The sequence below is a fragment of the Tasmannia lanceolata genome, unplaced genomic scaffold (genome assembly GCF_043159265.1).
Source record: "Tasmannia lanceolata isolate RefF3 unplaced genomic scaffold, GAP_Taslan_0.1 ptg000005l, whole genome shotgun sequence".
NCBI lineage: Eukaryota > Viridiplantae > Streptophyta > Magnoliopsida > Canellales > Winteraceae > Tasmannia > Tasmannia lanceolata.
In genome coordinates, this window is record NW_027518682.1 from 17,282,298 (window position 1) to 17,422,371 (window position 140,074).

The 140,074-nt window shown below is 38.3% G+C and overlaps 15 protein-coding genes and 1 pseudogene across 23 annotated transcripts in view; 5 read left to right on the forward strand and 11 right to left on the reverse strand.

Moving 5' to 3' along the window:
• The window catches only part of LOC143877752 (Tetratricopeptide repeat (TPR)-like superfamily protein), a 5,156-nt gene extending 4,012 nt beyond the window's left edge, over window positions 1-1,144 (reverse strand). Inside the window, exon 1 of the mRNA XM_077379973.1 lies at window positions 1-1,144. This exon is cut by the window's left edge and continues 4,012 nt beyond it. Coding sequence (XP_077236088.1) covers window positions 1-813 — 813 coding nt within the window. The 5' untranslated portion in view covers window positions 814-1,144.
• Window positions 1,145-2,691: 1,547 nt separating this feature from the next.
• Window positions 2,692-3,822, reverse strand: LOC143877754 (thaumatin-like protein). The gene is made up of 2 exons (XM_077379974.1): window positions 3,662-3,822; window positions 2,692-3,556 (listed from the first exon to the last, which is right to left on the reverse strand). The coding sequence occupies exons 1-2, from the start codon at window positions 3,720-3,722 to the stop codon at window positions 2,889-2,891; spliced, it is 729 nt and encodes a 242-aa protein (XP_077236089.1). The 5' UTR covers window positions 3,723-3,822; the 3' UTR covers window positions 2,692-2,888.
• A 7,025-nt stretch (window positions 3,823-10,847) lies between these two features.
• On the reverse strand, window positions 10,848-13,906 carry LOC143877755 (Pentatricopeptide repeat (PPR) superfamily protein). The gene has a single exon (XM_077379975.1). The coding sequence runs from the start codon at window positions 13,803-13,805 to the stop codon at window positions 10,887-10,889; it is 2,919 nt and encodes a 972-aa protein (XP_077236090.1). The 5' UTR covers window positions 13,806-13,906; the 3' UTR covers window positions 10,848-10,886.
• Window positions 13,907-14,109: 203 nt separating this feature from the next.
• Window positions 14,110-28,731, reverse strand: LOC143877756 (O-fucosyltransferase family protein). 2 transcript variants are annotated; one of them, XM_077379976.1, is made up of 10 exons: window positions 28,075-28,731; window positions 27,560-27,629; window positions 23,456-23,523; window positions 23,214-23,302; window positions 21,007-21,204; window positions 18,895-19,099; window positions 18,611-18,778; window positions 16,144-16,311; window positions 15,871-16,061; window positions 14,110-14,735 (listed from the first exon to the last, which is right to left on the reverse strand). In XM_077379976.1, the coding sequence occupies exons 1-10, from the start codon at window positions 28,438-28,440 to the stop codon at window positions 14,573-14,575; spliced, it is 1,686 nt and encodes a 561-aa protein (XP_077236091.1). In that variant the 5' UTR covers window positions 28,441-28,731; the 3' UTR covers window positions 14,110-14,572. The 2 variants fall into 2 exon arrangements, with proteins under 2 accessions (XP_077236091.1, XP_077236092.1); XM_077379977.1 differs by having other exon boundaries at window positions 14,601-14,735; window positions 15,867-16,061.
• Window positions 28,732-29,238: 507 nt separating this feature from the next.
• Window positions 29,239-36,879, forward strand: LOC143876399 (DEAD-box ATP-dependent RNA helicase 21-like; annotated as a pseudogene).
• A 9,898-nt stretch (window positions 36,880-46,777) lies between these two features.
• LOC143876740 (WUSCHEL-related homeobox 1-like) lies at window positions 46,778-48,786 on the reverse strand. The gene is made up of 4 exons (XM_077378436.1): window positions 48,161-48,786; window positions 47,770-48,051; window positions 47,559-47,611; window positions 46,778-47,315 (listed from the first exon to the last, which is right to left on the reverse strand). Exons 1-4 carry the CDS (start codon window positions 48,348-48,350, stop codon window positions 46,950-46,952), a joined length of 891 nt encoding a protein of 296 aa, XP_077234551.1. The 5' UTR covers window positions 48,351-48,786; the 3' UTR covers window positions 46,778-46,949.
• Window positions 48,787-51,553: 2,767 nt separating this feature from the next.
• On the forward strand, window positions 51,554-66,693 carry LOC143877757 (putative fructokinase-6, chloroplastic). The gene is made up of 7 exons (XM_077379978.1): window positions 51,554-51,984; window positions 59,984-60,201; window positions 61,466-61,678; window positions 61,983-62,180; window positions 62,309-62,446; window positions 65,255-65,371; window positions 66,403-66,693. The coding sequence occupies exons 1-7, from the start codon at window positions 51,831-51,833 to the stop codon at window positions 66,535-66,537; spliced, it is 1,173 nt and encodes a 390-aa protein (XP_077236093.1). The 5' UTR covers window positions 51,554-51,830; the 3' UTR covers window positions 66,538-66,693.
• A 186-nt stretch (window positions 66,694-66,879) lies between these two features.
• Window positions 66,880-67,706, reverse strand: LOC143877759 (10 kDa chaperonin, mitochondrial-like). The gene is made up of 3 exons (XM_077379980.1): window positions 67,484-67,706; window positions 67,228-67,370; window positions 66,880-67,128 (listed from the first exon to the last, which is right to left on the reverse strand). The coding sequence occupies exons 1-3, from the start codon at window positions 67,586-67,588 to the stop codon at window positions 67,080-67,082; spliced, it is 297 nt and encodes a 98-aa protein (XP_077236095.1). The 5' UTR covers window positions 67,589-67,706; the 3' UTR covers window positions 66,880-67,079.
• Window positions 67,707-68,309: 603 nt separating this feature from the next.
• Window positions 68,310-76,174, reverse strand: PAHX (phytanoyl-CoA dioxygenase (PhyH) family protein). Its single transcript, XM_077379979.1, has 9 exons — window positions 75,789-76,174; window positions 75,579-75,700; window positions 75,445-75,505; window positions 75,044-75,112; window positions 74,713-74,831; window positions 70,156-70,303; window positions 69,904-70,048; window positions 69,736-69,822; window positions 68,310-68,645 (listed from the first exon to the last, which is right to left on the reverse strand). Exons 1-9 carry the CDS (start codon window positions 75,841-75,843, stop codon window positions 68,603-68,605), a joined length of 849 nt encoding a protein of 282 aa, XP_077236094.1. The 5' UTR covers window positions 75,844-76,174; the 3' UTR covers window positions 68,310-68,602.
• A 2,344-nt stretch (window positions 76,175-78,518) lies between these two features.
• On the reverse strand, window positions 78,519-84,607 carry LOC143877760 (putative metallophosphoesterase At3g03305). 6 transcript variants are annotated; one of them, XR_013250773.1, is made up of 5 exons: window positions 84,166-84,607; window positions 83,143-83,384; window positions 80,694-82,122; window positions 80,108-80,330; window positions 78,519-79,045 (listed from the first exon to the last, which is right to left on the reverse strand). XR_013250773.1 is itself a non-coding variant. In XM_077379982.1 (4 exons), exons 1-4 carry the CDS (start codon window positions 84,467-84,469, stop codon window positions 80,212-80,214), a joined length of 2,094 nt encoding a protein of 697 aa, XP_077236097.1. In that variant the 5' UTR covers window positions 84,470-84,607; the 3' UTR covers window positions 78,519-80,211. The 6 variants fall into 6 exon arrangements, 2 of the variants coding, with proteins under 2 accessions (XP_077236097.1, XP_077236096.1); XR_013250774.1 differs by having other exon boundaries at window positions 78,519-79,770; XR_013250771.1 differs by having other exon boundaries at window positions 80,578-82,122; window positions 84,166-84,601.
• An 11,378-nt stretch (window positions 84,608-95,985) lies between these two features.
• On the reverse strand, window positions 95,986-108,846 carry LOC143877762 (uncharacterized). The gene is made up of 7 exons (XM_077379983.1): window positions 108,687-108,846; window positions 104,948-105,220; window positions 104,798-104,853; window positions 104,607-104,685; window positions 104,375-104,513; window positions 101,207-101,320; window positions 95,986-96,329 (listed from the first exon to the last, which is right to left on the reverse strand). Exons 2-7 carry the CDS (start codon window positions 105,193-105,195, stop codon window positions 96,138-96,140), a joined length of 828 nt encoding a protein of 275 aa, XP_077236098.1. The 5' UTR covers window positions 105,196-105,220; window positions 108,687-108,846; the 3' UTR covers window positions 95,986-96,137.
• Window positions 108,847-111,101: 2,255 nt separating this feature from the next.
• LOC143876741 (AAA-ATPase At3g50940-like) lies at window positions 111,102-114,529 on the reverse strand. Its single transcript, XM_077378437.1, has 3 exons — window positions 114,082-114,529; window positions 113,047-113,819; window positions 111,102-111,795 (listed from the first exon to the last, which is right to left on the reverse strand). The coding sequence occupies exons 1-3, from the start codon at window positions 114,305-114,307 to the stop codon at window positions 111,319-111,321; spliced, it is 1,476 nt and encodes a 491-aa protein (XP_077234552.1). The 5' UTR covers window positions 114,308-114,529; the 3' UTR covers window positions 111,102-111,318.
• An 8,947-nt stretch (window positions 114,530-123,476) lies between these two features.
• Window positions 123,477-125,304, forward strand: LOC143876743 (phospholipase A2-alpha-like). Its single transcript, XM_077378438.1, has 4 exons — window positions 123,477-123,719; window positions 123,817-123,859; window positions 123,947-124,072; window positions 124,984-125,304. The coding sequence occupies exons 1-4, from the start codon at window positions 123,591-123,593 to the stop codon at window positions 125,157-125,159; spliced, it is 474 nt and encodes a 157-aa protein (XP_077234553.1). The 5' UTR covers window positions 123,477-123,590; the 3' UTR covers window positions 125,160-125,304.
• A 3,181-nt stretch (window positions 125,305-128,485) lies between these two features.
• NDHL (inorganic carbon transport protein-like protein) lies at window positions 128,486-131,981 on the forward strand. Of its 2 annotated transcripts, none has more exons than XM_077379984.1 (5): window positions 128,486-128,650; window positions 128,719-128,841; window positions 128,917-129,024; window positions 129,137-129,231; window positions 131,694-131,981. In XM_077379984.1, the coding sequence occupies exons 1-5, from the start codon at window positions 128,528-128,530 to the stop codon at window positions 131,806-131,808; spliced, it is 564 nt and encodes a 187-aa protein (XP_077236099.1). In that variant the 5' UTR covers window positions 128,486-128,527; the 3' UTR covers window positions 131,809-131,981. The 2 variants fall into 2 exon arrangements, with proteins under 2 accessions (XP_077236099.1, XP_077236100.1); XM_077379985.1 differs by having other exon boundaries at window positions 128,491-128,650; window positions 128,749-128,841.
• A 1,731-nt stretch (window positions 131,982-133,712) lies between these two features.
• On the forward strand, window positions 133,713-136,234 carry LOC143876744 (G2/mitotic-specific cyclin-2-like). Of its 2 annotated transcripts, XM_077378439.1 has the most exons (10): window positions 133,713-133,931; window positions 134,011-134,055; window positions 134,145-134,187; window positions 134,278-134,535; window positions 134,629-134,757; window positions 134,849-134,938; window positions 135,049-135,270; window positions 135,366-135,464; window positions 135,575-135,753; window positions 135,841-136,234. In XM_077378439.1, the coding sequence occupies exons 1-10, from the start codon at window positions 133,810-133,812 to the stop codon at window positions 135,983-135,985; spliced, it is 1,332 nt and encodes a 443-aa protein (XP_077234554.1). In that variant the 5' UTR covers window positions 133,713-133,809; the 3' UTR covers window positions 135,986-136,234. The 2 variants fall into 2 exon arrangements, with proteins under 2 accessions (XP_077234554.1, XP_077234555.1); XM_077378440.1 differs by lacking the exon at window positions 134,011-134,055.
• A 1,008-nt stretch (window positions 136,235-137,242) lies between these two features.
• LOC143877764 (GDT1-like protein 5) overlaps window positions 137,243-140,074 on the reverse strand; it is a 14,096-nt gene continuing 11,264 nt past the window's right edge. Inside the window, exons 5-12 of the mRNA XM_077379986.1 lie at window positions 139,182-139,270; window positions 139,013-139,049; window positions 138,889-138,936; window positions 138,089-138,157; window positions 137,897-137,941; window positions 137,751-137,812; window positions 137,573-137,645; window positions 137,243-137,465 (exon numbers count right to left, since the gene is read on the reverse strand). Coding sequence (XP_077236101.1) covers window positions 137,391-137,465; window positions 137,573-137,645; window positions 137,751-137,812; window positions 137,897-137,941; window positions 138,089-138,157; window positions 138,889-138,936; window positions 139,013-139,049; window positions 139,182-139,270 — 498 coding nt within the window. The 3' untranslated portion in view covers window positions 137,243-137,390. The remainder of the gene's footprint in view (window positions 137,466-137,572; window positions 137,646-137,750; window positions 137,813-137,896; window positions 137,942-138,088; window positions 138,158-138,888; window positions 138,937-139,012; window positions 139,050-139,181; window positions 139,271-140,074) is intronic.

Below are 140,074 nucleotides of genomic sequence, written 5' to 3' on the forward strand. Positions count from 1 at the left end.
GGGCATGTTATCAAACATTTTTCGTATGAATAAGATATTTACAGATTCCGTATTTGTTACTGCCGGCAAGATGCTCGCCATTGTACCCGCATCGGGTTTTATCTTTTGCAACTCGATTTTCTTGCAGAGCTCCAATGCCTCCTCAAACTGGCCATTCTGTGCGTAACCCGCAACCATTGCATTCCAACTGACCACATCTTTACTAGGCATTCCAGCAAAAACCTGGCGTGCCTCGGATAAGCAATTACATTTCCCATACATGGCAATAAGACCATTCCCAACGAACAAATTTGAATCGAGCCCGACTCTTATAACAGCATTGTGAATCTGCAATCCCACCCGCAAACTCTCCAATCCCGAACAAGCTTTGAGAATGCAAGGAAAGGTGTAGTGGTCAGATTTTATACCATAATCCGCCATGTTTGTGAAAACAAGTAGAGCATCTTGGTAGAGCTGGTTGTTGACATAGCTTCGGATCATAACGTTGAAGAAGATGATGTTTTTGTGGGTAATTCCATCGAATATGTGGCGGGCAATTGCGGGTTCTCCACATGCTGCATAAGCCCTCATCAATTTGATTCCGAGGGATGGGTTTGAATGGAGATTGGAAATGAGGATCTGGGAATGAAGCTTCTTGAGTGTTGCAATGGCAGGGTATTCGTCCAAGATTCGGTTGATGTAATCTTCATTTAGGGCAGTTTTTCTGCAAGAGAGCGTGGAATTTCTGTGGGAGGTTTCTAGGTGGCTTGAGAGGGTTGATGAATGGCGGGAATTGGTGGAAATGAGCTTCCAGAGATTGCTTATAGCTCTCATGAACTAAATTCGTCAAAATGTCCAAGCTCTCCTATGTGATTTTTGAAACTTTAAAAAGCTCAACGGCTCCCTAACGTTTGGCAAGACTATGCTTAGAATTGGCCTGGGCTGGTATGCATTTAGGGCCCACAACAAGATGACCGCGGCCCAAGCCAAAATTGGTCAAATAGGAATCCAATTGCAAAGCCAAGGTTTAAGGGTACACTAGAAGGGGTGTTGCCTAAACGAAAAGGGGGTGAAATATCATTTCCCCAGTTAAAAATAGAATTAGAAATGCAACAATCCATCTGTGCCTGTGGGCCGCCAATAGGATGACGAGAACTACTCAAGGGAATGATAAATCCACCCCTTTTTCTTCCCGGGGCCACCCCCTTGTAGTGTAAAAAGTGAATCATAAATACGCTAGGAGTGGCTGCCCCGGAGAAAAAAATGGGGGCGAATTTGTCACTTACCTTACAAAAATGGGTAACAATTTTCTAGCTAGAGTCGTCTAGAGTGGAACCTACAAATGAACAGTTCTCCCCGCTACGTCTAGGCGTGTACAGTTTTGAAGAGAAATTATAAGATGAAAGGCCTTCTGAATACGTACTCATCATCCCATCCTTGATATTTGATTCAACAGCAGGGATGAAACATCAAGGGTGGTACCTTTATCGTACCATATTTAATTTCGTATGCTCATCATCCCATCCTTGATATTTGATTCAACAGCAGGGATGAAACATCAAGGGTGGTACCTTTATCGTACCATATTTAATTTCGTGTTCATACGCCCTTCTATCATAAATTTTCTCGTTTTATATAAAGGATACTAGGAGAGTTTATATGGTGCGTGGCCGTATAGTCCAGAATTTTTCACAAAGTACCCCACGGTCCACTCCAAAGAATGATCTTATGCAAGTGGGGCAGACGCATTTAGGCTGTGGCCCAACAAATGGACTACTTACTTTTTCAAAACCACCGGACTATACAGCCACACACCGTATAAAAACTCAAAGATTATAGAAAGTGTATGTTTTTTTTTTTTAATATTTATTTGGAGTGCTTCTGAACCGAGCAAATGCCTATTGCTCTGTGTGGTTTAATGCAGTGTTTAAAAACTCCTTGACTCGGCAAGGAACTCGCCCGAGTCGACTCCTTTTTACCTCGGCCGCATTCCGCGTTTGACCACATCCGCGTTCCGCTTTTTGCCTTACAGAGTCAATAAACTCCTTTGACTCTCCCGAGTTATGACCTTGTCAACCGTGTTAACCGCGTTCTTGGCCGCGTCCGCGCCGAGTCAACAAGGATTTTTCTTGGCCGCGTTCCGCGTCAAATCCGCTTTTTTAAACACTGGTTTAATGAACCTGGCTGGGAGATTAGGAGAAGAGGAACTTAAAGGGAATTATTGCTCGAATCTTCTCCTAATCTCTCACACATATTTCACCAAAGATAAGGAGAAGATTAGAGGGGGAAACATTGCCACCACTTAAGCACCACCTAGGCCGCTCTGTTAGTAGTTGTCATGGTGTTTGAGATGTTAGTGCGGGTTCCATACGTTCCCTATTCGGTTCTGTATCAATATTCTTTTATTTCTTCTCCATTGGACAAAATTTATACCCTTTTTCCGCTTCAAAAAAAAAAAAGAATGAAAATGAGTGGCGCAACAGGGGAACTTCCTGAGAGGTCATTTGCAATTTTTGATGTTATAATCAATTCCATGCAAGGATTCACCAAACATCAAATAAAAAATATTTGTGGATTAGTTGATATGTTCTAATCAACTCCAAAATTTAAATTCTTTTACAAAATAATATGATCGTAACATGTAGTAAATTGAGAAATTTAATGAGTTTAGTAAATACCATACGCTCATGTACTCAATAAATTCTCCCATAATTAAGCAAAACTATAATCCATTACTAAAACTGTGTCTTGGACCTACAACAAACCACAGCTCTATATAAATTCATACACCCATATTAGTTTCTACACCCCAGAAGTACACTAAAATACCACTGCCCAAAACATAGTAGATAGATATAGCCAGATAACAAAGTTGCAAGAAAGAGGAAAATGCAGGTGGTCTCTACTCTCTAGTGATGAGGACAGAAGGTAATAAGATAGCTTCCTCCACTGCACGTAACAATACTAGTAGGATCATCGTACGCATACGAATAAGCCTTGGGACACGCGGTCTTAAATAACCTAGAATAGGCGGTTGGCTTACAAGTCTGCGGGTTACCATAGCTACCAGTACAGCAGTACTCAGGCGATTTAAAAGCAAAGCACGCGCTCTTACAGGCCACCACCCGGTTATCTCTAGACCTAACCTGTAACCCCACCGGGCACACCTCGTTCAAATCGCTAACACAACCAGCATAACTACATTTTCCACTCCCCCTAAATGGGGTCACCGATATAGCCAGATTATAACCATCCACAAGGCTAACATCGTAAAAATCCATATCTCCCAGGGTAATTTCGGCAAGGGTAGCAGGAGGAGTCCCGCCTAGACCGTTACAGTAGAGGGCCCCACCGCAATCACCGGTCTCGCACCGGCCTTTGCCGGTTGCATCGAATGAACATTCCTGCCTGCCCCAGAGACGACCGGACCAGCCGGTTGGAACTTTGAGAGAGTAGACTTTGTTGGGTGCTAGCCGGAAGCCTCCTCGAGCAATGACCGGCTTACCCGCACTAGGCTGGATTCCGGGCCAGACTGTGTGGGTACATTTGTTGTACAGAGTAAATGTAGTCCCCAAAACTGCAAAAAAATAAATCCTTGTCTTAGAAAAAAAATGTAAAACAAAAGCTTAAAAACAGAATTACAGAAAGAAATAGTATAGATAAATGAAAACCCAGAAAGCACCTGAATGAGACAGACAGAAGAAGGTGAGGAATAGGGATAGAGGAATGAGTTTTGGCTCCATGGATTTGTGAGAGGTATTGGGGTGTTGGGAAGAATGAAAGGAGGTTGTTGGTTTTTTTAAAGAGGGGGGAAGGGCTGAAAAGAGAGTTATTGGGAGTGAGAAAAGTAGGGAGAAAAAGTCCAAGGTTGAGATGTGAGAGGAACAGCTATGATGATAAGAGCGCCGTGCCCAAGGATGTCAGACTGTCAGTATGGGATGTGTGACTCTGTTAATATTCGCTTCACATGTAGTATATCAGAACCTTTTTTTATCTCCTCTCTCCTTCGTCCATTGCTGGAAAGAAAAAGTTACTGGTCAGTACAGTGTACAGTTGAATTTGTATTTACATGTTACGTGAGAATACCGAGAAAGTTAAAAGGAAGAAAAATATCTCTGGAAAGTGGTCTCCCACTACATTTGAGATTACTCGAGCCATGAGAAAGAACCCTAGTTTCAAGAGAGCATTAGAGGCTGAGAAGCATTAAATATGGGTAGCAGTATGGGGCATGCATTTGTGTCGTTGCATAGGGTTGTTTTTTTAAGTTTTAGAAAGAGGTGAGAGGGATTGAGAAAGCTATTTGCTGAGTTAAAAAAGATGGAGTCCAGAGAGGGATACAAACTCAAAAATCAATCAGCTACAATATTTGTAATTTTTGGGTCGGTGATTTTAAAGAGATTTACTATTCTTGAATTCCTATTTGGTTAATTGGTTCAGGTTATGTTGAGGGAAAGGTGGAAAAGGCAGGAGTACTGGGTGGGCCCTTCTTTGACTTGGTCAACAAATATCGTCGCAGTCGTCGGCTTTACAAAATCAGGTGATTTCTGATTCTTTTGCTCAGCTTTTTGACTCATCTTAATCCGTGAGTTGGGAGGAAAAGTAATACCCTGGTAGAGTTTCTTTTCAATATGAGGATAAGAGGGTTAGGATCATCGACAGATGAAGGAGTTCGGTAATCCAGTAATATGGACTTGATTGAGATTTTTTGTGTGCTTTCATGTACATAAGGACACCCAATACATGAGATTTTACAAGGTGTAAGCCGATATATTCTAGTGTTTTTCAAAATGTACTTTATGGTCCATATCATAGGATGATCCAAACCATCCATTTGATAGGCCACAACATAAAATAGGTTGTGCCCCAAAAATCATTTCCTTATGATGATCCCAACCTTCCAATCTACAAAGGTTTCCATTATATGCAGTTCATCTATAGATCGGAGGGCTAGGATCATCCTATGAAAATGATTTTTTGAGGGACAACCTATTTATATTGTGGCCATTCAAATGAACGGTTTGGACCATCCTATGGTGTGGGCCATACACTACCAAACTATTCGAGCTTACACCATATAAAAACTCCCATATACAGACTCAAAACAAACCTAACCCGTTAGATTAGGCTTTGTTTCTTTCGACGTAAAATGGGCGTCAAACAAATTTGTATGCGGTGCCCTTTTTTACGCCCATATTTTCACTTAAAAACAGGTGTAAAATTTGTTTAAAGCCAATTTTACTCCAAAGAAACTGAGCCTAAAGCCTAATTCTACAATGCCCGGCCTACCAAATCCGATACTGATGGTGCCAATCATGGAGTGATTATTATAAAAAAAAAAAAAAAAAAAGAAGAAAAAGAAAAAAGAAAGATTCTAGTCAGTGAACTGTAAATATAAAAGATTATAGTCCATGCAATGGGGAAAATTGTATGGCCCTCCGACTCCAAGTTTATTTAAAACATTATAAATTTAAAAATTTCTTTTGTTCTAATAAATGTAAATTCTTTATACTCATGAAACTGATTGCAAATGTAAAATTCTATATTATGATTTATAGATGTGAGGAATGCAAGACTGAAGGAAGCCGTAGCAATAAATGAGTTGAAAGAGCTCCCCCATTAGCTGCACGTCACTCTAAAATGGAAAATGCAGCCAATGTTAAATGCACTTAGCCAATGGGGGAGCGCTTGCATCTCATTTTTACATGGGCTCCCTTCAGTCTAGCATCCCTCTGTAAATGTAAATTTCTTTGTAACTATTAGAGGTCTACTAGCAAAATGGGAATCCATTCTGTAAAAAAACACAACGTCCTCTGTCGTGACAGGTGAGCAAGTGGTCCTCTATCATGGCAAGTGTGCGAGTGTTGCATGTTGAGTCTTAACCTCAATCGGACTTTGTATCTCAACCTTGAGGTCACAGGTTCGATCTCAGCTTACCCACCTGAAAAAAGACACGTGCACAAGGAAACAAAGAAGAGAGCTCGAAGCCCCAGAAATTCCGCCAATTTCACTCCTTTCTTTATATTCTGAACGAAATTCTGTTTTGGTAGTGTTTTCCTAACTATTGAATAAAAATTGCATAACAAACAACACGAATCCATATATTATAACAAACAACAAGCTTTAAATGTATCCACTGGGAATTGCTAGCGTCCATTGCAAAAGGCATTTCACGGATGGTCTATCGCATGTCAGACCAGCCACCTCGGGATTGAAGACAATCGTTGTCTTCATTCACGAGGTGGCTGGTCTGCGACAGAGCATCCGCAAAATGCTGCGATGGACTTTAGCAAATCCCGTATCCATCCGCGAAATGCCTTTTCTGATGGGCCCTGGGAAATCCCGCATCCAATTATTCCATACATAATATCAAATGACCATGGTTTCAAATTTCGGTCTCCGAATGCGTTTCGGTCCTCTCCGAAAATGAAATTTTGGATGAAATAAAAAAGACGACTATTTTATCTCCTATAAAATTTCGACCAAAATTTCGGTAATTTCAGCTGCAATTTTGGGGAAACCGCAGTTTTGAGTATTATCGATTTCGGTTTCGTTCTCGAAATTTAAAACCATGCAAAAGACTACTGATACTGGCACTACCATAGTACCATGTTACTTGATAATGAGCGGAATTCACCGTGCCTTTATTATTTAACTAGCTGTCAAAAGCTATTAGAATTCCCAAAAAAAGTGCTCAACAGCCCACTAAAAAAGAAAGGACAAGGTGAGTTCCGCCCATTGTTTTGTTGATGCTAACGTTAAGGTTTGGGCGCCCATGTTCCACTGGGGACACAATGTTGCCTAGTGAGTCCCATAAAACCCTTAGTCATTAAAGCTTGTACTTTTTTAAAAATAATATGTTGGACACACGAATGGTTTTAAATTTCTACCCAAATCCTAAATTTCGGGTTTCCGTCGAGAATGAAACCGAAATCGATAATACTCGAAACAGTCATTTATTTCGGCCAAAATTTCAAATCCCGGAAATTTAAGGGATTTCACCCAAAAAATCTGGATTTTGATAATTATTTAACATTTTCCCAAAATTTGAGGAATTTAGGTCGAAATTTTATAGGAGATAAAATAGCCGTATCTTTTATTTCGCGCGGAAATTTTGAAATTTTGGACGAAACCGAAATTTGAAACCATCAAACGTGCACGAAGTTAGAGTAGTTGGCTCCCATGTAATCGGTCATTAAAGCGTACATTTTTTAAAATAATATAAAAAATGGGTGTTTAACTGCCCGGTACCCAACAATCGGGATAGAGAACGGCTAGGAATAGCCTAGGAAGACAGAAGCATCGGGATCAATGGTGACGGTAGATTAGGCAGGCCCCGCATGGAGACATGGTTGTACAATCAAGACCGTTGAATTTGTAGAACATCGTGAAGTGCCCACTCCCACGCCGATTGGATATCCCCAGGTGTAAGAAAAAGAACAATGAAAATCAACGGTTAATCATGCATTGGCAGAATACGAAAAGAGTCATGATAGATGGATCAAGAACCTTAGATCATCCGATGAAGGTGTTCTCAACAGGGCATTTGGCCCCCACATGTATTCCTCTTCCGACCACCAGATCCAATCACATAGAGCTCGCATAAACAGGGCCCATTGCATAAACAGGGCCCATTGTCTTTTAGTGACGAGCCTAACAGTCATCCTCTTCGCATTTTCCGTTGTAATATATGTATATACTAGTAAAAAACCCCGTGCGATGCACGGGCCGACAAAGCACTGTATTGACCACATCATAGACCAAATCATAGGTTGATCCAAACCATCCATGTGATGGAACACAACATAAATAGGTTGTGCCCGTAAAATCATTTCATAGGCCGATTCTAGCCCTCCAATCTATAGCGGTTTCCATAATTGTTGTTCCTCTTGAGGTGCCCGGAATTCGTTAATATTTTTCAAGGTGTCCTGAATTTGTAATATCATGTAATCTGTTTATAAAAATCCGTAGTATTATATAACATATGTACCCAATCCGTAATTTTACAAAAACAAAATGTCACTGTGGGGGATAGGATTGAAATTATGTGGCTTTAATGGGTGCCTTTGTTAAAAAGCATAAAGGAGATGGTAGGATTGAAAATATGTGGGTTGAATGGGTGCCTTTGTTAAAAAAAAGTCAAAAAAGTGATGTGTAATTCTATTAGAATTTTGGGAAGAATTCAAATAATTCTCTCATTTTCTCTTCTGCGATATAGTATATATACTAGTGGGACACCCCATGCGATGCACAAGGAGTGGAAAAACGTTATATTTAGCTTCTCATGATAGACAATAGATAAACTGTATATTACGAAAATCTTATAGATCGGAGGGTTGCGATCATCCCATCGAAATGATTTTGGGGGGCAAAACCTATTTGCGTCGCGGCCCATCAAATGGACGGCTTGGATCATCCTATAGCATTGACCGCAAACTTAATTTGAAAAATCTGGGTGGGGCCTACAATTTGGCCTTAATCTTAATGCACAACCCACACCATAGGATGATCGAAACCATTCATTTGATGGGCCACAATGTAAATAGGTCGTGCCCCAAAAATCATTTTCATTGGATGATCACAACTCTCCAATCTATAGAGGTTTCTGTAATATGCAGTTTTTCTTTAGATCGGAGGGCTATGATTATCAAATGGAGGGTTTATATCATGGGGTGGTGCGTACAATTCATTTTGAAAAATACAGGTGGGGCCTACCTTATTCAAAGATTTAAAGAAATTAATATTTGGGCCCACCAACTGTGGGGGATAGACCAGTTCAAAGATTTGAAGAGATTAATTTTTGGGCCCATAAAAAAGATTTCAAAAAATATGGGAGGGTTTGACCGACCCGTAAGGGTCCGGGTGACACGGGCCAGGTCAAAATGACCGGGGAAAATTTACGGGTCATGAATCTTGGACCCGTACTCGACCCAAGAACTGTACGGACCACATCACAGGTTGATCCAAACCGTCCATGTGATGGAACACAACATCAACAGGTTGTGCCCCAGAAATAATTTCCATACACTGATCCTAGCCGTCCAATCTATAGAGGTTTCCATAATATGTTGTTCCTCTTACATCAGATGGTTAAGATCACCCTATAGATTTTTATTACAAAAGCATAAAGGTGGGGGTAAGATTGAAATTATGTGGCTTTCATGGGTGCCTTTGTTAAAAAGCATAAAGGAGGGGGTAAGATTGAAATTATGTGGCTTTCATGGGTGCCTTTGTTAAAAAGCATAAAGGAGGGGGTAGGATTGAAATTATGTGGCTTTAACATGTGCCTTTGTTAGAAAGCATAAAGGAGTGCGTATGATTGTAAATATGTGGGTTGAATGGGTGCCTTTGTTAAAAAAAAGTCAAAAACAGTGATGTGTAATTCTCACAGATTTTTAGGAGAAATTGAAATAATTCCCTTAGTTTCCATTCCTCTCTCTATATATAGATATAGATATATACTATATGAGCAATGATAGATACAAGGGAGCCCTTGCATAACCGCAAAAGGCTCTTCATTGGATCCACGTCATTTTCAGTTACATTTTAAAATCGGTTGAAAAAGTAAAATCAGTAACATTTGATGACGTGGATCCAATCAAAAGCCCTTTTTTGGGTCTTTATGCAAGGGCTCCCTTGTATCTATCATTCCTCATACTATATAGCAGAAGAGAAAATGAGAGAATTATTTGAATTTCTCCCAAAATTCTATAAGAATTACAAATCACTTTTTTTTAGCAAAGGCACCCATTCAACTCACATATTTTCAATCCTACCCTCTCATTTATGCTTTTTAACAAAGGCACCCATTAAAGCCACATAATTTCAATCTTACCCCGTCCTATATGATTTTTTAATTATGGAAACCTCTATAGATTGGAGGGCTAGGATCTTCATATGAAAATGATTTTACGGGCACAACCTATTGATGTTGTGTTCCATCACATGGACGGTTTGGATCAACCTATGATGTGGTCCGTACAGTTCTTTGTTGGCCCGTGCATCGCATGGGTTTTTTTACTAGTATATATATGAGTTAAGTGAAGCTACACATACATGTAGGCATGTAGCTAACTTAGCTACATAGACAGCTTAAAATACAGTGGGCCCACATTGTTTGGGTGATCCGAACCATTCATTTGATAGGTCCTCACATTGATAAGGTGTGCCCAAAAAATTAGCTCCATTGGATGATCCCAACCCTTCAAACTATAGAGGCAAAAAAATTGACAGATTTGTAAAGGTTTTTACACGTCCATTTTTGCCTCCACATATCGTAGGGTTGGGATGATCCTATGGAGATGATTTTTTGGGTACACCCTATCTATGTGAGGGCCCATCAAATGACTGGTTTGCATCACCCAAACAATGTGGGGCCCACTGTATTTTAAGCCATCGGTGTAGCTAAGTTAGCTACACGTATGTGTAGCTATACTTTTCTTTCTATCTCTCTCTATCTCTAGAGAGAGAGAGAGAGAGAGAGAGGAAAGGGTTCCTACTAACGTTAGCAGCTAGCTTAGCTGCTAACGTTTGCGTAAAACAAGGGTGCCACATTGTTGGGCTGATCCTAAGCATTCATTTGAAAGGCTCCATCATGGATGGGGTGTGCACCAAAAATCAGCTTCATTGGATCATCATAGGATGTCCATTTGAGGGGGTGAAAATGGACAGATATTGTTTATCCACTAATCTGCCTATTTTTTCACCCCACAAATGGACACCCTAAGAAGAACCAATGGAGCTGATTTTTTTGTGGACACCTTATCCATGAAAGGGCCTTCCAAATGAATGATTTGCCCCCGCCCAACAATGTGGCCCCACCTTGTTTTACGCTAACATATATATACACACACACCCTTGGAAAGAGGACATGAAACCATCTTTCCCTTCATGCAATGTATGCCAATCCTTCACCAGTAATCCCCACATGAACACAACCCATCTCTAAAATGATGAAACCTTCTATTGTCTCTCACAACAATCTCCCTCTCCGCCACCTTCGAAACCAACTTGGCAGCATTGTGACAGTCCACACACATCCTAAGGTTCTTGCACACCCTCACCGTGGCACCCTTGCTCGTCTTCAAAATCCCAAAGGCAATTGCAAGCTTCTCACTATGTCCACGCAATATCTCTCCCTTCTCCTCCTCTTCTACACCGTGTAACACTGAACCCATATCAGGAACATATCCAATTTCACTTATCTTCGCCTCTAAAGCACTCCACATTTGCCGAATCTCCTCTGTTTTAGGGACTACATTGTCCCCTACTACAAACTGATACACTCTACCCCCAACCTCAATCCAACTACGGCCTATGTCCTTTCGTAAGCCCAACTCCTTCATTCTCCCTCTCACTCTTCTCACCTCGTCCCACCTCCCCGAACCCGCAAACAAATTCGACACCAACACGTAATTTTCGGCTTTGTCCGGCTCCAACTCTAACAACTTGGATGCAACTTCCTCTCCAAGAACCACCTCACCGTGAATTCTACACGCACCAAGCAATGCACCCCAAATCCCAGCATCGGGCTCCATAGGCATCTCGCCCACCAGCCTTACTGCATCAGCCAATCGCCCGGCACGACCAAGCATATCCACCACACATGCATGGTGCTCTAATTTTGGCTCCACACCGTACTCTCTCCGCATCTCTTCAAAGTACTTCAGGCCTTCTTTGACTAATCCCGCATGGCTACACGCCATTAAAACTCCAATGAAGGTAAACCCATCAGGTTTCAATCCTTCCCAACACATCCTCTTGAAAAGTTCTATAGCCTCTTCTCCGCGTCCATGAATTCCATAACCAGCAATCATCACAGTCCATGACACCACATCTTTCTCCCTTAACCTGTCGAAGAACCGGCGTGATTGCTCAATGCAACCACACTTTGCATACATGTCTATGGTCGAACTACCCACATATGCATCTTCAGTGAAGTCCTCTTTTAACGCAAAACAATGTGCCTCTTTTCCAAGTCGCAAAGCAGATAACTGTGCACTCGCTATCAAAGCGCTCATTGTTGCAATCTCGTAAGGTTTAGTCCCATTCAGTTGCATCTGGCGAAAGAGAGCGAGGGCTTCCTCTGGATGTCCATTTTGAGAGTATCCATTGATCATGGCATTCCATGATACCAGATTTCTATCCTCCATCCTGTTGAAAAATACCCTAGCAGCCGCCACTTTCCCACAGCGGATATAAAGAGAAAGCAGTGAAATTCCAATGAAGGAATCTGTTTCCAACCCATTTCTTAGCACAAAACCATGAATTGCTTCACCATCCCGCACAGATTTCAGGCAGGAACATGCTAAAAGTATGCTACCAATGCTAAACCAGTCAGGCTCTAAGCCTATTGATGTCATTTGAAAGAACAAATCAATCGCCTCGCTTGGATCTCCATTCTGTGCATGGCCACCAATGAGTGCATTCCAAGAGCTCACAGTTTTCATCTCCATGTAATAAAAAACTTTGTTCGCAGAGTCCAGTGACCCACATTTTGCATAGGCTGCAACAAGAGCATTAGCCACTAAATCATCAAACTGAAAGCCATGTCTAATAGCATAGCCATGCAGTTCCTTCAAGCTCTTCAATTCAGACTGCTCTAAACAAGCTGGCAACATATTCAATATGGTTATTGAGTTCGCCTTTAGTCCTTCCACCGGCATTCGGCGTAGAAGATTAAAGGTTCCGTAAACGTCCCCTTTCTTTGAATAACAAGCGATCATGGCATTCCAAGATACCACATTCTTTTGAGGGTTTTTCTCAAACATGTGCTGGGCCTCAGATGCGCACCCACATTTCGCATACATGTCAATCAAAGCATTGTTCACTTTCAGCTCACGACTCAGCCCCAACTTCAAAGCCATCCCATGAACAACTCTCCCCATTTCCAATTCCCCTTCTCCAGTGCATACTGGTAATATTGTCACTAACGTCGCCACATCCGGTTTGAGTCCTTCAACCGCCAGCAGCTCCCTAAATGTATTAAAGCTCTCTTCTGGACATCTGTTCTCAGAAAACCCACAAATCAAAGTGTTCCAAGAAACCAAGTTTCTCTCAGACATTTTCTCAAACACTTTGCTTGCGCCTTCTACGAAGCCACACTTCCCATACATGGCAATCAACGCATTGCCGACAAAAACATCCAAAGCCAAGCCCAATCTCACCGCGATGCTGTGAATTGCCTGTCCCAATTCCACAGAAGAAAGCCCTGCACAAGCCTTGATAACACATGGCAAAGTGAAATTATCTGGCTTGAGTTCCGTCGTCAATAGCAACTGGCAGAACACAGATACCGCATCATCCCAAAGTTCATTCCGTGTGTACCCGCTGATAAGCGCATTCCATTGGTAAAGATTCCTCTGTTCCAATCGATCAAAAACGAGACGAGAATCCAAAGGCGAGTTGCACATTGAGTACATGGTCACTAGGCGGGTATTTAGAACAACATTGCCACAGAATTCTCTTGAGGATGATATCATCTCATGGAGCCGCCGTCCGATTTCGAGCTCCTTTTTCTGCCCACAGGCTTGTAGAACTGCGCTGATGGCCTCCACGTGCTGTGCTGAATTGAAATTATCAGAATCTTTCCTCAGAAGCAGTAAGGCCTCACCCAATTTTCCATCATCACACAGCCTGTTTATATCTTGAAACAGAGAGAATTCGAGCTTCGGTTTCTGGGTTGCTGTTGCTTGGTGTGTGGCTTTTCGGGTTGACAGAGAGAACCCTGTTCTTGCAAAAACTGAACGAGAACTCCCGTCTTTCCCTCCATTGCAGGGTGGATAGAAAGGGTGATGATGGCATGATAATACAGAAACCAAAGCCATCATGTTATGAAAAAGAGTATCTGGATAAGTATATATATTTGTTTTACTCCAGGGAACGTAAAAAGACTCAGAAAGGGTAAAATATTACCTTCAAACTAAGAATATATATGAACAGCAATACTCCGCACATGTTGCTATAACATGTGTTTATATATTTGTTTTGCTTCAAGGAACGTAAAAAGACCCATAAAGTGTAAAATATTACCCATTAACTTGTAAAATATTACACACATGTTTTAGAAGCATAAAGGGCTTTTGGCAGATTTTGAGTGAGTATGACAAGAACAAAATGGCACTCAACAACTGATGATGAAAAAATCAATATCCTGAATGAGGTCAGTAAGTTCCTTTTTTCTCCTTTTTTTTTACAGCTGTAATTAAATGATGATTAAATTGAATCATATACAAAACTTTTGGTGCAAAACAGAGAAGGAATGCAATATGTTGCAGCACCGTTAGAACAATGGCTGCCTATGTGAGATGAATCTGATGTTAATGCCCGGCTAACTCCCGCGATAAAAGCTTCATTTCCTCTTTTTTTGTGTGTTCTTGTTCTTCTTTCATAATGTACAATGGGATAAATTTGTCCCGGGCCGAAAGAATTGGAGCAATGCGCTCCACCAAAATCCATGGAGCTCAAAATCGGAGGGCGGTCCCGCCAAATGAAAATGAAAGAATTACTCCAATGTGAAAAATCTGGTTGATGGTGAAGTGAACACCAAGAAATGGGATGAAAAAAATAAACCCACAACAATCTCCTTCGAAACAAATCACGGAGCAGATGAGGATCTGACATCTTCTGACTTGTTTAAGCGGCACATGCAGTCAGGACAGGGGAACATGTATATTGAATCATTTGGTCTTTTGAGTTCAATCCCTTTGGCATCACTATGGGTTCGCATGCTTAACAGCTGACGCTTGAAGTTTTTCCATCTGCAACACAGAAACAACATAATCAAGATATTTCAGAGTCTAAATCCTTGTCACAAATTACCAGCATTACCAATCATGGATAGGGAGTTTAAATCAAAAGGATTTGCCATAAATGAAAAACTTCCACAGTGTACCCAAAGCAAAACAATAGAGGTTTGCTACGTTTATATGCAGATTCTACTCAAGTATTAGTTCCTCAAATGTATCTTTTTCGTTTTTGAAACGGGGAAAAAGTCAATAATAAAAAGACAAAACAGTAATATAAATAAGGGGACTGAGATGGGCCCACAAAAGAAAACAAAAAAAAAAAAGCAAGAAAAATCAAAATGGAAGAATACAAAAAAAAATCTGCTACCCAAGGGGAGTACAGTCTGAGTATCCAAAGCTCACCTAAAGACCCTCGAAAAGAACATAAGATAGGGATAAACTTGAAAGTCAACATGAAAAGAGTTCGATGGAGGGCTTCACCATTCCAGTGGAGAGGGTGGCAACGTTGGTGGAGATCATGGGATGCAAAGCTACACAGGCTATTAAGGAAGCAAAAGACCAAGAATAAGACTAGAGAAGATAATAGACCGGTTACTTGGGGATTGGCGGCTTCCCCCTGACTAGTATTTTGTCTTCTGTTCTGTCCATTTCTTTTTGCCGTTTCTCCTGTTAATGCAACTACCTCAGCCTTTCTACTTTCTTGTGTCATCCGCTTTTTCTTAGTACTTTCTTCACTATTTCTCAAGAAAGAAAATGTGAAAAAAAATTGGAATATAGAGAAAAAATGAAGGAGAAGAGGAGCATATTAGTTACAGATTCAAAATCGTACTGTATTCCAAAAGGGGTATGCACTCCAAGGATATCTGTTTTCTAACCAATATTTTTTATAGTTCCAAAAGAAACTGTAAATCCAGGAAAGGCATATATCTGACACTTGATGTATATACTTCCCTAAGTATTACATTCAGTTAACACTGCCACAGAGATGAATTTGAATTCATCTCTGTATAGTGATCAGATGAGATATGAATTTGAAATCCACAGAAACAGGATATACTGTCCTTAAAATACAGAAACGGGATATACTCAATGGCTCTGCAGATATATTATAAAAACTTGGATTTCTCAGTATCGTATGATTACCTACCCCATCTTTGGATTATCAAATAGTATCGCTAATTTTCTCTTGTCAGGCCTAATAGTCTTGGAATGTCCTCCATTCAAGTATCTCCTGTGGCCCATCAAAAAATGAGGGAAGTTCCCACCTTGTGTTGTCACAAACACTTCACTGAGAAGACAAACAGTGTAGTCTATAGCAGCCATCCTGGAAGAATAGTTCTAGAAACAGTAACTCAAGTCAAAGCTATGAATTTGCAAAGCCGAACCTTCAATTTAATAGCATTGGAACAAACAAGCATACCTTGAAAGAAGCAAGTTCCTCAGCTGATGCCAGAGTCTCTTTAGTTTGTAAAAGCGGAAACATTTCAAGGAGGGGAACCATAGTTTTCTCTGAATTGTAAATCTTTCCAGATGCCAAATAAATAGATGTATTATTACCAAATCCCATGCCCCTAAGCATCAATCCAACCTGAAGCCCAAAAAGTAAGGCAGGAATCAGAGCAGGGTCCACAAAGCTCATTGCAGGATCATAAAATTTAATAAAGAAAAGGTCAGCATGCTAATTTATATAAAACAGTAATACAAATTCAATAAAGAAAAGGTCAATATGCTAATTTATGTAGAAAAGTAATTCCCAGCCCCTTTAAACAACTAGCTTTAGGGTACTCCAGTGTCAGGTCAAGGACAGAAACAAAAAATAAATAAATAAATGAGGTGACTGCCATGGGTCAGAATTATGAGACAAAAAGTTAGCTTTGACCACCCTAGTTCACCAAATTTCTATCTTTACTAGTGAAAATGTGGACATATATCGTGTAGTCCCCATTGCAACAGTAGATGGCGTTGAAATGTGAAGGGGAAATTTCTATAGATATGGAGTCGAAGATTTTCATCAATTAGAGGATAAATTTTAACTACTTTATCTAATGTTGGGTTCATTAGTTATTCAACAATTTTAGGTGCCTCAGAAACAGCTGTAACATGCTGAAAATTTTGAAGTTGGATGAACTTCACAAAAAGGTATGAATATCTGCCCTTTAGTCATTTAAGCAGGAAGAGATATCTAACACTAAAAAAGCCACAGTTGGTCCTTGTTGAAATTCCATAGAAGTCATTTTCCCTGAATTTTCGGTCCCTTCTTACTTTGAATGTGTTATATTGACAATTTGAAATCTCTCCTCAGCTTTAAATTCCTTCCAGCAAGAAGCATAAACTATAGGCCAAAACCTTGCTAAGGGGAAAGACTTTCCCAATTCCACCGGTCAAATTGGTTTTGTAATTATTGGAATAACTGTACTGCAATCACTTATTAAAGTGACAATAAAATTACAAGGATGCCTCACATATTATTAACATTAAGTGAAGGTACTTAAGTAAAGAGCTATGCTATAAAGTCATGGCATGTTACAAGGGGTAACATGAGTTGCCAAACCATACACAATGGCCAATATGTGGGCTAATCTGATTCATTGATCTTGTAAACCATGACTAATCTGGCACATTTACAATCTCTAGCAATAGCCATGTGAACTATAGTTGTTAACTTCCCATTTCATATTCACATTTACTATCGTAAATGAGGACAAGTAAAGGTAGATGGCTGGACCTCAAGTGTCAAGTCGAACACACTAGGCACATCTTCTTCTTTTTTGAGAATCAGTCACACTTCATTAATTTCCAACAATAAGTACCAGATTTCAAATTGGCGCGGGAGACAAGGTGTCGCACGACTCAATTACAAACTTTCTTGAACACACTAGACACATCTTATGCAATAACAAATGGATATTACTATCCTAAAATAAATGTGTTGTAATATGATGCATTTTTATTTTTTTCAAGCAAAGACATGAGTAGACAAAAGGACAAGTGAAGGACATTTGCTCAATAATCCAAATATTTATATGCTTTTTTTTTAAGACAAACATTTATATGTTAGGCCTTGCTATGAATGACTATCCACCAAACCCACCCCCATTGTACAGTTTTAAGACTCTAATTTGTGGCCATTAAATGGAGTGTCGGAATTCTAAAAAACAATGGTCTACATTCATAAAAAAAGCCCCACAAATTGGAAGCTTATAATCATCTGATAGGAGTGGATTTTGGTGCATGGCATATTCATAGCAAGGCATAACAAAAAAATGGTTTGGACAAATGAACATGTGGGCCCCATTAATTTCTGCCCGCTCATATTTTTCCTTAAAAACATGAGCAACTAACATATAACAACTGAGATAAAGAGATGAAAATTACGTGAGTGGCTACTTGTGGCACTTAACAAGTTTATATTCAGACGACTAAAGCCACACAGTTATGGTTACAAGAAAAAATATACGATCTGGAGTGCAAGAACAAACAACCTATGGATAATGAGGAATGTGCATGACTCTTAACCATAGCTCCAATTTTCTGCCTATGAAAACACACTTATTTTATGATTAGCCAGAGAAGAAAAAGTCCAACACCAAAAATATCTATTTCATACATATTTATCAACATTACGAGACCATCTTGAACCTCTATTATCTAGCTTGTTTTTCAGAAGATGGTCTATTGCCATAAATACATATAAGTAGTGCCCATTTTACAGTTTGAATGGTTGAAATGGAACAACTCAACATATAAGATAAGCAACAGTCATAAGAAAATGATCTGTGGTACAAGTAAATATAATCAAAAACCAAAATGATCTGTGGTACAAGTATAAATCAGAAATTCAATGTGTACAAACAATACTCAAATTGTGGAGGGAGAGGAGCATTTACCTCCAAAGGAGTGAGAGGACACTTTCCATTCATCCTGATTGCTCCAGGCCGTATAATACGACCAGGTTTAGTAAATTTTCCTCTCCACCCTCTTTCCCTTGCCACATTCATGTCATTCTTCTCTTGATCCCCGCCATCAAATACACAGCAGGAGAAAGCAACCATATCCTGCGTTTAAAGACAATCGATCAACATTGAAATCATGCATTCTCAAGAAACTTTCTCAACAAGTAATTCACATATGCAATTTTAAGTTTACAAAGTCTGTGGTGTGGAAATCTAACCTCCTCAAAGCGAAGATGCACTGCAATATATTTCCCATTATTGTTTACACTGTGTTCTTTCATCCGTGAAACTAAAGTTTCAGAAAATGTTTCTATAGGATCTGAAAACCTTAGTGCTTCATAATTTGCCAGGCATCTGAGACGTTGAACAGCTGGAGGAGCATCGAATGACAGTCGATTTGCAAAAGGCGAAATCCTTATTACCCTGATTTATCAATTCGTGAAAAGAGAAGTTCGAGTTTTGTAAAATCATTACAATTTTAGATGCAGAATAAAAACAAAAGATTATTAAGAAAAGAAAGCTTGAAAATAATAATAAATCACACATGTTTGGGATAACTTTTCTAAAATGCTGCTCTTATTTACATTCGAATAATATTAATGGTGACAGGCTGAGATTCAAAACTAAAATAAGCAGCTTCTGATTGGCATAAATATCAAAAATACCAGAATGGAAAAGAACTTAAAAGCATGATATAAAAAAAGAAGTATAGAACCAGTTAGAAGAGGTGAACAAGTTTAGGTCAACATATCAATTTTTCCTCTTTTTTGGATGATTGATAAAATTAATGACAGAGAGGGATACATCTACAATTTACAAGAAGGCAAAGGCCTAGAATCCTCATTCCCACTAAATTCCACTAAGAAATTTGCATTCAAAATAGCCTGACAAAAAATAACAGAGACCTACTATTCTTCCAACAAAACTGAAGGCTTCGAACTATTTGAATCTTTTGACAATTTGACTCAAATGGGCTTGAAATGCCAAAATTGACTTCACCTCAATCACTTCTAATCACCCTTCTATTAGTGATCGCACCCAAGCTTCCATCAAAGTTTGAGCTTGAGAAGGCCAACTGGTTATTTTCATTTCACAATGACTATTCCTTTATTCAGTCCTATTCAGGTAACCAACTACCAAAAGTGGTTTTCAAAAACTTAACGTGGATACCTCAAGATTCTTTTCAACCATAGCCCAACACAACTCCATCCATAACTATTCTAATGTTTCTTTCCTTCCAAATGCCCCAGAATGTGCAAGAAGGATTCAGTCTTCACCAACGGGACAAACTTCGATAACATTTAGTATCCTGATCGAGGATAATCCAACTCTACTAGAGATATTTAGAAAGGAACTCCATCCCAATCCAGAAATGGCTTGAGCAATGGACGAAAAGGTGATTGACCATCTCTCATACTTTTCTAAACGGATCACTTTCAAACACACACACACACACACACACACACACATATATATATATATATTTATATATAAGGAAAGGGTTCCTGCGCTCGAGCACAGAAACAGCGGTGGGCCACATTGGGGCAGGGGATCCAAAGCATTCATTTGATGGGCCCTTTCATGGATAGGGTGTCCACCAAAAATCAGCTCCATTGGATCACCATAGGGTGTCCATTTGTGGGGTGAAAAATGGGCAGATTTGTGGACAAACAGTATCTGCCCATTTTCTCCCCCACAAATGGACACCCTAAGAGGGTCCACTGGAGCTGATTTTTGGTACACCCCCCCATCCATGATGGGGCCTGTCAAATGAATGCTTAGGATCACCCCCCAAATGTGGCCCCACCCCTGCTTCCAGCACTCGGGCGCAGGAACCCTTTTCTATATATATATATATATTCCACCAAGTCTCATTGAAGTAAAATTGATCAAATCACCCAAAGTTAATAGTGTAATCGGTAATGAACTTAAATTCCCTAATTTATATTTTACTTCAATGTCCTAGTTTATATTTTACTTCAATGTCCTAATTTATAGGCAATATTTGGGTGTTCCATTGCAGCTTTTCGGTATAAAATAGCCATCACAATTAGCATGCATAACAGAAACATGGAAAGGCCATTACTAACACAATGTGACCTAGAAAGTAGAAATATATACAGATATATAACGTACAACAGTTTCTTAATTAGTTGATTCTATATTAAGATGAGAATAATTGGTCCTGACAAACTGGTTTGAAAAAAAAATACCACTCCATATTTCAGAATCATCCCACAAGCAAAGTTGCAACCAATTGTCATTTTAGTGCATGTTTGGAGTAAATGCATAGAAGGCAAGTGAAAATAATAGGTAAAAAAGAGCCTAACCGATCTTCTTGAAGCTTTGGGAGAACAACATCCTTGTAATACTTAATAGGAGACCATGCCTTTATTTTGAAGTTAAAGACATTACTCATATTGTGCCCAAATCTTTCCATCATGAATTCAGGTAGCTTACTGACCACCCGTACTTCATTTTTCAAGGTACTAACAAAGTAATCCTCGTCATAAATGTCTTTGAATTTGCTGTAGCAGTAAAGCCAAAGTTAACAAGTTTCAGCAGCAATGTCATAAATAAAATGTTATGCACCAACTACTAACTAAATAAGCACTCCAAACCTGCTCTGACTATTCATGCAAAATAGGAAAAATTACAGAAACTTATACAGAAATAGAAAATCAAAAAATAATCCGAAAACTGAATCAAAAGATGAAACAATCCATAAAGAACATCCAACTTTGAATTCTTGATGTGAAGCACAAGAAGAAGAAAAAACTGAAATTGAAAGGGTTTATAGTTTAGATTTATGTTAAATGGAATATTAAGTCGTGGGGTTGGACTTCAACATTTACAAAATCCATTTTCTTAGTGTTCGACCTTTCTTCTTCTAAACTCTAACAGTAAAAGCGGCCCAGAGCACGAGGTCCCCGCCATTGCGGGGTCTAGGGATGGCTAGATGTACCCAGCCTTACCACTAAACTCTAACAGTGGTAAATAGTTAAATTTTCAATGGTGGATTGCAGTATTTCTACAGAGGCTGATCCTTCATTTTTCTTACCTATTGTGGACCTATCTTATTTCTATTTTCATAATATTGTTCTGGCACCCTCAATATGATGTGCTCTGAGGCATTCCAGTAAATCTATCCTCTTGGTGCTAATTCAAGAGGATGTATTGAACGATCAGAATCTATCTCTAATGTATTTTACATATGGACTGCTACACATTTTTGTGGACAGTTGAAATATTGTTCGTGTACTGCCCTTAGCATGGACTGTTAGGTCCTTGTTAGCCGAACCCTTATGTGGATTGATGTGAACTTGATTGGATTGCTGGACGCCCATCTGACTCTTGTGCTACTTTACTGTGGCCTGCGGTACGCTTCCTTAGGCTTTTGTGCCTTGTATGGACTGTGGTTCACTCATGTGATTATTGTGTTCCTCTTGTGGGAACTTCTTCGTTGGGAGCTATTTCATCTCATTCCACAACATAATAGGTACTTTCAGAAAGGCATACTGACACAAGAAACATCTTGAAGACATTATAGTGGCATTAACACTTGGGAGAATGCGTGAAAGAAATTGGAAAAACTTGGCAGAAAAAAATTATCTACACCACTACTTGCATACAGCAACCCATAGAACAATTTTCAAAGTCAAACTAAGGGAACAAATTTCAAATGTGGAGAAATAAGGTATGGTTTAAAAACTCGACCAAAACCAAGCCATATCACAGCATTGGAATGGTCTATTCACGTGTGTTTTAGTGATGCAATTATCAAGTATTTCTTTTCTTTCAACTTTAACTTGAGTGTAACGATTCCGAGAAAACAGAAACCTCTCACAATTTCTGCTTTAGTGTTCAAAGTCAAAGCACACATAAATGTGCTTAAAATACCAAAAACGCTGTTGGGAGTGATTGGGCAGCTTGGATAGCAAATCAACACCCCTATATGGGATTTTGCATTATATACATGTTTTGAATTCGGTGGTCCTATATTTACCAGTTTAGTTGAAGGTGTTCGAGGGGCAAGTTCCTTAACGAATTTAGTCTCTTTGCCAAAATGCTATGCAAAATAGGACAAGGTTTCTGCCAAAAATATAGTTAAAGATAAATAAATATTCAAAAAGGCTATAAAAACATAGTAGCAATTTAAAAGAGTTGACCAATACTCAACTCAACTCTACTAAGACTTTGTCCCAAACTAGTTGGGGTCGGCTAATGAATCCTTCGGAAAAATTTCACGAAAAGGTGAAAGCATCTACCCGGTTCAAAAGAGTTGATCAATATAAATATAAAAGTCGCCCCAGCTTCAAATGACTTTAGCCAAAAAACGAAGATTAACATTATGATAATCAGATTTCTCAGCAAAAAAATACATGGAATCAATGATAATCAGATTTCTCAGCAATAACTCAGCCTCAGAGTTTCTCTTAAAGCTGAAAAGTACAGAATAGTTACATATTGAACCTAGTAACCAATTTTCCTAAAGCATACTAGGTAACAAAGAAGAGTAAGAAGAAGTATACAAGACCTAGGATCCCTCCAAATGCTGTGGTAATGGAAATTGGGGATTACAAGGGTTGCATTCAGGTAGCCTGCCACAGCCACTGCGTTGCCTATCTACAAAACAAATAAATTTATCACATAGAAAATATAAGCCAAAAAAGATGTTTCAATGAGTACTCACTCAATAGATGAGCAGTATACAAAGCACGAAAAAGTATATGAATTCATGAATACTGCATAATGCAGAAACAAGGAATAAAAAACAACCGATGTTCGTTGCTGATTCAAGCCACCATTTGCCTCAACATATATGTAACCATTTGAATCGGGCAAACCTATAATTTTAGACATAACGAACACACATAAACATTTTAGTAATCAAATAATTACTTGAAAAACAATTACTGCAAATTCATTATCGAGATAAATAACATGAGAAAACTAGAGTGAGAATATGCACTTAAAAGGTGTATAAAATCAACTTATGTAGACACGCGCGCGCGCGCGCGCACACAAGCACATAGATGTACAATGGACATGTATGAGCGTATAATTTTGAAAGAAAAAGGCATTAAAGCTTAAACAGTAATGACCCCGACACACAACATGATTAATCAATGTGTGATGGAACAGCAAAGTCAAAAGCCCGTTAAATCAAGATTCATTTGATATGCAAGAAAAACATGCAGGTTGGTTAGATACAGGGGACAGAGGGGCTTGTAGTACCTACTACGAAGAAATCACATTTTTTGAAAGAAAATCTTGGGTACAACAATTTAATCATATCTACTAAGAAAAATATCAATTACATTTTCACTTGCGCTCTTGTGTCATGTATATCAATGACATGACATATCTCTGCTTATCTAGATATGTTATGGTGTCATATTATTTTTAACTAATGTGTTTTTCAGCAGTATCATATAACTGTAAGGAGGTGCCTCCATGTCAGGTTTTTGAGGTCACCATGTCCATCACCTCATCAACATGCCTGACACCGAAAAACATGTGCATTGCTAAGTTAGATAGGCGTATGAGAAAGGTCGGCCACTGAAACATACATCCAACATATATATGCTTTATGAGACAGGTGTTGTATTGGTTTAATTGGAGAAAACCGTAATAATTCTTATGGGTTTCTCTATGTAGGAGAAAGAAAAAAAAAATCAGACAACTAGATACAAGAGGTATACAATGATTTATAGGGTTTTTTTATGTTCAAGAAAACCTAAATATAAGTATATGGAAAAAGATGAGATCTGTAAAATCCCTCTATCTCTTGAAATTCTATGAGATGGAATGCAGGAAATAGTAATCTGGTTCATGAGATGTAGCAACAATGGTGGCAAACTGTTCATCTACATTAACCAGCTGGTATTCAAGACCGCATCAGTTATTTGAATTTAAAAAGGACAAAATTGGTTGTAGCATTCACCACAATCTAATCGTGTCGCTCGTGGTGGAGGGAGAGAGTTTGAGGTGACCATTCGGGATGAAGCATTTCAATTGGATGCTAAAACTATTATGAAGGGTGATGTCATAGAGAAGGAAACATCTTGGTCAATTGGACTTGAAAACTTATTTGGAACTTGTAAGCAGTTAAGGACAATGGTCCATATGCATAAAGCATAGCATATGCATTCTCCAAGGATTTTATCTATTTCTTTTTTCATTTTTTCCCGATCTCTTCATAGCCTAAAACACTGCCAGTTTTATTGTCTTGGGCCTGGATGGGAGGTATGATAGTATGTTTGTTCTGTTTCTTTCTTAGAATAGAATCCTACATCACATGTTCATGAAAAAATAAAGTATCAAGTATAAATACGTGTCAACAGACACAAGCATACATAAAGTATAATTTTGTCAAAGAACAATACATATGCCATGTAAGAACCTTCAAAGTTCAAATTCAACCAAACCTGGTCATCAACATGTCTTCCACAAATCATGGCAAGTAAAAAAAAAATCTACATCAGAATTTATGTATTAATTTATGAGGGATGCTAGACTCAAGGGAGCCCTTGCAAATTAAAACCGAAAGGGCGCCCTCATTGGTCCAAGACCCAAGTCAATCGCCACACCTGGGATTACCAGCTTATCATCTTTCTATTTTTCCCTTAATATGTGCATTCATTATGGGATGCTAATTTCACTTTTAACAATACCATTAAAATCTAAAAGCTCACTTATTGTTTTTACCTGCCATTCATTTCGTCTACTCTCTCACACACACACTAAAATGTAACTCCATTGAAGTAAATGATTTGCTGGGGGGGCACAGAAATTGTGGTCCATAGGATCCTTCCTTTGAGGATGCAGTGGATCTAAATTCATCACAACCATCCATTTGATAGGCCCTACTTTGGATCTCCTATGGCCCAAACAACACCAACTATGCATTCATCCTAACATCAACAATGTAAAAAACAAGCACCCATATGTAATGGCCCCCATATAGTGACAAAAAATAAACATTATTTGATGTTAGGACGGATCGATGGCATGATTTTTGTGCCACGGGAGATCCAAAGTAACGTAAATCAAATGAACGGTTCAGATCAGAGACGGAGCCGGGGGGCAATTGCCCCCCTAAAAATTCTCCAAAAAAAAAAAAAACAACTACAGCCTTCTTAAATACCGTAATTACTCTTTGGCCCCTTCAATTTCCAAATTTTTGTGAAGAGGGGAAATGTCTTTATTGTAATTGTCTCCCCCATTTCCGTCTCAAAGAAAAACATGGCTTTTCAATATGGGTACGATGCTATTTTTAAGGGATTTTTTTCAGGAATGATTTTCCATCTTCATCTCTCCCGAGAACCTCAATCTCTGACTCCCATATGGCCATACTCCCTTTTGCGGGTTTCTCAACGGGCCATTTTTTTTCTTCTCCTAAAGTTATGTTCTCAATCTCTCTCTCCCCCTCTCTCAATCTGTTTCTGTCCCTCTTATTTTGGATCTATTTTTTATTTTGAAAACCTATTGGGGGTAGTAGGCCTTTTGGATTTTGATGAACCGATTGTGAGTGCCAGAGACTCAAATCGGTTCTCAAAATCCATTGGGACTCACAATCGTTTCTCAAAACTAATTTCTTTCAGCCCTTTTTATTTTGGATTTATTTTTTATTTTGAAAACCTATTAGGAGGGAGCTTCAATTCATGATGATATGCCTCTAAATTAACCATAATCATATTGTTTCCGTCTAAATTGTAGAAAGAAAAAAAAAATCCTGAGCAAAAAACTCCGTCATAAATGTTTTTCTTGCATTCCAAACAGATCCTAAACTGAAAAAACATGGAAATGAACAAAGAAAAATATGAGAGAAAGGCATATCCCTAGCTCCCCCTGGACCAAATTGCCTGCCCCCCTTGGAGCAAATTCCTAGCTCTGCCCCTGGTTCAAAATCTATAATGTGTGGACACGGACACGAGTGTAGCATGTCGACACGGACACGACGAACTCCCAAAATTTAGAAACGGGGACATGCCTAAAATAGAAAGTACATATAATCATGGTTTGTGGGCACGGATTTGTGTGCCGAGTTTCGACACAGATATGAGGTATCTAACATGGCAACCCCTAAAAATCTAGAAATAGTGTCACACTCATACAAATACATGCATATAAAGTTACTGACACTTCTAGCAGTACACTTAAAAGTGTCTAAAGGAGTGTCGACATGTGTGGACACAGGTGTCTTGATGACACGTGTGTCAGCCATAAGCCAAATCATAGGTTTAGATCAATAAACGTCAGGAGCCGCTATGCCGAATTGAATGGGTGCGAGTAGCAAAAATAAATGAGAGAGAATGTAGCCGAATAAATGAGAGAGAAAGAGAGCCTAGACGAAATAAATGGTGGCTAAAAATGATAAGTGTGCCTTTAGAGGTATGGTTAAAATGAAATGAGCATCCAATTAATGTAGCCGATATTGAAGGAAAAATTGAAGCGGGATAAGCTGGTAATCCCGATTGCAAAAATTGTTTTGGACCAATGGGGTCGATCTTTCAGCTGTAATTTTCAAGGGCACCCTTAAGTCCAGCATTCCTCCAGACACACACACGCATAACATATATGAGCGCAGTTTACTGACTTGAAGTCAAATCAAATTAGAAAAGCAAAGCATATAAACTTAATACACTAAAGAATGATGACAGAATGGATCCATAAACCAATATATACTAATCTAACGGCGTTTGCAAAGAAGCTTCTCACAATGACAAAATTTAGCATTCAGCATGAATTCTAAAAAAATATGACACGTTTCTATATCCATAATCCATGCAAATGACACATCAAAGTTCCTAAAAAGAAATGCAATGAAGAAATATCATTCCAAATTTATGTGTCAAAATTCAGTAAAAGAATTAATACCTCCTAAACTCTTGTTCACACAAGGTCTCCACTCACCACCTTTATAAGCATGTCTCCATACGGTTGCTAACTACATTACAAATTAACAGCTTGTGTTAATAGCAAAAGAGTAACTCAAACTGATGGCAACGCAAAGCATCAAGAGAAGTCGCAGGAACAAGAAAAAATTATAGTGGGGAAAGAGGCACAAAAAAATGTCATGAAATAAAGTGATTTCCAACCATCACAACAATCAAAGTGAGTATTCATTAAAATAATAAGCATCTACGTGCACATTGAGAGAGACTCCCTCAATGATCAATCTATTCCTTTCATCCACCTAAAGAAAATTCCTTCAGCATTTGAACCATGAATATTTGATCAAAGCTAATAAACAAGAAAAGAATAACAAAACAAAAGAAAAAAAAATTTAAAATCCATCAATCACTGTCACAAAGAAAATCCAGATCGTAAACAATTTCAGCTATTAAAAAAGAAAGACAAGACATCAAAGGTAAAGAAAGAGAGTGACTGACCCCATCGGAAGAGTTATCGGCGTCCATATCAAGGCGGAGGTTATTATAAAGTTGGGGGCTACGGTAGACGGAGCCAGGAGCGGGCCGGGGTCGGACCTCAGGGACAATGTCGAAGGAGACAGTGCCCATGTAAAAGAACATTCCGGCGATGTAAATGAGAGGTGCGAAGAGAAAAATGCCCTGGCGTCGGAGGAGTACCGAGAGGAAAATCCACGTGATCCGCTGTGCAAGAGTCCGCGCCTGCGGCCCCGCCTGAATTCGCCCTGTTTTCGCTCTCCCAGTCCGGAATCTCGGTGACCGGAGCGGAGACGCTGGTGGCGACGGTGAGGCGAGTCCGTTGCTCGATATTCGATTGTAAGCGTGCATGATTCACGATTTTCTCTCTCTCTCTCTCTCTCCTCTTCGTCTCTATTATGCCTCCATTTCTTGCTCTCTCTTTGATCTTTTTATTTTTTTCCCTGGTTTTGGGGGTTTTAGAGAGAGAGAGAGAGAATGTCTGTAGTCTGGCGGAGGAGGAGAGGAAAGAAGGGGCGAGGAGAAAGAGGAGGGATGCTTTTCTTGCTGCACGCAAACCCCTTTTGACTCGGACTCGTTGAGTGGTTTTTAGGAACGCGAGGGGTGGAAGGAAGTTTAGAGAGCCGTTGTTGGCTACGCAAGTGCCCTAACTAAACGGTACCTCCTCTCTCTCATATGATTTGTGCTCTTTTTAGAGATTGCGAAATTTGTATTTATGCTAGTACCACTCGCGTGATTCTTAATACGCTTCCTTACATGCAAACAAACCCATCTCAGTGGGGAGCCATTGATTTCGTTAAATGCAATTCAACAGGGCCTTAGACTTAGTTGTTTGGTCCGAATATATTGGGCAATCACGGTTGCGTATGCGGTCCGAAACTCTTACATTTTTTTTGCAAGTATGCTAAGGAAGGACGCCAAGTTTCGGGGTCACTCTCAAGGAAAACGAAGGGTATAAATTAGTAATATAATTAGTGACAACGATAAGACCCCTTCCATCTATGAACATATTTTTAGATTTGTTGTTATGGAAATGCTATTTTTAACCTGTCTAACAGCTATTTCCAAACAGTACAAGATCATGAGGGATCTATATGCCTTTCCAAGACATGGAGGAAAATTATTAAAAACTATGGGTGGCAACTGGCAATGTTACTTCCTCCATGTGCAAATCTTTCGGGAATTGCTATTGTCTCCATTCATGAGGTGGAGGGTTGGTATGACATGCGACAGAACAGCAGCGAAATGCCTTTTGCGTTGGACCCTAGCACTTCCCAACAAATTTATATCGGTTAGTGAGTTGATCTTCCAAATGAATGAGAGAAGGAGGGACCAAATAGAGGTTGCAAGGGCAGAATTGTAAATAAAGGCGATGTGGGTTTGGCCTCTGTTCTTTCCTTTTGCACGTGATCGACGGAAGCTCTCCAAAAATGCATGGTTGTGAGCTGGTATACCACATGCGTTACGAGTGTCCCAAGAAATTATAAGGTAGCCGCGTGTATAATAAATAAGGCAGTAGAAAAAAGGTACCCATATAATTGGATGATCTAAACCATCTGTAGATAGATAGGCCGTGCCAAAAGAAATTTTCATATGACGATCCTAACCTTCGGATATGTTTGGTGCAAAATGGACGGGTCAAAAAATTGATAAAACATGGTATAATGACCTCTACAAATCAAAGGGTTAGGATCATTCCGTGGAGAAGATTGTCAAGGAACAGCTTAGGAGCGTCACCAACAAATACATGGTTTAGATCATCCAAATAATCCGAGTCCCACTACATATAAGGACTTGCTTTTTTGCCACTCTAAAAAAAATATTTGAGACTGGGTTGTTGACTTGTTGGTTCTCATTTTAGTTTCCATTTTTGAGCTTTCTAGATAGCAAAAGGTTAACTGACTTTTAGCCTTTTTTAGGTCCTGTTCGTTTGAGATCGCGACAAAAACCAATTAATTAACTCAAAATTACACGTAATCATAAGTCCAGTAATCGGTTTGGGACCCACAATCGGCCGTCACAATCCCAAACGAAGATGGCCTAACCATAGTTTGCTTCTAGATATATCCGGATTATCAACTACTCTAGAATATACATTTTACAAATTAAAAACACCCATAAAATATACTCAGGCCCTGTTCGTTTTAGATTGTGACAACCGATTGTTGGCCCCAAACCGATTATCAGAAATTTGGAGTCTGGTAATCGGTTTGGGGCCCACAATCGGTTGCAACAATCTAAAACGAAGAGCGCCTTACGAGTAGAAGAGTATCTTTGCCATCAGGATTTATTTTATCCTTTCTGGGAAATGATATTCCCCTCCCCCCCCCCCCCCCCCTGCTGTAATAAATAAAATCTCTAAAGTTATTCGTTAGGTTTTAAAGGCAAAAGAAAACGTTAAAAGGGTGAATTTATCCTAAAGCAGCAGAACCACTCTCACAGAAACCGGTTGGGGGGGGGGGGGGGGGGGGGGGGGGTGAGTACGAGCGCCCTATCTTATTTATCCTTTTCATTTATCACATCCTCTTGAGTCGAGTTCGAGCTCTTCTGGTTGGTGGATTCATTAAAATAAAAAACATATAAGTACCATGACGCACCCCTGAGGACTTATGTGGAATTTTAGGTGAAGTCAATTTCAGGCTAGTTAATCTGAGAGATCAAAGCTTGGAGGAGAGTTAGTATCTTTAATTCATTTTTATTCATATGAATTTTTCTTAGATGTAAGTAGCCAAGAACTGGCATCGTTGTGCCAAACCTACCATTCCTTTGTCATTCTCTTTTCCTTTTTCCTCCGACATTTTTTAATCAATTTGGTTGAGCCACAGGCATCCTAAACATGTATGTTTAGCTTGTTATTGATTTGTCCTCGTGCATTTCACCAACACTAAAGACAATTGATGATGATGATGATGATGATGTGTGTGTGTGTGAGCGTGTGTGAGAGAGAGGGAGAGAGAAATTTTAGGATTATTTCTTAGGCGTAGAGGAGGTAGGTTTGTCGACCCTTCAGTACCCCTTCGCTTTGTATATTGTATAGATAGATCAGTTCGTTCACTAAACATTTATTTATAAGGAGAGAAATGATAGAATGAAGGGCGTCCTTGCAACAATCGGCTTCAAGGGCGCCCCTATTGGTTAATTTCTGCAAAGTGTGGTGCCCAAAACAGTGGACGCGCCTAAAAAAGTAGAAACCGTGTTGACTTTGATGAAATCAACCAATAAGGGTGCCCTTGAAACTGATTTGTACAAGGGCGCCCTTCATTCTATCATTCATCTTATAGAGATGGATCAAGACTACTGCTCTAGTGAGCCACTGCGTGAATGGGCCCTACATTGACATCATGGTGAACAGACAAATCACAGTTTGACGTGTTTTTTAGCACGACTTCTTTTATGTATCTTTATAAGCAAGTACTAGGCATTTTTGCACGACTTCTTGTTAGCTGTCTCTTTGTAAGAAAGTAATTAGGCACGGTTGATAGTATGATCACAATTTAATTTTGAATTATGGCCTTTTTTTGTGGTGAACAGATTCATAATTACACTCGCCCAGTGTATGTAACTAGCAACAAAACATGTTCTGTTGTCTTTAACTGAAAAAAGGAAAAAAAATATAGGGGTGGGGATTATAACGAAGTCTTCACAAGCCTTGTATTTTGTAATAACTTCCTGCACCTACAAAGTTGTGACCAAGGCACTGCATTTTATGTAATTCTGGAACTTCCTTTTACTCAGGGGACGTTTGAATACGCGGATTTTAGAATCCAGGTTTTTAGTTTGAAAACAGTGTAAAAGAGGGGATCAAGCTGTTGTATGCTGTCTTGACAGTGTTTGTTGGATTTTAAGTGAGAAATTCATGTTTTAAAAATCACTCCAGCATCCTGAAATTTCTAAAACCTGAAAAATTATGGGAGGATCTGCTACTCTCTTGCTGACGGAAAGAAGGGCAAGAAGTAAAAAATGAGTAAAAAACGATGGATTGTCCCCTTCTTCTCTTGTCTCTTAGCTACAATTTTGAAAAAATCCCGGATTCTAAAATCCGCGTATCCAAACGGCCCCTTAAGAATCAACAAAACATTTCTCAATTGCAAAATGCAAGGTCATCACAAAAAGGGAAATGATAAAATCACCCCTTTTCTCTACATGGGACAGCCAGCAAGTGTACGTGGCAATCAAGAACGTTGAATCCTTCCAAAGTGAAGTGCATTAGCCGCTCTCAAGAGCGCAGTCACTAAATGCAATCATATATTGAAGTAATAGCCAATGATGTGTTGGTGCGATCTAGTGTTGATGGAGATCTAAGATCATTAAGTAGTGATGCTTCAAGGCGCGTAATTGCTTTCCTTAAGACAAATTTCACCCCCACCAATAGTGTGCAAAGAGGCTCCGCAAATTGCCTCCAAGAGCCCATCAAAAAAAAAAAATTGCCTCCAAGAGACAATGAAGCATTGTAGGAATATCCTACAAATGTTTGACGACGTTTTGGACAAGCAAAATCAAACCCAAAAACGCCTTTTAAAAATTACAACCCTAAAGAAATCCACTAAAACTGTTTCTGCAGAAAAACAATATTTAGTGCACTATTATGTATAAAACTTTACCTTTAAAACAAGACAGTAGGGAATTTCATGAGAGAAAAGATCCAGCAATGACTAACTATCAAAAGACAGATTTTTTACTCTTTTTATAGAGCCATAGATGTCTTTTCAATGTAAAAATCATCCCTTCAAAATACCATTTAGAATGTTAAAAGCATCCCTTCAAAGTACCATTTAGATTGGTTTGTACAATGCTCGTTAGATCACACCTCTTAGCGACATAACTAATTTGGATCATCCATAAAATCTCCCTTGAGTTTGAAATCATCCATGACCGTTGGGAAGAGAAAAGACACGAAGAGATACAAATTTGGAAGTGAAAATATGTGTCTATTTTTCTCCCAACGGATAGATTTTCGCGCAGCCGTGGTCGACTGGACTACCCGCGGTCGCCCGCCGATATGCTTCTGGATTTTTTTTTTCCGATCCAAAGAACCGCGGTCGACTGAACCTCCGCGGTCAACTGGCCCTGTTTGAAAATCTGTTTTAATTTCTCTTTTATTTTGATTAAACATTTTCAAATATTTTGAATTTACCCAAAACACTTTGAAAATCTCTAACTTGATGTCCTTTTTCTGATAATGGGCAGCGATAAAATCAACTCCCTAGTATATTAAATCGACCCCCTTCCCCATGTCTCTCTCTCTCTCTACCGCTTTCCAAGCACTGCACTATATGGAGTCGGTTTAAGATATATGGGTAGGGCTGGCAACGGGGCGGGTCGGGGCCGGATGTTGGGCTCCTCTACTCCTTCCCCTCTGCGGGGAATTTCCCCCCTCCCCCTCCCCTCCCCACTGCGGCGATGGTGGGGAATCCCCCTTTCCTCCCCACGGGGAATATCTAATCCCCATCCCCTCCCCTTCCCCGCATCCTTCGGGGACAATCACTTTACTTTGTTAAATGTTATGTTTAAAACTAAAGATTTGCTAGGGACAATCACTTCATGCATGTTGCGGCTTGGCTGTTGCATATGAGAGTAGCCACACAACCCACATAGGCTAAAATTTTGTCTTATTCATTTTATTAACATGGGAAAAAGGTGGTTGCTCTCAGATTCATTTAATTGATCAATAGTCCCTAGCAGATTCCTAATTCCCAATCCCACTTGCCAAAAAGTACTGTACGTGCCACACCATAGGAAGATCCAAACCGTCCATTTGATGGGCATACCATACTACCATAGGCATAGGATGATCCAAACCTTCCACTTGATGGGCACATTGTAGGATAATCCAAACTGTCCATTTGATGGGCCACAACGTAAATAGGTTGTGGCCCAAAAATCATTTCCATAGGATAATCCCAACCCTCTGATCTATAGAGGAATTGCATATTATGGTACCTTCTATAGATCGGAGGGTTGCAATCATCCTATGGAAATGATTTTTGGGCCGCAATCTATTTACGTTGTGGCCCATCAAATGGACGGTTTGGATGGTCTATGGTGTGGCCTGTAAAGTACTTTTAAATTGTAGCCTATCAAATGGACGGTTTGGATCATCCTATGGTGTAGCCCATACATTACTTTTTGAAAAATAATGGACTATACGAGCGCACACCATATAAAATCTCATCACTCATCAGAGAGATGTTGCCTTTAATTGGGGGAGGGAGATTTTCAAAGAATTTAATGTTGCCTTACAGTGATGGTTCGATGGAGAGATTTTAGGGATTTCTAAGGATAATATACTAATATAATGAGGGACAATGCCCAATGAATTATGGGTAAAAGAAAATATAAAAAGCCATTTCACTATTTCAGGGACAAAATTGTACTAATGGAAATTATGAAAATTTTGGGGGAATCTTGTAGATATGTTTTGATCTAAGGGGTTTCTAGTAGCTTACCCAAAAAAAAAAAAAACACTTAAAAAAATACAAGAAAAAAATGGCATTAATGCGAGGCAGGGCGGGGCGAACTCCATCCCCTTCCCCGCACCGGGGAATTTTTTTAAAGTCCCTTCCCCTTCCCCACTAAAATCGGGGAGTCCCCTCCCCAAGCGGAGTGAGGCGGGGCGGATCCCCGCTTGTCCGGGTGAAATTGCCAGCCCTATATAAGGGGTCGATTTATCACTGCCCTTTGTTAATGGGATGACTCACTTTATTTTATACTTCTCGGATTGGCTGCTATATCTTTTTGGGAATCATAGTAGCCTTTTACTCTTGGTTAAAACATGTAAAATCGAAATTTTGTCCGTTATCAAAACATCGTCACACCAATATGAGTCCATGTTGACAGCACGATATATTTTTGTTCACAAACTCATCTTGTCTTTTATTATTTAAAGAACTCTCAATGGTAATTACAATTCTCAAAAAGCACTAAGAAGTCAATTAAAAAGGAAAATACAAGCTGGGTTTGTGCAATTATAAAACATGTTCGTGCTGATATCATTTCCCTATAAGCGTATATTTAAAATATTTTCCAATATAATAACTCAATAAAAATGTATAATTAGTGGTTTTAACTGTCCAGAATAAACTACGGATCAGAATTTCAAAATCGTTGCTGCCTGCTTAACCTTTTGTGATTTCAAGTACAGTCTAGTAAACTCAGTCTTGATACCGAGTCTAATCAGCTCATTCAAATTTTGAGTTAGACTTATTGCACTTTAAACTTTGGGACTTTGGAAAACACTTTGAAAAAAGCTCTAGATTGCTTCTTGAAAAACACTGGACTTCAACCATATAAAAAACCCTCCTTTCTTTGTGATTTTATATGGTGTAAGCCCTCATAGTCCCTTATTTTTCAAAAAGTACTGTACGGACCACACTATAGGATGATCCAAAACGTTCATGTGATGGAACACAAAGTAAAAGTAAATAGGTTGTTCCCCAAAAATCATTTCCATAGGATGATCCTAGCCCTCTGATCTATAGTCTATAGAGGTTTCCATACTATGCAGTTCCTTTATAGATCAGAGGGTTGGGATCATCCGATGGAAATGTTGAAGTTCTATTCGTTTCCTATGGAGTCACTTTCCTATTCCTTTCCTCTTTTTAGAAACCGACTAAAAGTTAAAGTTCTAATTAGATCTTATTCTAATTAAATCTTGCCGTTAAAGATATCCTGTTCAAGTTGGTGGGCAGTCAATAGAAGAGCAGGGGTTCAAGTTTAGACAGGGGTGTGAGGTTGTAATTGCGACACCCGGGCATCTTCTTGATTGCTTGGAGAAACGATATGCTGTTCTTAATCAGTGTAATTATGTAGTTCTTGATGAGGCTGATAGGATGGTTGATATGGGTTTCGAGCCACAGGTCATTGGGGTTTTGGATGCGATGCTTTCGTGCAATTTGAAGCCAGAGAATGAAGATGAAGAGCTTGATGAGAAACGGATTTATAGAACAACTTATATGTTCAGTGCAACAATGCCCGCTGCTGTTCAGAGGCTGGCAAAGAAGCATTTGAGGAACCCTGTTGTTGTTACTGTTGGTACTGCAGGGAAGGCTACTGATCTCATCACCCAGAATGTGATAATGGTGAAGGAATCCGAGAGAATTTCGAGGCTGCAGAGGATTCTGAATGGTCTTGGAGACAAGACAGCTATAGTTTTCACCAATACAAAGGAATCTGCCAATAATCTTTCCAATTCATTAAATAAATCCGGTTATAGGGTGACGACATTACCTGGTGGGAAGAAGCAAGATCAAAGGGATATTAATCTCGATGGTTTTAAGAACAAGGTGTTTAATGTTCTCGTTGCCACAGAGGCACAGATATTGTGGGGCGTGGGATTGATATACCAGATGTTGCCCATATTATCAATTATGAGATGCCAGGGGACATTGAGAAGTACACACATTGTATTGGTCGAACTGGGCGTGCTGGGAAGACGGGTGTAGCGACTACATTCTTGACTCTAAATGACACTAATTTGTTTTATGATCTTAAGCAAATGCTTGATCGGAGTAAAAGCCGGGTGCCTCTAGAGCTAGCGAGGCATGCAGCATCCAAGTTTAAGCCATGGTCAATTCCAAACAGGCCGCCTAAACACAAGGATATTATTTTTATTCAGTAAGGAATTCAGCTTTTAGAAGCCAAAATTTTCTTGTACTACAATGTGCAATTGTAGTTATGGGATGCCTGGTCTCTATTGCTTGTATTTTTGTTTCTTGGTGGAGGCTATTTATTATAGCAGGATACTTTATGACTGTATCTATATGTTCTTCATTAATAAAATATACTTGTTCGAAAAAAAAAAAATATTAATTGAATGCTTCGAACTAATTGCAACATGTATCATTGTTAAAAGCCTCTGAGTCGACTTGGTGAAGAATTAGTGAATGCTTGTCTTACACCTCAAGTGGTTGAATGCATAGAAAAGATCAATTGAATGTCTTAAATCTTTTTTTTCCTGAATACCTTTAATATTTTTTATGCTTTTGACAAAATCTATATATTTCTCATTGAAGTTAAGTTTGTGCTTTTTGTTAGTAACTAATTTTTAAAACATTATACTATTATTGTTTTGCAGGCTTATACTTGTTCAAAGCAAGTGTCGCAGGCTCTGATTTTTTAACTGGCATCCTCATATTTCGGTAAATTCTTTTTATGATGGGTAAACCTTATTCGAGTCAAAGTAACTTGCCTTTCCCATGCTAATTGTGGTAATACTCACCATGCATCTCGAAATTGAGCTAATCTCATTGCATTAGCCTCACAGTTGGTGTAATTTGTAAAGCCATCTTATTATGTTCCATAGAAATTTCTAAATACAAGTTCCTTTCAAAAAAAAAAAAAAAATACTATGTAGAAGTACTCGACTACTTTGTTGACTGATCATTTCTCTTTATTCAAACCACCGGTTTATTATTAATAAGATAGAAACATACTCCATCGTATTTCTTATACATTGCGCTTGAATTGATGTTATTCATTATTATGGAGCACTATAGTGTGTAGTGGTTCTTACTTGCTTTCTTCACTGTGAAAGAAATAATTATTCGTCTTCCATAAGCATGCATCATATGCTCAGGAACTCTTTTGTATGCCACAAGCATGCATCATATGCTTATGGGCTCTTCTGCAATTTTTTTTTTTTTTTTTTGGAAAAGGGACTCTTCTTCAAGTTATAGAGTATTTCTTAGGAAATGACTTTCTGCTTTCATGAGTTATTAAAAACTGTGGATCAGTTATCTTATAGTTACCATATATTTGGTTTGCATTTTACTAAACATGTGCAGATGGAAATACTGTCATTACAAAATGGTAGTTTATAGTGTTCAATCAAGCGTAAATGGAATGGAGCCAAGTGATCATCATGCAATTCAAATAAGGTGTTGATTCAGAGTGAATTCAAACATTTGTTCATTAAGTTGGCAACAGTATGGACGACCAAAAAAGTTACGGAGATGGAGGTGGCACAGAATCATAATTACTGTGGTAGAGCAGTGTTGTAGTTGTCAATTCAAGCGGGTGACATCTTAGGTTGAAGACTCTAGTAAAGTTTATTATATACATTTTATACGTAGAGGGAAGGTAACTAAATTGTGAATGTCATGCCCCTGTTTTAGGAGTGTAGGTGAATGCCAGTAACAGTTATTGTATGGGCACAAAAATGAAAGCTGATTCATATATTAAAACACCTCTCTCTTTTACCCTACACCAGTAACACTGATGCACGCTCATCTATTCCAACCTCCCATTATGAGGTCAAGTTGGTGCTGTCTTTGCTCCTCCCGAGCTAGAAATTCCTCTTGGCGAGCTTCCAAGGAATGAATCTGGTCAGATAGTGTTGAATGAGAAGGGCACAGAAACTCGTCCTCAATCTCCGCTCCAGGCGCTCGTTTATGAGCCATAGGCATAGGACTGGTTCAGGAAATAGCGGTGGCAGTAGTTAAATTCAGCGCCTTTGCAGTGGCACTGCCCTCAGGTACTAGGAAGTAGCTGGAAGAGTTTCTTCTTTCACTCAGCAATACAAAAGAAGCATGAGAAGTGGTGGAATCTGAATTCCAGAAGATGACTCCTATAGAATAAATTCAAATGGACTGGTATTAGATGGATTTCACAAAGTGTTATGGTACTCTCAGCTACTAGATGAAATCTAAAAGAGGACTGGAATAGTCTTTGTCAGCACATTGAATCTGCTGTGCGTAAGAAAGGAGAAGAAGAGAACACAAGATAGGATGTATGTCACCTTATGAAAGAAGGGAACGATTTGAATGGTGAATAATTGGAATGAAGCTCTCAGGTTATAACTTTTCTGAGCTAGATCTATAGAGTGAAATGGAAAAACTCAAAAACACAAGGATACCGGTTGTGGAAACAGAAGAAGGGAAAACAAAGAGTATATCGTCGATTGAATCTGCCGAGGCAGAGCAATAGGCGATGCTCTGTTTTCTTATGTAATTGACATTGTCGATCCTTGTGCTATTAACACTTGGAAGATCAAGGATTTCAGGATGTCACAGTGTCCCGTATCTGTGATCTTTTGAAAAGTGCCAAACCTCTGTCAATTTGAAGCTGGAATATGGATCTACAGGAGGAAGAAAAGAAATGATCCGGTAAAGTTGAATGTGAAAAGGCAATGATGCACTCTGATTATCTACAATACCATGAAATCAAATGAAACAAAGTGCAGTTGAAGGCTAAAGTCATGGATGCACAGCACTGTAATCGATCTAATGATGTGCAACATATAGCTATTGTTCTTAGCTCACTGCCTCTCTTTATGAAAGGAGACAAGTTTAAAAACTTTCCAGACTAAGGTTTGATGAACAACAGATCCAGTGCATAGGAATTTCAGGATTTGCAAAAGATCAAAAAACTTTTGCAAACTGAGCTCTAATGCCAATTGATTTAAACTGGATCCGATTTAAACTCCCTTTTGGTTTACCAACACAAGATTTAGGACTGGTAGTTGTGAAGGAAAGAAATTGTAGAGATCTAATGCTATAAGTACAAAGGAAAAGAATATGTACGAAGAAGAAAACAATAAGACAATGTTTTTTAAAAAGAGAAACCCAACAAGAAATACAAGTTGAGAAGGTAGAGAAGAGAAAGACTTACAAGACCAAAGTCTTCTCCAATCTCCTCCCTTGATCTCTTCCCCAACCATTTTTCTCAAATTCTCCCAAACCTCAAGAGTTTGGTTACACAAAAGCTCGGCAGCCATCGGAATTTGGTTTGGATTTGGCATGCTATTCCACGTTTGGTTGCCAAAATGCATGACTCCCATTGACTCCCTTGGATTTCTCTCATGTAATGATTGCTTGTCTTTCTTGTCCCCTTATTCCAAAAGCAAGAAATTATGGTTGAACTTTCTAGGGAATGATGCTCTCTCTATCTCTATCTTATCTCTCTCTCCTCTCTCCCTATATTGGTAATGACACCCCCTACATTTTCTCCTACTCTCCTATTATTTGCCGCCCAACCAAATGCTACTACACAATTTTCCGAGGTAATTCTAGGCAAATAAAAATTCTTGTCTCTTCCCTTTGACTTCCTATTCCACTACTCTCCGAGCCAGTCCAAGCAACCTCACGTAGCATTATTCAAAAACTTTGATCTCACCAAGATATCCAAAATGAGACCCCTCATGAGCTGCCAATCCAACAAAATGTTGCCAAGTGTCCTTGGCTAGCTGGCTTGCTTAGTTGGCAAGGCCAAGTGGCACTCTTTGGTGGCATCACATGTAGGGTTACAACAGGTTCGGGTTGGGTCGGGTTTTTCAAAACCCTAGCCCAACCTTGGATCCCATTATCTCGGCCCTGATCTGCCATGACCCTAAGTCAGGGCCGGAAAACCTCAACCCATACCCGCCCTACAGGGTATTGTGCTGGCCCCGGCCCGCCCTGATTGGGCAGAGCCTGCCCGGCCCTAATTGACCCTAGTGCAAATACCTGTTAAGAGTGCCAAAAATAAGGCAACCACTTATCGTATGGAACAAAATGATCAATAAACAGAGAAATGGAACAAAATAAGACAATATAAACTCAACAACATGATGGGCAACAAAGACAATTAATAATAATAGGGAAATGTTATCAGCACTACTGTATTTTGATGAGGGCACTCCTCATTTTATTAGAAGTATGGTATAGCCCGCACCATAGGATGATCCAAACCGTCCAGTAGATGGGCCACAGCCTAAATAGGTTGTGCCCCAAAAATCATTTCCATAGGTTGATCCTAACCCTCCGATCTAAACGTTAGAGGGTTGACCCTAACCGTCTATAGATTGGAGGGTTAGGATCAACCAATGAAAATAATTTTTGGGGCACAACCTATGTAGGCTGTGGCCCATCTAATGGACCATTTGGATCATCCTATGAGGAGGGCCATACCGTACTTTTAATAAAGTGAGGAGTGCCCTCATCAAAATACAGTAGTACTGATAACATTTCCCTAATAATAATCTAAAGAAACATCAATCCAAGATAATAGAAAACATTAGCAAAAGAAACATGCACAGATGGTTCAATTCTATAATAGAAAACTCAGGGTCGGGCCGGGTCAGGGTACTCGAGGCATTAACCCAAAACCCGCCCGACCTGAGTCAGGGTAAAAAAAAAAGAATCCTAACCGGCCCTCAGGGTTAGAAAATCCAGCCCTGACCCTGTTCGGGCTCAGGGCGGGTCAGGGCTGACAGGGCCAAACTTGCACCCCTACAAGAAACTACTACTTCATAGCTGTATGTTGTAGTTCTCACTTCATATCAAGGGATTTGCTAGCGTCCATCACAGAAGGCTTTTGGTGGATAGTGAGAGCAGCCACCTCGTGAATGAAGACAAAGTCTGCTGAAAAGTGATCATGTGTGGCTGCTGTCAGATGCAATAGACTATCCGTGAAAAGCCTTCTGCGATGGACGCTAGCAAATCCCTCATATCAATAGGGCATAAAAATGGTGGTGGGACCACCTATGACTGGGGACACTCATGTCTGTCTAACAATTTTAACCTTCAGAAGATCTTAACCGTCAACTGAAGGGGCCTCTTAGAATGGAGAAATGCAGGTCATAGGAAATACTCTCCCTAGGTAACACTTTCTTAAAAAGAAATTGTTCTCAGGCTGTTCTCTGCAGGCTACGTAGAAATACTTGGACAATCTGTTCAAGGGACTGGTTACCCTGCATGAATAATTTTATCTTTGAATAAGACTTTCATATTGAATACGATGTTTGTATAGTATGCCTTACCGCCTTACCCATTGAGGGTTTTTTTTGTAGAGGTGAGCTAGGGCTAGAAAGCGCATCCAAGGAAAAGATAAACCCCGGCTTGCCATACCCCAAGAAAAATTAATTATTTAATTGTCATAAATCGAGCATAACGGGGGCATTCATGGTTAAAATGACCAATGTCTATTATTGATTGTATCGTCTGATGAGAGACCTTGTTCTACCTACCAAAAAAAAGGCATTGTACCACATTTAGGCCATGTAGGCCCCTGTTTCGGTCCTAAGTGGGGGCCAGCCTAGTTGTGAGACTGAGACCCAACTTGGCATGGGACAAGTTTGTAGGGGCTAGACTAATGCATTCTCAATTATTCCTGGGGCATTTGATACCTGATTGAGTGCCTTAGACTAGGCCCCTTAAACCTGTCACATACTAGGTTGGGTCCCAGCTAGTTCCATACCTAGGCAAGTCCCGGCTAAGGACCATAACAGCCCCCATTGGACGACATGCAACAATCACGGTACACGTTTTGCGGTGATTGGGGTGTGCTACTAACTTTGCTACTTCAGCCCTTATTAGACCAGGCATCAATTTAATAACTCACATCAGATTCTATTTTAAGAGTGTAATTTGCATTTTATTAGCAAGAATGATGATAAACATGCCCTTAAAAGCAGTAAAAAGCATGCCTGACTCTCAAGATGAACATCAACGATAACTATCAATCTGTGGATCCCACATGGTGATGGTCCCACTCTAAACTTAATTCCCATCAGTAAATCAATAGTTTAGCTTTTCTATGGAGAACCTCTACACAAAGTTTGTTTGATCAATGAGCTAGGATTATTTAATCCTGTTGGAATCAACAACAGTGGGCTGGAATTAAAGACACTAGGCTTATGGAACAAATTGTCACCAATTGAACATGCGACATGGTGCCAAAGACCCCAGGATTGATGGAACACATTCAAGGCGCTTTAAATCTCAACATACTGTAATTACTCCATCCTTACTAAAGCTAAACCAAATTTCTACTTTTCCCATAAAGAAGAGAGTTGCTTTGGTTTTTCAACATTGTCTCTGTCTCTTTCCTTGTCTTCACCATTAGTACTCGTGGAAAGCGACCTCACTCCTCGCCCAAACCCGTATTTTACCCTACAGAGTTGAAACCGATTCTCTTCCGGGTCATTAATTTTATTTACTTCCCTATTTAACCCCTTTCTCCCTTTCTTCAGAGTGTTTTTTTTCTTTTTGCCTTTTACGCCCAACCATCACTCTCCTCGATTCTCTCCTTGTCTCCACCCATTGTCCGAGTTAAAAGAATCTGAACTCTGTCGTACCCACCAACACCGCTGCACCCTTCATTTACTCCTTCAATTTTGATAAGACCACCCCTACACGTTGTCTCTCTCTCTCTCTCTCTCTCTCTCTCTCTCAATGTGGTTACACGTGAATATATTGATGGTTACATGAGAAGAGTTGGAAATTTGCAGAGCAAGGGATATGGGTCTAAGTGGGTCTGACGAAATTCCATGAAGGTGTAAGTTCTAATGTTTGACTAAAAGGGTCTACCGATTTTAAGGAATTTACAAGGTGCAGAGATTGGTTCAAAGGGTGAGTTTCACTAACCCCCTTGAGTGAAAGTTTTTAGAAAACCCTCTATTACTAAATGGGTGGGTTTATTAAGTGCCTAACCGTTTAATGACATTCTACCAACTTGGAGTTTTTTGTGAAATGATCCCTATCGAATTTATGTGAAAAATCCACACTTGTTGGTGTTGTCAAAATCTTAGTTGGAAGTTGGAATTCTTTCTAAGCTTTTGATTGAGACTTAACGAAATATTTGATGCCCATTTTAGGATGACATTCTTCCAGGTTTCAAAGGTGTTAGTGTTAGAGAAAACTAATAGAATTTTTTTCTTATCACGGGCATGGCTTTCTTTGATTGTTTAGGGAAGTTCATCTACTTCTAAAGCACACATTAGTTTCTTTATTTGGCTCGTAGAGATTTACATATATACCCCGAATCTGTGCTTTGGGCACATGTCACATCTCACTTGGACTAAGGACTTATTGAAATCATTAAGAAAAGGGTGATGTGGGGGTTCTTGACTTCAATCAAGCTCTTATTGAGGAATGCTAAAATCGCAGGGTATGTGCACATCCAATTTCCTTTTCTATTGTGTCATTTGCTGCCAAGTATTGAGGATTCCTCACTTTATCTTTGTTTACACCCTCAAATTCAAAATTTGAAAAGAAGGGTTAAATATATAAACATAAGGCAGCATGCGACTTTAAAGCTTGTTGTTATCAATTAAGTCGAGAGTATATATGATTAGTTGCCTAGATTTAGGAGACCATACACACGTGTACTATTCGAACTCAATAACCTTCAGTGATTCGAATTCGAATAACAGCACGTGTGCTATTGAGCGCCCTAACGATCAGATGATTAGAATCTGTGCATTATTGGAACGCTTGGACAGCGTTTAGCAAGAGGTTAGGCTAATTAACTCACATGTTGATTTTAAAAGGAAAAGCAATTATAAAACAGTAGATCAAAAACCACCACGACTGAAGCATATAAATAGAGGAGATGTCGAATTGAAGAAGGATCTCAACACCATCATAAAACTTTTGTTTTCTAGTAGCAGTTTGCAACTTAGCCTTTCTTTCTTTTTCTCTTGTTTCTCCAATTCGATTGTATGTACTAGGATGCATCAATGGACACTATTTCGAAGAAGGTATCCTCTGATTTTGTTTTTTTTTTTTTGTGAATTAATTCTCTGTACACTAGACGAATTTTAAGGCCCTCATTCATAAAGAAATTGAACCAACAATCATTTGATTGTAAGTTCACCCATTACTCAAAATCAAGTTACATATTCTAATTGGGAAAGGCATTCCAACATTCGATCGAAAGATTCTCTCTTGTACAAATATTGTGTAGGATTTTTTGCACAAAAAATCTTCCACCTTATCTACAAGCAATGTAGTGGGAAACAAACCCATCACACTAACTATATAAATGAGAAAGTGCTAGCTTGTGGGTGAAATTTGTGTGTTAATTAGCAAGGTGATTGGAGGAGATATTTGCACACAATTTGCACCCATAGTCCAATTAGATTGTAATTAATCTCAGCCTTTCGCGTAAAGTGAATGGCTGAGGAGCTTATCAATCCAACAATGGATTTCATGCAATCCCTAAAATAAATATTCATCAACCAGAAGTCTAAAGTGAATGGTCCCATTAAGTTATTAATGGTCTTCATAACTCTATCTGATGGGGTGAAAAACTGATCATAAAGAAGATGCTGACCACTAATTAATGCTTCTAGTCATTTAAGATGGGAGATGTTTGCCAACTTTGTAGCATCAGTAAATAATTCACCCCTTAAAATTCATATAGAGCTAAGTTTAATTGAAGTAGGGTAGGTGAAGTACATAAACAATATAAAATGTTGTTTACTTAGGCTTGCTAGTAGGTGAACAAAAGGGGAAGATGGAGGAAAAGAGACAGAGTTAGGTGAAGACTAGACTATATTACATCTGAAAAAGCGTATGTGAGTTCTCATTTTTGTGAAGGAAAAGTATTCCTATGATGACCTCATTATATTGGGGTTTGGGTCTGTCAAGTTATTGTCGGAGCCAGACTACCTTTTCACTACAACAACCACATTCCATTTCTCGTTACATCCAGATTGCTGTTTAAAGATTATAAAAATAGGTTCTGATTTTATGTAGAGTCAAGTGTGCCTTCTCACACACGCGCACATAGTAGATGGGTGTGTAGGAAATAGGAAACAATGTACATTTTTACCAAAAATTTTCCAAGTATTTCCTGAATTTTACAAATATTTTGAGGTCCCCATGTAACTTTGTAACAATGGTTGTAATGACATTTCCTTGTTAATGACAGCATTCTCTGCTCTATTTGGATTTAAGGAATTTTCTAGAAAAGTTTGGAAAGGAAAAGTATTTTTAAAATTTTCTATTTTTTTTTTTACACACAAAAAATGATAATTTGAACCAGCCCTACACAATTTTGGCTTAGAGGGACCTTCAATTTATGATAATATCCCTCTAAATTAACCATAATCATTTCTTACCATCTGAATCTTAGAATGAAAATTTTTCCCCCAAAGAAATCTTCCATCAGAAGTGCTTTTCTTGCAATCCAAACAGACCAAAGGATGCACAAAATCTAGGGTTTTCCAGCAGAGTGCATTGAATGTTCGGAAAAAGAAAGTCCGGCTACATCACCTCATCTCTGTCCAGCAGATATGTGCCCTTAAGCTAATAAACCCAACCAATTTGCACTTGGATTTTCAGTTTATCGTGAGATTTTAATTTCTAGCAGAATTTTTCCATGCTAGCTATTGGATTTTTTTTTTTTTTGGAAACTTCCCCGATGGAATTATGTTGGTGGAATGTCCCACGCCTTTTTTTAAAAAGAGGCCCCATCTACCTGATTATGTAAATTAAGTAATATTATTCAAGTATTTCAATTATGAGGTATGATAGATGCAAGGGCCAGAGAAGGGCCCTTGAATAGATTTATAGATCCACGTCATTTTAAAAGTTGGTTGAGAAAATGAATTCGGTTGCACTTAAGATCAGGGACCCTTCTTTAGCCCTTGCATAAAGAAGGCCCTTGCATTTATCATTCCTTCAATTATTTATGCATTATAATTCAACACTCAAGACCAACATTTTCTTTCCTCTTCCTCTCCGTCCATTTTCATGAGTATAATAATCTTTCTCTCATACTTCAAATCAACATTAACACCTCTCTACCCCTCCCTTTTTCTTACACTAGTAATTGCTAAAGCCAGCCTAGATAGTAGGTAGCCTGTCTACGTAGAACCCTGTATTTTTTCTTCAATCAATATGCCAACATGCATGCTCCATATGCATTTTCAGACAGACCTCTTCGAAATTACACCTCGACAGAACACACACCTTTGCACCACCTGTGATAATCCTAGTAAAAACAGTTCCCATTTCCAATAACAACATACAAAAACAGTTCCCATTTCTAATAACAACATACATAACATGACCTTCTTACGTAACCAAAGACAACACCATTTCTAAACTACCTTTCTAATTTAGCAACCTTTTCCTAACACGGGTCTTTTTCCTCCTTCAGTTCTTCGAAGGAAGGAACTGAAAGAACTGGTTAGGAGTGAAGTTCACTGTCATGGGATTAGTGGACTTTGACTCTATTTTCTTTGCTCCTATTCCATCACTGTGGAGAGGGAAAAGCTGAAGGGTCTGAGAATCTCCATATTCTTCATTGGCCTCTAAAATTTTGTTCACCATTAGTGTTGGCTCTGTTGAGTGAGTAGTAGTGGTGGTGCTGTTTATGTGGTGAGAAGTAGAAGATAGATGAGTCATCATCTGCCACGTGGCCTGCATTTCTGCCTGGCTTTGCTGGTGTAATTCTCCTTGGCATTGAATCCATCTGTCTCTACTACTCCCTACTTTTGGTCTCGACATGGATGCAGATTCCTGAGAAAGAAAAGATAGAGAGACTCAGAAACATAAGATTTCATGACCAGCCATACAGAAAGGAAGGAATGCAGGCTTTTTGGGCCCTTTACGTTTCCCAACATACAAAAAGCTTTCTTACTATCTGCCTTTCTTAATTTCCTTCTATCCTTTTCAGTCTGTTGTATATTTTATTTTATGTTAATATTATCTCATTTCACATGAGTTGGACTAGAACAAGGACAAGGAAGATATTTTGAGTACCTCTGAAAGAATACTGTGGTTTGTATAAGGAGGGGGAGACCAGCTCTTGGACCCTTCATCAAGAAAGGAAAACATTAAAAAAGAACCATTTTACTTTGTCTCAAATAAAAACAAAACAAAAGTTAGAGGTCCCTCAAACCTTCTATTGGAGCTTTCTATGAGATTTTGAGGTCAAGAAAGAAAATGGACAGATAAGCTTTGTGTGTATTACCTGAATGATCTATTCTCTCTAGGGTCTCGGCGCCGCGTTCCGCCGCCTCAGTTTGGCGTCGGCGTTTCTGCCGCTCTCTAGCCTTGTGATTCTGAAACCAATAGAAAACGTTTTTCCCTTCAATCTTTCCAAATCTTCGAAGCTGAGCAGTGATATGTTGGATTTGTTCGGCAGTAGGTGTACGAGTCCCGCTTCGATACAAATCCTCGAGGGTGCGTAGCTGCTCTGGTGTAGGGTTCCACCGCGAGCTCACGGGAAAGTCTCTCTTAACTTGTTCAATTCCTTAGAAATCATTTATAAGAGATTTATTAGTATAAAAGAGTCATGTAATTTGAGACATAAAATGAAAAGGAGATAGCTCAAGCCTCAAGTTAATGATAAAATTACTTACCCACATGGTTATCTAACAGAAAAAAATCGTTGCCTTGAAGACGACTAAAGCAGGATGAGGATATAGCCCTAGTAGTACTGTCAGTAGTAGTAGAAGTGAGAGGCCTTGGCATGAGAGGTCTAAGTTTTCTCCCATTGAAGGAATCAGAGGTGTTTAAACTGCTCCCATCACCACAACCCATCATCCACATTTTGGCACTTGTAGTATAGTCTTAGTCTATGAGCTCTCTCTCTCTCTCTCTCTCTCTCTCCCCCTACATATACATATGAATGAATGGATTTTTCATGGGTTGTTTAAATAGAAGAAGGGAAGAAAGAGAAGAGGTTGACTAAGTATGTAGAGAGAAAGGTGGTTTGAGGGAGGAGCTGAGCGTGGAATTCTGGGAGTTATAGGGAGTCGGGAAGGAAAAAGACGTGACGATGATGAGGGCTATCATAAGGCTCATCAGCTCTTACGATAATTTATTGTTCCTCCCCTGACTCGTGCCTTTCACACTTATTCTCAATCCGAACTGCCCCTGCATACAACCCTCTTTTGTCTACCTATGCTCTCTCTCATATTCCCCCCCTTTCCCCTGCACGAATTTCCCTGAAATTCTCCAGAATCTCTTCCCTCTTTCAAATCATCCGTCATTTGTAAATCTATATACATACATGTAAACAATTGGAAAATTACTTTCTAAACTTACTAATGTAAATTCCTTCTAGATATTAAGAAGTCTTCTACTTCGCTTTATTTGCAAAACACTATTCTAGTCTTGACAAATTTGCAAATAGACTCATATCATTCATTCCATCGATTGCGACCAAATCGCATGGTAGATTTTTTTTTTTTTTGGACGTATTTAAAAAGACTGAAATGTTCTTACACGGGAAAGGACAAAATTATTATCTTATAAAAAGACCGAGCCCACCCCATAAAAACATGGCCTTTTAGAAAGTAATCTTCATCTTTTCACAAGTACATTTTGGTCTTTTGTGAGTAAAAAAAAATATGCCATGGGCATTTTGGTCACAAATTGATGCCATGACCAGATTTGCAAAATTCTCTAAAACGTGATGACTCTATTTGCAAGTTCTCAAACTAGAAGACTGTTTTTGCAAATAAAGCAAAGTAGAGGACTCCTTTTGCTAAAACCACATTTCTTAAGAGCCATCAAATGTAACTTTAGATGCCATGATACTCACTTTGTTATTTAAAACCTTATGCTTTGTAACTTTTCCAATAACTGAAAATTTTAGTGCCTGTTTGGATACTTCTAAAAATTATTATAATCTTGTATGCAAATGGTTTTGAAATAACCTATTATTATTATTATTTACAAAAAATGATAATAATATATACTTTTAGAAATTGTATAGTTAATGGCTACCAAAGAGGCCTTGATGTCCCAATAGTAAATAAAATTAAATTAAAACAATCTTATTTGCAAATTAGTGCAAGTTTTTTGGTATCCAAAGAGGCCCTTATGCTCCCCGCTTTTTTTTTTTTTTTTCCTTACATGATAAAATGTTTAAAAGCACATATTTTAGCGTGGGCCAAGGACTTAGTGTCACATTTGTTAAATGAACTAAATGGTGGGCCTACACTTGGGGCACGTTTGGCGACCATGATTTTTTTTTCATGATAAACTAGTGTCTTCAAGTGATGAGAGAGGGGTACGGCGGGTGAAGTGGCTAAAAATCAGAAAACTAGTGTCTCCAAGTGTGAGAAGGGCCTAAAAAAAAAAAAACTGTACTCAAAATACGATCGATTTTTTCCTAATTTTAAGTCACTTCTCTCACTCATCTCAATGGCGCGCTCTTAAATCTCTCTCCTCCCACCCACGTCCCTTTACTCACGACTTGGAGATACTAATTTATCATGAAAAAAGAAAAATTCCTGGTGCCAGGCATGCCCTTAGTGTGACATATTTGTGAAGTAAAAGCAACGTGTGGGCCCACCCTTAGTTCATCAAATTTGTTAAATAAAGTTCATGTTAATGATCATCAGATCGAAGGTTTTTTTAGAGTCACCACCTATGTTGTCTTTTGCAACGGTTCTTAAAAAATTTTCTAACAATTCTGATGTGGTCTAAAATGAGAACTCTCTGTAAACCAGTAAAATTTAAAAATTTTGAATACTAGAATTCAAAATTTTTGACTTTGAGTCAAGAGTGGGTAGATGATTTTAATCTATGTATCTACCGGCAATTACTGGCCTACATGTCAAATATAAATTCAAGTTCATCAAACTCATCAGTGTAATTAATGATTGGCAATGATAAAAGTGACTGTCGGGGAATTTTTAATGGCTGCGAATTATAAGCCAATCTCTTATGCTCGCTAATTTTCTTTATTTTTTTAAATATGAAAAAATAGAGAAGTGGTATATTTGCCCCCTTTCCTTCTCTGGGCCAACCCTCGTAGGTAGGGTTTAGAAATCATGGGTCTTTGGCGTGGCTTGAATTTTCGACTGAAATCCGAAATTTTGGGTTTCGGTCTAGACCAAAATCGAAATGGGGTAAATCCGAAACAGTATAAAATTTTGTTCGGTCCGAAATTTCAAAATTTTGGTTTTGTTGAAGACCAAAACGCATTCCGAAATTGAAATTTGAAACCATGGTCTTGAGTAGGGTCGGGTTTTTAATTCGAAAACTCGACTTAATTTTGAGTAGGGCCGGGTTTAGAGGAAAAAAACCTGAAACCCGAAACCCGACTCATATGGGTGTACCATGACTTTCTTAAATATCTCTTGAATAACATAACAAATTACTTTCTAATATATTGATACGATTGTTTTCATTGCGGTGATCATGTCTGTTATGTGAAAAATATAACGTCCTTAAATTTATACACTTGATGACATAAATTTAGAGATTTTTTGGTGGGAAGATTTGTTTTTTTCTTCTACAATCTCCCTATTAGTAAGCCTATTAGAGTCAGGGCAGATTGACTTTCCATCACTTCGTTGATCTTTATGCCTTTCTCCTTTTGCCTCTCTGCCTGACTAGTACTGTTCTTAACTGGTGGCTTCCTTCGTCCACTATCCTATGCTAAAAAATGAAAACTCGACCCGACCTGACCCAACCCAACCCGCGAAACTATCTTGCGTAGGGTTGGGTTTACGAATCTCGGCCGAGATAATCTTGTAAAAAATTAGACCCAACCCAACCCGACCCGAGATAATTCTAGAGTAGGTTAGGGTTTTGGAAAAACCGACCTCCCGACCCGAGTTGCACCCCTACTTTTAGGCATGTAGTATAAAAAGAGTAGTATAAGTAATAACTCATACCTCATACGTACACTCCGGCCCGGGGAAGACAAGGGGGCGAAATTATCATTTCTCACCAAAATATTGGCCAATATCTTGGACCCACTGCGGATCTGCGCTAGGGTCCGATATAATCGGCCACTTCGAACCGGTTGGGCCTAGGAGAGAGAGAGAGAGAGAGAGAGAGAGAGAGAGAGAGTTGTGCGAAGCAAACAAGAAGAAAAATCCAAATTCCTTCTCTCGCTCTTTCCGCTGCTCGAAAGATGGAAATCAGATATTACATCATGCAGAAATCAGGGTGTTGTTATAAAAAATCATAGTTTCAATTATTAATTTTCCATCAAAGAATCGGTTTTTACGCTCAGGAGAAGAAACCACGCGATCTCCTCATCTTGAAACAGTAGAGGAGGAGATTGCAATGGCTCTCTACTCTTCTTCTCTCTGTTTTAATGGCCTCGGCTCAAACACTCGCTTTTCCACCAACCATTTCTCATCTTCATCGATTTTTAAAAGGGAATTCATCACAACGACTACTTCTTCTTCTAAGATTCTTCCTAGGTGGAGATTTCAAGGTAATTGCACTCTCCTTCTTTATTTTTTCAGAAGTGTTAGGTCTAAAATTGGTAACAGGTTATGGTAGGGCCGGAAGGGCTGATCTGGCAAGCCACAGCTGAAGGCCAATGGAGTCCTGTGCTGCACAAGCACAGACAAGGATACAAAGGGTCAGAAGACCAACCCGGAGTGGTGCTCCGGACGGGCGCTTCGACACTCAAGTCAGTATGAGCAGGAGTGCAGAGCAATGTTAGAGCAAAAAGCTTAGGGTTTTTTATCTCAGATCCCTCACCTTAGCACAAGTGAAGGCTATTTATAGTGGTTCTGAGCCACCTGTCCAGGACAGGTGGTAGCCCCTGTATGGACCAGGTCTCATACCTAGGAGGGGCAGGTGGAAGTCCCCGATTGGTCCAGGTGTCATACCTAGCAGGGATAGGTGTTGGCTTTGCAGTGGTCCCTGTGAGGGCCACGTGTCAACAGCCGATTGGTTGCAGATTTTGGACCCCATCAAGAAGAAATCTCGCAAGCTTTTGGAACTGATTATTAGGGAAGTATTTAGATTCGAAAGAGTAGAATGGAGACGGTCTGCATTCTGAAATAACGTTGATCGATTTGTGCTTTAGAATCGAAATCTGATCTTTTTTTCTTGTCATACTTGAATTTTTAGAGAATACGAATTATAGATTAGGCATAAAGGGGTTTTTTTTTTTTGGGGTCGACGAAGAACTTAGTTTGTAACACGGTGTAGGAGAAAGTTTAGGCACTAGGGTTTTTTTCACTACATCTCCAATGTTGCTGCTGTCTGCTTTAGCTTTGTTCTGTTCTTGTTTAGATGTGTAAAGGAGGTTTTTATATCTTTGCCCATAAAGCTGATTTTTATTGTTATGGCTTGTGGGGATTGGCAGAAGGGATTTTGTTGTATGGATGGCTTTAGTGGAGACTAAATGTGTAGTGACTTTAGGTTTATTAATCTTCTTCTTCTGTCCTCCTATTTAGGCTTTGTATAATATGCGATGCCACTAACTGTTGGGCTTGAAGTTGTGTCCTCACCCTACAACTTGCTTCCCCCTCCTTAATCTTTTGATGATCATCATCATCACCATGTGATGCACGTCATAGTTACCGGAAACTTCCTAGTTGGATGGGAAGCTCGCTTCGGAACCTAAGTTCTTCTTAGATGCTTGCTATGTGCTTCCTCTTAATTAAGAGTATGCTTCCTATTTAGGTGATTATGTCTTCCTAAAAGAATATGTTCTCCTTTTGATAATGTTTAATGAGCGTATTTAAAAAGGAAAGTGCATTTAAAACTTGAAAACCCATTTTAGGTTTCAATTGAAAATTACATGGATCTTTTTCCAAAAAACTTAACTTTAAATATACATGAATAAAGCATGTGAAACTGTAAATTTCTAAAACTTGTAATTCTAATTAGTCACGAAGTCTTATTTTGTACCTGAATTCTTACTTATATTAACTTTTCCTCCCTCACCTACTACAATTCTACTCTTTCTATGTACTTTTTGTTCTCTTCCAACAAGGCTTATTACATGTTTCATGTGTTGGAGCAAGCGGTTGAAAACAATGGATCTACCAATGAAAAACAGTGCAAAAATATAAAATTATACTGACTTGAATGGAGGATGGATTAATAACGATCCTGATTGCGATACTGCCGTACGTCCTTGAACGCCCACCTTAAAGTGTTATTCGGCCCAACTCCAGTGCATGGATCACACGACCGAACCACCTCAAGGAATAGCAGGAGAATGGATTGTTGTAATGCACCACTCAACAATCCTATAAGGCAAGCTCTGTATTGAATACTTTCTATTTTTCTTGAGACTCTTGAGTAGTCTCCTTGTCATTGGTCTCTCTAGATGCTAGAATGAGGGCTCTATTTATAGAGTTCAAGTAGCAACCCAAAGGACACGCATTAAATGTGACCATTCATGAATTCATGAATCTCTTGATGAGGCATGCATGAATCTCTAGGTAACTTTTCATAACTTCAAAGTCCTTAAGAGCCATGCATGAATCTCCACATTCATTGAAACTTCTAAGAATTAATATTTCAATGAATAAAGAGTTGTGCATGAATCCTAATCCAAAGATTCGTGAATAAAACATTAGTATTCATGAATTTATACATACATTGAAACTTGAGCATTTATGAATCATTGAAACTTGAGCATTCATGAATCTCTATATCCATGTATTAGTCTCAACATTAGAGCCGAATAAATAGAAATTCAAGGTTTGAAACTCACGAAGATTTTAGTATTACCAACATCATGTTGACTTTCAATTATGCTTCCCACACATATTCTCTTTTCTTTTTGTAGAGCTTTTCGTTTCTCGCATTTTATCTTCTCTAAACCCCTCGCTTCCCGCATTGCTTCTTGTACTCGCTTTCCACTCTGGCAACTTTTGTACTGAAACCAAAAAGAGCATGAACCAAGGCAAAAGACCGGGAAAACTAGATTGAGCTGTCATTGTTTGGAATAAACCAATTTTAATTATTTTTCGACTTGGTAGACCACTGATTGTGTGAAAGGAGGTGTCCTTTTATCAATCTTTTCCAGTTAGCAGTTGCATAGAATGCAAGAGTGGAGTGTCTGAAAAGATTGAGGTAGAAAGGAAAAGGACCGGGGGTGTTTAACTTCTTTGTTGTGTTGAGAAAGATGAGCTACTCAAAATTCACAGCCTCTACACTGAGACTCACTAAACCACTATTACGTGATGCCTCTTATTAAACAAGGAGTCTTGACCAAGAAAAGTGAATAGGCACTACTTACATTGCTCTTCACTTTGGGTTCACATTATCCATATAAACATTTACAACCTACAAGAACCTAACTTGAGTTACATTAATGAGATGACCAAATTACCCTAATAAGTGATAAGGAAATAACTAAATTGTTAGGGAGAGCATTATCAGTCTAAACGTGCCGCAGCTGGTGAAATAAAACGAGGGGGAGTTCACCTCCTCCCTCCACCTTTCTCCCCAAAAGGAAAGAATGTGAATGGATGAATGCAGTGAAGCATGGGAAGGAAACACACGTTACACATCGCGATTTTATTGATAGAGTTGCCATCTAAATTAGGATCTGGGACTCGTGTTTGACCATGTCGAAAACTGGGCATACATTCCCAGACAGGTCTGTTCTTTTGTTACAGGATTTAGAAGGTGTTAGGCACCCCTCCCCATTAGAGATCAATCTCGACTTATAGAATGATTCAAACTTAAATTTCTCTTTAAAAATAAAATTTGCTCCAAAATAAATGGAACAGTGCCTAACTATGGCAAAAATAAAGCCTAACATGTGCCAACCAGTCTTTTTCGAGCATTCACATGATATTTGGATAGAAGAGTTAATGCAGGGAGCATGAGAGCGGCAACACCAAGATAGATCTACACAAGCAGCGACTAAAATAATCTCCTGTGGGTTTGAAAACCCATGCCACGGTTTGGAGAAAAGCTCCAACATAACACGTGAAAGAAGCGAAGCTCCTTCACCCACGTGAAAGAGCCAATGCTCTGTTCATTAGAGATGTCCCAAAAATAACTTTATTCAATCTATCTTTCTTTCCTTATGCCATTACATAATATAAAGATAAAAAACCTAAGAATAGCAACCCTAAATACTTGCCTACCAATTATTCTCCATCTTCTATCTAAAGTAACAAAAATAAAAGGAAGATATATCTCTAAGATAATCCTAAAATAGTAATCCCGTATTAGACACTTACCATATCCTAAAACTGCCTATAACTTAGCCAAATCAAGTCCAAATAGCGTAATCTTGGGCTCTTTAGACAGGTAATCCAAAAACCTTTCCAAAAACAAGCAAAATAGACAAGTTTTGACGCCCCAAAAAAATACTACAAATAAAATGACGAAAATAAGAAATAAAAAATAAAAGATTTGATTCAAGCCGCACGTTCTGCATCAAGAGTACTTTGAGATAGAAACAATATTATTTGATTGAAAATAAAATACAAATTTCCGCGAAAGAGGAGAGAGGGCTATTGCTTTGTGTCAAGTCCTATATGTCTTAGCTTCCATGGATTGGAAGGAAAAAACATATTTGAAGGCGAAGTTGCTTAATGTAGTAAAGAAATAAACTGGAAGAGTTGTAACACTACTCTGTTTGGCCGACTGGAATGTAACCCAACTGATCGGCTATGTCATAGCCAATTGACGGGTAAGGCCCTATTGATGGGTAAGGCGTCCGATGTCCGTCTAGTATCACGTCATTAATGGATGTGAGGTCACTGACTCGTTCATACGAGCGATAAAGTTTTTTAGTCTTTAGTTTCATAAACTTGGATTTATGCTGTTTGTGTTGTAATAGGGTTTCTCAACATCATGTTTGTCCTAGTTGTATGCCTGGGAAGCATTGTTAATTACCGTTTGATTCACGTAATAATCCCTCACATGCTTCAAATTTGTATCTGCCTATGACCTATGGGAACGATGGAGAGGAGTGTGTTGTAGTGTGGAGAATAAGCAAAAAATTGTACAAGAGTGGGTTCCCCCTCTTCCTGGCTTTTAAAGTTCAATTTTGATGGATCTAGCATGGGGAATCCCAGGCCAGTTGGATTGGAGAAGCCCTGAGGAATGAGCTTGGGGAGGTGATTTGGGCCTTTGCAGGTTCCATAGGGGAGGCAAATGCTACAGAGGCAACTGTTCACCAAGCTTTGAAACTGTTGGTGAGAGATCGACTGGATAGTGTAGTGGTAGGAGGGGACTCCTTGAATGTCATCCGGTGGCTCAAAGGTTCACAAAATCACCCATAGAGACTTGATACGTTTTTCGATGAGATGCTAGATTGGGTGGGATCCTCTTCGGTTGTGTTTCAGCACGTTCGTCGCTCCGCCAATACGGTGGCGGATAGCCTAGCTAGAGAAAGAGTTTCTCTCTTCCACCCTTCCTTCTTTTCCTTTGTAGTAGAGAGTAGCTTTGTTCTCATATGTTTCTTGACATGTATGTATTTTGACTATCTCGGCCCTTTATGTTTGCAATAAAATTGGCCATCATTCAAAAAAAAAAAAAAATCTCTTTCCCTTTTGAAACTGTAGAATATGTTATTTGGGTTTCTGCACCCATTTCATGATATTATTTTCATGTTATTTTTGTGGATGATTTCACTTCCTTCACGTATGTTACTGAGCAACATGGTACTTAAATTAAACACCTTTGTAATGCTAGTGAGTGGGGGGGATTCACCTCACAAGCGTTCAGGGAATTATGTCACTCTCGTGGCATAAAACAGCAATTTTCTTGCTCTCATACCTGCACAAAACAATGTAGCCGAACACAAGAATCATCATATTACTGAGGCATGATGCTCCAAAGCATATATGGATCAAAGCATTTCATAATCCCATCCATATTATTAATATGCACTCAACTTCAACTCCCGGTCAATCGACACCTTTTCATGCATTTACAGGTTGACAACCCGACTACGCATCACTTCGGTCATACAATGTGAACACTGTTGATTTAGCTGTTAGTCGGTTACTCTTGCATCACGACGAATATTAATCTCGCACGATGTTCCTTCTGATGAGAGCAGCTTCTATGTTCCTACCACCATCGATCGTGAGATGAAGGGGTAGAATCCAACTCTTAATCTACCACATTGATTGTTGATCCACTGGTTGATGTTGTTATTTTGTCAATTGATGATTCTTCTATTCATCACACTGGGAATCTTCAGCCATGCGGAAAGTTCTAGAGTTATCAATACAAACGTAAACAAGTGTGGGTATCAACGACAGCAAACCTCTGTCACCCAACATCTTTTACAGAAGCTATCGCTAATGAGTAATGGGATCAAGCTATGGATGATATGATGGATCCCTATAAAAAAAGGACACATGGGGAGTTGTGCTTAGACCTTCAGGTAAGAATATTGTTGGATGCAAACGTGTTTATAAATTTAAACAGATTCCTGATGGTACTCGATACCGGTACAAAGCTAGAGATCTTGATTATGTCAAGAAATTCTGTCCAATAGTCAAGAGTACCACTATTCGACTGGTTGTAGCCTTAGCCAACTCTTTTCCATGAACCTTATCACAACTAGATGTTAAGAATAATTTCCTTCATGGGAGTCTCAACTACGAAGTATAAATGAAGCAACCTGAAGGATCTTGGTGAGTTATGCTGTTGTGGTACTCTTTGGGTGTAGAGATTGATCGCATCACAATAAGGTAGTAACATGGAGCCGATGAAACTACATTTATAGATCTTCTTAACAAGTTTGGCATTATGAATTGCAAACCAGTCAACACTCCAGCTATTTGCAATAACAAAATGTCAGGGAAAGAAGGGATAAAAGATCCCTTTATGTATAAGAGCTTAGTGCGCGCACTTTAGTATCATACATTCACAATACCAAATATCACATATGTTGTGATTCAGGTTTGCCAGCACCTACATGACCCTAAAGAGTATCATTTTTCATCCAACAAAGAGAGTTTTGAGGCACATTAGATGAACAATAAGCTATGAACCATTTTATGAGAAGTGCATGCACAAAAGAGATATGTTACATGTATTCATCTGAATGGATGAAGTGCTCGTGTCAGACATTTGTCGGATTCCATTACTTCAGGATTCTATGAGACACTTCTAGTTTTTTTTTTTTCCTTCTAAAAACCACTAATACAAATTTACAATTACAACATGTTTTGAGTTTTGTGCATCCCAATGGTATGTTTTTATATGGAAATAACGCATTATATTTACTAAACCTGTTGAAATTCCCAATATATTACATTACTTGTTATAACTATATTATTATGCTAAAGAACTACAATTTTAGAATTGATTAAAATATATTGACTAATCCATATATCCTTTTTTTCTTGAGGTTTTCCAAATCCGACACTTGTACCCGTACCCATGGAAACATGGTAAAAGATTCAGAGTCACAAGCTACTCAGATACTTATTGGGTAGGGAACCCTGATACCAGAAGATCAGTGACGTTATTCTGCAGTTGTGAATATATACTCCCAGAAACAAATGACTGTAACCAGATCCAACGGAGAAGTAGCACATGTAGACTTGGCATCCATTACACGTTTACAACAGAACAGACATGGGTTAGACACTTTCTATAGGAGCGATATATTGTTTCAGATCTATATACTCTGTATTGCGACAACCAAAGTGCAATAAAAATGTCACCCGATTCTGTATTTCATGCCAGACCAAGCACATTGACATATATCTTCACTTTGTTCATGAAAATGTAGAAAATGGAGAGGTCTTATCATGATATGTACCAACTAAGGATCGGATTTTAACCAGGGGACTGATTGCAGGTCATCATTTTCATCTACTTGCCAACCTGAAAATGTTCAAAGGAACGCTAGCTTGTGTGTGTGTGAGAGCAGTACCAATCATTAAGGCTAATGTTTTAAATTCATAATTACATGATAGAAAAACCAAACGAAGTGTGTGGCCTCTCTCATTCATCTTTTTCGAATGGTTCTTTTCACCCTTCATCTTCTTTAACTTATTTACTTAAATAACCAAACCAAATAAACTGTGTGGCTGTGGCCTCTCTTATTCATCTTTGTGGTCTTCATCCTCTTTAACTTATTTACATAAATAACCTAGGACCTGTAGTTACAGCAGCAGTTGCTGTTATAATACTACTGCTACTCTCTACTGCTGCAGGTACTACTTCTATTACTACTATCATTAATTCACTTGGATGGTAACGATCCTATGATTAAACAAAAGTGGCCATTTGTTGTGTCAATGGTCTAACCACAGGCATTCATATATCCCTATATTTAACTACAGACTATACAACAAAATCTTATAGGAATATAGGATTGTCTACAGATTGTATATTGTGAATGGTATATGTTTTTGTGCATGTTCATGGATTCATTAATAGTTTATAGGTCCTATGATTCATTCATTTCTAAAATTACATTTTCTCTCATTTTGTTAATGGTATGCACTTGTGAAATTTTTTTTGGGTGATCTTAGGCAGTGCAAAAGCATTTTCGGATGGTAATGGCGTACCTGAGACAAATGAATCACCACTTGTAGTGTGCTTTGGAGAAATGCTAATTGATTTTGTCCCAACAATTAGCGGGCTTTCATTGGCTGAAGCACCTGCATTTAAAAAGGCTCCAGGAGGTGCCCCTGCTAATGTCGCTGTTGGCATTGCTCGGCTTGGTGGTTCATCTGCTTTTATTGGAAAGGTATCATCTAAAGCTTGTTGATTTGATCTATACACCATTCAATTGAAAATTCAGGAACATTAGTATTTGGTTTTACTCCCTTCTGTTTGTTGATTTAAAATACCCAATAAATGAATTCGAAAAACAGAAAAAGCTCTGTACTTTGTTCTTTATAGGGAAATGATTTCAGCACAACTATGTTTTGATACATGACGCTCATGTATCTTGTCTTTTAGCATTTAACTGTCACTAAGTGCTTTTTGGGGACCTTAAAAGCCCTTTTATAGCTCTTTAAATATAAAAGACAACAAACATGAGCGTCATGTATCAAAAGATTTTTGTGGTGAAATCATTTCCCTATTTATATACTATAAACTATTTAGACATAACACACTCTGCCGTTCCTTTTCCCCTATCTTTTATATTATAATGAGCCAGATTCTCACAGGGAAACCATTTTCTGCATTTATGGATTTGCTCATTGTTGCTAAGATTCTTTCTTTAAGAATTAAATTATGCATGTCAATACTGCCACCTCTGTTTCATTGCTTCCTCTCTGTCAATTTCACAATTCGACAAGATTCTGATTAATTCTCCTGTCATCTATCAAATTGTTATACCTTACTTTTTCTATGTTGGATCTTATGGTAGTTTAGTACTTTAATTTTTAATGGAACTTTAACTTATTACTTTTTTTTAATGAGGTTTCATCTCAACAATTTTTCGTACTGGACATCTAATGGTTCTAGATTGTTCCTATCAATTTTGTGTTTCTTAAATTTTCTATTGATTTGGTTTTGCCAACAATTTGGTGCATTATATGCATGAGCCTTGTTCTATATAGACTGTTCATTTTGCTTGGTTGAAGCATACCTTTTATGGTTGAAGCATACAATCTCCATCTGAATCTTTAAAATTGATTGAAGATAATTTGCTTATATAAACATATGTAGGTCCTTGGTCAGACCTGGAAAATCTTTTTTGCTTTCTGTTTCTTATAAGTGATGTGCAAAGCCTTATATATTCCTGAAGTGAGACTCTCCTTCCTGAAGTGGCAATCAACCTCCATGTTATGCATTCCTGATACATTTGGGTTGGATGCCAAGGTCAACCTCTGTTTGAAGCATATTCTTAAGCAAGGGATTCTCTTTTGTTTTTTCCAGTGCTCACGATTATAATATAGTTTTGTCAACTGATCCCGATTCTTACAGTGAAGATGTATATATACTAAAGTCCTGAATTTTATCTTCATATTGATCTTGCAGTTTGTTTGACTCGTACACAGGTTGGTGAAGATGAGTTTGGGTATATGCTTGCTGATATATTAAAGGAAAATAATGTCAATAGCAAGGGAATGCGCTTTGACCCTGGTGCACGGACTGCTTTAGCATTTGTTACTTTGAGAGATGACGGTGAACGCGAATTCATGTTTTATCGTAATCCTAGTGCTGATATGCTGCTTGAAGAAACAGAACTTGACCTTGATATCATTAGGAAGGTATGCGAGGATCATATATATAACGTAAAGTTCTCATTAAATGCACTTGCAGTGACATCGAAATACCAAAATTTTGGCAAGAATCCAAAATTTCAGGAAAAATGTAATTTTTTAATTTTTTTCCAAAATTCAGCACAATAATGAAATTTATTTTTTTACCGAATTTCAGCTGAAATTTCGGTTTCGGCTATGTTCGAAACCGAAATTTTAAACTTTGGTGACATCTTACTCCTAGCTATTGATGCGCATGGTGGTTTTCTCTTTGCTTTAATTATTAACTGTTTTTTCATAAATCCTGTTACAGGCTAAAATTTTCCACTATGGTTCTATAAGTCTGATTACAGAACCATGTAAGTCAACCCATCTTGCCGCAACAAAAGCTGCAAAGGATGCTGGCGTGCTTTTGTCCTATGATCCCAATCTGAGACTTCCACTATGGCCATCTGAAGATAGTGCAAGAGAAGGAATCCTGAGCATTTGGGAAACTGCTGATATTATTAAGGTAGCAATATGCTTAACAAGAATTGTGATTAATTTCCCTTGTCCCATTCTAAAAGGAATTGGTACATTGATCTCCAAACACATGAATGAATACTAGGGTAATTGATTTTGGTCAAATTAATGAACCAGATAAGTGAAGAGGAGATTTCCTTTTTGACAAAAGGTGAAGACCCATATGACGATGCTGTTGTTTGTAAGCTTTTCCATCCAAATCTTAAATTGCTTCTTGTGACTGAGGGCCCAGATGGTTGCAGGTATTACTCTAAGGTAAGCTACCAGAATTTGGTATCTCCACCTATGGAGTGTTGATTTTATCCATTCCATGTTTCTCATTTCAAATTGTGTGTTTTCTCTCTATGTATTAGGAATGCCAAGTGAATGAAACAAGAGGTTAAATTAACTGGTTATTAGTTAATCATTTGCACCTAATAGTCTTAGCATGCTTTAAAATCTGAGAAAGGTGAATGAGAAAGAATGATGTGGTGTTTATTCGGTTAGAAGTAGAGCTATGCACGAGTAACTTAAGAATGGTTATAATAGTATGCTAGAAACTTTGGACATGATAAATACAGTAAGTGATGGGTATGATTAGTGAGTAAGTAGCAAATATAAACTTTAGTGAGCTTTCTTTTTTGTCGTACATGGACAAGTAGGTTGATGGTCAAACCCAGTTTCCTGGTAACATAAAACTAGAGGTTTTCAGAGATACTTTATATGGTTATCAAATCTTATATCTTTAAATTATCAAACTAGAATAGGTTTTGATCATCTTATGAAACAGTTTAATGACAAGACACATTTCTCTATATATTTTCCATGAGTGTAATTCAAGTCACTTATGAAATTCATCAATGAACAAAATAAACTAGCAATACGAAAAAAGATAGATAAGTGAAGCAGTTCGCTGCACTTCTTAGTGAAGCACTGGAGACTAAGTGTCCCTACATTCACTTGATTTAGAGGGGCTGATAGCAAAACAGAAATCCGTTTTGTAAAAGAAGATGAAAGCCTATACTGTGACCATGATTTAAACTTCCCTGAAATGTCTGAAATGTTTCCTTTTCCAATCTCCACCGAAACGAATTTTACATGATTTCCTTTCATGTCATTAGTTCCCCGAAATTTTGACCGAAGTTTCTAAAATTCGACCGAAATTCTAGAAATTTGACCGAAATTCTCAAAATTCAACCGAAATGGTCTGAAAGAAAAAAATTTGAAAGATGTTATTATTTGCATTTCATGTCATTTCATTAATGCAGAGAATGATATTTGATAGGCAACATCATTGAACTGCACAACAAAGTAACTGTATCTTATGCAGAGGATGTCAGATGGGCATAGAACCAATAATACTTCGTAACTCTATGTGGTATTGACATCGAGTTGGGGTCTTTAGAAGGGGGAGGGGAAACAGGTCATTGAGGGGAAGCATGTCATTGTTCTTTCTTGTACTTCTTTGCATTGAACCTCTTCTAGACATGTGCGACAACGCATGTCCCTAGGTGTTCGATGTGATAAAGCCATTATGGATGTTTTTGTTGCTTATGTGATGGTTTCTAAGTATGAATTTGTGCTTTTCTAGCATTTCCCAAAGTTTCATCATTTGCACATGTTTAAAGAGTAAAAACTTTCATCATTTGCATATGTTTCCATACATTTCCATGATTACACAAGATTTCCACCGAAACCGAAGGGGCCATTTTGATATGCAGATTCTAGAATTCAAGTTTTGTTTGGAAACATTGTAAAAGAGGGTTCATGATCAAGCTGTTGTATGCTGTCATGATAGCGTTTCTTGGATTTTAAGTGAGAAATCCAGGTTTTAGAAATCTCTCCTGCATCCTGAGATTTCCAAAACATGGAAACATGGGACGATCACCTGCTCTCTTGTTGTCGGAAAGAAGGGCGAGAAATCAGAAAACAACGGCTGGTCTCTTTCGTCTCTCATCTCACATCTACAATTTTGAGGAAATCCAAGATTCTAAAATCCACGTATCCAGACAGCCCCAAAATGTTTCTGTTTCCGTGACGACCGAAACCGAAACCAAAATTTAAAACCTTTGTTGTGAAACATGTGTAAGAAGACAAGGAAGTGAGCTCGAATCCCCTTGAAATGCAAAAAAACTGGAAATGACCAAATTGTTGGTCAATTTCACTTTCGACTTTATTTTCCAGATGGAGTCCTGTTTTGGAAGTGTTTTCCTTTGAATTACTAAGAATGATAGTATGAGCAAAATATACCGATTTTATCGCGACATTTTGATAAAACGACAAAATCCCTAAATAATCCCATGAAATTTAAAAATCCAGCGATATTTTCATTTACCACGATAATATCATGGTATTTTAACGATATTTTATATTTTTTTACTTAATTTACATTTTTAAAATAATTTTATTTTTATTGATTTTCCCGATACAAACCTAAAAAGGTAAATGAAATTTAATATATCCCGATATTTTCTCTTGTTGAGAAATTCCTGAGAAAGATATTTGTGACTTGGAGAATGAGGAGGCTAGATAGTTCACATGCCTCACACCGAAGATCATTAATTGATCAAGCATAAGTGGGGCCAATGAGACTAGTAACTATAAGATAGATAAGAAGGATGCCCTAAAGGGCAGTGCCATCGGGACCCATTTACTGCCACTCAAATGGGAATGAAGCTCTGTAGCAAAACCAATGTGGTGATGGAGTTGATATATTCCAAAAGACTTGTGACATTACCAATTATCTTCTGATCTAGTCCTGAAGAACACATTAATTAGGAAAATAAAATGGTTATGCTACAATTGAGACTTTCTCAAACAAGAGATTGGTTGAATGACAAAAACAAAATGTGCCTCTGGTTCTAGTGTTGAGGTGTATTCTTTAAGTTCACTATAATGTTATCACTTGCTAATGCATTGTGGAAAAGAGTAGACTATAGAAGATAGTAAATAATCTTCAGACCCAAGAAATGTACTTCTCTAATAATTTTTGGATTATATATCTTAGTATATTATTACAAATTGATATGGTTAGATACTTGGTTCTATTTGTGTATCTGAAATCGTGACTTCTTAATTTTACAGGAGTTCAATGGGAGGGTCAGAGGATTAAAGGTAGATGCTGTAGACACCACTGGTGCTGGAGATGCTTTCGTTGCTGGAATATTATCACAATTAGCCACTGATCTTTCCTTGCTCCAGGTATCGGTTTTAGTGAATAAACACACTTTTATGTTGTTTGTAAGTGCTATGGCATTTCTTGCAAATTTTTTCTGTATTTCCTATCAAAATCACTGCATTTGGAAATTGATATGTTTGAATTCATAATTATTGTTGGCATTCCCCATCTTAAATCAATTAGCACCAGTTTTAATTACCACAAATTAATGAGTTTAACACTATAACTCAATGAAACTGATATACGAAAGGCTTGAATAGGGGAACCTTTAATCAGTCACAAAGTAATTGAAAAGAGATGCAAATGTTCTTTGGAGAACTGATTTACCACAAATCCACAATCTGGGATGTTTATTAGTGGGCTGATAGTTTGAGTCAAACACCTTTCAGTGATGTCAAGAGATCTATACAAATAAATCAAGACAAACACTTTCATTTTGACCTGCATTCAATTAAACCAAGGCAAACACCTTTATGGTGATGCTTATATATCGAAAAAAATAAAATAAAAAGGTGATGTCAAAAGACAAACACTTGTTCCTGGTCTCTTTCTCTGCATGTTCTCTAGTTTCCATCTATGTACTTGTTCGACCCTTGGCTTGGCCGAACTGGTTACACCAGCAGGCTAGTTCGACCCTTGGCTTGATCTTTCTGGTTTATTGGCACAACTTGCTCGAACTTGGCTCAGTCTGGAACCCTGGTTAGGTCATGGTGGCTAGACCCTTGGCTCAGTCTAAGTACCTTTCCCTCTCTTCAGTAACAATCTTTTTTTTTTAATGGTTGCAAATTTTCATTAAAAAACAAAAGGGAAGACCGAGGAGGTCCACCTGGATCGATACAGCAAGAAGAAAAAAGAAAATAAAGAAGAGGCAGAAAATCGAAAACCTCTGAGCCTTGCTTTTCTACACCTTCCCTAGCTAAGCGATCAGCTATGGAATTGGCCGACCTTGGCATGAATATGATTGACATTTCAATCATTTATTTCCCACTGATTTGAATGAGTTTATGATAAAAGAATTTGTTTCAAGGCTGATTCCTAAAATTTTCTTTTACAGGACGAGGACAAATTGAGAGAAGCTCTCAAGTTTGCAAATGCGTGCGGCGGATTGACAGTGAAGGAGAGAGGAGCAATTCCTGCTCTACCTGCTAGAGAGGCCGTGCTTGAAGCATTGATTCAGTTTGCGGCATAGATCAGTTGACAAAATCAGCTTTCCTAGTTGCTAGAGTTGCCTCTTTGTGTTACGTTGAAACCAATTTAAATAAAGGATTGTAAGCATCAATTTTTCACGACTTTGATGAACAAAAATATTCAATTGGACTAGCAATAAAATTGTTCTGTGCTAGTATGGGAAGAATTTTGTAGAAGAGTTTGCTGTTAAATGCTCTTTGAAGTTTTAAACTAGAAGAGAGTTTTGTGCAAGAAGATCCTTTTTAAACCAAGTACTCTCTCTCTCTCTCTCTCTCTCTCTGCTACCTTGGGAATGTTCAAGACCCAACACATAAAAATGCAAGCCCCCAAAACAAAATCAGAATTTTAAAGACCCAACTCGTGTTCAATCTTCATTCATGAAGAAATATCAAATAAGTTCCGATGCAAATTTAAACAGCCAGAAGAAGTTCAGATACAAAAATCTCCACTTAGCACCATACTTGAATGCCTTACAAACCGATCCTAAAATAAAAAGCTAGGAAAATGAAACATAGGGGAAGAAAATTCTAACAGCTGCTTCTATTAATCATGCAAGGTTCCCAAAATGTCATCGTCCTTAAACAAATGGTACCTGCACAAAACCAAACACATTCACATATCAAATGACTAAAAATTCCTCACACAAAAGACAAGGCCAAAAAAAACAAAAGAGGGGGGGGGGGTAGCATACTCTTTGTCTTCGAGCTTGAGTTGGGTGCCTCCATAGTCAGGCAACAGAACAGTGTCTCCTTCATTGAAGCTAACGGGTATGAGTTTCCCGTCCCTGTTATGGGCACCTGGTCCCACCGCTACCACTTTACCCGTGTTATTAAGCTGCAACAAAAAAGAGACCAACATGGAAAAAGATAGGTTAAAACCAAAAAGAGAGAGAGAGAGAGAGAGAGGATGAGATTTAGGGTTTAAGAAAGAAATAGAGGCAAAAATACCTTGGTGGTCTTTTCAGGGAGGAGAATACCGGCAGTGGTTTTGGAGGGAGGGACTATCTTCTCCACCAGCACTCGGTTCAGGGCAGGAATCAAGCGTTTCGCCATAGCTTTCAAGTTTCAACAAATGAAGAGAAAAAAACCGAGAGCAAGGGCCAGAGAAGGGAAGAAGGGGGTAGAAATAGTAGGGTTTAGTAGCTTCTAGATGTTTGTCGAAAGTTAGGGTTTTGGGGTTCTGCTATATGGTTCTGAAATAAAATCAAGATCGTTGATCATATAGAATTTCATCGGGTGATGGATCAAGGGCCTAGGGATTTTGCTGGCTTTGTTGTTTAAAACAATGGACCCACATAAACGAGGGAAGAAGTGGGGTCCAATTAACGTCTTTTGGAAAAAAGAGCATAAAAGGGGCTTTCTTTTTCATCATGCTTGATCGAAGGTCTAGAATAATCTGATGAGGTGGGACCAAGGGCAATAAGCTGAAATTCTGGCCACACACAGTATTCCTAACCCGATTGCCATACACATGGCAGTGGGTCCGTACCATACATGATCCACGTGTACAATTTATGGATATCTACTTCAGAGGATTGATGCGAGTAAAAATCAACGGTTTGAAGACATCTTAAGGATGCCGCATCCTTGCTTGATCAAAGGTCTAGAATCATCCATTGAGGGTGGGATCAAGGGCAATAGGCCTACTTGTGATGGTCAATGGACCCGATTGCCTTACACATGGCACTGGGCTGCATCTGACCAGTTATTTTGAAGTTTGAATGACCCCAATGAATAATTTGAAACTTAGAGCAAATAATTCAAAAGAAGAAGAAAAAAAAAAAGGTAGGTTGTTTTTATTACAAGTTATTTAGTGCAAACATACACAGAAAGTCATGTGTATTAGTTCTAAACTCGTCTATAAACTCCCATGTCTATCATGCATAAACATAGACATATAACAACAGAGTGCAGTTTCAAATGACTTTGGGTGATCTGGAGCAGATAAAACCCTCGAGAGGTCCATCTGCATTAGTGCTTGTAAGAACAGGCCTGTGGCTTCTCACATGAGTCTGCCTGCCTAGAGACTAGGTTTCACCTCAGGGAAGGAAAGACTGGACTGCCAGATCAAGAACTGTATATTGGTTCTGGATCTACTTTTCTTCTGATCCTGAAATAAATAACAATACAAATGATAATAAGTGCTTTTTTATAGATACCAACATTTGCAGACCATGTAAATTTCAGAAAGTGGCATTGAATTCATTAATTCACTGAGTTTCAAAAAAAGGGAGATGATAAATTCGCACCCATTATAACGTGAATTGTGGCACTTTAACGCTTTTTGACGTCAAATCATGTTAAAAGGGGTGCGAATTTATCATCACCCCAAAAAAATTACTAAAACATATCTTAAATAGAAAAAAATAATAACAAGAACTCTTCAGTCCTGCTATGATGATAGACTTCATCTGAAGCAGCTTGACTAAAACTTTCATTAGAGAACTAACCCAAATAAGTGACAGTTTGTAAGCTAAGAAATCACTACTAATTAGTTTGAAAAAAAAAAAAAAAAAAACCAAAATCCAGAAAATGGTTGGGTATAAGAGGAAATTTATTGGTTAAATAGGGAATTTCGTTATACAAAACAGTAAAACACCCCCCTAAAAATGATGATGTGGAAAGTCATTCACAAATTTTCTGTGTTCCAAAATAATCGCTCTAAAAACTGACACATGCACATGCTCTTCATCGCTCCAAAAGATGATACACACAGAGGCGCTCTTTTTCTTTTTTTAATAAAGACGGATGGTCTTGTTTGTTCTTTCTTCATTTATTTGATTCATTTTTGTCGTCACTGATTAATCTTTGGTTGATAAAGATGCAATACAGGCAACTGAGAAATACTATTTTCTTGATGATCAGCACTCAGCAGTGATGTTCATCAACTTCTAATGACAAAAACACAATATAAATTCATGTCTGAAGTTTAAGATATGGAAATCATTCCCATTATTCAAAATTATTAAAGAAATCTTTTTTTCCCTAATTGAGACGAATAAAATAAAAAATTAGCCCTCGAGGTACCGAAATAACTTGTCCAAATCATGATTTTAGGCTATGAAAATCTAGTCATGGACAATTTGTCAAAGCTTAGTCAGCCCAGACAAACGCCTTTTCTAAGAGAAAAAAAAAAATATAGACGATTAGCAAAATCAGATTTCTCAGTTTGCACCAGATAGGAGGAAATTTACACATACCAATTATCTTGTGCCCATTCACAACCATCAGTTTCCACTGCATGTATACTGAAGGCATGTCTTGACTTTGACGATTGATTTTCAAAACTGTGATAAGCATGAGTAAAACCAATGATTAGCAATACAATTCATCAGCCTATAAAATATGGTTCCCTGAATTAGAATTACCTTTGATGTATAAGATCACCGTGCAGTACCACCAACGAGCCTGCTTTCACTTCAATAGACATAAAATCTTTATGACCATAGGATGGCGAAGGATTATCAAAGTGAACCCCGTTTTCATCTCGAATGAACCTCCTCACAAGACCGTCTGGAAACAAAATCCACAGCACAAGTTGATTAGATAAAGCCTAAGAAAATTCCAGACCTTGTTATATTGTAGATGAAAGAAAAAAAAGTCAATTAAAAGAGGAATACTCTTGTGGGATCCTGGGATAGCCCAGAGGCAACCATTAGTGATAGTTGCATCCTCAAGTGCTAACCATAACCCTGTGCAAGATGAGGGTTCTGTATAGAGAAATGAGTTATCCTGGTGAGGCACTACTTCTCCTCCAATCCCTGGTTGCTGCAAATACAAAGCTGAAAAGTTATTTCACAAGAATAAAACCGGTGAAATATGTATACACGCATGTGTAAAAAATTAAAGAAGTCAACAATATAAGCATGGCCTAACTAGAGTGAAAACTTCTACCAATTCAGAGTATATTTATTTTGTGTCCATACATGTCTGTAATCTACATCAAATTGCCCATTTCTTTTAGGCTCAGTTTCTTTCGACATAAAATGGGCGTAAAAGCAAATTTTACGTCCCATTTTCAACTAAAAAAATGAGCATAAAATGTGTTCCGAGGGATTAATCTAAGTGATCAAAGTGGGTAATTTAGTCTATCCGAGACAACAGGAAGACCAAAGGCACCACAAGAGGAAAATATGATTTTTGCAGATATTATATTTGGAAAAATTATATACACAAATATGACTCCCGTGATAAGTAACGTTCCACAAAGAATGTTTTCATTCTTAGAGATGTGCACTGCTTTATTTTTGTACATATTGAAGTCTTCAACGAAGGAGACATGTTCAGGGGCTATGAGGATTTTTCCCGGTGGTGGTTAGGTTGGTTGATTTCATATAAGAAATGCTTGTGTCACCATTGGGGAGTTTGTTTTTCTTTTTCCTATGAATACAAGATATGGTAAATATTTTCATAAATATGTGATTCCTACAAGAAGTACGCCGATTGCCCAAGGTTCCATTGTAAAAAATTATGAGTTCAAAAATTGGATAAAAACTGTCAATTATGTTGCCTGGTGTGTGTTAAAGCACTTAAGAGATAGGACTCACCACCCTACTCATGAATCTTTCTGTTGTAAGACCTAGAGTTATGTGATGTTACATTAGTTTGATACGGCCCATCACTTGATTACCTAATAGCATCCTCTGTCGATATTGCATAAATATTGTTAAGGGGAGAAATCCACATGAATTTTCTTTCTCACCTAATCCCTTCTTCCACCTTTTTTCTTCTACTTTTGAATTTTGAATGATTGGACATGGATGAAAATCTTTCAACATTAACATAGTGCACCAAACAATAGAAATAAATGGTCCTTAAACTTAGAGTCAAGCTTTCAGAGCTGTGCATTACAATCTCCAATTTACTTTTCATGCCATGATTGGAGAGATTCATTGACGGAAACCTTTCTCACACCCCCTTGACCAGACGATCTTGTTCACTCTACAGGGGATTTGAGGAGATAGATGAAGAAGCCTAGTTCTAAAACTCCCTCGTGTCATCGTTAACTTAGGGAGTCCACTCCCTTTTACCTTGGCCGCGTTCAGCATTTTGCCGCTGTGTTTTGCCCTACAGAGTCAATAAAAACTCCGCGTTACTCTATTTTTTTGGCTTGCTATAGTTCAACCCCGGCTCCTATGGAAAATGATTGCTCTCCTTAAGACCCGACCACTAGGTTCGTTCGAGAGACCCGGTACGGTTTCACTTGGGGCGCTTCTGAAATTCATTTCGTATATAAAATGATAGTTCTCGGTCGGGCGTCTTGGTATTGGATCCTACCTGTCGTGTTGTACAAAAGCAAAATAGGAACGAGTGCACTGATAACGAACGCCTCCTTTGAGTGTCCCGAATTATGACCGTGCCAACTGAGTACTCAGCCGCGTCGTGCCGAGTCGAATAGGATTTTCTTCGGCCGCGTTCCGCGCCGCATCCGTGTTTTTAAACACTGAAGAAGTACAAGTGTCAGCAAGCTCTTCAATAATGTCAACTAATCTCCGTGGCCCTTTGGAGAGATTCTTCGCCCAAGAGAAAACATTAGACAAGTCCCACTTTCGCTAACAATCCCCAATTCAACATATCAGCAAAATAGGCGTACACCAGTGAGGAGGGTTCTTGCCTCTGCCTCATTCAAATCTGCTCTACCAATTGAGATGGGCAAGGCAAGCAAGGTGTCACCCCTGTGTGCTCTAAAAATGCCCTCAAGCCCACCAGACCCTGACTGCCAACACCAACACCATCAATATTAAAGTTCATAGTGCTGATAGGGAGTGGGGTCCATTTTTCTTTCATCTTCTCCTTCCCACCCACATCTCAATGACTTCATCCCACTTTTGATAGAGGCCTTGAATAGAATAACAAAAGAACTATGTTCTAATAACCACACATGAAAAGAAACCTTTCACAAGCCCAATCAATGTATCCGTCGTGCCAACAGTAACACTGCTACTTTAATATGTAAATTATAGAACATTGATCGACAAGTCAAAATTTCAACCAAAGTCTAGAGAAGCTTGGGATTTCACATTTTTCCTGGGTAAGTGCTTAGTTTATGGTTTTTTTTTCTTTTTTCTTCAATTACGGTTGAAATGAATCAACTTGATGCATTTGCACATGGGTTGGTGCATATATTTTATTATTCATGGATTTATGGTTTCGAAAATTGAGAAAAGTCTATTTTTGAATAAAAATATATCAAATATGTATGTTAGCTTCTACTTTATAGGTAAGTTCTTGTCCTATCTACCATTTGACATTTTTTTTTTGTTTCAAAAGCAATTATATTATTTAGTTTTTCTAGAAAATCCTATTAAAATAGGAAAAATTATATTTACGAAAAAAGAGCTTATCATATATGCATGTTAGCTTCTATTTTTTAATTTATTTTTTGAATGACAGCTTCTATTTTTTTTATATGTGAGTTGTTCTTGTATCATCTTGTGATTAACAGAGTAAAAAATTTTAATTTTACTCTCAAAATTTAATTATTTTTATTAAAAAATTCTTTAAATTTCTATCATTATATTGTACTGCTTCATTCTATCGTACTTTATTTATGAAATTAATGAAATAAGTAGTTTTTTCCTTTTTTTTTTGTTTATTCGAAGCACGTGTATGTGGTTACATACATTTTAATGGACCTTACTATTCCGAACATGCGACCAATGGCATTTAAAGCCTTGCCCAAAATGATGACATTACCAAACCCTCGAGAGACTCTTTGAATGAAGGCAAAAAGACCCATTGAATACTGAAGATAGCTAGGAAGCAGACCCTTAGCAAGCTTGCAATGGGCGAAAAGGTGGCTAGATGAACAAGTCCCATGAGTGAGAAAGAAGAAAAGTCAGATCATTGGATTTGTAGTAGAAAGATTTGCAGTTCGATTTTCAATTTTGAGTGCTTGGGGTTTGAAATCAACAGTTTGAATTTCATTGACTAAATTCTTCTTAAAAAAGAAAAATAGGTATTTCACTGAATGCCAAGGCAAAACTTGAGCTCCCCACACGTTTGTGTGAGGTAATGGGCTACCTACCGAAGAAACAAAACGTAGGAATGGTTTGACTTTAAAAAAAAAAAGGTCGGTAGCATAGTCGTAAATTTCGTTTCGGTGGCCATTTCGTTTTGGCCACCGAAACAAAATTTCGGACAATTTTGTTCGAAACTTTTCGATAAATTTCGTCAAATTTCTGTAAATTTCAGTAAATTCGGGTCAATTTCAGTCGATTTCGGTCGAATTTTGGTCGATTTCGTCATTTCGTTGCGGTTTTCGGCCGAAACCGAAATGTTTCGTCCATTTCGGATGAAACGAAATGAAATTTACAACTGTATAGACACCACCACACTCTCCTATCTACTGCACCTCAGTAGCATATGCCTCCTATATTTTTCCAGAAGAAAGAAGAACAGGCTCCAATGATATGTGGCTAAATTCTTTTTAACATACAAGTATCAAACTACCATATCCACTACTCTCATAGCATCCTCATATATGAAATATTGGATAAAAGGTTTTTTTTCTTCTTTTTATGTTTACTGAAAAATTATTAAGTTAAAGATACAATAAAAGCAAATCTGGCCTGAAACATTCTCCACTATCATAGAATTTGCTACATTTTGGTTTCTCTCATCATATGCACGTAGGACACATCTAGATTTTTTATCCTAAATCTTGCAGACAATATGGGCTACCCTTCATAGGTCCAAGTGAAAATGTCCAGAGGAGTTATCCTCCACAAAGGCCAAAGGGTTACTCTAAGTGCTAATCAGTTCCATGATCTTTGGAAAACTCCCAATTCCTAAATTGCCCATGTTACAGGCAAGGACCATTTGAATGTTAAAATTAAGCATCTCATGAGCCAAAAGAATACTACCAAGAATCTTGTCTACATTTGGTTCATTTTGTCCAACCCACCAATTGTGACATAACGTGACTGGGTCACCAAGATTAGAGTTTTCGCAAAATATTTCTGAATTGCTAGAGTTTCACACTTCACAAATGTGTTACAGCCATATAATATTACAGTTAAATTATATTATGCCGATGAGCTGTAGATTGTGATTCATATGGGTTATGATACAAGTAAATACATGATTACGTATCATAAAATCATTAAAGAACAGATAAATCCCATGTCATGAAACTCAAATCCAGCTTCAAAAACAGCAATAACATGATAAAGTACCTTAAATATGTACATGGACTGAATGAGCACTGGCCTCTTGTAGCCCAAAGAAAAAAGCAAACTTGATATTTTCTCCGATCGAGAGAACGTTTTAAATACAGGTTCAATCTCATGTAAAGCTGCACAAATCACCATATGAAATCATGACATGTCAGCCTCTTCCAACAAACATTCCTGAACGAAATAACAGTTTATCGAAAAAAAAACTCTGCAAGAGAAAATTCATAGATACAAACAAGAACTCAGGGCCCATGTCAAAGCACTCTTAAAAAAGAAAAAAAGAAAAAAAGAAAAAAAAACAATACAAATGCATAACCATTTTCATCAGTACCATGGCCAACTTTGTTTATGGAGAGTTGTTTTGACTGCCTCAAGTTTCCGTCATCGTTAAATGCCTTCTCTGAAGAAGAATTCAAGTCCCAAAACACCATGAGAATTAAATTAGGATAAGTAAATCTGAAGAGAGTACTGTAAAATGAAATATGCACGGAAACGAGTTCTATAATTAAAACAGAATTTTCCATCAGAGATAAGATTATATATCATAGAACCAAACTAGATGATGACCTTTCAAATTGGAACTTAAAGAATATTGTTTGTTTGGGATTATGGCAACTGATTGTCACCCCGAATAATCGGTTTGAGGGGTGAGAATCGGTTGTCATAATCCCAAACGAACAGGGCCTAAAAAAAATCTGTGTGGGCTTAATCAGTGAAGCATGATTGAAGTACCCTCGAAGAAAAAGGAAACCCGCTCGGCGCTCTCGTAGAAGTGATCGTCTGTTAACTCTTTCTGAAGACGGAGAAGATTAATCAGATGGGTTATTTGATATAAGACGGGGTAGGGTTTGGTGAACAAAAAATACCTGATTTTTTGTAGAGAAGACAGAAATTGTGGAGCAGTCGAACTGGTTGAGTAATTGGTCCATCCTATTCATCATGGCATGGAGCTCTTCAGGGCTCGAGAAGGATTCGATTACCAGAAATCCTGCAACAGTGAGAGTAACCAATAAAAGGGAAGAGGAAGAATAAAAAGGGAGGAGATGGTGAGGGAAGATTTTATTTTTCTCTTTTACCTTGAGAATTGAAGGATTGGAGTTGCTCGGGACTGAGATTTCCGACGATTCCCATCTTTCTCCGATCAACTGCTTAACTGATTCCAATGGAATAGAGAGAGAGAGACGCTTATCTATGCGTTTTCTGGTCAGGGCTGGGGTCATCCGATCGTGGTGTACCCACAATCAACGGACAGGATTTGCGATCAGACACAAGATCAACAGACCTGATTACGTACATCTGGTACCTGTGGGTCCAAGGCTTTTCCCAAACAATGCAAGGTGTGAATGGGGGAAATGATATATTCACCCCCTTTCTTCCACGGGTCACCCTCCCTCGCCCCCACCTGGACCTGGCTCCGCCACTGGTCCGGACTGAGTCTGATGGGATCTAATAGTCGTGCCCAAGTCCTATCCCAAATAAGCTTGGAGCCTTTAAGCATCCATCTCTTCAGAAGGATGCAAAGTACACGTGGAGACCAACGACCTTTTCAATGGCTCATGGTGTAGCTGATGATAGTTCACACCTAAAAAATTATCTTTCCTTTGACTTTTTTTTTGCCAAGAAAGTCAAGATCTTGAGATATGTTCGGGCAAAGAAAGTCTATATTATCCCTGTCATCATTTACAAAGTTGGTGAGATCCTCAGAAGAGTCTGGGGTGTTCGATAATTTATACGATGGGTGACCGTGAAAACACGTGAAGTCTAAAAAAGTAGGTACAGTCACTTTTTTTGAACCGTTCATCTATTTGGGCACAACGTATTTAGGTTGTGCCCCAAAAAGCATTTTCATAGGATGATCCTAACCCTCCGATCTGAATTGATCTGAAAATAGAGATTTCAAAAAATCATTTATAGAATCTTCTACAGATCGGAAGGTTAGGATCATCCTATGGAAATGATTTTTGGGGCACAACCTATTTACGTTGTGCCTAAACAGATGAACGGTTTAGATCATCAAAAAAAGTAGGGCTTACCTACTTTTTGTAGACTTCAAGTGTTTTCACGGCCACCCATCATATAAATTCTCTAAGGGGGTTCAACCTTGACCTCCGAATGATGGCTTGCGAATTCAAAAGGCAATTAATATGTGCACTCTCTTTTTAAACATTCACACTTTCCCTTTTATTTACACTTTCCAGGGTGCTGTAAACGGTTGCCAAAGCTATCATTGATTAATCCAGGAGGACTTTTATAACGTGAGGGGTGCCATTATCAAAACAAAGGAGTGATGATATCATTTTCCTTTTATCAAAACAAAGGAGTGATGATATCATTTTCCTTTGTATATTATGAGAGTAGATAAAGTCTTATAAGTGTACAGAAGCACACATTGCGTAAGCAGAAAAGTTTTGACATAAAGTAGATGTGTTTTTTAAGCTAAAATCATGTATTATAATATAATGGCTTTATCTTCATCCTAGACTTGTGGATATACCTCGAGGTTGAACAACGAAGCCTTCACCAATTGAGCTTAATAGATACTCAATCTCACCATCATCCAACTTGTTGCTATCAATCTCATCATTTTTTACCACATAATCTTAGCCCCTTGATCCAAAGATCTCCTTTAACGGATATTCGTTAGATTTTTGCAGCCCTTTATCATAGGGAAGCTCTCTGTTCAGTATCGGGCTTACACTCGCCATAGATATGCTCTCTGTTAAGTATGGGACTTCAGATTCAATAGGTGTTGGTTGATCATCATATCAATGGTTCTGACCATCAAACATGTATCCCTATGAACAATGGTGTTGACTAATATTGCTTGAAAAGTCTTGACAATTCAAAATAGGACAGTGATAAATCGACTCCCAAATATCTTAAATCGACTCCCCATGAAAGAGGCAGTCGATTTATCACTACCCTTCAAAATAACAAAAGTAGTGTTATTTAACCTTTTGTGGCTTTGTCATGTTGTGGGCTTTGTCCCCTGGTGACAAAGTACACCTTTTGTTTTTAAGGCTTTAGCCCAAATTTCAAATCTCCCTCCAAAAGGCTAAAGTCATGTGACTCATGTGGGAACCTTTAGTCCCAAATGGGAGGTTGGAGAGGAGGAGAGTGGGTATATATGTACTTCCACTTCTTTATCTCTTGTGAATGAGAAGAGGAAAAGGGGGATCCTATGCCCATGAACCACCGAGTAGACCTAGTGGGCTAGACTATACCACACACGCGTGACGGCCTGGCCTTTTCTTTTTCTATTGTTTATTTTGTCTTTTTCTGACACCCCTGGAACGAGAGTTGTTGTATCCTAGAAACATACGCCGTAAAGCCCATTTGCACAGTTAATTTGTGAGAGTGGGAGGGAGATTTGTCTTAAGGACAACGAATATATTCGTGCCTCAACTCGATAAGTCATCTCTTTCTCAGTTGATTTTATTCACAGATTTATACTTACTGGATCGTTGTTCTGTTGGTTTCGGTTTCATCTTCTAGACATATCTATTATTAAGGTATATTTCAGATCCCAAAATTACAGATCTTTACGCCATGCTTCTAAGCTGAAATCACCTTCTTTTATAAGCGGCAGGTAAGAGTAGGTATTAGTGATTAAGTGGTAAATAAATTACAGATTCGTCGTCATACAATAAGATTATTCAGACATTTTTTTTAACCCGGAATTTATCTAGGAACCCAGGGCGGCACCTGAAATTTTATTGGTAGAAATAAAGAAGCATTACAGTGGCTGTTATAGCACTGTTAAAACAGCAGTTATAATGATAACAACGACATCCTGGTAAGTTACATACAACAATATAAATAATTTATTTCATTATTTAGAGAGGAATACATGCATTTTTTTCTCTCTTTCTGGTATTCAACATTGAGCAACTACTACTACAACAGAGTGAGCCAGAAGAAAACCCAACTTGAAGCATCATCATCATGCAGAACTATGAGCTTAAAAAGGGATTATCAAACCATAAACGAGGACATTGGATCACACCTTTCTTCGATAACCAATCCTGATGAGTTCCCCAGAAGAATCCTCTTTCCATTTTCCTCAAACGTGAGGACAGTATGTCTGTCAACAGTCGAGAATAATCTGCAATCACCAGACCACAATGACACTGGCATTTCAAAGTGCAGAAAACCACTTGGGAGGTCTCCTTCAATGAACAGATGCCGGATGTGATGATGAGCCATCTTGATACCTTCCGAGAGGAGAGAAAATTGTTACAGCTAGCAAAAGGAACACAGTCCAGCCACCAGCAATTCACCCCTAGAATACTGAATGATTCATTCCACACTCAAAAGGTTGTAATCACTGCAGCTGCTCCATCAAAATCGAGTTTGAATATTGAATCAATTCACAAGGCAGATTAGGAAATTTGGTTATTTTTTTGGATTTCCAAACATTGTATCAATTCCAGTCCTGGAGTAATGAGAGGGCTGATTGACTATGTGAATACAGAGATCAGATATGGTGTTACAAAATGCATAGATCTACTGTTCCTCTCCTGAGGTTACAGACAGTAAACAAGGGTAGAAACCCCTAGTTGCAAGAGGTCTATGTTTACAAAACATCTTAAGTATTTTTTACAAGTAACCCCTCACAAAAAAAACTCAACTCTAGTGGTGCAGACTAGTACCATTTAATGATCTACTAATTTACAATCAATTAGGTTTAAGAAACTTAAATGGCCTCTCTGCTCATTATTAATGATCTACTAATTTACAATCAATTAGGTTTAAGAAACTTAAATGGCCTCTCTGCTCATTATTAATGATCTACTAATTTACAATCAATTAGGTTTAAGAAACTTAAAGGGCCAACTCTGCTCATTTCTTCTTTTTTTTCCTTTTTTTTTTTTAACACACCAACTCTGCTCATTTCTCTGTAAATAACATGTGGGTAGTGACCAGTTCTGCAGGATTATTTAAAGAATATATGCTAAGTAATGGATTGATAAAATCCCAAACAAGTACAAGGTAAACTTCTGTAGGAAGGGATTTGAATGATGGAATTTAGATGATGAACCGTAGAAAAATCTCCACCTACAAGAAGAGAAACATTCACTGGTAACAAATCTAACTCGAAGTTAGAAACTCCAAAATCAAATAAAGGTTTTGCTAATTATCTATACTAATATTAAAAAAGAATCATGAGGGCAACTTTATACATAGTGATAGATGTAGTCAATAGAAGAACCGCCCCTCTTGTACGCACAATATTCCTCTCTCTGTCTCACTATCTCTCATATGTATGGGTGTAAAGGCAAGTAGTAAGGAGCAATGGTGGCATTCAAGAATATCTCAGTATGTCCTCATTTCACAACTGTTCTAAACCTTAATTTTCAAGCACTGACTAAAATCCAAATAAACCCCTACATACCAGATATACATAGGGAGAGCGTGGCTATCCCAATTGCCTTAAATGGCTTTCAGCAACCAGCAAACAGAAATGACTATATTCTTCATACTTTAGCATGATGATTCCTAAGTGGTGATTGAGTGGAATAAATGGCTGCTGCCAATAATGATAATGGCGCCCATGAGACGCTGGGCGAAAGGACAACAGCACCCACTCCATACGCCCTCATGAGGGAGGAGCAAACCTGCATCAAAATAAAATCCATAACTAAGAGGGGGGTCATTTCCGTGTCAAATAAAATTTCTAGCACTAACCAGCTCTAGTAGATCCTTCTTCATGAAAATTTTCTAAAGGATTCATTAGCCGACCCCAAATAGTATGGGACAAAGGCTTTGTTGAGTTGAGTTGAGAAACAATTCTAGTAGATATCATTTGATAAAAAAAAACAGTTCTAGTAGATAGAAACATAGTGTGAATTAAAATTTATTTACCCTGAAATGTAGGTACGCAACGACAAAACATGGAACGAAGAGGGCAGTTCTGGTCCAACCGTTGCATATCTTACATGACATTTTTACGCCATTACTAGTCTTGGATAGAGTAATACCGGGAGGCTGCAGCCTTTGTGCTGAGTCCTTTTTCAATGATATCGGCTCCTGTGGGCACCTTGATTTCTTGCTGGAGTGTAAGTAAAATGCCGACCTTTCCACAAGCAAGCTATATATCATTAGAAACAGAGGAGTAACGATGAGATACATGAAAGGCAAGGTGATGGTCATTATGTCCGGAGTTCCTATCCCGTCCTTATTAATCAGAATGTTTGAGGATTGTACTTTCCAACCATTCATAGACATGGAAGCGATCTCACTGGTCTCAGATGTGGCATGACCCCAAAACCATGGAAATCTCAGTAAATACAAAAGATACAGCACCATTGCACACCATAACTTTCTATCTCGGGACCCCTCTATTAAGAACCAAAGTGGCCAGAAAAAGTTCCTTCTCTGTCCAATTGGCAATGAAATGGACACTGACATTGCCCATTTTTGGTACGCCGCATTCCTCTCCATGAATTGATTGAGTACTTTTGGAAGGCAAAGAAGCACAATGAGAGAGCAGACATTGCTCCAAATCAGAACAAAGTAAAGTTTCTCCCATCTTATGTGAAATATCAAATGTGCCAGCCATGTTTTTGGCAAACGAGCTAGTTTACCTTCAACTGAAAAAGGTCTTAACGTGGTGGCAGTCTCCTTTCCATGAACATCTACCACCAGTACCTGCAGCCAAAAACGGGTAGCAGATGCATTTTTGTAATTGATGGTGTTCCATTTGGCTTGGAAGTGAGGCCCACGGTTGGCAGAATTAGTAGGATGCAGTGGCAGTTCTTCAACTAACCTGAAAGCTCTTGATGAATCAAAAATTTTAGCAGTCACGTGAAGGATTGGTTCAGCAGAGAAAACAAGGGCACTAATGTCATTTCTTGAGATCCGATTATCTGAACCAATCCTATTCATGTTTCTCGAATCAACAGGATGTGTGACCAGGATGGTAGTCTGGAAATCCTCTTGGGATTTGTTCCCATTGAGAAGTTGAATATCCACAAAAGAAACCTCTCCTCTATCTATAGAAAGAATTCTTATCAATTTGGACTCCTTCCAGTCTCCGATTTCCCACTCCCAAAACTGTCCAAAGTTATTGGGTTTGGAATCAGATGCCAAATCAATCGAATGAAGCCTCCAAAGCTGTTTACTAAACTTTGCATGCAGATGACCACAAAGGTAGGCAGAAACAGAGTGCCGTGCAAAAACACTTTCATAACGCTTTCCTTTCTCTGAAGATGCAATGAATGACATTGGGAAATGTCCAAACACTATCTTTGTAGTCAATGCACCAGAATGAGCATCCCAGTATTGAAGTTCTGATTCCACAGTCTGAATCCTTTCGTCACTTGGATGACCAAACAAATTTGAAGGCCCTCGAACTCCAATGTCCATTGAATCATCAATACCCAGGAACACATAGGTCCAATCGCTTCCCTAGAAAATCTTCAAAGAAAGTATCAGCTCAAACATTGTTAACACACAAAAAATGAGTTCATTGCCATTCAAATAAAAAAAAAATGAGTTCACTGCCATTTAGACAGCCCAACTGAAAAGATCAATTATTAATTAACATCATAAAAGTTTCATGTAGTTGATTGCAAAGGTCCACCAAGAAAACTGTTCAAGTGTGAAGGCTAAACACACTGTCATTGCATTGAATTTGTCATACAGCTGGAGTCCATGTGAAAAAACCCGGGATTATCCCCACTAGGTCGTCATGCATTCTTGAATTACAGGAGCATGCAAAAATTACACTTGGATATCAGTATAATAAATGTAAAGTCTCTTGTTCCAATGAAAATTGGATTCACACTCCTTGAAGGAATCCATGCAGCCGAACGATATAGCAAACTTAGCACACATACAAGCATATCCTTGTTATTAAATAAAAAGTATAGTGGACGTACAACTGTGAAAGGACAGTACATGTAGAAGGTTCCCAGAATGCTCGGCTATCCAGAATTTAGGTTTTGTGTTGCGAGTTGAGCTTTGCATACTGGAAAAAGGATAGTATGCACCTCACAAAACACGTATCGACTCACCAGAGCCGTACTAGACTCCGTACGACAAACCAGTTTTTGATGGTCCAAATAGGCAGTCAAGGTACTCAATTTTTAATCCTTGATTACATAATTAGATTCTATGTAGGATCAACGATTCAAGGACTCATGAAACAGATAGTTCTTCATCATCCAGTGCTGATTAAGTTGAAATCTCTTATCAACTATGAACAATTTAAGTGTGTGTAAGGTAAAATTATTGTATATGGTGTCAGTAGTTAAAGCCTCACAACATGCCTAGAAATTGAAGGGTTCTTCCATACTGCAGGCGGAGAGATAGATAAGTCGTTGTAGATTATGTCAACAGTCTTCTTCGGTTACAATTAGCAAAAAAGAAGGGTATTTCAAATATTAAAAAAAATGCGTGATTGACAACGTAACCAAGAAAACGTACCACAAGAGAAATGCTCTGAACAGTGTTGAGCCTATTTAGCTGAGAGCTAATACTATAATTAGAGAAGAAATCCAATCTATCCCCAACATGAGGAACTCCATATTTATCATGATTGCCTCTTATATCAAAGAATGCTCTTTTCTCCATGCCACTTTCTCTAACAACAGCATCCATAGTCTCCCTATACTGAATCCACTCTGATTCATCTTGCCTTGTGGATGTTCTATCTTTGTTTTTAGCATCTGCATTCATAAATGCGAAATTTTAAGAAAGTGATACAGTTCTTTCACAAGTATAAGATGGGTGGGTTTTGATGTGAACCCTAATTGATATATTGAGTGTGTTAACGAACCAACTTCTCCAAAAGCTTAAGCTGTTGGAGAAAGGCGTTATTTATCTTTTATAATTTAACACTCCCCCGCACGTGTGGCCCACTTGGCAAACACGTGGCACATGTGGTCCCACTTTGGGCCAACCATCGCATGTGGAATTTTGCTATCTGGGAGGTTTGAACTCGAGACCTTTGGCTCTGATACTATGTTAACGAACCAACTTCTCCAAAAGCTTAAGCTGTTGAAGAAAGGCGTTATTTTTTTATTTTTTTTTGAAATGGCAAGATGAATTCATTAAAAAGGAAGGGGGCGGAGGTGGGCCTCAACCAAAATTACAAGAAAATAAAATAACAATAACAAGAAAGACAAATCTCAGGGAGGAAGGAAGTCAAACCACTCCAACTCAAATTGGATTGCAATTTACACTAATCTAAAATTAGGGTAAGCCCAAAATCTCAAATTGACCCCTTTTTTAAAAAAAAAATCCAATTCGCACCCAAATTCCACAAACACTCAAAAGGTGGGATCTATTTCAAATTTAACTGTATCAATTAAGACTAAAATAAAGATGCCTGTGAAAAAAAAAAAATTAAGACTAAAATCAGGGTTCTGTTGCTTAAATCTAACAAACAAACGAGAAACCCTAGAAATAATATCTTGGCAGAGAGGGAGAGAGGAAAGTTAGAAATACCGGTGAGATCCCCAGTAATGAGAACGAGAGAAGGGCGAATTAGTCGCAAAGCAGGAGCGAGTAATCTCTTCAAGTCCTCTGCGTGATCAGGAAAGTAAGGGCTGACGTGGAGATCAGAGACCTGAACGACCCAAGCAATATCTCCTTCGAACTCGAAGAATTCCCTCGACACGGACGAGTCAGGTTCGAAAACTCGGTCTGAGTTCCTCCCTTGGATCATTCGAGCCGAGAGGAGGAGTAGAAGCAAAAGCAAAAGCAAAAGCAAAAGCAAAAGAAGTTGGCAGAGGGATTGGTTCTTAGCCATATTGATGGCGTTCCCATGGTTGGGCTGTGACCGATTTATATATAAATAGAAAAGGGGGGAATTGGTGGTGGTGGAATTTATTCGGTACTCAATCAATCGGTTGATAATAATATAAAGATTCGTATTCGTAAAGATCGATTGGTGGAGGGCGAGAATTTATTCTCTAATAAGAAAGTTATTAACTTTTCACATTTGTGGGAGTTTTTTTAATGATCAGACTTGGGTCCCATAAGGGGCACGTGTAGGTGGGCTGATCCGTTGATCAGGTGGGCTTTGACAAGTCTGACCCCTCCCAACTGATCAAATGATCCGTTTCAGGTCATGTTTGGCAGCCATGAATTTTTGTTCATGATTTGAGAGGGTGTGAACGAGTTGAGAGTGAAAATTGGCGAGAAAATAAGGAAAAAATCAATCATATTTTGAGTGGAGTTTTTTGTTTCCTTGTTTTCAGGCTTTTGTCACCCTCCACTTATTTGTGCTGTGCCCTCTCAAATCTCTCCTTCTCCTACCTGCCCTAACCCTCTCTCACCACCTGAGAAACTGAGTAGTGTGATATCAGTCCTCTTGTTTACTGTAAAAAAACTGAGTAGTGCCATTATCAAAATCTGAGTAGTGCCATGCCACTTCTTTTCTTTCACTGTAAAAAATGTCTCTCAACTTAGCTGTTAAACATTAGGAGTCAGGGCGTGATATTTTTTAAGCATTCTATTAAGGGATTTACTAGCGTCCATCGCAGAAGGCATTTCGCAGATGGTCTGTTGCATCTGACAGCAGCACAGAGGCTCACTTTTCAGCATATTTTGTCTTCTTTCACGAGGTGGCTGCTGTAAGATGCAACAGACCATATGCGAAATGCCTTCTGCGATGGACGCTAGCAAATCCCTTTTATTAAAGATCAAAGAAAAGGGGAAAAACCATGGCCAATATGGTCAGGACAGGCAAAAGCTAAGGCATGAATATGCGACTCTTCACCTGTAACAATAGCAGTAGTTTTTTTTGGGTAGGTAAATGGGGTTAGGCAAGACCCCAACCAGATATCATATAAAACACAAAAAGGATTACAATGAGAGGGCTACAAAACAGCCAGAATGAAGGGAACACACTCCCTTGAAATTACATTGAAGAGAAGCAGAATAGCTGTAGTTAAGTAGGGTTTTATTTTTTTCAACTTTTAAAATTGCAAAGAGAGAGACTGTGTGCAACTTATTTTAGGCTTGGGAAACCATTGAAAATCTTTCCCTACCTCCGTTTCTTTCGACAGAAAATTTGTTTTATGTTGTAAAAATGAACATAAAACAAATTTTGCGTCCATTTTTATGTCGAAAGACCAAATGCTTTTTTCTTTTTCTTTTTTGTGGCAAAATTAGACCAATGACATAAGAAAACTGGTTGAATCTGCCAATTAATTTATTTGATCAAACTGGTTTTAATTGTTTTTTTCTATTTTTTTACATTTTTAGGGCCACTTTTGATGGCATCTTCCCTAATTTGTTATTAGGTGAATCTTATTTGCAAATGAGAAGGTAAGGCCACTTTAGGAGCCATTAACTGTATAATTTCTAAAACTACGGTAACTATTGTTTACAAGTAGTGATATCAACTTAAAACCCCATTTGCATGTAACATCAACTGAAATGTATAATGACTAATTACAGTCGAGTTGTGCCAATTGAGTCCATTCTACTTGTTATATTTTTTACTTGATTTTATGTGGTGTGTGGGCATGAAGTCCAGTCTTTCCTAAAATGTACATTGGGGCCCACTTCATAGGATGGTCCAAACCGTTCATAGGATGATCCTAACTCTCCAATCTAGGAGACTTCCATAATTTGAAGTCCCTCTACAGATCTGAAGGTTAGGATCGTCCGATGGAAATGATTTTCGGGTATAGCCTATTTATGTTGGGGCCCAACAAATGAACTGTTTGGATCATCCCATCAAGTGAACCCGACTATGCTTTTGAAAAATACCGTACTTCAGAGGTACATAGCATGTAAAATCTCCTTTTTCAAGTAGGAAAATGCTAAAAAGACAGGGACAGGTACAATCTCTGCATCATACAGGTGATCAAAATGGTGATATAAGTGGCCAATTGGCATAGATAATACCATGATTTTAAATTTCGACCGAATTTTGGATTTCGGTCGAGAACGAAACCGAACTTGGAAATACCCGAAATGGTAGTTTATTTCGGCTGAATTTCGAAATTTCGGTCAAAATTTCATTTATCCCGAAATTTCGTCCAACGCATTTTGAAACCATGGATAATACTTTGATCAAATGATCCGTTAACCCTCATTTAGGGTTCCATCAAGAAAAGCTAAGCCATTGATTTTTATAGGCTTTTATCATGCACATGAGATGTCCATTATGGATAAGATAATGACATTATGAGTCCCCTCGTAATGTTCTACATGATGAATGCTCTTGATTCACATACGTGTCATTCTGTGGCACCCAAAAATTTGCGCCTGATAGTGCCAGTCGTTCTCTTTTACATATACAGACAAATATTAGCAGTAATATTAGGAGTGTCATCGGATCCACTTCGGATGGATCCACCTATGTCTTAGTCACAATCTATTCAAATCCAACTCCTTTCCAGGTTGGATCAGACAGGAAACTGTGTAGGAAAAGGTTTCCCGCGCCTGTTCACATGCGCAGGATCTATGCAGGAAAATGTTTCCCGAGAAACTGCTTGCCCACCTTTTATCACTAGTTTTCCCGGGAAAGCAAATCCGACCAAAATAATGGGATTTGGTTTCCCACACTAGTGAGAAAAGAGACATTTCCACGTCATTTTTGGCAATTCCATGTCATTATTTGACATATTCCACCCAGGCTTGTTATTTTCTCAGGAAAGCAAGTGAACACCGGAATTATGTCTTGTCAAAGTCTTATCAAGAAAAAAGGAGTCTGTTTCCAGGGATTTGCTTTCCCGGGAACGCAAGTGAACAGAACCATAGTGTTCTTCGGATTCTATTTCCCGTGTCTCGGTAAGGATCTATTTCTATTCGGTCCATACAGTCCTATTATGTCCTGCTTATATTGCACACAGTTTAAATTCTCATGAGAGGGCGAGGGTGTGTGCAAGGCATAGTTAGCAAAATGTGATTGAGCAAAAAAAAAAAAGGGGGACGGCAAAAATTCGAGTTTAATACGGTATTGGCCGGTTCAAAAAAACGTCAAAAAATGGAAACACAAGAAAATGAGTTTAGAATTTTGCCATTTACAAAATATGGTGGGGGTAAAATTGGAAAGTTGGCCAAAAAAACGTGTTTAAAACGTTTGCCTAAAAAAAACACAGAATTTTATTCATTGTAAAAGTTTTAAACGGCACACCAATAAAACCCATTTTTTCCACAAAAAAAAAACGCAATTTAAAAAGAGTTTTGCTAACTATGGTACAAGGCGGAGCTGCACAGTGGGTTAGGGAGTTAGGGTCAAAGGTTATAGAGGGAATAGTAGGGTAACTCGAGACTTGAGAGAGATAAACGTAAAATTCTGAAAATAGTAATCGTTCGCAAAAAAATACTAAAATAATCTTAAAATATTACTTAAAGATAAAAATTGGAGGGGAATTTCATAAATAGTATAATAAATTTGGATTTAGGATTGTCTCCGATCAGCAATACTTTTGAATCCTATGATGTGGATCCAAAATATTTCCATGGATCCTGGTAATGTGTGGATCCAGATGGTTCATGGGACAGTCAGTCTAGTTCTATGGACACCCCTAACAAATATTGGTGGTAGTTCCTAATTTCTTTTCAACACTCTTTTAATTTGCTAAAATTTTTAGTCTGTGTTTTTAGGGTGTGTGTTAGTTATGTAGGACACTGGACACACCAATATGAGATATTATCCACTATACCTTCTTTTAATTTGATAATGGCACTTTTCTCTGTAGTATCATGGGTTGTTGACTTGTTGTAATCCCCAACAATCTGTCCACAAGAGAAGTTTAGAATAAAGGGACGAGTGACACTATGAAAACAAAGGAAAGTGCAAATAAATCTCTTATAATAATTTCATTTCTTGCTTGGTTTTTCATTTATATGTATGAGGGGGGAGGGGGGGTGTTGTGATGTTTTGAATGGTCTTCAACCCAAAAATATAAGACTCTCAGGACTTTCCAGCTCCATCTATCCATCAGACGATGTTTGAGTCTGATGTTTGAAGTCGTCCGCGTACCCACAGAACATGTAATCGATAGACTGCAACGTAGCTGTTCTAAACCTCCCTTACTAGAGACATTTTACACGGGAGATATGGAATGGGGACAGAAAGCTACGACTCAACCTAAAGACAGCTAATGAAATTTGGCCACGTGTTCTGATTCTTTAATGAACACCCAATTGACAGCTCATTTTGTTGCTCATTAAAGTAACTGAGACATATGGCCAAACATCATTGGCAGAGGAGTGCGCTCCTAGTTGTGCGTCCTCATTTTCTTTTACTTGGTGCTCTACAACTTGATCTTTTACTGTTCATGCATGGCTATGCTATTCTAGAAATTGAACAGGTATTGTCCTTATTTGTAGGACAAATTGAGGTACTCTTTTCCATTAGTAGATTGATGAGACCCGTGACAATACAACTATACAAGGGGTAGCCTATATCATTTTCATGGAGGGGAGGCCCCTTCACTCTCTACTAATTCTTAGGCAGACAATGTATATTCAGCTAATATATAACTAACCTTTTACTTAAGGGCTAAAGTGATGCTTATTTTCTTTTGCTGGTCAAAGAATAGTATTTTTTAATGACGATACATTGATGATGAGAAAGATGCCATGATGAAAATAATAGCAAGCAATCACTTGGGTGGGTGGCAGCAATAAAATACATTGAATCACAAGCTGATCTAACAACACATATTAGTGAAAATCTGATCTGCACAAATACAATTCATTTAAAACATGCTTTCAACCTTCGAAAGGTGGCTTAAATGTTTCCAACTTTGGAAGGTTGAACCTTAAGAAATATCAGACCACAATTTCCAAGGTCCCAAGCAAATTAAAACCAGTCATCACTTTATTAAAAAAACTTAGGTTTTACCTTGAGAACATGAGTTCTTCTTTTTCTTCTTCTTGGGAACTTCTACTAGTGAAGAGAGCTCTATTAGTCAAAAGCAAGCAATGTATACTATTATTATTTTTCAATTTAATATTGACCTTAACCTCATTAATTTATTTAGATATTATAAGTAGCCATGAGAAAGCGTGTTGACCCTTTACGACAAGCATACTCATTGATAAAGAGAAAGAGATGGAGCATTAAAGTCAAAACAGATGGATCTGCCCCTCATCAACTAGGAATATTAATCTAACAACACCCACCTATATTTAAATTCCACAGCCTCCTCCATGAAACTTTCAATACAAAAGAGGGGAAGAAAAGATATCTTCCAAAACCCAATACCCAAAAAATCTCAAACGCATGAAAGACTTTAACACTTTTTGCCATTAACACTAACCACAGCATGAAATTGCAGAAGACTACCTAAAACTGGCAGTGAAATGAACAGAGGAGGAACATGAAAAGAGGAAAAAATAAAGAGAAATAAAGGAAGCACACTAGTAACTAGCATTAACTCAATTTATTAATTTTAGAAGACCAGGCCTGTGGGGAGGACCAGAGCATTAACACAGATCATTAATCTTGTCTCGGGACATGATTATTCTTTTTCTTACTCTCCTGGCTACACCACCTGCATTCAATTTCAACTACTTTCTTGCAACTTGAAAGTGCAAGAATTCCATTAACAAGCAAATGATATTGACTACATTCAAGAAAAGATAATTAAAAACAAAGAACTTACACGATTTTTTCCCATTCAACTCAAATGGTAACACTCTATATCGTATAGAAAGAAATCCTTTGAGTCGAAAGATGATATTACTATCTACTTGTTGTGAAGAGGATTGGGGCCTGTGTGGACCCTTCTCTTTTCGTCTCCGATCAACTTACCGGTGTTGTCTTCCCCGCCACCGTCTCGGCTCGACTTAGCAACGGGAAGTGGAGCCAAGTTGAGAAGCCCGGTCCTAGGAGAAGGAGTCTGAATTTCGGCCCAAAATAAACATGGTTGGATAAGAATCAACAAGATCCACAAGCACAAAACTGCATCTTTACATGAGATATCTCTTCTTCTTTCTCTTCTAATAAACCACATCATGGCAGCAATAAGACTATAGACAAGAAAGAAAGGAAAGAACGAGGTAGACTTAGAAAATCTGTTTTGGGGTTGTCTTATCTCACCTTCCCAAATCGGATCTCTTCTCTTAATTTACTTCAAATGGGTAGTACCCATTTCAGCCCTTAAATTGATATTCGGACTACAAAAAATGCAAGAAGCTTCGATGCCCGAATCCCATGGGGACTGTTCACATGACCCAACCCTTGATTCGTGGAACCTTCTTATGTATATTTTTTGTTCTTGTTGTTGGTTTCACTAGTGAATCTTCGAACTTCGGACCTTTGTTTTGTTTTTTGCTTTTCTCTTGTTGCTTGAGAAGGTGGGACTCAGTATTTATAGCCGTTGTCTCCGGAATTTTCAAATTTTCATGAAAAATGAGTTGGATGGGGTGCTGGTATCGTACCTTTTCTTGTGGCAGCGGTTATTTTATCTTTACATTTTTTACTCAATTGTAATCTCTGGCTGTAGATATCGCAATCGACTTTGTAATCTCTGTGGAAAGACCAAAATACCCTTTTTACTCTGTTGTCTCTTTCTTTCTATTTGAGATGCTGTTTGGTTAAGTAGGAGGGGTAAACTGTACGGTCGATTTGCATTTTTATGGGAAGGTGAGCACGTTTTTCAAATCGAATGTGAAATATTGATCATTCATTGTTGACTTGAGGACACTGATCAGATAGTTAGGATTGGTATGTAAGTATGTTGATGTGATATCCTGATCCATCTTTGCAAGGGCCAGATTGGTCTGTTGATGTGATATCATGATCCGTCTATGCAAGGGCCACCAAATGAAGGGTCCTGATCATCAAGTTTACAATGAAGCCTGAAAGTTCTGAGGAAGTAGGAACCTCATTGCGCCCTCTATGGGATAATGGCTCTCACTCTTTTTTTTGTAACCCAAATCGTCTGTTTAATTGGGCTTTCTTTGGATCTCCTATGGCCTAAAATCATGCAATCTGTTATGTGTATGTTCTTATGTTGTATGTGGGGTTAGTTAGTGCATAGTAGTTGGTATGTGTTTTAGTGTAATGGCCAGTAGTTGTGGCTGATGTGTTTAGGATAGTGGGAGTTAGTTACTTATGATGTATCTTGCTAGTGGGTAAGTGTGCTTGTGATGTGGCACTCCCTCTTGCTTATATTTATGTAGTAGCAATTCAATGAAAGGAAAAAAGAAGAATTTTACAGTAGCAAAGGAAACTTTGTTTAAGAGAGTCATGGCTCCTCTCAATTTGAGCCGTTAGGAGGTCCGGTTGCCTCGAATCAACTTCTTTCCCCATCTTTTCTCTCTTTTGTTTTTGTTATTTGTGTTACGGTCGATTAGGCACGTAACACAATCCTAACATCCAATGATGTGTATCTTTTGTCACTGTCTCTGGTTCTCAACCGTCCATGTTGGACACGAAAAACATATGGAATATTTAATATTAGGATTGAACGATTGAACTCATTTTTGGACCATAAGAGATCTAAAGCAAAGCTACAAAGTGGATGGTTCATATTAATCAAAAGGAAGACTGATAGTGCAACATGAGAGCATCTCAGTGTTACAAGGTTGTGTCAACGGATCCGCTTTGGACCGGATCCACCTATAACTTCATAACAATTCATTGTGATCCCTTGTTCATCAGATATTTTTTATAGTGTTTTTCATATCCGTTTCGACTGTCATCAGTGTCCTAATAAGTCTTATGTTGTATAGTATTAGAGATTAAGTTAGAGAGAGAGAGAGAGAGAGAGAGAGAGAGAGAGAGAGAGAGAGAGAGAGACCCAAGTTGGATCTCTAATGGGGGTGCAGTTTGGGTTGAGTCGGATTGAGCTTTTGCTAAAAAAAATGAATTGGAATCAACTGAAAATGACCCGATTTTATGGACTGGGTTTTATGGTAAAAATCAAGTAAAATTCCCAAAACCCAACCAGAGTGGCACTACTAATCTCCAATGACATGAAATTCACGTATCGAATAACACACAATCCAAACATTGAACTTTATGCAGTTGAATTTGGCTTGTGTTGGCTATGCCTAGTTTTAGTTCACGTGGAACATTTAATTTGATGTTAATTAAGGGGAAGTGATATTTACGCCCCTTTTGATCACCAGGGACACCCAGGGCCAGTGTATCAATGATGAAAGGGGGGGCTAATGTACTTGATGTCAGAAAAATCAGTGGGTTTGATTGCCCCTGTACACTGGGTTGGGTGTCCCTAGGGGCGTAAATATCACTTCCCTAATTCAGGCTTGTGTGTTTTTAGGTCATTTGTGATCCAACATAGGCCTACCAGATGGACGGTCATGATTAACAAAAAGATGAGGTGCACTATATAATTGTACCCTTTTTTTGGTAGAGAAATGCTAAAGGAACTGAAGCGTGTCCTTCCAAAAACAAAAAAACAAAAAAAACAGCTACAAGGGCGCCCCCCATTGGACCATCTAATGGGTGCGGGTAATTGGTAATAATCCAATCCCATTTTTATGTAATAGCACTCCTCTCTTTATTTACACTTGTAATTAATTGTGTAGGGAGTTGGTGGATGAATAGTGATTTAGCCACATGTATATGATTTAGTCCATGAATTTTGTTGGCCATCACAAGAGAGGCACGTTGCCCTTGGCCCCGCTCTCGTCCATTGATTTTTGTTTTGATGTAGTTAGCTAGATAGATTTTGAAAACAGGTAGGCTGAGGGTCACCGTCAGGATCAACATCAACAATCATTGGTTGGATAAACAAATCCGATCAGATCCATGTAACTCACTTGAGAGTTGAGGCCCAAAGAGTGGTTGTTAGGAAAGAGCCTATTAGTCATTGTCTTCTTACTTTTTTCCTTAAATTTTTTATTAGCTGTCACAATTCCCAATCAAAGGTCAATGAATAGAGAGATGTTAAGAGATCCAATTCGGATCCACCTATGTCTGTGCTATGATCCATTTAAATCCTAACCTGGTTGGATCCTACTCCATTGGATCCGTGGATCCTACTTTCTGCCTCTATGTAGATGGTAAAAATTGGCTCACTTTTGCGAGAGAACAGCCACAGAAGCTCACTTTTTAGGAGATTTTGAGTTATTCATTTAATTCATGAGAGGTGGTTGTTCTCTTCTGCTAAAGTGAACCAAGAAAAGCTCCTTATGTCTATGTCCCATGTGAGACCTAACGTATCCACATCGGTTGTCTATGTCCCGCCCATTCAATGAAAATGAAGATATGGCTTTCAGTATCAAAACTAGGGGGGTGTGCCTCTAGTACTCAACCGAAAATCCGGTCGTCCACCGTATAAATTACTCTTTAATAGAATAAAACCAGAATTGATTAGGGGCGTACGATTGTTGCCAGTTGGAGCCAAATAGCATTGAAATTTGAAAAGCAAAACGTAGTAGTAGTAATATTGATTTGAATGGGAAAACATAGGACAAGTGTATTCGTTGTATTCCCTCATACGGCATCGACGCCAAGGCCACTGATGCTTTGAATATCTTTTAAAAATACCAAGACAGATTCCTCACTGACTCCTCCATTTTATCCTATCCTATGAAGTAAACTCACAACTTTACTACGATGAGAATTTTAGGGCATATTTGGCAACCACAAAAAAGTTTCCTATTCGATTTATGATAATATTCCTCCAAAATAACCATAATCATATCATTTCTCTCTAAATCATGGAAAAATTATTTTCCCAAGAAAATATTTTCCATCATAAATGTTTTTCTTGCAATCCAAACACGGCCTGAGAAACCAATTTTCCCAATAATTGTAAACCCCTACTTTTAAGTAAAAAATATACGAGATAAAAAACTTTCTATAGTTTTTTTTTTGGCATGAAAAGTTGACTAACTTTTTTTTTTAATGGCAAAAAAGTTCACATTGTCATATAGGGGTGCAACTCGGGTCGATCTTTCGGAATTCAGGTTGATTCCTAGTCATTTTTTAGCAGAAGCTCAACCCGACCTGACCGGACCCAAGTTGCACCCCTACTGTCATACTTTGGAAAGATCATATTTCAAAGAAAAAGTTTTTTAGGAAATTTTTCCATAGTTTCCAAACATGAGTTATAAGCAAAATGGCCAACTATTTCCAACCATGGCTCACTGAATAACCGACTCCCAACCAGGGCTAAACAGAAAATTTTCCAAGTTCTTTTAATTTAACGAGGAGAAAAATAAAAGAAAATGGAGTGTGAAATAGAGGTTGCCATTTCAACTATAACATCAATGAAAATTTTATCTACTGCTCTGCTCTCCTTTGCTTCACAAGGTAAAATTCTCTGCGGTTAAAAAGAAGAGAAATTCCAAGTACAGGTCACTGTAGATGTATGTGGAGTACCGAAAAGACACGTTCTCTGGTCACTTCATCATCAATGAGAAATTGACAGCCGTTTGGATGTAATTTCCGTGAATATTTTTTTCACGGAAAAGAAAATTTCCAAGGTCTAGCAGGGTTGCAATTTTCCTATGAAAAGAGAAAATTTTCAATTTTTAAAAATATTTTTCATTAAAAATGAGTTAGTCAGAAAGCTGGGAAACTGATTTTTCATGGAAAAGAATTTCTAAGATAAGTTTTCCCTGCTCCCAAACATCACCACCAATTCATCCAAAAAAAACATTCATTTTTCATTGAGCCTAGGAACTAGATTAGGACAAGGCCTCGTGCTAATACCCGCCTTATGTCAAACAAAAAAGAAGGGTATTCTCCAAGGGGACGCCCCCATTTCATTCCCTTTTTATTGGATCTCAAATCGCCAAAGATCAAATATTTATAGTCTTGATCAGCCTTTCAAACCCATTTGTTTATTTTTCGGAATCCATGGCTTCAACTCCCATTCCTACAGTAACATCCATCTTCTACTCACCTTGTTCTATCCCTAAGAAAGCTTTATATATGGTTTCACCATTTCAACCACATAATTAGCCCTTTCTTACTTTTCAGTTCAAGATCCAGTCATTCAACCAATGCTTCCCAGACACGTGGCCCCATTGAGAAAAATTAGTTGAATTTTTACTTCCTCTTGAGAGAGAAAACACACCAATCCATGGACTTTAAGAAATCTCCTTACTTTTTATCCTCTTTCCTCCACTCTATTTCTCTGTTCATACCAGCAAATAGAGAATAGAGACAAGGAGCATTTTGATCATTTTTTGAGAAACTATAAAAGACAAAAAACAAAACAAAGGGGCTAAAATGGCTAATGAAGGGCGGAAATATCATCTTCCTTCACCAAACAGAAAAATCTTTAAAAATGATCTCATTTTTGTTAAGGAAAATGATCATGCATACCAGATAGGGTAATAAAGAAGCATTAGTACTACCATTTTGATATCATCGACCCAACAATACCTAAAAAGGAATTGATAAATTATGGCTCTTATAAGAACATTCCCTTCAAATAATGGTGTTCACAACTGCTTTGAAATAGAAAAGAATGAAGACAAACACACATACATACATACAGCAGAATGATGGGGCAGTTAAAACATCACTCAAGAAGCTTATTACAGGTGCCAACACATACTGCTGCGGCGAGATGCCAAGCTGCATGTAGGTATGGAGTGTTGGGGAAGATATCATCCGCGATAAAGAGTGCACCTCCCAACAAGGATGACATTGTATGCAAGTTGTGGGCCATCCTCAGCTCTGGTTTCGTCAATGCTCTTCTTGCGAATGCTATCTGGAAGAACACAATAAGAGCAACAGAACAGCGAAAGGTTAAAACATGTTTACATGGCCAAATCTCTTTTCTATAGAGGCAACCAACTAACATAGCAGAAGCAACAACAAGCCATTGGGGGGGCACCATGGCATTGCCCTCACATGGAAAATGAGCAATATAAGTTATGAAGCGAAGCACCACATCATCCATCAACATTTTTATTTTTGTTATAATTTTGAGCTTAACTATATTCGTGCGTTAGTGTGATTGAAGTCAAAACAATATCTCATGAGAACTTTTGGAACTCATAACCACAAATATAGAGAAAATTTACGGTTGGCAACATGAAGAGAATGGAAAGAAAGGTAGAGAAATTTCTTAGACAGACAAAATAAGATTACTAGGACGTCACACTACTGGATCCTAGGGTATCACATTTCTAGGCTTGATCAGGGCATCACACCAAGATCGATGGAGAGAATTCTCTTCTAAAGTTGCAGAAGCAAGGTTCTTTTCACATAAACCTAAACTCTACAAAGTTTCCCCGTGATTCTTGAGACTTCCCTACGACTCACTTAAATGAAACTCTTCACTTAAACATAAACTCTTGAAAGTTCTCACACGAGAGAACCAATGAAGATAAAAACCCAAATCAAACCCTAGAAAAATAAGAACTCCCCACTTAAAACAAGTCGTGGGGATGATGGGACCCATCTTTTATTATGAAATCAGTTAAGTGACTTAAAGTAAATTAAAAAGAGAAGGACCCGAATAATTCTATAGACTCTAAGTGACTTAAATGAAACTCTATCACCATCTAACTCCCAAATAGGCCTCATCCTATCTTCAAATTTCTAAAGGGAAACCTGGGATTCACTATTGTTATTCTGCACTCTGGAAATGACTGTTTTTCCCTTTCTTGCCCCTTCCGCTGTATGTTTTGATATGATTCCAATCAAAATGGATTTGATGCAGGACAATACCTAGAATAGAGAAAATCCTACGCTCCTAAGTCCTAATGGGATTAAGACTTTAGGACAATTTAGGGCTTAAGCGGAAAACTAAAAGAACACTTAACAACTAACCTAGGGCTGAATTAACACCTAATTAATCTATGGATAGCAGCAAAATTGAGACTTAAATAGCATAAATAATTGTAAAGATCGTAATTAAGCATGAACTAAACCTTATACAAATCAATCAAAGCGATAAGGATTCGTAAGATGAATTGATAATAGAAAGATTAGTCTGAAACTAGACCTACGCATGCAATCGATTAAAAGAACTAAAAGATAATGTAAGACCTATCAATTAGATGCAACAAAAGCACGAGAAATTAATAATAATCAATGAAGAAAAACAAAACAAAAATGTCCAGCAGCAGGAATTGGGTCAAAACAGTCTAGATTTAGGCTGTAGGGTATTTTGGTAATTTCTGCAAATCTGGAAATTGAAGGAAACTGCTGTCCAGATCTTAGGTTAGGGTTTAGGTAGGTAAAAGAAAGGTAATTCTAGGGTTTAGGCTACGGATCTTTAAAAAGGATTTTCGGGCTTGAAAATGGTGCGAATTTTCAATTGGCTGTAAAAAAGGGGTTTAAAGCTATGGATCTTGGATGCTTTGGTTGAGGTTTAGTCCTAAATAAAGTCCGTCAAAGTTTCAAGATCAAATCTTAAACAATGTAGGAGATATTTGGATTTTGGGTTTTTGTATTTTAGGGTTCAAGAACAAAGAAAATAGAAAATTTGATTTACTAACATTCTTTGTGCTGATTTGATTGAAGAAATAGAAGAGAGGAGATGAGAGAGAGGATAGTTCCAAACCACCAAGAGGAGAAGAGAAGAAGAAGTCCAAGCCACAATAGCTCTCACAAAAGAAAATATCTATTCTATTCAATATTCAAAGTCTCTTACATTACTTTCATAAGACGTATTTATAAGAAAAGAAACCTAGAAGATAACCTAAGTTAAAAACTAATCTCAACCATTCATCTAATCTAAAGCAAAGCTAAATAAAGATAAAACTTACCTTTCTAATAATACCAAAAACACATCAAACAATTTGATGCCTAAAAAGTAGGCTACAACTAAAATGACGAAAATAAAAAATAAATAGTAAAAAAAACAACTACAAGAAAAACGTCAACATAGAGTGGACGCCATGTGGCATGTGGCACATCACATGTGGTATATGTAGCATGTGTGAACGTCCATCTCTCATGCAAAAATAGTCTTTCTCCTTCGCACAATTTTTTCTTTGCCTGTAAACTTTAAATCCTCCTCCTTCGTTGATGTCCCTATCAGGATTGTTGTAATTTTCAAAATCACAGCTTAATATATACCTAGAAAAAATTATTTTGAGAGACTATTATAAGTCGCAATCAGTTTCTACATCAACTGGGCATCAATATCAGCATGTTTTCTGCAGCGGCATGTTGCATGCTCCGAACTTCTTTTGCAAATCAGTTTCATCTATCTGAAAGTCCATCTGATCTTCCTAATCAACCATAAATAATAATAACAATAATAATAATAATAAATTATTTTTATGTCATATTCCTTCTTTAAGCCTTTGTATTTTAGATAAGTAAGTTTTGTTACTTGAGTTACTCTCACCTTAGGTGTACCCTCTGCCTTATCAGCCCAGACTATTCTCCCATATTTTGAGAGATTCCACCATAAATTAAAGTCAGTTTCTACATCAAATCGGTATCCATATCAACTGGGATTGAAGAGATTCATACGTGTGATGAATCTCCTTATCTGTCATGAAAATTCCGAAGTTGCAAGACTCTTTAATTTCCACCATCATTTGTCCCAACTAGTTCCTCTGAATTCCCATGGCACTCACCATTGCTAGTTTTGGTAAGGATCCATCAGCATCTGCTATGTTCCTTTACACCTTGTTTCCAACTTGCACCAATTCTCTCCTGAAGAATTTTTTTGTCAACTCCAACGCCATAGAACATGGAGAAGAAGAGTTCTTGTCATAATCAAGCTAGTGCTAACCAAGCCTTTTTTTTTATTGGTTTAGGTTGTCCATGCAGGTCTATCTATAATACAACAATTCAAAGATTAAAAAGATCCGTCCTATCCAATCTTAAAAATTCATGCAAATCCAGCCCACAATATCCCAACTAATCTGAATTGGGATTGAACCTTCAACATCAAGGTTGGAGAACAAATCCTTGACCAATTAAGCTAAAGCCTTGCAAAAGAACATAGTCTGGAATGATAAGGAGGAAAGTAGGAAGTAGGTGATCTGCTGATCAAGACAAATAAAGGAGCCTCAAACAGGGTGTTTTAACAGATTATACTCGTGTGGTAAAAAGATTATACATATTTTGTAAAATACGAGTAAAAAGTTTCCTCATTTACCAACGCATGGAAACCTTTTTGTTTGCACTTTGCTAGTTACCTATATCTGGCAAAGATGCCCAAGACTCCAACCAGTGGCCCTGGAAAGCTCCCTAAATCTATTTGTAGATTCCATTTCGTTTGCCATTTCGTTTTGGTCAGTGAAACGGAAAGTTTCGGTGTTTCATTTTGGAAAAGATGCTACGATTGGAGACTTTTTTTTAATAGTAAAAAAATTTAAAAAAAAAATCCAAAAAATGAGGTCTTAGATGAGTAGAAGGAATAGGGTAGAAGTGGTAGAGATGAGTAGAGGGAATTGAGTAGAAGAAGTGAGATGAGTAGGGATGAGTAGAACTTAGAAGAACTTGAGAGAAAAAGGTTGGGTTGTTGAAGAAGTGAAAAAAATGGGGGCTTAGATAGGTTCATATAGGTTTTTCTTGTTTGGGGAGACAAAAGGACGGAAAATACCTTTCAAACGGCTATAAAATGGTAAAAGGGCTAAAAATAAGGGTAAATTAATAAAAAAACAGAAATATAGCAGTTGGTGGCACTTCCATAATTTTTTCAAAAAAAAATACCGTGCTCCAGCCAAACCTAGGCATGGTTGGAACACAACGGAACACATTGGAAACGATCGAAACAAGGTGAAATCCTCGGTGAAATGAAAAACTGGGGATTTCTGTTCCATTTTCCAGACTGGAACAGAACTTTTTGTCCGTTCCAGTGGGAACGAAACGGAATTCACAACTAAGACTCATCCTGAATATTGCAGCACTGACCGTTGCTCTCTTGAGTGTCAATTGAGCATCTAAGTGGCGGGATTGAATAACTAGATCGAACCAGAGTTCACACTGCCCCCCTTCTTTACGGCTTTTCTCTAGTCATACTTAGTTATGGTTACTGACAGACAAAAATAGAAGTTAGCACTTAGTTACAAAAGCAGATGGAGCAGGAAGTACACATAAATTATGCCATTAAAAGTTTGGCATCACCTATAAATCGTACCATGCTGGAGTAGGAGGGGTATTCTAAGAAGATGCTTCCAGTAACTATAGCACATTGCAGGTTCCAGCTTAATGCCCATTCGCCCCTCATCAAACAACCACAATTAAAAAAGGGCCCCTCTAAAGGTTCAACCAGTCTACATGTAATAAAAGCTATCCTAAAATGCAAGTAAGTCTTGACATGGGGTCAGCAACATTATCATGGAGGGAATTTGCCCACCCAAAAAGAAGATGCAAAGATAAAGATAAGGGAGAAGTTGACGGGATTTAAACATGATATTTGTTCAGTTGGGGCCAAGATTCAGAGATAGAACTGCGAACAAACACGGAAGTGATGTTTTTGGTTATGAATTTCCACATATACAAGATTATATCAAAGGTAAACTTTCCAGCTTTTTCCGTACTGTGATGATTCACGTTATAATTGTGAAAGCATAATGAAAAATGTCCTAAATTCTCCAGTACTTGAAAAACACAAAATTATGGCGAAGAAAATCAGTGCAATAAAAAAATGGCGAAATATTGGCATGGAATTACCTCCATCATGCCAGTGTGGACAGCCGAAACCATTAATGGCTGAAACGGAAGACAGAATGCAGAAGCTGCCATTAGCAACTTTGGATTTTCATTCCTGAGCGCTCTCGAAAGGCACTGTAGAGAAATATTCAGATATCAATATAACCATTAATATTTATATGCAGTCGGAGGGTGCAAGAGCAGTTGTCAGAGCATAAATAAACCGATTCGAGGAAGAGGGAAGAAAATGATCTTAAATATGATCAAATAACCTTGGATATGATGCATCATTATCTATTAGATTCACAAATAATCTAAAATAGTCTTAGTGCATTGTGGGATTATCATTATTAAAAAACAGACGCATTGCAAATTATCGGTGTGTTCAATTTCTCCACCTATAGATTAGCAGCTTCAAGCCGGATACATTTCCATTTCAAACATTAACACTTTACATGCCTCCACATATATCTACTCCCCTATTAGTTCCAGCATGTTGTGTGTAGGAGCAGGAACATTTTACACACACCCTCATATGATGGACAAGCTGAAATGTGACTATTATTGGGCGTCATATAAGGGAGACTTGTTGAAACATTGTTGGTCACCCGGTAAAGTTTAACCGAAACGGAGCTGCCAGACAAAGGTCACTGTAGCAGCTTCATCTAATTCTTCATCAGTTAGTGCTGGTCGGACTTTTGGATTGCTAGTGTCAATGCCTACTGATAGTGCTGGCGTTTATTTGGATGTAGTATCTTCACTCTAGGATGAGATGGTATGCATTTGTCACTTCCTTTTTCAACATGATGGTGTCTTGGCTTCTCCTTTGCGCTTTCAGGTATGCAAGCTTCATTCTAGATTTAAAGGAAAATCTAAAGACCCGCTATCCATCTACTTAATAAGCATCTCCCTAACAGTTTCTTGGGTGAGTTGTATCCCATGTTTTGCTCTCTACTCGGGACCAGAGATCCGACTATGTAGGAGAGAATTATGTGGAATAGTGGAGAGGAAGGAGAAAGTCACCCCTAAATGGGGCCCTCCTGATCCAGGTTGGCTAAAACTAAACTTTGACGGCTCTAGCATTGGGAATCCCGGTCCAGCAGGAATTGGAGGTCTTTTAAGAGAAGGGCTGGCGTCACAAGATGGGCATTCTACAGCCCTATTGGGTTTAAAGACTCGAATGAGGCGGAAGTTTAGTAGTTAGAGTTTTAGTGTTCTTTAGCTCTTCAGACTGGTAGTTAGGGTTTTAGTGTTAGCACATGCCGAGTAAATTTATGGCATATCTTTTTAGACATAGTGTTTTGCTTCTTGAGCTATTTGCAACAGTTTCTTCATTGAGTCTACAACGTGATATTTGTTAGTAATCTAAATATTGTAGATCTATTTTCCATTGCGTAGTAAAAGTTCTTTTACTTTTCACATTGTGGGCACTAACGTGTAGGGTTCATCCCCAACTGTTGTTATGGGTGGCTATCACTATTTTATTTTACTGTGGATGATTAATCCTGATGCAGTTGGCTATAGTTGATGTGCTTGCAAGGTGGGTTTCATGAGGGAGATTGTAGCTTTACACCTCCCTAATCTCAGGCCATAGCCAGATGAGTATGGAACTATGGATTGCCTATAATTGAGTACAACATCAAGGGCAAAGTAGAGAGGAGGATGAGGGAGAGAGATTTCTAGAGTTTTTCTCTAAAACTAAAGAGCTTTCCTCAAATTGGAATGAAATCTTATGCAGCTTTTATAGTAATTGGCACTCTAAGTCCCGATATCCAATCAAAGTAACTTTTAGTAATCTCAAACTACCGCTAAATCTATAAAATTTGGTTATGACTAAACACTCGCTTTTCGTGTAAGAATTACAAGTATGACATCAATGAACAAATAAATGATTTTAGCGCTACAATGTTTTTATAAAGATGCGAGAAGCATCTTGTCCTCTTTTATTTAAATATTTAAAGGGCTGTCAGTAGAATATTACCATTCTAAAAAAGCTCTTACAAGCCGTTAAATACTAAACGACAAGATTGATCGCGCAACTTTATCAAAACAAATGAGTGCTGAAATCATTTCCCTAAATATATTGTAGTAACTATTTACAAGAATACATTGGTTTCCCAAGTATTGATATGTAATCTCACATGAGCCGATTCAAATGTCGGTTTTGGTATGGACTTTGGTCCAACAGAAGTGGAAATATTTCATGAAACTCTATAAAAATCCATGACAATGCATTGATAATCATGCAAGTCCATGGAAACAATGGAAATTTAAGATAAAACTTGAGTAAATGCTAAAATAAGCATAAATACACAGCTAGAAACCATCACATAAGATAACGATCCATAGTAGTTCAACAAGAAAATCAAATACCTATAAGGTTCATTCTAAACATCGATATTTCCATGTTTAGAAATTGATGGTCATGTTGTTTCTTTTACTTTTCAACTTAACTCATCTTATCAATCGAATGATATATGGTTTTTTTTTTTGGTTATGTGGGTGCACCGCAAAGAATCAAACTTTGGATTTTTGTCCAAACTTCGACTTCGGCTACCATAGAAGTCAACACATGTCAGCAGAAGTTTAAAACCACAACCATCGTTGTTGTGAGATTCTTCTCCAGCCTCCCTGCGATTTTCGTTAACAGGCTACACTTTTCCAACTATTTGTTACCATGAAAGCACCTGTCCTTAGGGATTTTCCTCTCATGTAAAGTAAATCCCATGGAGGTTTGCACTGTCCAGCCAGTCAATGACCATGGAAGAGCCTCCTCCTGTGTCATTTTTTTCACAAGAGAACGAACCAATGAGGTTTTTGGTGTTTAACATATTAGCTAAGAAGCTGGTAGTTTAGAAGATTTGTGTTGCAGAAGCAGCATTAGTATCAAAATAAATGTCATCCTTATCAGGTTCTACCTTCAAAGAGCAGAATTTAATGGTTCAACCTGCTAAGAATCTTATTCAGGTTCATTATCACTATAAAAAATATAATGATCTGGGCTTGGAAAGTTATTTACTTTGTCAAAGGTAAGTTGCTTGATGAGACTGCTTTGGGCAAGCTCTGCCCCCAGTAACTTTCTCTTTCTTGATTTTATCAAATTTTTCATTATTTCTAAGAAAGAAAAATAGATAAAGGGGAAAAGCTAGTTCCAGGAATCTCAAATGTTTAAAAAAAAAAAAAACTTACAACTGTTGTTGTGGCTATCATTGTATAATCAGCCCATCGCAGATACTTTCTGACTTCTCCTCTAGAAATGTGGTATAAACTTGAGGCAACCCCAACTCCGATTAATGAATTAGCATAGAGTGCACTATTCATATTCTTCCTATAGCCTCAATAAAAACAAGGGATTAGACATAGTGAAGGGAAGACAAATATAACCCTGACGTAACCAATACCATCTAATTCAAAAACTTACCGTGGGGTCTGAATGCCAAGAACAATAAAGGGCAGTGAAGTCAGCACATTAACAATGGTTTCTGAAACGTTGTGATCCCCTAAAAGAAGAAAAACATGCAAAAATAAATTATTAATTGCTATATATATTTTTAGATTTACCCGGCTAAAATGAGGATGCACCAAGCAAAAGCACCGTTCATCTTAAAGTACCTTGGAGGTTACAGTGGATGGGCCTCAGGCATGCTGGTCTCTGCTGCCATATTCGTCTGCAAACTTTCGAGTAAGCATCAAATCCATGCTAGGGAAAAAATCGTATAATCTCTTGGGACTCCATTAGAAAAAAAATCTCTTGGGACTCACCGCATTAATAATCTCTGGTTTGCACCATTAGCCTCTGAATCTTCACAGGTTGAAAGATGGAAATCTCCATGCTGAGGAATATCTTGTACTGAGAAAGGTGAATGAGGCAGCAGCTGCACTCCATGAACCCCCTCTAGAGCTCTAGACGAGCTTGAGTTATGCTGGGGGCTCATAAACAAATTCCCAATAATTCCAGTAGATTGATTGCAAGCAAGCACTTCTGACATCAAGTGAAAGATGTGTTGCATTTGCAATCGAATCTACGAAATATCGCTGTGCCAACATACAGAGAGATTGTTATTATCAAGGTTTTAAATTTCAACCGAAATCTGAAATTTTGGTTACAAAATTTCGACCGAAATTTCGATTTTGGAATTTAGATTTCGAAATTTCGTTTTCCGCGAAATTTCGGTCTGAAATTTACAGAATATCACCAAAAAATGTGGTTTTGATTCGTAATTTAATATTTCCCAAATTTCGGCCAAAATTTTGGAAGAAATTTTCTACGTGATAAAATATTACTTGATTTCGTAAGATTTCGTCCAAAATTTCGAAATTTCGGCTAAAATTTCGGTTGCGGTGAGGACCGAAACGCATTCCGAAACCGAAATTTGAAAGCATGGTTGTTATCACAATTGCATGCTACAACGTCAGAATGAAGACCAATAGCACATGGTATCTTAATCAATTCCCGAACGGGAAAATTCAAACAGAACAAGAGAAGAGTCTCTGCCATGTATTGCAGCCAGAGAATAAAAACTCAGCATGTAGGAAATTCCTTAGTCACAAACACAAAAAGACAAGCATAACCGCAAATTCATACTACTGTTGCTAGAATGTAGAATGAAACACCATTCTTCAACACATGCATAAAACAATTATACAAACTATTCAACTTCCACTGTCTTGGGCTTCTTTGCCTCTTGAGTAGTCAGGAACTCTTATTTTCTTAATGCCTCAGACTAACATTATCCGACCATTTGAGTCCAAATCTAATATTCGTAAGTTAATCATGCATTTTTGTAAAAATTTCTACGATAATAAAAAATATTATGTTTAAATATATAAATCAAGAGTTATGAACCAAGACGTTATGAAAATTTGGCAATTCCATAAATTCTACTAGAATGAGGCAATGAGCTAGATAAACGATAAACTAAAATTTTGTTGCATTATGAAATAGAAAGGTGGAATTCAAATGTGCTATAAAATAGGAAAAATTGATTTAATATTCTACCGACAACGTTTCCTTATCTTTTAAGAAATGGTTGGGAAAGAGATAGAAGCATGATTTTTCAAAGAGCAGTTACAATTACCCAGAAGGTGTTTTCTAAATCCCAGTAACTATGATTACAATTAGACAAGTTACTCGTTTTGTAGAAATGTGGTGGCCTATGACCACCCGCTGATGGTAAATCTACGTTGGGCATGATAAGTTTAGAAGGTTTCTGCTTTGGTTGATTGCTGCTATTAATTAGAAAATAAAGTCACTAGGTTGCTCCTATTAATTAGGAGAAAAAAGTTAGTAGGTTGCTACTAGGATTGATTTTTGCTATTAATTAGGAGTGCTCTTATTTAGGAGGTCAAGGACATGGACAGACTTTCCTATTTGGTAGGATTGTTTCCTGTTTTATTGGCAGCTAGGGAGTCCTCTATAAGTCTATATATGGCTTGATTGTAAGTGAAAGAAGATTATTGAATGAAGAATTTTATCCCATAAATTGTATTTTTGAACATGAAGGAAGATGGACCTTTCCTTCGAAGTGGGTCAAGAGGCCGATCTTCCCTCTAAGAAGATCAATCACGTTGCGAACCGATTTGGGTTTGAAACATTTGGCGTTAGAGTGGCACAATCCGACATCGTGCTTCTATGAATGCCAAGTTCAACAAGATGGCATTATCGCTTGGCGTGAAGTTAAAAGAACCTCCATGTCTGCAGAAGCTAATGGAAGAGTTCAATGAGAGCACCGTCGAGAAGGTTTGCACAATAAAAAAAAGATCATCTCCTCAAACAGTCATCGCTTATCTCCAACCTTGAGGACAAGGTAGATTTCAAGATGGGTGGAATGCTACGTGCATGGGAAGATGCCACTTAAGGTGTAAGATGGGAGTTATGTTGGGCACAATAAGTTTAGAAGGCTGTTGCTTTGGTTGATTGTTGCGATTAATTAGGAGAATAAAGTTAGTAGGTTGCTCCTATTAATTAGGAGAATAAAATTAGTAGGTTGCTACTAGAATTGATTGTTGCTATTAATTAGGAGTGCTCTTATCTAGAAAGTCAAGGATGCTCTTATCTAGAAAGTCAAGGACATGAAAAGACTTTCCTATTTGGTAGGATTGTTTCTTATTTTATTGGTAGCTAGAGAGTCCTCTATATATTGCTTGATTCTAATTGAAATAAGCTTATTGAATGAAGAAATGTATCCCCAAAATTATGTCTTTGCACATGAAGAAGGATTGACCCTTCCCTCAAAGTGGGTCAAGAGGCTGATCTTCCCTCTAAGATGATCAATCATGCTGTGAACCGATTTGGGTTCGTAACAAAACCCAAGAGGAAAACAAAAAGAATACAGACCCAGGTTATTGACATGGAGAACTCCTTGAAACAGGATGATGCTCTTCGCAAAATTGAAGACAACACTATTCTCAATGAAGCAAGAATGAGCAAAAGGAGAAGAGCAGATGGAAACTAATGAGATACAAAGTACAAGCTCTTTGGTGAAGGGTTTTTTACTTCAAACAAGATATAAAAGAAAATTGTTGAGAAAATCCGTCGGGCAAAAAAATCTGATCGTCCGCAAATTAAACGGAAAAGTAAAATAGCAAGCCAAGCCACAAGATGAACACCGAGATTTTACGTGGTTTGGCCAAGCCTACTCCACCGGTGAGAAACACGATCTTCCACTATGAGAAAAACAAAATACAATGATTACAATGGATTAATCACAAACCCACAAACCCGCAACCTTTTCCTTGCTGCTCAAACCCAAGATCGTACACCGAGAGAAACCCAAGAATAACCCAAGAAGAAAACCCATGAGAAAGCTCCAAGAGGAACCCAAGAAAATACCCAAACAGAAACCCTCTCTCTCTCTCTCTCTCTCTCTCTCTCTCTCTCTCTCGTTTACCACAGCCCAAAAGATAAAACAATTCTCTTTTTATGTGCTTTGGGTTTCCAAACCCTAAAATAGGAATTTCCTATTTGCCTTCCCACCACATATGAGAAATAAGGCAACTTTCCAACAATTAAGAAATAAATGCAGCTAATACTTTGATTTGATTCCTGAAAAATGCAGCCGGTTATTTGCACTTGGAAAGCTCTCAACTCTATCAACTAATATGATTAAAGAATGGCCGGAACTTGTGAGAGTGAAAAATCTGTTTTTCACAAACTAATCTCTAATCCAAACCCTATCAAGGAAATTCCGAATTCCTGGCAAACAAATTAGGAGAAAAAAAAATTGACACAAAACTGATATCGCCATGAAATCGAATTTATTCGAATTGATCACCTACTTATACACCAATCATCTTCAAACCATAATTTAAAGAAAAGATTAACACAATGGGCGAAGAATCAACAACTAAACGAACAAATTACACGAATCCGAACCAACTAAATCCTTCTCAGATGAGGTAATTAAGCTCTATAGTCAAACCAAACATGCCAAAGAAGCGTTTCTGTAAAGAAAAAGATGAAAACCCTAGAAGCATTTGTATCTGAGTGAGGAAGGGGTACCTGCTACTGCTAACGTGTGCTGGGGAGTAGCAGGTGATGCTTCTGCTGCTCCCATGCAAGAAACGAGAGGCAGCGAGAAGGTTTGTGAATATTGAGAAGATGGTTGGGCGGGGGAGAGACGTGAGTAGAGGGAGTCCAAAATAAAAAGGGTGTCTCTAACAAGTAATGACACTCCTATAATATGACGAGGAGATAATGATTCCGAAGAATCTTCGCCGATGCTCCTCTCGGATATTCGCACGAGTCTTTGCATATTCCACGCAAAAGGTCTAAAAAACGGAACACAGGACACGATTTCTCGTCAATATGTAGCCGATATGTCGACATATCTGGCGTACTTATCGTGGATTCTTATGAAAATATGAGCCGCTAGATGTATTAGGGGGCCCACTTGTTCAATGATCCAGACCAATTATTTAGTGCTTGCCATGAATGGGCATTGGATCAAAATCTAATTCTAGCACTACAATTTGTTACCGTTTAACTGGATGGGATGAAAGCAGAGAAGCAACGGCCTGTATTCAAAGCCACAGATTGGAGGGCTGAAATCATCCGATAGGATCAGATTTTGATACCTGTATCATCCATAACAAGGCATAACAAAAAATTATTAGAATATTGTAATGCGGAGCAACATCCACAGCAAATTCTCAGGGGTAAATGATTGCAGCGTAATTAGGCCACCCTGTTTTACTTTACCCTTAAATTAGTTTTAGTTGTTCTAATGTGTGTAAAATAAGATGTCAGAGTGGGGGAGAGGTATTTGTTTTTCAGTATGGTAAAAATACTCAGAACTTTTAAAATTAAAAAAAAAAACAAAATGACCAAACTTCCTTTACATCATAGAAAAATAACTAAAATACCCCTGTATCATAGAAAGTTGTCAAAGTACCTATCTATGAATGACCAAAATATCTCTATGTTATAAAAAACAAACAAATTAGGGATACTTTGGTCATTTTTTTCACCCCCAACCCCAACAACGCCCATCCTTGGATAATATACCCCCCCTTTAACGTGATTTGACTTCAAAAAACGTTATAGTCTGGGGTGATGATTTTTTCACCCCTCCTCTAGGATGATGCGCCCTCATTTAACGTGAACTGTAGGCAACTCTAATGGTTTTTGACGTCAAATCGTGTTACAAGGGGGCGCACCATCCTACTGGGGGGTGAAAAAACCATCGCCCTAAAGTATGCCCACAATTCACGTTAAAAGGAGGGGGTGTATTATCCTACAGAGGGCGCGAAAAATCATCTCCCTGAAAACAAAACTGAAAGCAAAGGGAAAACGAGCGAATAAATGTGTCGAAAAACATGTAACCAGGTGGGAAAAACAGGGGTGATGGTTAGATACTAACGACTAAAATCAAGAAAAAAACTGATAAACAGCTTGAAAAACTTGTCAGAACATATCAGGTCAATTAATATCTGATCGTTGGATGGTGTGGATGGTAGATTAGGTAGTTTAGATACATTAGATACATTAGGCAACTTGGTTGAATTAGGATATGATCCTTCCATGTTTATCTTTATCTTTACGTTATGGTCCCCTTTGTGTTCTTTGTGTTCTATATAGGCATAATTTAGGGCTGATTGCAATCAATCAAGATTAGTAGAATCTTATTATTTTACATGGTACCAGAGCCAGGCGATCGTACCATGTAAAATAAGTAAAATAGAAGATTTTCTATTGAATGGATGCTTACATTAATTACACTTGGTGCTTATATAAAACACTTTGAGATAAACATAGACACTAGATTAGAGATAAAGATGAGGATGAGTTTGACTACCTAATGAACTATAGTTGCCTAATCTAATAGCCAAACCATCCAACTGTCAGATCCGCTGATATATCTTCTACTCTAACAGAAACTGCCTGTGTAGAAAATACAACTCACTAGAAAACGAGGAGTATATACGAATCCGACGTTGGATGATGGTCGAGGTGATGGTGAGATGCTCGCGACCTCTTGGCAAAGATCGTGTAAATAGCTATGATAGCAACTTTGTTAGCCTATAATGGTTGTGTTTGGATGCCACATGAAATGGATCCTCAAGCAATTCCTAAGCAAAAAATGCACTTTTTGGATTACTTAGTGGTGTTTGTTTGCCAAAGTAACACTCAAATCCTTAGAGATTATCAGTCAAGAAACATAGTAATAATTGCATGTTCGGTGATGTGGCATCACTAGCATTTACATACCCAAACTGGAAGGGATTTCTCGGTAATCTCCCTCTCTCTCTCTCTCTCTCTCTCTCTCTCTCTCTCTCTCTAGCTCTCACTCTCCTGACTAATTTGCATCAAAACAGAATAAAGCACATGGCTTTACTAGGGATCACATGGCATCCAAAATCCTGGAGTCTAGAGAAACTTGTGGTTTACGTCATTTGGGTCTCACAAGAAATCATGTCCAATGACAGCCGGGAACAAAAAAGTCCTTAGTACAACAAGTAACAACCAAATAAGTAACTTTACCTCTAATAAAGGTAAAGAGATAAGAAACAACATACAAGGGGTTGGGCAGTAGCTCAATGGTTGAGTCGTTGTATCTCAACTGTGAGGTCGCGGGCTGATCCACGTCCTTATTTCTTCTTAATCTAATTCTTTATCATTCAAAAAAAGAAAATTATAATTCGCTGTCAGCACCTATGACATCTTTCTCTTCAGTCTCCTTCCCTTCTTGGCCCTCGTCATTGACTTCTTTCTCCCTTTTCTCCTGTCCTTCAAATTCAATTTGTTTTTCTTCATTGATTTCACTCTGCTTCCTTCGGAGAAACTCAACAAGGCCTCCAAGGGCAAGCTCAGGGTCATCGCTCTTCATGAGAATTTCGGCTACTTGTGCAGGGGTAACCTCCATCTCTTGTATAAGACCCTGTATTTCTTCAAAAAGGTTGTGGTCGTCGATGCCAAGGTAGTTGGATGCCAAGATTTTGAACCCGCAAGGGGTGCAGTAGGACATGTGGATGTGCATGTCCATGCGACCAGGCCGCAGCAGTGCAGGGTCGAGCCGATCCTTGTGATTGGTCGTAAAAATGATGATCCTCTCATCCCCACAACTTGACCATAACCCATCTATGAAGTTGAGAAAGCCCGAGAGGGTCACCTACATAAATTGACAAAAAAAAAACTGTAATGAAGCCCACCAAAACTATTTGAGAACTCAAATTGTGAGAGTAAAAATAACTCTGGTAAATCAAGACCAGTGTTTTGAAAGAGGAATGCAGGCTAAAATGCGGCCAAAGCAAATCCTAGTCGCCTTGACGCAGTGCGATTGAATACTCGGTTGATGAGGCTGAGTACTCAGTTGATGTGGTCATAACCATGGTTTAAAATTTCGGTTTCGGTAACTGTTTCGCACCTTCGGAAAACTGAAATTTCAGTCGAAATTTGGTAATAATTAAAAAAGAATATTTAATTCATTTCGAAATTTTGTAACATATATATTTTTTAAATAAAATTACAATTAACCCAAATTTCGGACCGAAATTCCAAAAATTCTGAAATTTGGTAATGGCCGAAATTCGGAATTTCGGCAAATTTCAGTTTCGGCCGAAATTTAAAACCATGGTCATAACTTTGCTGGATAGAGCATGGCCTGAGCCAATGAGCCAATAACGTGGCCAAGGTAAAAAGGGGTCCACTCTGGGAGTTTTGAAACTATGATCAAGACCTATTTACCCATTAACGTTAATGATGCCATAAGAAATGTGATGAGAATTTGATGGAAACCCATTTACGTGATCTGGATCCTTCATCCAACGGTTGATTACATAGATCTATACCCTACCACAAAACTAAAATGCCCTTTTTTCCAAAAGGGAATTTTCCACTCCTTTTATTTTTTTGGGATAATTACATTTACACCCCCTCTAGTTTCTCCACTTCAACCCCTATAGTTTAAAAAGTGACAAAGACATCCCCTCTAGTTTTGTTTTGTTTACGGTTTGCCCCCTCAGCTGAAGGTTCGTCCATAGGTTGAAGGGTTAGGATGATCCGATGGAAAATCAGCTCCATCGGATCGTCCTAACCCTTCAATCTATGGACGAACCTTCAGCTGAGGGGGCAAACCTTAAACAAAACGAAACTAGAGGGGATGTCTTCGTCACTTTTTAAACTATAGGGGTTGAAGTGGATGTGTCAGAAACTAGAGGGGGTGTAAATGTAATTATCCCTTTTTCTTTTTTTTAAATGGTTTTTCAAAAAAAAAAATTTGAAATGAATTTTCCACTCCTTTTGTACGTCTTTTCTTGAAAATGACTGCATTTCCACCTCTTTTGTTTGAGTTTCCATGGAAGTAAAAGTCATTTCTAAGAACTAGCAGAAGGGTTGGAAATGCTGAAATATGGGTACTCACCTGATTCTCTTGACGATTATATTGGTGTCCAATATCTACTACTCTTTGTTCTTTCCTATCTTGCAACTCAATAGTGCAATCAATATCCTCAACCACGAGTATTGATCTGTTTGCTGTGGCAAGCAACAATTTCTTGAGCGCCGAATTGCATCTAAGTTCTGTTAGCTCCAAGTCGTAGACATCGAAGTTCAGAAAATTTGCCATGGCGGCTATCAAACTCGATTTTCCAGTGCCCGGAGGCCCATATAACAAATACCCACGTTTCCAAGCTTTCCCTACTCTCCTGTAGAAATCCTTCCTTGTAACAAACCTCTCCAAGTCCTCCATCAAGGCTGTTTTGAGATCGGAATCCATCGCTAATGTCTTGAAGTTTGCCGGGTGATCGAGCGTTACTGATCTCCATGCATCTCCTAAGTTTCCATGATGCAAGCCCTCATATTGCACTGTATGGAGCTTCAGTGCCTTCTTTTCTTCATTTATGACCTTTGATTTGTCTAGTACATAAGAGAAGTAAGAACTCATCACCTTGTCTTTGTGTTTCCTATGAAAAGTGAGTTCGAACGATCGGACTTCTAGTCGCAGAGTTGAATTGTGATTGCCAAAGCCGTGCATAATTGTCTTTTGAGTCTCTTGACAGGCCAATCTCCATTTGAGTTGAATTCCTTCGAACACGTCGACTACCTCTTCACCTCTTTCCATGGTGACTTTGAAGCTCTTCTCTTTTGTGGATTTGCTTACTTTTACCCTTTGAGTTGATGGGGAAATCTTGGTACCTGTTGAAGTATAAATGATTAAAAAGCACTAACTTTAACCGCTTAAGCTTTTGGAGTAATTGATTGTTTCACATGGTATCAGAGCCATTGCCTCATGGCAGCTCTGACTTCAAAACCCAACAACTCCTTGATATTAAACATCCATGTGTACGGACAACCCAAAAAAGAGGGTCATACATGAGGGGAGTGATGAAGTATAAATGATTAAATAACACTATTCTAACAGCTTAAGCTTTTGGAGTAATTGGTTGCTTCACAGTACCTAAGTAGATTTCTGCGGCTTTATAGATGTGGTTGACGGAAAATTCATCAAATTCTTCAATGATGACCATGAACAGAGAAGAGAAACGATTGACAAAATGTCGGAAACTCGAGAAGAGAAAGACTCGAAGTTCGTGGGGAATGAAGTCATTGGCGATGGTGCGGACGAGCATTGCCGATGCCGCAAGTGAGGCGGCGGTGGATAGCACTGCTTTTGTCGAAACCATATTCTTCTCTGAAGCCTTCTTAGATTCGTATTTTCAAATGCAATGGGGTTGATGAGGTTTCAGTTGGTTTGGAGCCCCTTTTTTTTGGTGAAATGGAGCTGAAGATGCTTGGAGTATTCACTAGAACGGGATGGGTTGCTGGGTTTTCTCTTTGATTTTTGTGTTAAAAGGAAGAAATGGTGGTGAAGGTTGGGAGAATTTCTCTTGGTTTGTGGCCAAAGGAAAGTATGAAATTTATAGATGAAGATAAGACTGAGTAGAGAGAGCTACCCCCGTGAAGGTTAAGTTCAAGTATAGACTTTTGATGTTCAAGTCAAGTGTAGACTTTGACACTTGGCTATACAAAGCGCGTTTCTCTCTCCATTCCTATAGAACCTTGTGGTTTAAGTCGATTAGTAGAGACCAAAGTCTTTCAAGAACTCTATCGGAGCAAAAAAGTCTTTCAAGCAGATGACTTACAATAATTTAATTTCTCGCTGTGGCTTCTGGGAAGCATCTTTAGCGCTTAGATTTCGTTCAACCTTGATGGAAGGGAAATGTAGAGGCAAAAACCTGATGTAGTGGGAAATAGCCGCAGACCCGTGCAGATTACGAGTGGAAAACGAAAAAAGACAAAAAAAAATTATTGGAGAAAATACCAGGAAGAATAGCCTTGAATATACACTTAATAATCAGTTTTTCAAACCACACCTAACATTATTGTTTCTACCCATGACCACCTTAAGAAAATTGGGCATGTAATCGAAAGGCAACCCATTCAATCTCTGCTTGTCATGCCATCTAGAAAGACCATAGATCTCTCTCTCTCTCTCTCTCTCTCTCGTGTGGGGTCTGCTTGCATAGATGCTTTTGGCGTCTAATTCTTTAGTGGGTCTGCTTGCATAGGTGTTAGGTGTTGCTTGCCAATTTGTAAAGTGAAAGTCCAAAATTCAATTCTAGGGTAGTCAATTTCCGTCCTTAGAATTGGATTTCAAGAGATGGAGAAGGAGAGGGGAACCACCACTACTTTCTTGGGCTCTAATGCCTTTTTTGACACGACTCTACGTTTGGTTGCCGGAATTTTTTTGATTCTTGAGACTTTTTGGAATTTCCGCAGGGAACCCATGTTTGGTTGGTGGGCCCAAAATAATCCCAGGAACCAAAATGACCCTGCACGAAACCCCAGGAAGGAAAAAAAAACCTCCCAGGAACCAAAAATAAGATTGTAGAAGATTTTTTTTTCTTCCCAACAGTTCAATCAACCAAACAGTCCGGTCAACCAAACATGGGATTTTTATTTTACCGGGATACTTTCAGGGAGTTTTTTTTCCCACCAATCTCCCAAGAAGTCTTTTGTTCCACAAAAATCCCAAGAACCAAAAAAATTCCGACAACCAAACGGAGACGTGAAGCCAAAGTGATGGCTTTAATGAGGAACGACTAGGAAGTGATGGACAAGAATCTGATTAAATTCTTAGTAAAAGAACACAGATAAATGCCAGTGCGAAGAATATAGAATCAAAGAGAAATGCTCACCGAAGACAATGAATCCATTTCATCAAATCTACAATTCTTGGCCAGGAACTACAACTAATGAAAAGTGAGAAAAGTAATGTAAAGATAAACTAATACATGTTTGATTTTGGTTCTAAGACCTCTTCTTCAGAAACAGTCGCCCCTTTATATAGATCTTCTTGCAACCATCTGAAAGTGCTTCATATCTTTGGAAGGGAATTTGATACAAGTGCCAATTTCCATTTTGAATTTTAAACTTCAATCCGTTGATAGCAACTGTCACCCCTATCTCTTGGGAGAAGTGACCGTTGGTACATATCTGCTCTGGTTCGAACGGGCAAATCATCAATCAATAATTCAATCACACATGACCAATTACAAATTCAAAAATAGGTGTAAACAAGAGGCAGAACTTAAATCTCTAGAAAATGATTGTGCCAAAGCCATCAAATTTGAGGTCGAACCAGATTATTTTTGCAGAGAAATTTCGTGAACATCTATAGAAAATTGTGGCCTTTTTTTTCAAAACTATGATGCATAATAGAAAATTGTGGGCTTCTACTATTAATACACACAATAATACAAGCAGTAACTCAACATAAAAAAAAGTTAGCTTTTAAAAGATTTGCTGTTTGCTTACTGGCATCATATAATTCAGGAAACACTAGTTTTCTCGAAGGGTGCTATTCTATAATGTCTGTCCAGCAGGTCCCCCACTAACCCGAGCGAGCATTCAAATATCTGTCCCACATTCATTCGCAAAGCACAATTTGCATAGTCGGAAGGTTTTGTGGCTTGCCAAGATAAATCAGGTGAAAATTCTACGTAATTTGATCTTGGGATCGTTTGAAGATACTATGGGATTCATATATGAATTATATAGTATCCCATTGGTGAGAATTCAATTTTAGGATTTTGTGTTTGAGGAGCAACAGCTGATGCTCTCTTTGAACAAGGGTTCACTATCCACAGGGAATAATGATGTCCAAGTACAATTCTGGTCTTTTTAGACCTGGAACCGATGCAAACAGATTGTGTAAGTTACTGTAGTATGATACAGGCTTTCCTTCGGGTTCCATAGAACCTTCTGTAAGTAATTCTATGAGGGCAACAACTTCACCATGTTCCCGCTGAAGCAAAATTCTTATCAATATAATCTCTGCTGATCCCATACATCAAGGCAACTTCACGTTGGAATTGTGGGCATTGCAATATTCACACTGTTGAAGTATAAAGGATTAAATAACAGCAACCCTAACAGCTTAAGCTTTTGGAATAATTGGTTGTTTCACATGGTACCAGAGCTATTGCCTCACGGCAGGTCCTGGGGTTAAAAACCCAGCAACTCCGTGACATTAAAAATCCACATGGCCAACCCAAAAAAGAGGGGTCACACCCACACAAACCAACGGATCTCTTTTATCATTGTTTGAAATTTAAAGAATGATCAAAGTTCACCTATGTTGTAGGAGCTGATTGGAGGATGGTTCAACAGATAACACGATTCCATGTTCTGACAAGGATGATTCAGCAGCCATGTTGATCAGAGTTGCATGTGAATCGTGCGGGAGAATTGCTGATATCACTTACATCCTCCTGTTTGCTAGGTTGTGAACAACAAGGGATAGGATGTTCTTTTAATTTCGAATGATTAGATAGTTTTATTTTCTTATTAGTATTTTAATGTAATTTCAAAAAAATATAGATTTACTATATAGAAAAAGGTTATAATAGGTAACTTTGGTCAGGGGGTTCAAGTGATTTTCCTCAAAAAGAAAAAGACAGGCAAACCCTAAAATGAGGAGGTTGATGTAAGAGATTTTGCCTTTGCTTTTAACACAAAATTATCCTAAAGTTTTAAATGAAGGCTTTGACAGTTTCATGACAATGCAAATGTTAGCATGCTTATTTTTTCTTATTATATGCAAATGTTTGATAAGTCATTATGGGGAAATCTCATAATCTCCATTATTTCATGCATAATGCAACATGGCCCTTTTGGACTTATGGCTCGATTGGACCATTTCTTGCCTTGCTAGATTGGGAGGATCACTTTCCCGACCTCTATCAGCTAGTTGTTCCCAGACCAATCTCCGATCACTCCCTTTTGTGTCTAAGTACCTCACACTCACTTCAGGTTTGACAATGTTTGGCTCAAAGTCATGGGCTTAAAGAACTGTATTAAAGACAGGCTAAAGGATAGTGACAGCTCAAGGTTGGGAGGGCGATAAAATGGCCAAAGAACTCCAATTCCAAAAGGGAAAGATCAAAGATTGAAGATTTTCCTCTTTTGGGTCAATCGAGAAGATAAAAGGATGCCAGTGAAGCCAGACTCTCAATGTTTTAAAAGAGGAAATTGAAAGTAGTACCATTTCGAGAATGTCATTCTTCCAAAAGATAGCATCAGCTAGACATAGAAGGGGCTCCATCAGATATATTTTACATAATGATCGAATGATTGAGGATGTGAAGGGGATTGAATACGTTATCATCAATTACATTTATGCATTGGTAGGAATGGATGGTTCCCTGAATTGGAAGGGATTAGCTTTAAGTGGCTACCCCTAGAGGGCCAAGAACACTTGTAAATTTCGTTTCGAAATGGATGAAACGTTTCGGTTTCAGCCGAAAACCAGAACGAAATGACGAAAATTTTGTTTCATTCTGGATTTCGGCCGAAATTTACCTGAATTGACTGAAATTCACAGAAATTTGACAAAATTTACCGAAAAGTTTTGAACGAAATTGTCTGAAATTTCATTTCGATGGCCAAAACAAAATGGCCACCGAAACAAAATTTACAACTATGGGCCAAGCCAGTTTAGATAAGTTTGATGAAGAGGAAGTTAAAAGGGCGATTTTTTCCATGGACCACAAATGGCTTCACAATGGCATTCTTCCAAGACAAGTGGGATTGTGTCAAGGACACCATTATGAAAGTGCTTGAGGAGTTCCACAAGAGGAGCAAGCTCAACCACTGTCTTATGATTACCTTTATCTCCATAATTCCCAAGGTTGCGGGAGCCAAGGAGGTAAAAGAATTGAGATCCATTAGCCTCATCAACAGTATCTACAAAAAAGCTTCGCTTAAGAAAGTTATGGGTTTAATCATTTCTCCTTTTCAGGGGACTTTAACAGATTGTAGACAGTTTGGACAGCATCCTAATCACCAACGAATGTTATGAGACTTAGACAGAGATACAATCTCGGTAGTGATCCATAAGATTGATATGCAAGAGGCTTACAATTACATTGAGTGGCCCTTTGTGGATTATATCCTGGGTAAAGATGGGCTTTGGGTTGGCTTAGAGAAAGTGGATGAAGGAATGCATTTCTGATTAGACCTTTTCTATCATCATCAATGAGAACCCTTCCCCCCCCCCCCCCCCCCCCCTCTCACGAACACCCACAAAGGTTTCTTCCAAGTTTTGCCGGAAATTGCCTTCCTTGATAGGAGAGAAGAGGAAGAAAGAAACTCCTTTCAAGAAGACGAAAAATCAGGAAGGATGGCTCTCAAAGTGAAGTACGAGGAAATTTTGAGAAGGGAAGAAATAAGTTGGCTGCAAAAATTAAGGGTAATATGGCTCAAGGAAGGGGACAAGAACACAAAGTTCTTTCATAGAATGGAAAGCTCTGGAAGAAAAGCTATAGCTTGGAGAAATACTTGAGGGATGGTGATGACCGAATCAAAGAAAAGGTTGGTATTCAAAATCTGATCATCCAGTATTTCTCCAAGCTGTATACCAAGGAATATGAATGAAGGCCGAAACTAGAGGGCATATCATTTAAAAGACTCGGCCCGAACAAAAAGGAATGGCACAAAAGGGAATTTTCAGAGGAAGTGAAGCTGGCAATTCAAAGTATGAAAAAAGACAAGGCCCCTGGGCCTGATTGCTTTCAAATGGCATTCTATCAAAAAAATTTGGAAGTCATAAGTAAAGATGTCATGGCGTTTATATAGGAGTTCCATAAGAGCGACAGGTTGGGAAAGGAAATGAATACAACTTTTGTCACTCTTAGTCCCCAGGAGGAAGGGGTCTTTGAATTAAATCCATGTATCAAGGAGACCTATCAGAGAAATTCCCATTTTATGTGCATATAAGTAACCGACAAGGAATTTAAGTCACACACCTTCCCCTCCATCAGTGATATACATCAATTGTAATACTGAAGTCGTTCCCAATAAAATCACCTCCAGCTGGTTTAGAAACAGAACAAGCAATTACAGTGAGAATCTCAGATACTAGAAAACAAACAACAGACAAACAAAGCTACACTGACCAGAACCAAACATCACCTACAATTCTACAGAATTAAACATCAGCTCATTTTGAAAGTCAAATTCCCGAATTCATTACATACTCCAGTAAAATGAAATTTGTAGCTATATGTATCTTTTTTTTGTCCAAGATCAGTTGTCCGTACCACAATCATTCCATCATGGTGGAGTTGTTTTGGGATATTGGTGCCTTTAGTTCTTCTCATTATTGCCAAAATGGCCTTGAGTCATTAAGCAATTTGTAAGCATATGTACCCCTCATTCAATAGATTAATATCCCAGTGCAGAGCATTCAACAATCACAATATCATGATGCATGCTGTCCTATTGCCATTTCCATTATTCCGAAATTCTCTGTCTATTAAGCAACTGAGTTGTAAGAACACAATGCAATCTACATTTCATTCACCCAATTAATCAATCTCATGCTCATTCTCAAATAATCAATTAAAAAGTTTCAGCCTAAAAAAGTTACCGTTTCTAATAAGAGTTGTCTAGGTCACTATCTGCTCGGATCATTTGATTGCCATGATTCTTGGGCTGTGGAACATTGCAAACGAGGGTTAGTAGAATTTCCATTTCAATAATTTATAAGACCTTATGCATAAAAGGAAAAGAAAAAGACAAATAGACCAAAGAAAACAAAAACCCTTTGAACAACATGCATGTAATCCGCATCAGAAATTGATTTAGATATTAAAAGCCCGCCATTAATCATTTATAGTTTTCTAAATCAATTGCAATACTAATCAGCACCGTTCTGACGTACAATGAAATTGTAATTTGGGCCTTTCCAGATAAGATGGGCCCATATTGCAAATTAGATGTAAATTTAACGGCACCTACTTTAGGGTTTCTTGGTTTACAAACCCAGAAAAAAAGAAAGTGAAAAAAAGCAAAAAAATAAGTGAATCAAAACTACAGAGCTAAACCACAGAAGAACCTCAGTCCTCATATTAAGGTAAACACGAGCTTCATCGAACGCTTGGGTATTTTTCAAAAAGTACTGTACGGACCACATGATCCAAACCGCCAATGTGGTGGAACACAACGTAAATAGGTTGTGCCCCAACGTACATAATGTAATTCCACTTTAGATCGGAGGGCTGGGATCATCCTATGGAAATGATTTACTCGGCAGTGATAAATCAACCCCCAAATATCTTAAATTGACCCATTTCTCTCTAATCACTGCCCTACAACAGGGTGATTTAAGATATATGGGGGTCAATTTATCACTGCTCCTATGGAAATGATTTACTCGGCAGTGATAAATCGACCCCCAAATATCTTAAATTGACCCATTTCTCTCTAATCACTGCCCTACACGGGGTGATTTAAGATATATGGGGGTCAATTTATCACTGCCCTTTTTTGATGCCCCACCTCCCATTTTTAAAAGGACGGTTGTTTCGGGACAAAAGAAATTAATACGAGTGTAAACATAGTTCCTACCATCCGGGCCAACAACTAGCCGTTATTTTGGGAAATGACATATTTGCCCCTTTTTCTAACCAGGCCACCCGGTAAGCTTAAAAGAGTAGTCATAAATACAATAGATGGATCTGCCCAGAGAAGAAAGGGGGCTAATATATCACTTCCTTTTCTAAAAGTGTCGTGAGCCACTTAATAGGATGACTCAAACCATTCATGTGTTGGGCCACCCCATAAATAGGCTGTACCCTGAAACTTATTTCCAGAGGATGATCCTACCCTCCGATCCGTAGAGGGACTGGACATTATGGAAACCTATATGTATGAGAGGGTTAGGATCATCCTTTCGAAATGATTTTTCAGTGTATAGTCTATTTACGTTGAGCAGTATGGATCATCATATGAGACGAATCACCTTGTTCTGGCTAGCGTTACTTTTTTTTGGAAATTACAACAAGGTGATTCGTCTCAATATCAAAACAAATGCTCGTGGGGATATCAGTCCTCATTCTATATCCACTTGATAATATCTTGGGAAAACTACTAGAAACCCCATAGATCAAAACTTATCTACAAGAATCCCCCAAATTTTTTCTAATTACCAATACCACCTTAAAATAACTTTCAGATTTTTCTTTATCGATTATACCCTTAATTACTTGCCATTAATGATTAAAAAAAAACACCCATCAAAAAAAAAAAATTAATGATAAAAAATGTTACTCTTGATAAGATGAAATATTAAAAGATGGCAAAAGAAAAATACCTAAAATCTCTCCCTGTTTCCATCTGTAATAGTAACACTAATCATTTTTGGGAAAAATCTCTCTCTATCTCTCTAGGAGACCTTTATTATTGGGTTTTGATCCTTATAGAGGCCGGATTTAGATGCCTAGTTCTGCTCCCATAAAAGGTTTTAACCCCATTGACATAAAATCTGCCTAAATAGGGGATATTTGATCCTCTCAAATTGGAACATTGTGAGTTCTGGCAACCCAATGATCTAAGTTGTTAGAGAGGACTGTTCTCTTCTGGCTGTTGCAGAGTGTGTGTGTTGAGAGAGAGAGAGAGAGAGAGAGAGAGAGAGAGAGAGAGAGAGAGTTAATGCTCTGTTTGGATGCTGGTAGATGTTGGGAGGATTTGGAGAAGAAGAAGTCAAAGGGAGATTAAAAACAAATCAAAAGAAAATCAGTCAACAGGGAGATTGAGAGCAAATCTAAAAGATGTTGTTTGGTTTGGCCAAGATTTGCCACTTCCTAATAAAACTCAAAAGATAAGATTTGCCCAAGAATTTCTCCCTTTTTTTCTTCGATTTGGAGAAATTCATCAAGCGAATTTTGAGAGTTCCACGTCATCGACAAGCGCCCGACATCCCCGGTGGTCAAACTCCCCAATTTCGCTAAATTCCCTACCAAACACCCTTCACCGACTCAGTAGAATTACATTCCCTGCTATAACCAAACAGAGCATAACAGAAAGAAAGTGATAAATTTTAGAGATTTTTTGATATCTTAACATTTACTATAGTTAATCGTAAGTAATTAAGGGTAAAATTGGTAAAAAAAAACTTGAAAGTTATTTAAGTGGAAAACCGGTTGTATTGGTAATTAAAAAAATCTTGGGGGATTCTCATATATACCTTTTGATGGGGGGGTTTTTAGTCGTTTTCCCTAATATCTTTTACAAATGCTCGTGAGGATATCTCTTTTGAATTTAGCCGGAAAATGTTAGTATCATTGAAACAGAAAAAGGTAAAATGGTGACAACCATATAAGAAGATACAAATATGATAAGATATTTTTCTCGAATGACCCAAACAACTCATCTAATGAGCTTCCCACAACCGTCCGATTTTCGAGAGATGAACGTGGAAAGTTTGGTGGGAACTGGGAAGAAGCGTGAGCTAGAAAACAACGACATGTGACGAGCGAGCAAGAAGACAAATCCAACCCTTTTCACACACACCTCTCTCCATCTTCTATTGGCTCCTTTCCACCTCCTTTCTTTCTATAAATCAGAGCCTTTGTTGAAAACAAAGCTTCAAAAATTTTAGAGCATTTCCTCTCTGAATCACAAATGGCCAGAAAGCAGCCCTTGAAGTTAGCCTTTCTTCTCTTACACTCCCTTTTTGCCATTCAACATTTTACTATTTCCGTCAATGCCCTCAACGTTGGAGTTCAGAATTCTGGTTCTGCTGTATCATTGGCTAGTACTAAAATCCCTCAACCTTTCTCCTTTTTTCTTCTTATTCACCTTCTATTTTTCTAACAAGTTACTCCTTTTTTTTTTCTCTCTAAAACAGAAAAAGGAATGCAGTAGGAAATGTGAATCGGAGTTCTGTTCAGGTATTGGTTCTGCTTGTTGGCCCTTCATTTTGAGACGTATCAATATGTTTTGATGTTTAATGCGTTTTCTTTTTTGTGGTTGAACAGTGCCTCCATTTCTGAGGTATGGAAAGTACTGTGGGCTTTTATACAGTGGCTGCCCTGGCGAAAAGCCTTGCGATGGCCTTGATGCTTGTTGTTTGACCCACGATGCCTGCGTTCAAGCCAAGAACAGTGAGTTCATGGGTGGAAAGGAGCTCATATTTGTATCCCTATTTGTTTTTTTATACGGGCACCTGTCCTTATTTTAAACTTATCATAGAAATCTTGCTGGGTATTGTGCATTTGTAGCAGGAAATGAGAGAAATTTTAAGACAAAATAGAAAGGGGTCTAAAAATTAAAACTAGGGAGATGCAATTATCAGTTCCCAATAGTTAAAGGCTTGGCACTTCTATGTTTTGATAATTGCACTAACTCATCTTGTCTTTTGCTAGTTAAACTGCTGTCAAAACGACATAACTGTTACCTAAAACTCCATGAAGACAATTAAAACAGAAAAGACAAACCGAGTTTGTTCAATTATTAAAACATGGTTGTGTCAATATTAGTAGTCCAGTTAAAACCTGTTTTTCTTTTATTGGGTAGTGAATACGATGAGATGACTCTGATGGAAAAGACAAAGTGAAGCTCATTTATTGCCATCACACTCATGGTTTTAAATTTCGACCGAAATTTTGGATTTCGGTGGAGACCGACACCGAAATCCATAAAAACCGAAACGGTCATTTATTTCGGCCGAAATTTCAGTAATTTCGGCCAAAATTTAATATTGAATAAAATATTAGTTTCGGGTTTTGTACCAAATTTCGATCGAAATTTCAAAATTTCAAGGTCCGAAACCGAAATTTTAAACCTTGATCACTGTGGTGTGCCTGTGCCTGCCCTACATGATGCGAAGGCACTTTTGTCTTTGTTCTTTTTCAATCAGACTCATCTTACCATTAGAAAAGTGTATTTAGGTAACATTACTCCACGGGTCGCAATGTCCTATGATGGCTTTTTTTGGGCAATTCGGTATCTAAGACCTTATAGAAGAAAGAAAAGGGAGGTTTTGTTTCTGACGTTTGTGGGTTTTTGTGAACAGATGACTACCTGAGCCAAGAGTGCAACCAGGAGTTTCTCGACTGCATTTCAGATTTTAAAGATTCGGGTGGGCCTTCTTTTAAGGGGAACAAATGTAAGGTTGACGAGGTTGTTGATGTAATCTCTGTCGTCATAGAAGCTGCTGTGTTGGCTGGAAGATTTCTTCATAAACCTTGATAATCTTACCTTCTCTGTAGATGTGGATATATAAATATTGAGAGAGAGAGAGAGTACATGTTTCTAGCTCTATGTAATGATGTTTTAGTTTACTTGAGTATTATATCACATCTTCTCAATAAAGAAAATCAATTCAACCATAATATCTACCTAATTTTTGTTGTTAATGCTAATATTATGGAATCTGGTAGCATGTGTGACATATAGGGTGCTGCCCTACATATGGTTAGATATTTTTGTTTGAGTGCTGCTAGAAAGACACGCCCATGCCGGTTCGGAGGGCATCATACGGAGACTGTGAGTCTGTGACACAAGGGGTCTCCTGTATCATTTCCCCTTTATATATAGGTGAAGTTTATGGCATTTTGTCTATTACCTTATTTTCAAAAATATATTATCAGCAGATTATAGGTGCGGCAGTTTCTTCATGGTCTATTTAATTTTGTGTTTAATGACACTGTTTAGAATATGGTAGCATATTCTATTTTCACGCTGACATTGATCAAGATTTTTTCCCTCTTTTTTAGGTGAACATACATTTTTTAAAATTGAATTTTATATGGGAGTGGATTTCACCTCCATTGCCACTAAGTGTGCTGTCCGAAATCAGCCCGTCCACTTTTTATTGAAGGGCTGAGATTAAAAAACTTCGTTTTTCAGTTAGAGTAATCTCAGTCATTCATGGAAAAGTGAATGGGCAGATATTGGGCAACGCTAGGCAGGATGACGGAGATGGAAGAGACTCTTTGTATGGTGCGGGCATGTCGGTGTGCGTATTTTTCCTCGGGCAAACCCCTAGTGTATTTATGAAATATTACCACCCTTCTTACGCTACAAAGGCGTGGCCCGGAGAAGAAAAGGGGGTGAATATATAATTTCCCTTCTTAAAAATGTAGTGGGCACCACCTTGTTGGAAGATCTAAACCATTCATTTTTTGGGCCCCAACATAAATAATCCATGCCCTGAAAATCATCTCAATAGGATTACCCTAACCTTCTTATTTGTTGAGCGACAAAACATTATTGAATCTTGTGAGGATTGAAGGGTTAGGAATCTGAGCCCGTCACCACAAAGTGTGTCGCGTAAAAATCAGCCTTTCACGACACTTGAAAGGCTGATTTTTGGACAATAAGAACATAGTCACGATGGAGGTGAAGCAGCCACTCAGAATGTAGGAATATAGGACACTATCCTATGGAGATGATTTTCAGGACACAACCTATTTATATTCGTTGGGACCAGACAAATGATTGGTTTGGATCCATTCTAACTTATGCTCTGAAACTTTCACTTCACCTGGCAATTAATAGAGGAAATGGCGGTGGGCCAAATAGTGGTCCTTATACCCAAAAAAATTGCTCTATTTCGTGAGAATTTATAGAGTGGACGGCTGTGCATGCAAGTGCAGCCCAAGAGTACAATGGGTCGACATTGTTTGGGTGATCTAAACCATTTATTGGTTGGGTCCTAATGCAGATATTGAATGCCCAAAAATTCTCCATAGGATGATCCTAACCCTCCAATACGTAAAGGTTTTTTTACTGTGCCGTCTACTTTAAACCTCCACAGATCGAAAGGTTAAGATCATGCTAGCAAAATCCCAACAAAATTCAAGCAAAAATCCTTTGGATTGTCGCTTTTTCCCTTTCTCTCTCTTTTTCTCTCCCTCTCTTTTCTCTATACATGTAATGACACCCCCTACCACTACTCTACAAGGATGACAACAGAACATTACTTACCACTATTCTTTACAGGCAGAAATCTCTCCCTTTTGACTAGTGACTACTCTACGATGTAACAGCCAGTTTATTTATGACTGCTCATTTTATACTCATGGGTGGCCGGGAGATAAAAAGGGGGCAAATATATCACTTTACTTTTGGAAATGAGAAAAGTACGGAATGTGTGTGATAGTTTCGAGAAATTACGGATTTCGGGTACTTTTGAAACAAGCATCAAACACGGGTGATTCTTCAAAATTGGGTGGAAAAAAGACCTTGATCCTTCTAACATCAACAAAAATCTCCTTTTTCATTACTGCCCATTAAATTGGCGTACTTCACAAGGCTTTTTCGGTTCGTCTGAATGTGTATTTGAACTGACAGAACCTTGGTTTCGTTTTTATCTTGGCCGTTGGAAATAACTAGAGACGGATGGATTCTTGACACGTGTTAAAAACTTTTTGGAACAATGGCTCCTCTATACACAGCTGGTTTGGTTTGGATTTGAAATCTTTCTTTGAACCCAGAGTCCCTTGGGTTCGTTTAAATCTTGGCCGTCGCCAATATGCATAGACTGGATCAACAACACGTGGATAACAATATGGAACGATGACGTCTTCTAATAATACCGCCTTTCTGTATGAGATTCCGCCGGCGTACACTCTATTTCCGCTTACACCATATTTCTGCCGGCATACCCCTTGATATTCCAGCGGCATTCTCTAGAATCTGGCGGCGTATTCGATATTCTGGCAGTATACTCGATATGTTTGGAACACATATTTGAACCTAGAAAATCCGGCAACGTACTCGATATTCCGGCAGTATACTCAATATATTTGGAACACATGTTTGAACCCAGAAAATCTGGCAACGTACTTGATATTCTGCCGGCGTACTCACAAGAATCCGGCGGTGTTCTAAGCCAAAAGAGATGTGGGAAATAATAAAATATTCAATAACGTCGCCGTTCTAAGCCAAAAGAGACGTACGTGATTTGATGTGAAAACTGAGAAACTTTAACGCTTTTTGATGATATTTTCACTCCCCTGCATTGATGTTCTTATCCTTTAAAAATTTTAAAGATAATGATTGACGTTCTCATCCAGAAGAAAGGGCAACATACGAGGACTCCGATCATGTCAGAAGGGTATCAGGGCCTTTTTTTCCACCGGATTTTGAAGAATCACCCGTATTTGATGCTTGTTTTCAAAAGTACCCAAAATCTGTAATTTTTCAAAACTATCACTCGCATTCCGCACTTTTTGGAAATTTCAATAACCTCTGAAAGCTAATCAGGAAGTGTAAAATCAAGATACAATGCAAATTGCGCAACTACCAAAGCATGGGAGTGTTGATATCATCTTACCACAAATCTAATGTAGATATATCACCCATTCACCCCTTCCTGGGAGTGGGATTGCCTCAATTAGAGATTGTGAAATCCGATGAAAGAGTTAAAAACAAAGAGTGGCGGTGACAACATAGAATGGCAAAAGGAGTTCCCCCTTGGTTTTCACATTTTCACCTATAAATTAATCACTTTCCTCAATCATTGAGCATTCTTTTCTTTTTTACTAGCCACATGTATAATATCACTATACACATATAACAGTGGAAACCGATAAGAAATACAAAGCTCTAAAATGAGCTGCTCATGGAGCCTCCTAGCTACTGGGTCTTCACCATCCTTCTTCCCTGCCCAATCCAGACTTAAATTTTTACCTATTAATTCCAAAACCACAAAATCCTCCACATGCAAGCCTAAGGTTTGTCTCTAATTCCATTTCTTTCCACACTTCTTAGTTTCTTTTACTTAAAACATTCCTATACTCAGCAAATTAAAGCTACACTTTTCCAATCTCAGGCCAGCAATCATATCTCAGCTGGAAAGCTCATCAACAACTTATCTATAGAGAAGACCAGTTTAGCGGTTCAATTGGGAGCAATACTTGCCTCTGTAAGACCTCATTCTCAACTTGTTTCATTTACCCTTTCTGTTTAAGATAATGGGCCTAACAAATTTTTTTGCCAGGTTGAGCAACCGGCATTAGCAGTGACCGGAAACAACGATACTGAAGATTTTACATGGACATTAATATCAGCAGGAATTGTTGCGTTTTGGTATTTTTTAATCATGCCGGTGAGTTGAAGTTTCTTTTTTTGATGAGGCACCTTTGATATTTTAGTCAGATTTCCTCCAAAGTAAATGATAATTTTCTTTTTATGTTTATTTATTTCTGGGCGAATCGCAGCCGGTTATCTTTAATTGGCTGAGGCTGAGATGGTATAAAAGGAAGCTGTTGGAGATGTACCTGCAATTCATGTTTGTGTTCTTATTTTTTCCAGGGTGAGTGCCTCCCTTGTCTTTTGTGTTCATGTTAGGATAATTTCAGAAATAAATTAGAACCTTAATTATGACAAGAGTTCCCATGAGAAACGGTAATTGGGCCACCCACATTATATTAACACGATCCAGCCCGTTCAGTCTGGTGGGCCCTACCATGGCATCAGATCATTAAGGTCGACTCTTGTTTCTGCTCGATCGAAGGGTGGGTCTTGCAGTCAAGCTCCCTTTTGCCTTTGTACTTGAGGGAATCTCTATCCGGCCAGAGGAAACATTTGCACTCCTCTGATGCCATGGCCTAAAGATATCTCTTATCATTTTTAAGAAAAATGACTATTGTATTCATACCATGAAATATACAAGGGATCAGTAGTCCCACCAGACATTACATAGTATGAGGGTCAGGGAGCATACTCCAGGACCAAGAAGTTAAAAAGCATAAGAGACTGTAAAGACTTCCACCAACACCTAACAGAATTCTACCATCATCTAAACTTCCTCTTGCATCGACCCTTTCTAGTAACCTTCTACAATACCTTTCAAAAACATCTAATGACAGAACACCGTAGAGCCCAAACATCATTCACATAATTGAAAAAAACAAAGGAGTTAAAAATATCTCTTATCAGACAATCATATCCATTCGATCAATGACATTCCAATGCCAAGCGGAAGGTTCTCTGATTTGATGATTAGGGGAGATGTTTTTAAGCCATTTTACCATGGTAATTATCAATTTTATTAAGCTTTAAACATTATTATGTTAATTAATGAATTTATTTTTTAACATGGACTACCGTACTTATGAATTACCAGTGTATAGCCCCTAATAAATCAATTTATAATGATATAAACATGTGGCCGTTCAGGTGGATTAATTCCCCTCAACTTAACTTGGCCTTTCACTGCGTGGGTGAAGACTGTCTAAGAATCAATGGAATCAAATAGTAGAAAGGTTGGAAAGAAGATTCGGTACTTGGAAGTGGAATTTAGTCTCTCTAAGGGGAATAATAATCCTAATAAAGGCAGTTCTTGCGAATATCCCAATTTACCAACTAACAGTAATCAAATGCCCAATCAATGTAGTCAGAAGGGTTTGAATTTGGTCCTCTTCTGGCTCATTTAGTGTCAAATCCTATTACAACTTGATTGCATCCAATCCTGTGGCCTTGCAATGGCTAAAGAGTGGAACATCCCATCTCCTCTGATGGTGTGTGCCTTTGCATGGACAACGATGTTGGACAAGATCTTAACTGTGAACCATTCTTCGTAATCAACATATGCGGATCATAGACCACTATGCGTTATGTGCGAAGGCGAGTGAGACTGTTGGCCACTTGTTCCTTCACTGCATAACATCTAGGTGTGTGTGGAGCAAGATTTTAAATGGGTTTGGCATAGCGTGGGTATCTCCAACCAAGCTTGCAGAGGTAGTGGAAAGTTGGTCTAATGTTCCATGGTGAAAAAACGGCAAAGTCTTATGGAGTGTGATTTTCTTAGCGACCATTTGAGTGCTATGGAAAGAGAAAAATGCCAGGGTGTTTAAAGGTATATTGAAGACTCCTCATTTATTGTTTATGAAGGTATTGACTATTTGTCTATTTCTTGATCGAGCCTTGCCTAGTTTTCGATTCGTCTCATTGCATGACTTGTGGCAAGCTTGGTCAGTGATATGTAATAGCAATGAGATGAGGCCTATTATCTCTCAATCTTGGGAGTTCTCAAGTAGTGGGTTCCTAAAATTGAACGTTGATGGTTGTAGTTTGGGGAATCCAGGGCCGGTTGGAATAGGTGGACTTAGAAACGCTATTAGTCTCACTATTTGGGTTTTCTCTGGCTCCATCGGAATTGTCGACTCCAATGAGGCGGGCGGAGATAAGAGCGGTTCATCAAGGAATCAAGATGTTAGATCAGAATGTTCTCGATAAGGTCATAGTTGAGGAAGGGATGGTCCCCTTAGCCTCGGCGGTTTTCTTAGTGGATTGACAACATTTTAGATACGGTGGTAGCTAGGCTCATCCTATTATTCCATATACCCAAAAGTAAATAAGCTAGCTAGGGAGGTGTCTCTAGGGTGGTGCTGGAAACTTTTGATATCCTCGCCCGTGAGAGGTCATTGTATTGTGTTTGTTTCCCCCTTTCTCCTTTTTTTGTCTCTCTTTGTATCCTCTCATCTCGATTGCAGAGGTTACCCCGTATCTTTTCTCTAAATTTAATTCTTTGCCATTAAAAATAATAATAATAATAACCGTTCAGGATAAAATTTTTGTATGGTACTGGAAGCTTATTTTCTGGGTCACAGTGATGAACTACTGCAGTCAAATGAAAATTTATGAACAGTTATAGAATTAAATGTACTGTTTTGAGTAGAAATTTGTGCGGTTCTTATAGGCTTCAGTTAAATTCGTGCTCCATATTTCCTACTGAATTGAGGTAATTTTTTTTTCTTTTGTCAATGCTGGAAGGGTGATACTATGGGCGCCATTTATCAACTTCAGGCGGTTTCCAAGAGACCCCACTATGAAATACCCATGGTCTACACCTCAAGACCCGTCATTAAATGAACCCAAATCCTTGTGATGAAACACTGTTCGTTTTCTTTTTCTCTGTACTAAGTGCCACGCATTTCAATACTCTTCAGTGGGAGAGTTTGAAATTTCCTTGATGTTGATGTATCTATTTTCTTTACGGTGTAAAGCTACGTCTCTGATTACAGGTAACCAACTATTCAATTGGTAAAATGGGTTTAAATATATGTCTGATTTTAAATTCCTTCAGAACTTCTCAGTTTTGATTTGAAATATACATAGATTCTCATTCTCACACCTGATGATGTGGTTTCAACGCTCTAGACTAGTGGGGGTATATGCAAGCCGTCCCTTTAGCTGGTCCCACCACAAATGAGTCATGGAAACACAGTTTTGAAAAAAAATATTAGGATCGTCCTGCTGTTCAAATTTGCTACAAGCCCATGGCCCCGCACACAGTGGAGCCCACCAAATGAACTAAATGGATCACCATTCGTGTGCCCACTATGAGTTGGATGTCTTTCACGATCATCACATAAATTGCTCCTCTTATGCAGACATGAACATCGTTTGTGTTTATATCTGTTGATCCAATCCTGATCATAATGGCCCATTTTATAGAGAGTGTGAGTACCTTTTATTGGGCGATGTACGCATTCGCCCCCCTAATAACGCGAACAGTGGGCAACTTTAACATGTTTTTTGACGTCAAATCACGTTAAAAAGGTGGCGAATGCGTACTGCCGGGGCGGGGGGGGGGGGGTTGGGGTGTGAAAATATCATCGCCCTTACCCTTTGGGCCAAGCATCATTCCGCGAAAGAAAATGACCATGTACAACGAGCCAAGGGATCCGATCCATAAATATTGTTGACCATCACAAATCCATCCTAGTGCCCTTGGTCTCACCCTCATTGGATGATTCTACACCTTTGATCAGGCATGATGGAAAAAGTTTGACAAGATCAACACTCTAGGACATCTTTAGGCCATTGATTTTTGCGCGCCTCACTCTTGTGACTGAGATCTCCGTTCGGCATTAACCTGGGCCCACCGATTCACCCTGTGACGGCCCATAAGATTAATAGTCCGATCACCAAGCACATATGGGACGTATGAACCGAATCACGGTCATTTCATCTTTTTGCCAATTTGACGCAGGATTTGATCAAGCCGACGGAATTTGCTATTGCAATTACCCACCAGATCGGATGGTCTTAATTGCCAATCGCAAATGCCACGTTTATTAAAGAAAATATCAAAAAAGAAAAAAAAAGGAAAAAAAAAATGTAATGTGATTGATCTCTCCTTAATGCAGAATTGAAAGGCCAATCTCATGGGATCTACTTCATTTTCAGATAGGACGAGTATGGCCATATGAATTCCAATTTCCTCTTTAGTATAGAAAAAGAAAAGTCTTTATTAAGGAATGTCTGAACTAAGACACCCTAAAATTAAATCAACCACTTTGATTACTTCAAAAGCACTCCATTACACAAGTTTTAATTTAATTAAGAGAGATGATTTTTTCGCCCCCTGTAGAACAATGCGCCCCCCCCTGTTAACCTGAACTGTGGGCAGGGCAGACTTTAACGCTTTTTGACGCCAAAAGGGGGCACATTATCCTACAGGGGGGTTGAAAAAATCATCGCCCTTTAATTAAACTAACTAAACCAAATTCAAAGGTGACCATTATCTTATAGGACTACCTACTTTATACGGGGGAGAGAGAGAGAGAGAGAGAGAGAGAGAGAGAGAGAGAGAGAGAAGCATGAGACAACGGTCACGAGCGTGTCTGAAAAAAAGGCTGATTAAATTCCATCCATAAGATCCAACGGTGTAGAATTGTGGACCGTTAGACAGATCTCTGAACAGGCGCCCCCGAGAAAAGTATCCGTTAGAAGACAACTTTTCTCTCTCCTCCCCCTTTGTGTATTACTTACTATATTCATCCAACCCCCCCGTTTTACCCTTCTATACAACCCTTCTCCTCCTCCATTCTCTTCTCTTTTCTCAAAGAAATCTGAAGAAAGAAGAAAGAAGGTCCTTCCTTCAATGGCGACCAGACCGAGTGGAAACAGGAGGGCTCTCACAGACATTGGTAACCTCGTTGGGGCTCTCTCCACAACATGTGTCGTCACAAAAACCCAACAACAACAACAACAAGTCCTTCAACAGTAAGTTTACTTTTCTGTTTCTTCATACATTCTAGTTTTCTTTCACGCCATGACTAAAAGAAAAAACCTGTAATACCAGAAACCATGCCAACAAGTTCATAAAGGTCGATCGCCCCATTACCAGGTGAATAAAACAAAATTAACCCAATACCAAATTCAAATTCCTTTCATTCAATCTTTTATTCTCTTATCCTTGTATTTTACCTTGGGCAGGAAATTTGGGGCTGAACTAACAGAGAAACAGTTACATGGACAGGTACTAGAGATTCAGTTGAGTAAGAAGTTGATTTTTGTTTGTGGGTTTTCGGTTTCTTTAATGTGAGTTGGGTTCTTTTTTTATAATCAGCCAACAAGAAACGTTGAGAAGGAGAATGTGGTCACATGGAGATCGAAACAGAGAAGAACAGCCTCTCCCAGGAAGAAAAGAAGCAATAATTGCCAGATTAATGAACAGACAAATGTGAAGATGGGTCAAGAGGAAGAAGAAAAAGATAAAGAAAATACGCGAAAGAAAAAGCTGGAGAGACGACGCTCTTTATCTGATTCATCTATGATGCTTGTGGAAACTAAGGACTTAAGTTTTGAAAGGGAGAAAGATCTACAAGTATGAAGACTAAATATCAAATTGATAATTTTCATTTTTGTTTTGTGATGAACAAATGAATAGTTTATAAGTAACTGAAATTGTATTAAGCAGGAATCATGTGAAATTGAAATGGAGGATGTAGAGTCTCCACCTCCCAACATTGACAAATCAGATGCTCGAAATCCATTGGCTGTTGTTGAGTATGTAGATGATATTTATTCATTCTACCGTAGAACAGAGGTACCAAAAATTATACAAATAGAAATACCCTTCTTCCAATTTATATTGAATTATTCAGACTCAACTCTGATTTCCTTGGATGTTTTCTCAGTTCCTCAGTTGTGTTCCTGCCAATTACATGTCGAACCAGAGTGATATCAACCATCGGATGAGGGCGATATTAATCGATTGGCTAATTGAGGTTTGAGATGATTTCACCCACATAAACTGAATTTTCTCTATTCTCAATTGTTTGTTGTTGATTTTATTTTATTTTATTTTATTTTTTCTGGTGGTGGTGAATTTTTTCAGGTACACCATAAATTGGAGTTGATGCCTGAGACGCTTTTCTTGACAATCAATCTCATAGACAGATACCTTTCTTATCGAAATGTAATGAGAAAATCCCTGCAACTTGTTGGGATCACAGGGATGCTTCTTGCATGTAAATATGAAGAGATCTGTGTCCCACTATTGGATGACTTTATCTTCATCTCGGATAAAGCTTACACGCGAGAGGATGTGTTGGAAATGGTATTTTTCTCATATTATCCATAATCAGATTGAAGAAAAGATGGTACTGGTTTTTTGAACTATACTGACTTTTTTATTTTGTTTGTCCAATTCAGGAGAAATCAATCCTAAATACCCTGCAGTTCAACATGTCTGTTCCCACAGCGTTTGTGTTTATGAAAAGATTTCTTAAGGCAGCAGAATCTGATACCATGGTCAGACATTTTTTGTTCCTAATTTTTTTTTTTTGGGTCCTTTTGATTTTCTGTTATATGATATGGGCTGATTTTAGAGAATGGGTTCTGTTTGTTGTGTGGTGGTGCAGTTGGAAACGGTGTCTTTCTACCTTATGGAATTGTGTATGGTGGAATACCAAATGCTGAGATTTCCACCCTCACTTGTATCTGCTTCAGCAATCTACACAGGAAGATGTATGCTTAGGAAGTCCCCACCATGGAATAAAATCCTTAGTTACCATTCCACATACTCAGAAGACCAGCTCTTGTGAGTCTAATTCCACCTTTAAAAACCCCACTCTCTTATGTTTATTGCATCTTTTTTTTATCTTATGGTAACTTTTTGATGTTGCAGAGAATGTGTGAGATTGATTGAGGAGCTTCATCAAAATGCAAGTCAGGGAAAGTTGACTTCGGTTTACAGGAAATACTCAGTTTCCAAGTACAGCTGCGTAGCCGTTCTCACTAAACAGCAGCAACATAAGCAAACTTCTACTTGAAGTTAAAGAAGAATCGGTTAATTATTTCCCCACTGGCATTTTGAAATGGTGGCACTAATAAAAAAGAATGCTAATTCAAAGATTTGATATTTTATTTTTTGGTGCTGATTCCAAAGGTTTTATATTATTTTTTTCTCGGTGTTTGTTATTTTCCCAAAAAATTATGTAGCAAAAGAATTGTCTAATTCTCAATAACCAATTTATATATTACATCGCTTGAATATCTTGCATAAACAAGAGTTTGATGCATATTTTTTTCTCGGTGTTTCTTACTATCCATTTCTATGGCAATAAAGAATGTGAATTGTCTAATTCTCATAAATAAAAGTTTAATGCCAGCAAAATTGGTTCTCTTATTTGCTTGGAAAATGCTTAAAAAGAAAAGTCAAGTGATCTGAATGGGGTGACAGTAGTAATTTCGCCCAAGTGTCATTGAGAGAACCTTGATCCTTTATCCTTTATCCATCAAGCTTCTTTTTAATGTTGTGCCAACTAAACCAATTGGTTCTCTTATTTGCTTGGAGAATGCTTAAAAAGAAAAGCCAAGTGATCTGAATGGGGTGACAGTAGTAATTTCGCCCAAGTGTCATTGAGAGAACCTTGATCCTTTATCCTTTATCCATCAAGCTTCTTTTTAATGTTGTGCCAACTAAACCAATTGACCTTTTTAGCTTATGAATGGATACTTGTCCCAAATGGGGGGAACAAGAGAATGTGGGTCTAGCTGTAGATCTTACAGTTGGCGGTAAAAAAAGTCAAGTGATCTGAATGGGGTGACAGTAGTAATTTCGCCCAAGTGTCATTGAGAGAACCTTGATCCTTTATCCTTTATCCATCAAGCTTCTTTTTAATGTTGTGCCAACTAAACCAATTGGTTCTCTTATTTGCTTGGAGAATGCTTAAAAAGAAAAGCCAAGTGATCTGAATGGGGTGACAGTAGTAATTTCGCCCAAGTGTCATTGAGAGAACCTTGATCCTTTATCCTTTATCCTTTATCCATCAAGCTTCTTTTTAATGTTGTGCCAACTAAACCAATTGACCTTTTTAGCTTATGAATGGATACTTGTCCCAAATGGGGGGAACAAGAGAATGTGGGTCTAGCTGTAGATCTTACAGTTGGCGGTAAAAAAAGTCTAAAGCTTTGCCCCCGACACAGATCCAAATCTCTAATCCTAACTTGAATTTGAACCCGGAACATGTTTAGAGATGAAATATAAGTGTTCTGATCGAAATGTCCACACAACTAGTCAGGCACACTTCCCACAATTTCATAATTCATTGCAACACCATCTCCGAGCATTCACTGGCTATAACAGGAGCAAGAGATCAGAGAGCCACTCCAAATGTTTGAACGCGGCCCATAAAAGAAAATTAATGACAACTATTAATCAGATAAAAAAGGACATCATGACTCTCCAATTGGTGCAAGGAAGGATTGGATTCCAAACACTAGGAAAAGGAAGCCACCAGAAAGTAGAACCTGCATAGACACATTGGTTTTACAGAATATTAACGTAAATATAACTTATGCTTTCAAGGTGCAAGATAGCAAGTTAATAGAACAGAGATAAATGAGAATTTTCTCACCATTTTCTCAGATATTTGTGATGCCAATGTCTTCCCTCCAAAAACTGCTGCCGTGGTGCACAATGCTTGTCCCCTGCAAATATTAGAAGGTCATCGGATTTGACCCATACAAAACAACATGACAGAGTTCACTGAAAAGGGGAAAAAAATAAAAATAGAAGAATGTTCAGAGACTTACAAAATACCACCAAGAACCACACCATATGGGTTTTGATCTGCAGCCAAACCAATTGTAGCTATCTGCAATAGCAGTTATTCAGATTGAAATCATGATAGGAATAGAATTTTGTATCAACAAACATGTTACTGCATCCCACAGCTTACCTGGCTCTTGTCGCCCCACTCTCCAAAAAATGTAATGGAGAATGCCTGCATCAACAACAATGCCTTAGAAAACTGGAAAGGTTACACAAATCAGTAGAACAACAAGAAATTCCTTGACGATATTTTACACCATAAACTTACATACAAGCAATACCTTCAAAGAGATGAGTGGGAGGAAGTGAGTAGCAATACCTTCAAAAAGATGGGTGAGAAGAAGTGGGTAAGAAATGGTCTCTGTTGTTTCTTCAAATCATCATTTGCCTGTGATAAACATACAAATATCAGATATAATCAAAGGACTGACCAGCAATAAATCCTCACTCAAAACTTTGTGCACCAAATATGGCTGGAGAACAAGGGTGGCAAAATGCAGAACAAGGAGAGTAACAAAATACAGAACAAATAGAGTAACAAGGTAATTAGCTATGATCTGTGGACACGGACACGAGTATCCCGTGTCGACACAGACACGGAGGGTCGGACACGGCAAACTCCAAAAATTTAGAAACGGAGACACAGCTAAAATAGAAAGTACATATAATCATAATTTGTGGACACGGATTCGTGTGCCGAGTTTCAGCATGAATACAAGGTATCCGACATGGGAATCCCTAAAAATCTTGAAATAGTGTCACACTCATACACATACATACATATAAAGTTACTGACACTTCTAGCAATACATTTAAAAGTGTCTAAGGGAGTGTGGACACGGGTGTCGTGTCGGACACGACACGTGTGTCTGCAATAAATCCAAAGTGTCGGCTAAATCATAGGTAATTAGACTGCATCATTGGAAAAGCCGTGGCAACCCAACAAAACAAGCCTATAATTTCCGTTCCAACACAAACTACTTAAAGCATAAATACTAAGATTTTTTTACCAAACATAATGAAAACCCAACAAATCAAGCGTATAATGGAAATCAGGATAAGAGAAAATTTATGTCCAGAGCCAGAGACAAAAAGCGGACAATTATATCTTGACCTGACCTTGGAATCTGTTTTGGTTGCAGCATTATTAGCCTTCAAATCAGCATCCTAATAATTCAAAAATGCAAATTAGGTGAAGTGGAATAAATAAAAATGAGAATGCAATGAAGGGAAACACACCCACCAACTTTGCTTCTACTTCAGCCAACTCATCATCGTCACTGTTAGATAAGACAGAATCAGGATGTATTAGAGCACGCAAAACTGCCAAATAGATCATGGACAAAACGGAAATGAACAGTAAACATATCATAAACAAAGAAAATTCAAGAATGGTGGGAATAGAGGCACACCCTTTGCTTGTAAATCCTTCCCATAAAGACCAAAGCCCGAATAGAAAGAACAACACAGTTGTTATGTGATGAGTCCATTTTCGGGAAACCTACATCATTTCAATCATGTTTCAAAGTGGAAAATCAGCATGACCAAACAAAGAAACCAGAAATATAAAAACAGAACACATGACATCTATTTTAAACAACTTTGGTTAGATCCATGGTCTTGTAATTTACCAGATAATGTTGTTTAGCTTATTCTGCTAAATCAGAGGCAATTAATAATAAGGCTGATATATTGTACAATATACAAGGCATGAGAACATGTTAGTAACATCGGCCACTGAGTCATGACAGCGATGAAAATCAGGGCAGCATATCTCTCAATATGCATTTATAAGGATATGTTTATCTGAATGGACAATGAATGAGAAAAGAAGAAAGGCAAGTTTATAAATAAAAATAAAATATGTACGGCTTAATACTATGTACAACATGAGATATTCTTTTTCTTTGGAAATGTACGATGAAGTTTGAAACCCTGACCTCAATGCTACACACTTAGGGCATCACCACTAGAGCAAAGGCTCAAATTCAACATGAGATGTTCATAATATAAATTTATAACCATATGTCTAATCACACAATTATACTATACTCAACTCAACTCAACTCAACTCAATTAAGCCTTTGTCCCAAACTAGTTGGATACAATTATACTATATAAACTATAATATATCATAAGTTGGAAGCAGCCACTAACATTTATCCAATGTTTTTTCAGAAAATCAAATGTAGAGAATGTTAGCATTGCTGTTTTAAATGTTACCATGTGATTTTAGATCTCTATATGTTTCTATAAGCACATGCTATTATTGTCTGCACTCTGTATCAATTATCTTTCCACATTA

Excerpts from the sequence above, each read along its gene's own strand:
- LOC143877762 (XM_077379983.1), bottom strand. The coding sequence starts at position 105,195 with ATGCAACACATCTTTCACTTGATGTCAGAAGTGCTTGCTTGCAATCAA. Across the intron at positions 104,854-104,947 it reads AACCAGAGATTATTAATGCG|ACGAATATGGCAGCAGAGAC; the intron begins GTGAGTCCCAAG and ends GAAAGTTTGCAG. Across the intron at positions 104,514-104,606 it reads CTTGGCATTCAGACCCCACG|GAAGAATATGAATAGTGCAC; the intron begins GTAAGTTTTTGA and ends TTGAGGCTATAG.
- LOC143876740 (XM_077378436.1), bottom strand. The coding sequence starts at position 48,350 with ATGTGGATGATGGGTTGTGGTGATGGGAGCAGTTTAAACACCTCTGAT. Across the intron at positions 48,052-48,160 it reads TCTGTTAGATAACCATGTGG|GAATTGAACAAGTTAAGAGA; the intron begins GTAAGTAATTTT and ends ATGATTTCTAAG. Across the intron at positions 47,612-47,769 it reads AGAGAGAATAGATCATTCAG|GGTCCAAGAGCTGGTCTCCC; the intron begins GTAATACACACA and ends TTCTTGATGAAG.
- PAHX (XM_077379979.1), bottom strand. The coding sequence starts at position 75,843 with ATGGGAATCGTCGGAAATCTCAGTCCCGAGCAACTCCAATCCTTCAAT. Across the intron at positions 75,701-75,788 it reads CCAATCCTTCAATTCTCAAG|GATTTCTGGTAATCGAATCC; the intron begins GTAAAAGAGAAA and ends TCACTGTTGCAG. Across the intron at positions 74,832-75,043 it reads CATAAACAAAGTTGGCCATG|CTTTACATGAGATTGAACCT; the intron begins GTACTGATGAAA and ends TGATTTGTGCAG.
- LOC143877760 (XM_077379981.1), bottom strand. The coding sequence starts at position 84,469 with ATGGCTAAGAACCAATCCCTCTGCCAACTTCTTTTGCTTTTGCTTTTG. Across the intron at positions 83,385-84,165 it reads CATTACTGGGGATCTCACCG|ATGCTAAAAACAAAGATAGA; the intron begins GTATTTCTAACT and ends TTATGAATGCAG. Across the intron at positions 82,123-83,142 it reads TTCAGAGCATTTCTCTTGTG|GGAAGCGATTGGACCTATGT; the intron begins GTACGTTTTCTT and ends AAGATTTTCTAG.
- LOC143876741 (XM_077378437.1), bottom strand. The coding sequence starts at position 114,307 with ATGGTTTCGACAAAAGCAGTGCTATCCACCGCCGCCTCACTTGCGGCA. Across the intron at positions 113,820-114,081 it reads AGCCGCAGAAATCTACTTAG|GTACCAAGATTTCCCCATCA; the intron begins GTACTGTGAAGC and ends ATACTTCAACAG. Across the intron at positions 111,796-113,046 it reads ATAATCGTCAAGAGAATCAG|GTGACCCTCTCGGGCTTTCT; the intron begins GTGAGTACCCAT and ends CAATTTATGTAG.
- LOC143876744 (XM_077378439.1), top strand. The coding sequence starts at position 133,810 with ATGGCGACCAGACCGAGTGGAAACAGGAGGGCTCTCACAGACATTGGT. Across the intron at positions 134,056-134,144 it reads GTCGATCGCCCCATTACCAG|GAAATTTGGGGCTGAACTAA; the intron begins GTGAATAAAACA and ends TACCTTGGGCAG. Across the intron at positions 134,758-134,848 it reads CATTCTACCGTAGAACAGAG|TTCCTCAGTTGTGTTCCTGC; the intron begins GTACCAAAAATT and ends ATGTTTTCTCAG.
- LOC143877759 (XM_077379980.1), bottom strand. The coding sequence starts at position 67,588 with ATGGCGAAACGCTTGATTCCTGCCCTGAACCGAGTGCTGGTGGAGAAG. Across the intron at positions 67,371-67,483 it reads TCCCTGAAAAGACCACCAAG|CTTAATAACACGGGTAAAGT; the intron begins GTATTTTTGCCT and ends TTTTTGTTGCAG. Across the intron at positions 67,129-67,227 it reads CTCAAGCTCGAAGACAAAGA|GTACCATTTGTTTAAGGACG; the intron begins GTATGCTACCCC and ends GGTTTTGTGCAG.
- LOC143877754 (XM_077379974.1), bottom strand. The coding sequence starts at position 3,722 with ATGGAGCCAAAACTCATTCCTCTATCCCTATTCCTCACCTTCTTCTGT. Across the intron at positions 3,557-3,661 it reads CTTCTGTCTGTCTCATTCAG|TTTTGGGGACTACATTTACT; the intron begins GTGCTTTCTGGG and ends ATTTTTTTGCAG.
- LOC143877757 (XM_077379978.1), top strand. The coding sequence starts at position 51,831 with ATGGCTCTCTACTCTTCTTCTCTCTGTTTTAATGGCCTCGGCTCAAAC. Across the intron at positions 61,679-61,982 it reads ACCTTGATATCATTAGGAAG|GCTAAAATTTTCCACTATGG; the intron begins GTATGCGAGGAT and ends ATCCTGTTACAG. Across the intron at positions 62,181-62,308 it reads AAACTGCTGATATTATTAAG|ATAAGTGAAGAGGAGATTTC; the intron begins GTAGCAATATGC and ends TTAATGAACCAG.
- LOC143876743 (XM_077378438.1), top strand. The coding sequence starts at position 123,591 with ATGGCCAGAAAGCAGCCCTTGAAGTTAGCCTTTCTTCTCTTACACTCC. Across the intron at positions 123,720-123,816 it reads CTGGTTCTGCTGTATCATTG|AAAAAGGAATGCAGTAGGAA; the intron begins GCTAGTACTAAA and ends TCTCTAAAACAG. Across the intron at positions 124,073-124,983 it reads CTGCGTTCAAGCCAAGAACA|ATGACTACCTGAGCCAAGAG; the intron begins GTGAGTTCATGG and ends TTTTGTGAACAG.
- LOC143877756 (XM_077379976.1), bottom strand. The coding sequence starts at position 28,440 with ATGCACGCTTACAATCGAATATCGAGCAACGGACTCGCCTCACCGTCG. Across the intron at positions 27,630-28,074 it reads CCGATAACTCTTCCGATGGG|TTAGCAACCGTATGGAGACA; the intron begins GTCAGTCACTCT and ends TTTGTAATGTAG. Across the intron at positions 23,524-27,559 it reads TGTGAACAAGAGTTTAGGAG|GTTTGCCCGATTCAAATGGT; the intron begins GTATTAATTCTT and ends CTAAAATTATAG.
- LOC143877755 (XM_077379975.1), bottom strand. The coding sequence starts at position 13,805 with ATGATGGCTTTGGTTTCTGTATTATCATGCCATCATCACCCTTTCTAT.
- NDHL (XM_077379984.1), top strand. The coding sequence starts at position 128,528 with ATGAGCTGCTCATGGAGCCTCCTAGCTACTGGGTCTTCACCATCCTTC. Across the intron at positions 128,651-128,718 it reads CCTCCACATGCAAGCCTAAG|CAAATTAAAGCTACACTTTT; the intron begins GTTTGTCTCTAA and ends TCCTATACTCAG. Across the intron at positions 128,842-128,916 it reads TGGGAGCAATACTTGCCTCT|GTTGAGCAACCGGCATTAGC; the intron begins GTAAGACCTCAT and ends TTTTTTTGCCAG.